The sequence below is a fragment of the Salvelinus namaycush genome, chromosome 30 (genome assembly GCF_016432855.1).
Source record: "Salvelinus namaycush isolate Seneca chromosome 30, SaNama_1.0, whole genome shotgun sequence".
NCBI lineage: Eukaryota > Metazoa > Chordata > Actinopteri > Salmoniformes > Salmonidae > Salvelinus > Salvelinus namaycush.
In genome coordinates, this window is record NC_052336.1 from 1,180,786 (window position 1) to 1,324,964 (window position 144,179).

The window sequence follows — 144,179 nt, forward strand, 5'->3', positions numbered from 1 at the left end:
TATCTTCTCAGTTCAGTGACCTTTGAACCCTCTGGCTATAGGTGTACATCAGTTGTTCAGTGACCTTTGAACCCTCTGGCTATAGGTGTACATCAGCTGTTAAGTGACCTTTGAACCCTCTGGCTATAGGTGTACATCAGCTGTTCAGTGACCTTTGAACCCTCTGGCTATAGGTGTACATCAGCTGTTCAGTGACCTTTGAACCCTCTGGCTATAGGTGTACATCAGCTGTTCAGTGACCTTTGAATTCTCTGGCTATAGGTGTACATCAGCTGTTCAGTGATCCTGTGTGAGGCTGGGAACCCCAACACCCGGTGTGCACAGGGCTGCGTCAACTCCACCTCCCCCCAGCCTGCTGGTCACCACCACCGCAAGAGAGATGCCGCCATGCAAACGGCCAAACACCACATTTCCCAGGGTCCTTTGCGCCTGAGAAAGAGTTCAGAGAGCTCAGGTAAGCTAACCCTGGGGGAAACGGCTGTAGCTTTAGATAAGCTACAAATCAAATGTTGTACTTTGTGTTTTTGACGATACAGTATATTGCAGAAGTGGCAAAGCTACATGGTCCTCGGTAGCTCAGTTGGTAAAGTGTGATACTTGTAATGCTGGGGTTGTGGGTTCAAATCCCACGGGGGACCATTAAGAAAATACATGAGGATGTATGCACTCACTACTGTAAGTTGCTCTGGATAAGAGAGCGTCTGTTAAATGACTACACATTTAGGAAGGATCTCTACAGTGGATTCTTTCAACAGGAAATAGCATCTCTGCATAAACAGGTGTTTTTCATTTCACCAAGAGTTTTTGTGTTAAAGGTGTTTTCTTGTCTTTCCAGTGACCAACATGAACATGGGGTTGCTCGTTGGGTGTATCGTAGCAGCCGTTGCCATGCTGTGTGGAGTGATGCTCTACAAGGCCAAAACATCAGGCGTTAAATACCAGCCCCTGACAACATTTGAGACTTAGTCCGATGGCAGCCATCCTTTCACATGTAGCCTGCATTATAGAAAGAAGGATGGTGGGAAATATAGAACATTTGAAAAGTGGTCTCTGACTTTAACGATGAAATGTCTCTTGGGACCAATACAAGAATATGCATTAATCCGTAAACGTACTTAGCGGTAACTCCAATTATACAATGTGTCTTGGCTGACCAGGTCAAAAGTTCTTAATAGCCACTCGAGCACCAGTAGGATTGCAAGTGTTTATATATCACAGGAAGCTGCTGAGTGGAGCACAGCTCATAATGTCTGGAATGGAGGGAATTGATCTAATGGTTTTTGATACCATTCTACTCATTTCACTCCAGCCATTACCATGGTCCCGTGGTCCCCAATTAAGGTGCCACCAGCCTCCTGTGAGATATATATGTATTTACTGTAGCCTAGCCTATATGCATGTGACCCATATAGTGCCCTCTAGTGTATAAATGATGTGTAATATACAATGACAGAACAGCTATAAACCAGACAACAACCTTAGAGGTTTGGGCCAAATGTCTCATACAACATGTCTGACCAGTTTAACTCCTGCTTCTTATTATGGTCTGTATTGGGATGTGGGGACTGTCATGTAATACTGGGATGTACTCTGAAATACTGTTGTCACGTTCTGGAAAGCTTTCTATATATGCCAGGGTCTGTTGAACCAGGGATCAATTACATTTATTTGTTGTGATTGTGTTACATCAAAATGGGACCCTGGTTAAAATAAATGTTTAGTCTATATGATGTAGTGAATTACTGTAAAATTGTCCTTTTAAATAAATGAATGTATTTGTATTAATTTAGCCATTACGTCTTGCACATTAAATATTAAAATACAATGTAAATGGCATCTTTGTGTATCTTAAATAGTGTGTATGATTCTTCCTGGATCCACTGCAAACAAATGCCGCTTGTGCCTCCTCACATGATCCAACATGGCTGCCCTGTGACATGTGGCCTTCAGTGGAGCAGGAGTGCTTTGATTAACATTCTGCATGATCCAACATGGCTGCCCTGTTACATGTGGCCATCAGTGGAGCAGGAGTGTTTTGATTAACATTCTGCATGATCCAACATGGCTGCCCTGTTACATGTGGCCATCAGTGGAGCAGAAGTGCTTTGATTAACATTCTGCATGATCCAACATGGAGACCCTGTTACATGTGGCCATCAGTGGAGCAGAAGTGCTTTGCTTCACATTCTGCATGATCCAATGTAATTGATGTGAAATGGCTAGCTAGTTAGCGGTGGTGCGCGCTAATAGCGTTTCAATCGGGTACATCACTCGCTTTGAGGACTTTAATTGAAGTAGTGGTTCCCCTTGCTCTGCAAGGGCCGCGGCCTTTGTGGAGCGATGGGTAACGATGCTTCATGGGTGACTGTTGTTGATGTGTGCAGAGGGTCCCTGGTTTGCGCCCGGGTCGGGGCGAGGGGACGTCCTAAAGTTAAACTGTTACACCAACATGGCTGCCCTGTTACATGTGGCCATCAGTGGAGCAGAAGTGCTTCGATTGACATTCTGCATGATCCAACATGGCTGCCCTGTTACATGTGGCCATCAGTGGAGCAGAAGTGCTTCGATTGACATTCTGCATGATCCAACATGGCTTCCCTGTTACATGTGGCCATCAGTGGAGCAGAAGTGCTTTGATTAACATTCTGCATGATCCAACATGGCTGCCCTGTTACATGTGGCCATCAGTGGAGCAGAAGTGCTTTGATTAACATTCCGCTGAGGAAATGTAGACCTAAAGGCCTAATGCAAAGACATTATGTATAGATTTATTTTAAATGAGTGAATTCCTTGTTGTTTACACAATTCATCTTGAAGCTGCCATGTTTACTGGAATAAAACTCAACTCTAAATAAGTTGACACCAGTGGAGGCTGCTGAGGGAAGGACGGCTCATAATAATGTCTGGAAGGGAGCGAATGGAATGGCATCAAAGTCAAAGAAACCATGGAAACCATGTGTTTGATGTATTTGACATCATTCCATCTTATTCCTCTACAGACATTATCAGGAGCCTGTCCTCCCCAATTAAGGTGCCACCAACCTCCTGTGGTTGACACAGTTCAGTGTTGAATACAAGTGGGTTTTTCTTGGGCTGGGTAATATTTCAGTCCCTCTGACTTTTTATATTATTTTTCAAGTATTTTGTCACCGAAATGAAACGTTAAAATATTTTGTATATACATTGAAATATCCAGTATAATGAATTTAAATAATATAGCATTAATTTAATATTTCTTATTAAAAAATGTTATTTTTAACTGTATTGCACATTTTTACTGATGGGCCTTGCACACAGTATAAGCAGAGAGGCAACTTCCTGCTTTTCACAACAATAATTACACAAACGTGGATTCAAAGCTGGTACATGGAACTGTTTAGAGTCAAGCCATGGAAAAGGGGCTGCTGATGGTGTGGGAGGAACGTTGAAAAGAACGGAGGACAGGTTGGTGGCTAAGGGTCGTGATATCAGTGATGCACAGGAGCTTTACAAAGCCCTCCGTGAGACAAACACGTCAGGGAAGCTGTTCTTTGTGAGGAGTGTTGAATGTGCGATGGAGATGATGCCAAGCCCGATAAAAGCGGTTCCCTCCACCATGAGAATATCACACTTGCTCCTGGTGAGCTGATGTCTCGTGATGTCAACTGTCTTTGTTCAACAAAGAAGGAGCTAAACTGTACATGCTTTAACACACAGCGCTTCAGTTTCAGGCAGAAGGTCATGTCTGCTCCAGAACAGACAGCCAATGAGGAAAATCCACAAGCTGTGGACGAAATCCAGTGGGTAAATCCAGGTCTTCTTGGTCAGTGGTGTGTAGTGGAATATGATCACCTTTATCCAGGCATCATCCTCGACACGGATGAAATGAGTGTACAAGTGGAATGTATGCATCGTGTAGGACCAAACTGATTCTTTCTGGCCTTCTCGAGACGACATCCACTGGTCTCAGTTTGATGAAGTCCTTGAGATGATTCCACACCCCCACAGTGTGTGACAACCCGCCACGTAGAGGTTGAGAGAGATGTGTGGACCAGACTCTCAGGAAGAAAACCACTAATGAATGAATGAATATGGTGCTCCTGAGAAGAAGGATCGTCATGCCGACACTGGTGCTGTAGCTACAGCTGTTCTAACATTCTAAATGCCCTTGGAACATGTTCCTACAGTTTGATGACACGCTGAACTTTTCTGATGAAACCTGTTGAATGTTATTAACTACCCTAATGCCTGATGTGTTTTTATTTGTTTCCATATTTACTGCAGTTTGGTTAATAAAACCCAGATTATTCTAAATATATGTCCTTATTACATGGTTGCATACAACGAAATGTAATGTTTTGGGGTAACTCTTGGAGGGATTTTGATAGTAAACTAAACTAGATTATATGGAAACCGAGGTCTCTTCAACCCCGTAACAGTATTCAACCCTGTCGCGCTAGTCTCAACCCCGTCACATGACAATATTTGTTAAATAACATTGCAAAGATGAACAAATATGAATTGAATGTTTTCTGAGCTCAGACTGAAATGTTAAGGACAAACCCAAGAAGATTAGATTTATGTTAAAATGATGAATTGAAACTTGTTTTTTATTTAAATGATGAACCCGCTGACACATAATGTGTCTATTTCAGGGTTTAATAAAGCAACATTCAGAGATTTTACATTTTATATTTATAATAATTTAATTGGTTTGGGGGACACATGAGCATTAGGTAAATGTATATTTTTATAACAAATATCTTTTATAATCATATTCAGACAACGTCCATATGTCTGTGACGGGGTTGAAGATAAATGGTCCATATCAGACAAAAATGGACAATAATAAAAAGGGTTTTAATGCCTGAGGTGGGAGAATATGTTTCCTTGGAGGTTTAATATGTACTTAATGTTATGGACTATTCAGATTTTTTTTTAAATTCTAGTAAAAAATATATACACTGCTCATAAAAATAAAGGGAACACTTAAACAACACAATGTAACTCCAAGTCAATCACACTTCTGTGAAATCAAACTGTCCACTTAGGAAGCAACACTGATTGACAATACATTTCACATGCTGTTGTGCAAATGGAATAGACAAAAGGTGGAAATTATAGGCAATTAGCAAGACACCCCCCAAAACAGGAGTGATTCTGCAGGTGGTGACCACAGACCACTTCTCAGTTCCTATGCTTCCTGGCTGATGTTTTGGTCACTTTTGAATGCTGGCGGGGCTCTCACTCTAGTGGTAGCATGAGACGGAGTCTACAACCCACACAAGTGGCTCAGGTAGTGCAGTTCATCCAGGATGGCACATCAATGCGAACTGTGGCAAAAAGGTTTGCTGTGTCTGTCAGCGTAGTGTCCAGAGCATGGAGGCCCTACCAGGAGACAGGCCAGTACATCAGGAGACGTGGAGGAGGCCGTAGGAGGGCAACAACCCAGCAGCAGGACCGGTACCTCCGCCTTAGTGCAAGGAGGTGCACTGCCAGAGCCCTGCAAAATGACCTCCAGCAGGCCACGTATGTTGATTTACACTGCTCTCCTGTGGTCAAATATGAGTTAAATCCAGGACTATTATCACCCAGACTAACAGTATCTATTGTAGTATGTAGTATTAAACTCAAGCATAATGGCATGTCTTGTCTAGTTTGCCATAGTTACAGTATATTTGTAACATGCGTTTTTGTTGCAGATAAATGAAGTACTTCATAATGGGGCCAGTGATTATCCACTCACTGACAGACCATCATCATCATCAACCATCCCTTGTTGCAACACAAATCTTTGCAGTTTTACCATCTCACCACCAGGGAGCGCTGCAGCACCTTCAGGACCAGTACTTCCCACAGCGATGCCTGGAGGTCAAGGATGATCTCTTCTTCACAGGCTTTAGGTTTACTTTACACACACACACACACACACACACACACACACACACACACACACACACACACACACACACACACACACACACACACACACACACACACACACACACACACACACACACAGTTTATGGCCTTGTTTACAGTTGGTCCACAGCAATCTGCAGTTGAAGTCGGAAGTTTACATATACCTGAGCCAAATACATTTAAACTCAGTTTTTCACAATTCCTGATATTTAATCCTAGTGAAAATTCCCTGTCTTTGGTCAGTGAGGATCAGCACTTTATTTTAAGAATGTGAAATGTCAGAATAATAGTACAGAGAATGATTTATTTCACCTTTTGTTTCTTTCATTACATTCCCAGTGGGTCAGAAGTTTACATACACTCAATTAGTATTTGGTAGCATTGACTGTAAATTGTTTAACTTGGGCCAAACGTTTTGGGTAGCCATCTACAAGCTTCCCACAACAATTTGGGTGAATTTTGGCCCATTCCTCCTGTCGAGACCTGGCACGTGCAGCAGATGGAGCCATCGCCTCGTGATATATACCGTCTGTCACCAGGCCTCGACGAGTCTCCCCCTGGTGGCTGACCTGCTGTACGCCACAGTATGTAAACTTCCGACTTCAACTGTACAGTAGTTGGGCAGACACGCCATGATCATGGCACATTCCTGTAGGGTGTGTCAGCTGTCAGAGCTTGGGGAGGAAGTGGTGGTCATTGGTGGCCATCTATTTTTAATATGTTGAAATGGGCAGGAAGGGACAGGGTAAAGCTCAGAGGTCAAGAGTTACGGAAACGCACGGCTGTCCTAGGGTTGGCTGACTGGCAGACAGGGGTGGGGTTGGGTTGGGGTGTAGGTCTATGTGAAACAAGAGAGGGGAAACAGGGGAGAGGGGGAGATGGTTAGAGGGGAGATGTGTAGTGGGGGAGATGGGTAGAAGGGGAAGAGGGCGAGATGGGTAGAGGGAGATGGGTAGAGGGGAGATGTGTAGTGGGGGAGATGGGTAGAAGGGGAAGAGGGGGAGATGGGTAGAGGGGAGATGGGGAGAGGGGAGATGGGTAGAGGGGAGATGGGTAGAAGGGGAAGAGGGCGAGATGGGTAGAGGGGAGATGTGTAGTGGGGGAGATGGGTAGAAGGGGAAGAGGGGGAGATGGGTAGAGGGAGAGGGGGAGAGGGGAGATGGGGAGAGGGGAGATGGGTAGAGGGAGAGAGGGGAGATGGGTAGAGGGGAGATGTGTAGTGGGGGAGATGGGTAGAAGGGGAAGAGGGCGAGATGGGTAGAGGGAGATGGGTAGAGGGGAGATGGGGAGAGGGGAGATGGGTAGAGGGAGAGAGGGGAGATGGGTAGAGGGGAGATGGGTAGAGGGGAGATGGGTAGAGGGGGAGAGGGGGATGGCTAGGGGTGATTGGGTAGAGGGAGAGAGGGGGAGATGGGCAGAGGGGTAGAGGGGAGAAGGGTAGAGGGGTAGATGGGTAGAGGGAGAGATGGGTAGAGGGGTAGATGGGTAGAGGGAGAGATGGGTAGAGGGAGAGATGTGTAGATGGGTAGAGGGAGAGATGGGTAGAGGGGTAGATGGGTAGAGGGAGAGATGGGTAGAGGGAGAGATGTGTAGATGGGGAGAGGGGTAGATGGGTAGAGGGGGAGAGGGTTTGATAAGACTGAAGCATGAAGAAGCATGATGGATGAACAAGGAAGCAGATCTGATGTCACTTTGTAGTTCCACAACACCCTGCTATGTCATAAGAGTGTGACTGTCTGTTTAGCAAACCAATCATCCCCCATTACCAACATTATAAGAAGGGGTTGGGTCTCATAACTACTGCTGTAGTCTAACAGAACCATCCTGTAGTCTAACAGAACCATCCTGTAGTCTAACAGGACCCTCCTGTAGTCTAACAGAAGCATCCTGTAGTCTAACAGGACCATCCTGTAGTCTAACAGAACCATCCTATAGTCTAACAGGACCATCCTGTAGTCTAACAGAACCCTCCTGTATTCTAACAGGACCATCCTGTAGTCTAACAGAACCACTGTAGTCTAACAGAACCACTGTAGTCTAACAGAACCACTGTAGTCTAACAGAACCACTGTAGTCTAACAGAACCATCTTATAGTCTAACAGAACCATATTGTAGTCTAACAGGACCATCCTGTAGTCTAACAGAACCATCCTATAGTCTAACAGAACCATCCTGTAGTCTAACAGAACCATATTGTAGTCTAACAGGACCATCCTGTAGTCTAACAGAACCATCCTGTAGTCTAACAGAACCATCCTATAGTCTAACAGAACCATCCTATAGTCTAACAGGACCATCCTGTAGTCTAACAGAACCATATTGTAGTCTAACAGGACCATCCTGTATTCTAACAGAACCATCCTGTAGTCTAACAGGACCATCCTGTAGTCTAACAGAACCATCCTATAGTCTAACAGAACCATATTGTAGTCTATCAGGACCATCCTGTAGTCTAACAGAACCACCCTGTAGTCTATCAGGACCATCCTGTAGTCTAACAGGACTATCCTGTAGTCTAACAGGACCATCCTGTAGTCTAACAGGACCATCCTGTAGTCTAACAGAACCATCCTGTAGTCTATCAGGACCATCCTGTAGTCTAACAGAACCATCCTATAGTCTAACAGGACCATCCTGTAGTCTAACAGGACCATCCTGTAGTCTAACAGGACCATCCTATAGTCTAACAGAACCATCCTGTAGTCTAACAGAACCATCCTGTAGTCTAACAGGACCATCCTGTAGTCTAACAGAACCATCCTATAGTCTAACAGGACCATCCTACTGATGTAGTCTAACAGGACCATCCTGTAGTCTAACAGAACCATCCTGTAGTCTAACAGAACCATCCTGTAGTCTAACAGGACCATCCTACTGCTGTAGTCTAACAGGACCATCCTGTATTCTAACAGAACCATCCTGTAGTCTAACAGGACCATCCTGTAGTCTAACAGAACCATCCTGTAGTCTAACAGGACCATCCTACTGCTGTAGTCTAACAGAACCATCCTGTAGTCTAACAGGACCATCCTACTGCTGTATTCTAACAGAACCATCCCGTAGTCTAACAGGACCATCCTACTGCTGTAGTCTAACAGGACCATCCTGTAGTCTAACAGGACCATCCTGTATTCTAACAGAACCATCCTGTAGTCTAACAGGACCATCCTACTGCTGTAGTCTAACAGAACCATCCTGTAGTCTAGCAGGACCATCCTGAGGCACCATAACTAATTTAAGCAAAACCCACCCTCACATTTTCTCTCTCTCACTTTTTCCCTGCTGTTGGAGCTCAGGATGATTATGTTGACTGATTACTGGCAACATTGCAGGTCCCTGAAGCAAAACGTCTGCTCACTTGATTGACTAGGAATTCCCAGAAGACATCAATTATTCAGGTCAGACCTGACGCTGAGGATAATAAACATTTAAAGTATTCACTTTGAAATTGGCAATATCTGTCTCATAGTGTACATGGAGAGCATAATTACTTTAATTAAGACACCCTGTGGAGTGTCTCTGGAATGCCGTGCGTGTGCGTGTGCGTGTGCGTGTGCGTGTGCGTGTGCGTGTGCGTGTGCGTGTGCGTGTGCGTGTGCGTGTGCGTGTGCGTGTGCGTGTGCGTGTGCGTGTGCGTGTGTTGGATTTTTCAAAGATAAATGCATCTATCATAACTAAATCTCTTCCATTATAAATGTTTTAAAAAATCAAGTGACAAGAGGGAAAATGCTGCCATTATTCCACCACACATAGGCTAATCACAATGACCTAAAACACACTCAAAGATAATATACTGTAAATCTAACGTCAGACTGAATGAGCGACAACCTTGGTCACCGACGGTAGCCTTCCCTAGCGACGTGCTTTCCACTGTTCCAACGTCACCAGCGTACGGACGCACAGGAGAGCAGGAAACGATAGACAACAAGAAGTGACTCCTGTGCCGACCGGGAGAGGGACGGCTCCTGTCGAGCTGGACTACCAAAGAAAACTGGATTAAAAGCTTGCATTCGGACGGAAACCTGGTTTATTTGATACGTTGGTAACCCATGGACAAATTGGCCGTGGATACATGTTTATCAAGTGTGTTTTGAGCCCAATCCAAGGATTTTAAAGTTTCCGCGATCTCCTCTCTTGGATCTTACAGTTTTTGCCAGTCTGTGATGTGGTGACGCGGCTCGTCGACGGGAAGCTAAGCTAACGTTAGCTGGCAAAAGAAAATACACCAGAGAAAATGTGCTTTGGATATTTTCGTTTTCTTTTGACTTAGTCTTAATTTTTTCATTTGACCCTTGAAGTTGGATTATAAACACTTTATATGCGTTGCCTGGTATTGTCTTGGACAGTAACATTTCACTTTTTAGTTGCAGTCTAATGAGCTATCGTAACCGGCTATAGTGCCTAGCTAGCTCTGGCCATTTGATTGCTAACGTTATCTAGCTACATCTGTTTCCACTTTTGTTCCTTGTAAGGAGTGTTGCCTAGCTGGCTAACGACACTTTTTTTTCTTGAACAAAGTATACAAATGTTAGGATGAGTTAATAATTGTGTGTATAGTATATGTGCAAATACTAATAATCAGTTTGACTCACTTTTGTCCTGTGCAATGCAGAAGTAACTACCGTTAGCGAAATAGCTAGCTAGAGTTGGAGTATTGCCCTCTGATGTGGGTCTGGCAGTGCGGCCTTTGGAATTATCTTTTTTGTTCGCCGTCGTGGGCCTTTCAGTCTGGATGGTTGTCAACATTTCAATGGATTTAATGTTTTGAATGGCTTGGATTATTCATACAATTGTACCGTTGCATTAGTTGGACGAACTGGCTAGAAATTAAGTTGAAGAAAGCTCGGCAACATAAAAAGAAAAGTGGACATCACAAAGGAATTTCGCCTACTTTGCAAAGGTAACGTTAGCTAACCATTGATCTATTTGCAACAATGTATAACCTTTTATTGTACCAGTTTTACTAACTTTCTACCAGGCATATGTCATGTGTTATGGACATTTGGTTCACAGCTCTGGAAAGGAGTGCATTTGGCAGTAACTTACTTAATTTATTTAACTTAAGTTCCTCGTAGTCCTTTTCGATAACTGCCAATTGATTGATCTAGTTAGCTAGGTGTCCGTACTCATATTTTATGCCTCCAGCCTTGAGTTTGAAAGACTGTTCTATACTAGACATACAGTACCAACACAACGCGCCTTGGCAGCTGACGTTAGTTTGTTTATCAAAAACAGTCACATTCCAGACCGAAAGTATTAGCGTTACGCTTTCCCCGTGACCTTGGTGTTATGGTTTACACATTAATATTACCGGACTTTGACCCTCTTGTCTCTCTCTTCGGACTTCACTCTACCTGTAGCAGCCTTGTTTACGGTGTATGTTAGCAGCCCATCCAGTCCGAACTCTGTACGTTTTGTTCAATGGATGTGTATAGGGACTTCAGCCTTTGTAACGCTACTTGATGTAGGTGTACCCCTGCCAACTCACTGCATTGTGATGTCTACAACTGAACTGCCATACTTTGAAGCCTACTGTCATGATGGACACAGATCGTGCAGTTGTTGTTTTTTCTACATTGAGGTAGTTACACTACAGAGTATGTCTACCATCTGTCATTCTGTCTCCTGCTCTTCAGTAGGGCCCCTCCCCCTCATAAACTCCATTGTTTTGTTGGTTTGACCTTGTTATTGGAGAGCTGCTGTCCATTTGCTGAGGCGAAAATTATGTTACATTTGTCAGCAGCCAAAATATTAATATTTATCACCTAGATATGTGGGGGATTTGGATGGTTGACAGGCCAGTGACGGGCCTGCTTTGTAAACAAGCTCCTAAAGGTACAGTGCCACTGGCTCAGGTCCCTGAACTGAACACAGTGGCTTCTGAAAGCAAGTGCCTTTGGCGTTGAAGGCCGTGGAAGAAGAAGAAGAAGGGAAAGCCCTAGTCCTCCCGGCCACCCAGATCAAAATGCACCTCGTTCCAATTCATTAGCTGCAGTTCCTTTTGGTTTTTAATAAATGTAGCTCACATGATTCTGGGCTTTCCGCTCTGGAGGCCCGTCTACAGGGCCTAATTGCCAGTGTTGATCCCTCTGTTGTGGAGCCAGTGGATGAAGTCAACCACTCAGTCAGGCCTGCATCCCCAACATCTTATGCCTGCCCATTAACAATGGAAAACCATATTACTGTACACACGCATCCAGAGTGATTGTGAGTGTAGGCTAGGTCTACATGTGTTTGTGTACATTGGTTTTCTTAGTGTCTGGTCAATGGAAGGGCACTCAGTGGTCTGGCTTCATCATCTGATGCACCACAGGCTTTGGTGCAAACCTCAAGCACAAATCTCCAGTTAGGAATTGGCCCTTGGAAAGCATAAAGGACCCCCTCCTTATAACATGTTCTAGCAGTGTATACAGACACTTTGCAGACCAGCGCCATTGTGAAGAAGCCATTATTCAGTCTACTGACTCTCTGCAGATCAGGGTCCTGATGAAGAAGCCATTATTCAGTCTACTGACTCTGCAGACCAGGGTCCTGATGAAGAAGCCATTATTCAGTCTACTGACTCTCTGCAGACCAGGGTCCTGATGAAGAAGCCATTATTCAGTCTACTGACTCTGCAGACCAGGGTCCCGATGAAGAAGCCATTATTCAGTCTACTGACTCTCTGCAGACCAGGGTCCTGATGAAGAAGCCATTATTCAGTCTACTGACTCTTTGCAGACCAGGGTCCTGATGAAGAAGCCATTATTCAGTCTACTGACTCTGCAGACCAGGGTCCTGATGAAGAAGCCATTATTCAGTCTACTGACTCTTTGCAGACCAGGGTCCTGATGAAGAAGCCATTATTCAGTCTACTGACTCTGCAGACCAGGGTCCTGATGAAGAAGCCATTATTCAGTATACTGACTGCAGACCAGGGTCCTGATGAAGAAGCCATTATTCAGTCTACTGACTCTGCAGACCAGGGTCCTGATGAAGAAGCCATTATTCAGTCTACTGACTGCAGACCAGGATCCTGATGAAGAAGCCATTATTCAGTCTACTGACTCTGCAGACCAGGGTCCTGATGAAGAAGCCATTATTCAGTCTACTGACTCTCTGCAGACCAGGGTCCTGATGAAGAAGCCATTATTCAGTCTACTGACTCTCTGCAGACCAGGGTCCTGATGAAGAAGCCATTATTCAGTCTACTGACTCTCTGCAGACCAGGGTCCTGATGAAGAAGCCATTATTCAGTCTACTGACTCTCTGCAGACCAGGGTCCTGATGAAGAAGCCATTATTCAGTCTACTGACTCTCTGCAGACCAGGGTCCTGATGAAGAAGCCATTATTCAGTCTACTGACTCTCTGCAGACCAGGGTCCTGATGAAGAAGCCATTATTCAGTATACTGACTCTTTGCAGACTAGGGCCATTGTGAAGAAGCCATTACTGGGTCTATAGGAACATTAGCCTGCTGACCTTACTGGGTCAATGGGAACATTAGCCTGCTGGCCTTACTGGGTCTATAGGAACATTAGCCTGCTGGCCTTACTGGGTCTATAGGAACATTAGCCTGCTGGCCTTACTGGGTCAATAGGAACATTAGCCTGCTGGCCTTACTGGGTCTATAGGAACATTAGCCTGCTGGCCTTACTGGGTCTATAGGAACATTAGCCTGCTGGCCTTACTGGGTCTATAGGAACATTAGCCTGCTGGCCTTACTGTGTCTATAGGAACATTAGCCTGCTGGCCTTACTGGGTCTATAGGAACATTAGCCTGCTGGCCTTACTGGGTCTATAGGAACATTAGCCTGCTGGCCTTACTGTGTCTATAGGAACATTAGCCTGCTGGTCTTACTGAGTTGATAGGAACATTAGCCTGCTGACCTTACTGGGTCTATAGGAACATTAGCCTGCTGGCCGTACTGGGTCTATAGGAACATTAGCCTGCTGGCCTTACTGGGTCTATAGGAACATTAGCCTGCTGGCCTTACTGGGTCTATAGGAACATTAGCCTGCTGGCCTTACTGGGTCTATAGGAACATTAGCCTGCTGGCCTTACTGGGTCTATAGGAACATTAGCCTGCTGGCCTTACTGGGTCTATAGGAACATTAGCCTGCTGGCCTTACTGGGTCAATAGGAACATTAGCCTGCTGGCCTTACTGGGTCTATAGGAACATTAGCCTGCTGGCCTTACTGGGTCTATAGGAACATTAGCCTGCTGGCCTTACTGGGTCTATAGGAACATTAGCCTGCTGGCCTTACTGGGTCTATAGGAACATTAGCCTGCTGGCCTTACTGGGTCTATAGGAACATTAGCCTGCTGGCCTTACTGGGTCAATAGGAACATTAGCCTGCTGGCCTTACTGGGTCTATAGGAACATTAGCCTGCTGGTCTTACTGGGTCAATAGGAACATTAGCCTGCTGGCCTTACTGGGTCTATAGGAACATTAGCCTGCTGGCCTTACTGGGTCTATAGGAACATTAGCCTGCTGGCCTTACTGGGTCTATAGGAACATTAGCCTGCTGACCTTACTGGGTCAATAGGAACATTAGCCTGCTGGCCTTACTGGGTCTATAGGAACATTAGCCTGCTGACCTTACTGGGTCAATAGGAACATTAGCCTGCTGGCCTTACTGGGTCTATAGGAACATTAGCCTGCTGGCCTTACTGGGTCTATAGGAACATTAGCCTGCTGGCCTTACTGGGTCTATAGGAGCATTAGCCTGCTGACCTTACTGGGTGGATAGGAACATTAACCCAAGCTATTTAGGGGTGGATATCACACCTGGCACAAATTATTCTCTAGTTCTGTTTTTCTTGTCGAGGGGTGCCCTATACCTGCGCCCAGAGGGGAGTAGTTCAAAGTCCGGGTATAGGTGGTGGCTTGGGTCTAAAATGATTTTGTGGGCCTTGTGGAGAGCCCTGACCTTAAAGATCTCATCCAGGCCTGTCGGTTTGACTCCAAGTACCTTGCTTGCTGTGGTGATAATCCTTCTCAGCATATTTCTCTGGCTGACAGTGGCATTGCCAAACCAACAAACAATACAAAAAGTTAAAATACTCTCATTGAAAGATTTGTAAAACAGAGTCAGTATAGTACAATTAACATGAAAAGATCCCAGCTTTTTTGAGAAAGTACCGTCTCTGTTGACTCTTTTTGTAGATCAGGTCTGTATATTTACTCCACGGAAGCTTATTATCCAACAGGACAGCTAGGTGTGTATCTTCCTGCTCAATCTCTATGTTCTGACCTCTGATAGATGTTGCAGAGGTAGGTGGTGTTCTCTTCCTGAAGTCTATGCACATCTCTTTGGTCTTGTTGGTATTGAGGACCAAGTGTGATTGGTCAGAGCGCTCTGCAAAGTCATTTAGGACCGGGCCATGATGTTCCTCGTCATCATGCAACAGGCTGATCAAGGCAGTGTCATCAGTAAACTTAACGAGGTGTCTGTCAGGATGGGAACTAATACAACTATTAGTGTACGAGATGTATACTGACTCTCTGCAGACCAGGGACATGATGGTATATATTTCTTAACTCCATTCTTTTACTTTTTAGATTTGTGTGTATTGTTGTTAATTGTTAGATGCTACTGCACTATTGGAGTTAGGAACACAAGCATTTCTCTCCACCCTCAATAACATCTTGCTAAATATGTGGATGTGACCAATAGCATTTTATTTCATGAAGAAGCCATTTCTCTCTGCGGACCAGGGCCATGACGAAGAAGGCATTTCTCTCTGCGGACCAGGGCCATGACGAAGAAGCCATTTCTCTCTGCGGACCAGGGCCATGACGAAGAAGGCATTTCTCTCTGCGGACCAGGGCCATGACGAAGAAGGCATTTCTCTCTGCGGACCAGGGCCATGACGAAGAAGGCATTTCTCTCTGCGGACCAGGGCCATGACGAAGAAGCCATTTCTCTCTGCGGACCAGGGCCATGACGAAGAAGCCATTTCTCTCTGCGGACCAGGGCCATGACGAAGAAGGCATTTCTCTCTGCGGACCAGGGCCATGACGAAGAAGGCATTTCTCTCTGCGGACCAGGGCCATGACGAAGAAGGCATTTCTCTCTGCGGACCAGGGCCATGACGAAGAAGCCATTTTAATCTGCGGACCAGGGCCATGACGAAGAAGGCATTTCTCTCTGCGGACCAGGGCCATGACGAAGAAGGCATTTCTCTCTGCGGACCAGGGCCATGACGAAGAAGGCATTTCTCTCTGCGGACCAGGGCCATGACGAAGAAGCCATTTCTCTCTGCGGACCAGGGCCATGACGAAGAAGCCATTTCTCTCTGCGGACCAGGGCCATGACGAAGAAGGCATTTCTCTCTGCGGACCAGGGCCATGACGAAGAAGCCATTTCTCTCTGCGGACCAGGGCCATGACGAAGAAGCCATTTCTCTCTGCGGACCAGGGCCATGACGAAGAAGGCATTTCTCTCTGCGGACCAGGGCCATGACGAAGAAGGCATTTCTCTCTGCGGACCAGGGCCATGACGAAGAAGGCATTTCTCTCTGCGGACCAGGGCCATGACGAAGAAGCCATTTTAATCTGCGGACCAGGGCCATGACGAAGAAGGCATTTCTCTCTGCGGACCAGGGCCATGACGAAGAAGGCATTTCTCTCTGCGGACCAGGGCCATGACGAAGAAGGCATTTCTCTCTGCGGACCAGGGCCATGACGAAGAAGCCATTTCTCTCTGCGGACCAGGGCCATGACGAAGAAGCCATTTCTCTCTGCGGACCAGGGCCATGACGAAGAAGGCATTTCTCAGTCGTTAAAAAAATGGCACTTGCAACGCCAGGATAGTGAGTTTGATTCCCGCTAGCATGACTGTATGCAGCGTGACTGTAAGTTGCTTGGATACGGGCGTCTGTTAAATGGCATTCATCCTTATCATTATAATTAGATGCATTATTATTATATTAATGGAATTGTGCTTAACAAACAGGTGTCAGAAAAGAGTGCTCTGACTGGGTTCTCCTCTTGTTTTAATACAGTGGTTTACAGCAGACCTACAAAGTAGTTTGATTACTAAGTCATAAATCAGCACATTGCAGTACCCAGTTAGTGCAATATATACGGCCTGATTGTGTGTGGAGGCCTTGCCCACTGCGTTCTGTCTTCTCACTGCAAATGAATGTTCTCTCCATGCGTGCCTGCCACTACCCTTCAGACAACGGCTTGGCTCAAGGTGCTGATTTATTGAGTGCAGATGGGGAGATAGCGAGAGTACCGTCGTCACGTTGCGCCGGATCTTTATCTTGTTCGCTGGGGGGGGGGGGGGGTTTTCTGTTGATGGGCTGTGTGTTTTCTGTTGATGGGCTGTGTGTTTTCTGTTGATGGGCTGGGTGTTTTCTGTTGATGGGCTGGGTGTTTTCTGTTGATGGGCTGGGTGTTTTCTGTTGATGGGCTGGGTGTTTTCTGTTGATGGGCTGGGTGTTTTCTGTTGATGGGCTGGGTGTTTTCTGTTGATGGGCTGGGTGTTTTCTGTTGATGGGCTGGGTGTTTTCTGTTGATGGGCTGGGTGTTTTCTGTTGATGGGCTGGGTGTTTTCTGTTGATGGGCTGGGTGTTTTCTGTTGATGGGCTGGGTGTTTTCTGTTGATGGGCTGGGTGTTTTCTGTTGATGGGCTGGGTGTTTTCTGTTGATGGGCTGGGTGTTTTCTGTTGATGGGCTGGGTGTTTTCTGTTGATGGGCTGGGTGTTTTCTGTTGATGGGCTGGGTGTTTTCTGTTGATGGGCTGGGTGTTTTCTGTTGATGGGCTGGGTGTTTTCTGTTGATGGGCTGGGTGTTTTCTGTTGATGGGCTGGGTGTTTTCTGTTGATGGGCTGTGTACGTGTGTATTTTGGGTGTGCTACAGACAAACTTCATAGAATCTCTGCAAGCACTCAGTCACACAGAACACCAGAGATGGCACCACACAGAAATGTCAGTACCTGTCAGCACTTGTAACTTAACACAAGTGTGAGGTCCAGTGTCTTGCGGCCCATCATGGCAGTGACTGGCAGGTTGTTGTGTCCAGCCCTCCCTGGCTATTTTGCTGTGATCTCGGTTGTGACTGAACTTAATGATTTCCTCCGAGTGAAGCATGTATGAAGAAAATACAATGTTGTATGTTTATGACCACCTTGCGGTTTCATGCTTAGTGTTCGTAACGTTTTTCCATGGAGAGCGCCGCTTAGTGAAGCTGTCATTGATCCTGATGTGTGATAAGTCATTCAACTCTGATGTAAAGATCAAGACGCTATTGAGCTCTGAGGCGTTGTCCTTGTAAGTGTTGGCGACTTCTTTCTCTGACATTTTCTCCCTCTCCACCTCCCTCCCTCTCTCCACCCCTCTCCTCCTATCCTAGATGATGTGCGAGGTGATGCCCACCATCAGCGAGTCGGAGGGGCCTTCGGGTGGCCGGCGAGGGTCTGGCTCGCCTCTGCATTCGGACTCGGAGGGGCACTTTGAATCTCTGATGGTTTCCATGCTGGAGGAACGCGACCGGCTACTGGACACGCTGAGGGAGACCCAGGAGAACCTAGGCCTGACCCAGGGCAAACTGCACGAGGTCAGCCACGAGAGGGACTCCCTGCAGAGGCAGCTTAACACCGCCCTGCCCCAGGTAAGAGACCTGAAGCTGGTGCCGCTGCTGTAGATAGAGGCTGCTGATGCTACTCTACGGGACACATGGGTTAGGTTTACACAGTTCTGTGTTTTTATTTGTTATTTTTGAAATATGGTGAAATCACATAAGGACTGTTATAAACTGGGTGGTTCTAGCCCTGAATGCTGATTGGCTGACAGCTGTGGTAAATCAGACTGTATACCACGGGTATGACAAAACATTTATTTTTACTGCTCTAATTACGTTGGTAACCAGTTTCTAATAGCAATAAGGCACCTCAGAGGTTTGTGATATATGGTCAATATACCACACCCCCCCAGCCTTATTGCTGAAATATACCATTTAATGCTAGACTACTGGGGTAGAGAGAGAGAAGAGTTTAACTTGCTTCTATGCTCTTTCCCACAAGCGGAGTGGGAAGCTACTGTATAAGTTCACACACACTAGCTGCATTTTGGTGTGTGTGTGTTTAGCTACGGGATGAAAGGCCCTAATGCAGCCTTTTCCCTCAGCAGATGGTCTTAGTGATTGAGACTCCACAGGGACTCTGGTTAAGGGGTGGTGGTGGTGGTAAGTTCCCCCCCCCCCCCCCCCCCCCCCCATTACTGTAGTCACTCAACCAGCCAGTGTAAAACGCTGGAGTTTTAACCTTCTGTTGTCATTCTGGACGCCCTCCAAGGTTACACAAAGCACTTGTCCGTCAGATGAACTGCCGTTACTGTGTCACGCGGTGCTAGAATATGTATGATGGCCTTGATCCTCCTCTACCCTCTGTAACGGTCACGGATGACCTCACACACACACACACACACTGCTAGGCCTGTCTGGCTGGTCCAGTAAAACGAGTGCTGGAGAGAGGTTTCTCAGTAGGAACCAAATGAGACTCATGTAATGGCATTGTATTCCTACTGGAAGTAGTCCTGCGGACTGTGACGTGCATGTAATCGCCAACGTTTCTGCCATGGAGGAAAACAGAGCCGCGGTGTGGTTTAGAAGTTATGCCCTTATGTAATTCTAAAGTGTTCATATCAATGGCGTATCTGAACTGGGTAGGTCATGAGCAGGAAGCACCTCAACCAGAGAAGAACTCCGTTTTGTGTTCTGTATCGCTGAGGTAAATTCAGGAACGTCTGTGGTTTGGCTGCTGAGTACATTTGTCTAATGAAATTCCTTCCCTGAAGTGACCTTTGTTCTGGCTTTGGTTGTGGACTTTGGTTGGTCTTTATTCACACCGACTGTGTCTTCAGCTGTTGGTTAACATAGTTAGTTTGTAGCATGAGGTGGTAGAGTCCTGCATTTTTCTTTTTACTGTAATGAAGAAAAGTTTCTCTCTCTCTCTCTCTGCCCACCCACACGTTTTCTCCCTCTATTAAGCCTTGTACCCGTCTGGTCGGTCTGTCTCTCTGTATGTGTGTATGATGGAGGCTCAGGTTTCAGTCCCTCTCACAAGGCACATCCTCATGGTTTTACATTGTGAACCAGGCCCTGGGGGGATTGGGTGGTTTTACGTTGTGAACCAGGCCCTGGGGGGATTGGGTGGTTTTACGTTGTGAACCAGGCCCTGAGGGGATTGGGTGGTTTTACGTTGTGAACCAGGCCCTGAGGGGATTGGGTGGTTTTACGTTGTGAACCAGGCCCTGGGGGGATTGGGTGGTTTTACGTTGTGAACCAGGCCCTGAGGGGATTGGGTGGTTTTACGTTGTGAACCAGGCCCCGGGGGGATTGGGTGGTTTTACGTTGTGAACCAGGCCCCGGGGGGATTGGGTGGTTTTACGTTGTGAACCAGGCCCCGAGGGGATTGGGTGGTTTTACGTTGTGATCCAGGCCCCGGGGGGATTGGGTGGTTTTACGTTGTGAACCAGGCCCCGAGGGGATTGGGTGGTTTTACGTTGTGAACCAGGCCCCGAGGGGATTGGGTGGTTTTACGTTGTGAACCAGGCCCCGAGGGGATTGGGTGGTTTTACGTTGTGAACCAGGCCCCGAGGGGATTGGGTGGTTTTACGTTGTGAACCAGGCCCCGAGGGGATTGGGTGGTTTTACGTTGTGAACCAGGCCCCGAGGGGATTGGGTGGTTTTACGTTGTGAACCAGGCCCCGAGGGGATTGGGTGGTTTTACGTTGTGAACCAGGCCCCGAGGGGATTGGGTGGTTTTACGTTGTGAACCAGGCCCCGAGGGGATTGGGTGGTTTTACGTTGTGAACCAGGCCCCGAGGGGATTGGGTGGTTTTACGTTGTGAACCAGGCCCCGAGGGGATTGGGTGGTTTTACGTTGTGAACCAGGCCCCGAGGGGATTGGGTGGTTTTACGTTGTGAACCAGGCCCCGAGGGGATTGGGTGGTTTTACGTTGTGAACCAGGCCCCGAGGGGATTGGGTGGTTTTACGTTGTGAACCAGGCCCCGAGGGGATTGGGTGGTTTTACGTTGTGAACCAGGCCCCGAGGGGATTGGGTGGTTTTACGTTGTGAACCAGGCCCCGAGGGGATTGGGTGGTTTTACGTTGTGAACCAGGCCCCGCCCCGAGGGGATTGGGTGGTTTTACGTTGTGAACCAGGCCCCGAGGGGATTGGGTGGTTTTACGTTGTGAACCAGGCCCCGAGGGGATTGGGTGGTTTTACGTTGTGAACCAGGCCCCGAGGGGATTGGGTGGTTTTACGTTGTGAACCAGGCCCCGAGGGGATTGGGTGTCCTCTGTTAATAATGCACAAGGACCTGGAGTTCAATTAAACAAGCTGTTCTGGGCTCGCCAGACGATGGCCGACGCTAATACAAAAGCACAACAGATACTTAACAGAGAGTTTAATTAAATTAAACTCTATCACACTAATGATATCCAGAGGAGGGAAAGAGTTGCTAAGTCATATTCTCCATAGCTGGACAATAGGATGTGAATCCCATAAAAAGGTGTTGGTTTCCTGTACCCTGCCCAGTTTTATACCTTCTTCCTCATTCCATTTAGCTTCTCTTCTTTTTTTGGGGAGCGGTCGCTGACCTCACACAGCGTAACACTGTCATTGGGAACACATGCCTGGCTTTCCTGCTAACCCTTCTCACACCTGGTGCACCAGAGAGAAAGCAAGAGTGTTTTAACCATTTGTTCGGGGCAGAAATGGATTGATGCCTCGAGTGGTCCTCAGAATGCAGAACTCTGAAGAGAAGCAGTTCTATTGCTGATGGAAATGAATTCCTAGACATGTTCTTCACTTTTTTCTGCTCTAGAAATGCAATCCATCTCTACTAAGGATTTTCAACTTTATTGGGTTCTGCACTGCTACCACTCACCAGTTAACTTCCAGTCCCGGCTGTAGCTCGGGACTGTGTCTGTCACCCTGCCGCTCGGGACTGTGTCTGTCACCCTGCCGCTCGGGACTGTGTCTGTCACCCTGCCGCTCGGGACTGTGTCTGTCACCCTGCCGCTCGGGACTGTGTCTGTCACCCTGCCGCTCGGGACTGTGTCTGTCACCCTGCCGCTCGGGACTGTGTCTGTCACCCTGCCGCTCGGGACCGTGTCTGTCTGTCACCCTGCCGCTCGGGACCGTGTCTGTCTGTCACACTGCTGCTCGGGACCGTGTCGAGCTACGTGCTAACATGCTACGATGCCAGGGCTAATTAAACTCTGTCTGTGAGGGTGCCCCTAGCACACAGAGCTGTGAACAGGAACCATGGTGGTGAACCCCGCCCAGGAAGAAAGAGGAAACCGTCTGTCATTCTGCTAGGTGATGGTGTCTACAGTACACCACCCCAGGACATGTCTGCTCTTGTCAATACCCCTCTATAGGAGCCCTATAGCAACAACTCAGACATGCTATTACATAGTAAAGGTTGTGGAATGTGAAAGACTGGTGGGGGGGCTTGGGACCTGGCTGCTGGGGGGGGGGGGGGGGCTTGGGACCTGGCTGTTGGGGGGGGGCTTGGGACCTGGCTGTTGGGGGGGGGCTTGGGACCTGGCTGTTGGAGGGGGGGGGGGGTTTGGGACCTGGATGTTGGGGGGGCTTGGGACCTGGCTGTTGGAGAGGGGGGTAACTTGGGACCTGGCTGTTGGAGGGGGGCAGGTGCTTGGGACCTGGCTGTTGGGGGGGTTGGTACCTGGCTGTTGGTGGGGGGTGGGACCTGGCTGTTGGTGGGGGGTGGGACCTGGCTGTTGCTGTTTCATTTGGCTGGACTCAGTGGCTGCATAACTGACTTATAAAGCTGGAACAGAAAGTCGGGTGCCTCTGGTGACGTGAGTGAATGGTAGTCTCTCTGTCCTTCAGATTGACATTCCTGGGGTACTAGCCTAGCTAATTCACGGTAACCTGGAGTAACAGGCCAAACATGCCTCCAATGCACTGTGTAGACAGACACTGGTTATGGAGCCAGACTGTAAGAGGGGGACCTATAGCAGTAATATGTGTTGCCCCCCTCCCTCCCTCCCTCCTGCCATGTCATCCCATTGCTTTTATTTGGCACCATTACACTCTGTCCCTGTCTCTCTCTGTCCTTTCTTTCTTTCTCTCTCTGTCCCTCTGTCTCTCTCTGTCTCTCTCTTCCTCTTAATTCAATTTACATTTTTCAGTTCCTCTCTCTGTCTGGTCTTGGGAAGCACTGGGTAGGTGGGGAGTGGCTTTACCTGAAAGTTATCAGCCTTCTTGCTAATAGGGCCACACCTCTCCCTCACGTCTCCCGCTTTTCCCCACCCCCAGAGAGCGTGCCCCTCTTGTGGAATGTACCAACATTCCAGGGCAGCGTGCTCATACATCCACAGCCCCTCAACCCCATCAGTCCGTAGTGAACTTCACTGTCAACCCTGTCAGTAGTAAACTGTACTGACGGGGTTGACAGGAGAGTTCACTGCTGACTGATGGGGTTGACAGGAGAGTTCACTGCTGACTGACGGGGTTGACAGGAGAGTTCACTGCTGACTGACGGGGTTGACAGGAGAGTTTACTGCTGACTGACGGGGTTGACAGGAGAGTTCACTGCTGACTGATGGGGTTGACAGGAGAGTTTACTGCTGACTGACGGGGTTGACAGGAGAGTTCACTGCTGACTGATGGGGTTGACAGGAGAGTTTACTGCTGACTGATGGGGTTGAGGGGCTGTGGATGTATGAGCACGCTGCCCTGGAATGTTTTTACATTCCACAAGAGGGGCACTCTCTCTGGGGGTGGGGAAAAGCGGGAGACGTGAGGGAGAGGTGTGGCCCTATTAGCAAGAAGGCTGATAACAGGATAGTTCACTGCTGACTGACGGGGTTGACGGGAACTGCCATTTTTTCCTCCCCTCATTGACCAGGATGGCCCATTCATTCACACGACCACACACACACACACACACTCATTCACACGACCACACACACACACACACACACACACACACACACACACACACACACACACACACACACACACACACACACACACACACACACACACACACACACACACTCATTCACACGACCACACACACACACACACACACTCATTCACACGACCACACACACACTCATTCACACACACTAATTCACACGACCAGCACCATGAATATATTTTTGATCCCTTGTGTTTTAGACTGCTGACACCGTGGTGATGTTGTGTTCAGCCCCAGCAGTTGTAATCTAATGTTATGCCCCATATGGTGGAATTGGGCTAATTGGGCCGTGTTGAGGTCAGTGCCATCTGAAGCACAGTGTGGTTTTGTTGAAGTGGGGAACTGTTTTTCTCTGTGAGCTCTCTCACGCTCTGTCTCTCTCTCTCTCTGTGTGGTGAATTAAATCTGTTCTTCAGGCCTGGTGGTGTTTCTATGGCTCTACACAAGGGAGGAGGGGATGGAAGTTTAAAGAGACAAGGGGGGATGGAAGTTTAAAGAGACAAGGGGGGATGGAGGGAGAAAGGGGGGGATGGAGGGAGAAAGGGGGGGATGGAGGGAGAAAGGGGGGGATGGAGGGAGAAAGGGGGGATGGGGGGATGGAGGGAGATGGGGGGATGGAGGGAGAAGGGGGGATGGAGGGAGAAGGGGGGATGGAGGGAGAAAGGGGGAGTATGGGGGGTTTAAAGAAAAGCGGTGCTCTGCTGGATGGTGTACCACCACTCTAGGAGGGAGTGGGGGAAAGGAGGGGAGAAGGGAGGGGGAGAGAGGAGTGGGGGGGGGTTAACAGACAGACGAGATGGAGAGCGTGGGGTCTGAGTGGGGGGGCGTGGGGTCTGAGTGGGGGGGCGTGGGGTCTGAGCGACGTTTCGGCACAGTGGCTGCTTGGTGTGGGTGGGGAAAGCAGGAGCCTCTTCACGTGATGAGGCCAGAGAGGGAGAATGAGAGAGGCCGGCAGGGAGAGCTTACTGGTCTTGTGATGGGGGCCGGTAGAGGACTGTAGTAAAGCTCTTATTATAAGATGGAGATTTAGCCAAACTATACCCAAACTAACAGAGAGCAGTGAGGCGTTTCATAGCTCTGTCTCTTCCCGTCTCTCTTCCTCACTGTGTCCTTTACTGTTTTAAACTCTTCCTTCCTCCTCTGTTCTCTCCCTCTTTCCCTCCCCTACTCTTTTGCCTCACTCAACTCCAAATGTGATTTGTTTCCGTGGCGTCTTGGTTTAGAGGGCTTCTATAATATCTCTGTTTTTCTCCTAACTATATTTTTTCTTCCCACATTCACTTTCTCTCTTCAAAGTCCTTTTATAGTTATGTTCCTTGTTTTAGCATCTTGTTTTAGCATCTTTTGGAGTTGCCTAAGGAGGGAGAGAGAGAGAACTGTATTCTATTGAGTGTGGCAAATAAATCCAGCCTCACTCTGTATTCAATGGAAAATGTGACGAGGAAAACTTTTTTTTTTTCATTCACTGGTGGAAGTATGGAGTTGTTGGAGCATAGCCAGGGGGATCATTCCTTCTTCTATCCATTGAGGGGACCCTGAGAGGGGCAGAGAAACACAGAGAGAGGGGGGAGTACAGTAACCCCCAAAACAATCTACCCAAAGTTCCAGACGTGAGTTATTTGTATATGGTTGTGTAGTCTAAGTTTTGGAAATCTGTGGCAGAAAGGTTGAGACTGAATTTCTCTGCATGGACTTTGAGACCCAGGGCCTGGCACCGGTTCCCACACAAGTCCCCTCCTTTCTCCCTCCCACTCTGCGTTTGGCCTGGCCTCTCGTGGTCACGGTCTGGTCTGGCAGGTTGGGTCAGGTCCCCTTTAGGACCCTCTGACTCTCTGAGACTGGCATGTTTGCTCCTGACTCTGTCAACGTAGCACATTACTGCAATGCACTGTTTGCTGCCTGCTGCCACAAAGCACCTCTATAACACAGGCCTATGAGGCAGCAGTAGTCTCCTTGAGGCAGCCCTCCCTCCCTGCCCTAACCCAGATTAAGGATTTGGGGGCTCTGTTAATCTCTGATATCAGAGGGGCTCTGATCAGTGGAAATTAGAGTGGGGCCGTGCCCTCCAGATAAATAATCCACTGTTTTGAACTGGGGCTGAACCGTGGCTCTCTGGGGCTGAACCGTGGCTCTCTGGGGCTGAACCGTGGCTCTCTGGGGCTGAACCGTGGCTCTCTGGGGCTGAACCGTGGCTCTCTGGGGCTGAACCGTGGCTCTCTGGGGCTGAACCGTGGCTCTCTGGGGCTGAACCGTGGCTCTCTGGGGCTGAACCGTGGCTCTCTGGGGCTGAACCGTGGCTCTCTGGGACTGAACCGTGGCTCTCTGGGGCTGAACCGTGGCTCTCTGGGGCTGAACCGTGGCTCTCTGGGGCTGAACCGTGGCTCTCTGGGGCTGAACCATGGCTCTCTGGGGCTGAACCGTGGCTCTCTGGGGCTGAAATGACAGGCTTCTCTGAATTACGCCCCATCTCTGTTTGCACTTTGTTTCATGTCACTAATTGTGTGTGTGTGTGTGTGTGAGTGAGAGACTGTGTGTTGGCTGATGTAAAGCTCCTTAACCTGCGAGTGGCTTACCACAGTACAAGGCCTTGTAGCAGTGGAGCCATCTAACCCAGACATCACTGTAGCTATAATACTTAAAGGGCTAGATCACTGGTTCTCAGACCTCTCCTCGGGGGACCCCCACCCACCCCCATGTAATGTCTGGGGGTCCCGAGGAGAGGTCTGAGAACCACTGATCGAGATCACCCCCCAAAGTCAGCATCTTTTACAAACAGGGCTGTGGAACGGCATGTAGAATTAGTTCCAGTCCACCGTAGACCCACTATTCCACCGTAGACCCACTATTCCACCTTAGACCCACTATTCCACCGTAGACCCACTATTCCACCTTAGACCCACTATTCCACCAATAGACACAACGTATAAACATAGAGCCCCTGCATGGGGACATTGGACAAACAGGGACATTCACCACCAATGTCTTCCTATTCTCCCAGGATACAAAAAACATAGAAGGAATCAAACTGAGACGGGAGAGACTGGGATAGAGGGAGAGAAATGGAGAGAGGGGAAAAACTGAGTGACTTACCGAGAGACGGAGAAAAGGACCTAGAGAGGGGGAGAAAGAGGGACAGAACGAGAGACTGAGACAAAGGCAGACTTGTTCCAGACAGTCACTAGAGAGTCAGACCAGTGTTGCTGCAGTCTCTTACCAGATGTAGTAGCAGAGTAGAGAGTCAGACCAGTGTTGCTGCAGTCTCTTACCAGATGTAGTAGTAGAGTAGAGTCAGACCAGTGTTGCTGCAGTCTCTTACCAGATGTAACAGCAGAGTAGAGTCAGACCAGTGTTGCTGCAGTCTCTTACCAGATGTAGTAGTAGAGTAGAGTCAGACCAGTGTTGCTGCAGTCTCTTACCAGATGTAGGAGCAGAGTAGAGTCTGACCAGTGTTGCTGCAGTCTCTTACCAGATGTAGTAGCAGAGTAGAGAGTCAGACCAGTGTTGCTGCAGTCTCTTACCAGATGTAGTAGCAGAGCAGAGAGTCAGACCAGTGTTGCTGCAGTCTCTTACCAGATGTAGTAGCAGAGTAGAGAGTCAGACCAGTGTTGCTGCAGTCTCTTACCAGATGTAGTAGCAGAGTAGAGAGTCAGACCAGTGTTGCTGCAGTCTCTTACCAGATGTAGTAGCAGAGCAGAGAGTCAGACCAGTGTTGCTGCAGTCTCTTACCAGATGTAACAGCAGAGTAGAGAGTCAGACCAGTGTTGCTGCAGTCTCTTACCAGATGTAGTAGCAGAGTAGAGAGTCAGACCAGTGTTGCTGCAGTCTCTTACCAGATGTAACAGCAGAGTAGAGAGTCAGACCAGTGTTGCTGCAGCCTCTTACCAGATGTAGTAGCAGAGTAGAGAGTCAGACCAGTGTTGCTGCAGTCTCTTACCAGATGTAGTAGCAGAGTAGAGAGTCAGACCAGTGTTGCTGCAGTCTAAATAGCCTTATAAGGAGATGCTGCATGCCATGGGCCACGCTCCAGCTCAACACAGTGTTCAGCCAAGGTCCTTTCTGTCTCTACAGTGTGCACTACTCAAGTGCCCCGAGCCGGAAGCCCGTTGTCTGGGCTACTTTGGCTTCTGACCCGCAGATGCCTGGAGTTGTGTGGTTCAGGGCAGAACGTCTCCGTGGCTTCAGATTGCAGAGTGCTGTTGGGAGCGCAGTATTAACAGCATTTACATTGTATTCTACATGTGTACTTGTTTTACAGTTCCCTACCATCCTACGTGCTTATTAAAGACATGCTGACTAAGTGTCTTTTTAACCTCCCGCTTTGGGCTGGATGTGTCAATGTGTCGTTCATACATACAGATTTACTGTTTTACCACCAAATCCCTCGTTTGAAAGCAACTGTCTTTCTGGAAACTGTGCTGTGTCGTTTCCCCTGCGTTTCCCCTGCGTTTCCCCTGCGTTTCCCCTGCGTTTCCCCTACGTTTCCCCTACGTTTCCCCTACGTTTCCCCTGCGTTTCCCCTGCGTTTCCCCTGCGTTTCCCCCGCGTTTCCCCCGCGTTTCCCCCGCGTTTCCCCCGCGTCTCCCCCGTGTTTCCCCCGCGTTTCCCCTGCGTTTCCCCTACGTTTCCCCTGCGTTTCCCCCGCGTTTCCCCCGCGTTTCCCCTGCGTTTCCCCTACATTTCCCCTGCGTTTCCCCTGCATCTTCCACCATGTGGGCCCAGCCCCCTATCAATTGGGAGTTCCACCAATGTGGCTCACCCATCTGTATCATGAACCCTTGGTAGAGGGCTCCTCTCCTGACAGACGAGACGACCCGCGGTAACATCATACCCTCTCTGTTACCCACCGGACATCTGCACAGCGAACACACACACAGAGAGAGGCTACTCCCATTTAATTCAAATGGGTGTATGCACGTGCTCCGCCCTACATATTTAATATGAGGTGTGTGTGTGTGTGTGTGTGTGTGTACATGCTGCTCCAGAGTCAGTACTGTTCTTCCTTCAGACAAGCGTGTGTCTATTTGCACAATGTCTCTTGTTTACATTCACTTGGAAATGTCAAAATTTATCAAACATGACGTCCGGTAGCTACTCTCTCTCTCACTGTGTACAAAGCATTAGGAACACCTGCTCTTTCCACGACACAGACTGACCAGGTGAAAGATATGATCCCTTATTGATGTCACCTGTTCAATCCACTTCAGTGTAGATGAAGGTGAGGAGACGGGTTAAAGAAGGATTTTTAAACCTGGAGACATGGATTGTGTATATGTGCCATTCAGAGAGTGAATATGTATATTTAGTGTTTCTCTCCTCCTCCCCGTCACTCTCTCTCCTCACCGTCTCCCCCCCCTCTCTCCTCACCGTCTCCCTCCTCTCTCTCTCCTCTCTCCTCCCCGTCGCTCTCTCTCTCTCCTCCCTGTCTCTCTCTCCTCTCTCTCCTCTCTCTCTCTCTCCCCCTCTCTCTGTCTCTCTCCTCTCTCTCTCTCTCTCTCTCTCTCTCTCTCTCCCCCTCTCTCTCTCTCCTCACCGTCTCTCTCCTCTCTCCTCCCCGTCTCTCTCCTCTCTCCTCCCCGTCTCTCTCTCTCTCCTCTCTCCTCACCGTCTCTCTCCTCTCTCCTCCCCGTCTCTCTCTCTCTCCTCTCTCTCTCTGTCTCTCTCCTCACCGTCTCTCTCCTCTCTCTCTCCCCCCTCCTCTTTCTCCCATCTCTCTGTCTCTGTCTGTCTGAGTCATAGGTTGTCGTTGGGGTGTAAACATGTAAGTGATGTAAAGTGAGTTTACCTGTGTGTTTAAACAAACAGAGCTGCTCCCTGTCACCTGTCTCTGTCTGACGCATCAGACAGACTCATATGGGGGTGTGTGTTTAAACAAACAGAGCTGCTCCCTGTCACCTGTCTCTGTCTGACGCATCACAGACAGACTCATATGGGGGGGTGTTTTCATGACTCTACTGTCTGCACTGTTTGTCTTTACACAGGCCTGTTAATGAGGACTGTTCTGTTTGGGTTTACACAGGCCTGTTAATGAGGACTGTTCTGTTTGTCTTTACACAGGCCTGTTAATGAGGACTGTTCTGTTTGGGTTTACACAGGCCTGTTAATGAGGACTGTTCTGTTAGGGTTTACACAGGCCTGTTAATGAGGACTGTTCTGTTTGGGTTTACACAGGCCTGTTAAGAGGACTGTTCTGTTTGGGTTTACACAGGCCTGTTAAGAGGACTGTTCTGTTTGGGTTTACACATGCCTGTTAATGAGGACTGTTCTGTTTGGGTTTACACAGGCCTGTTAATGAGGACTGTTCTGTTTGGGTTTACACAGGCCTGTTAATGAGGACTGTTCTGTTTGGGTTTACACAGGCCTGTTAAGAGGACTGTTCTGTTTGGGTTTACACAGGCCTGTTAAGAGGACTGTTCTGTTTGGGTTTACACAGGCCTGTTAAGAGGACTGTTCTGTTTGGGTTTACACAGGCCTGTTAATGAGGACTGTTCTGTTTGGGTTTACACAGGCCTGTTAATGAGGACTGTTCTGTTTGGGTTTACACAGGCCTGTTAATGAGGACTGTTCTGTTAGGGTTTACACAGGCCTGTTAATGAGGACTGTTCTGTTTGGGTTTACACAGGCCTGTTAATGAGGACTGTTCTGTTTGGGTTTACACAGGCCTGTTAATGAGGACTGTTCTGTTTGGGTTTACACAGGCCTGTTAATGAGGACTGTTCTGTTTGGGTTTACACAGGCCTGTTAATGAGGACTGTTCTGTTTGGGTTTACACAGGCCTGTTAATGAGGACTGTTCTGTTTGGGTTTACACAGGCCTGTTAATGAGGACTGTTCTGTTTGGGTTTACACAGGCCTGTTAATGAGGACTGTTCTGTTTGGGTTTACACAGGCCTGTTAATGAGGACTGTTCTGTTTGGGTTTACACAGGCCTGTCAAGAGGACTGTTCTGTTTGTCTTTACACAGGCCTGTTAATGAGGACTGTTCTGTTTGGGTTTACACAGGCCTGTCAAGAGGACTGTTCTGTTTGTCTTTACACAGGCCTGTTAATGAGGCCTGTTCTGTTTGGGTTTACACAGGCCTGTTAAGAGGACTGTTCTGTTTGGGTTTACACAGGCCTGTTAACTTCTTATGGCTGCAGCCCGACGCCGGTACACTTATGACAACAGCCACTTCAAGTGCAGGGCGCGAAATTCAAAAGATATTCTTTTTAAATATTTAACTTTCACACATTAACAAGTCCAATACAGCAAATGAAAGGTACACATCTTGTGAATCCAGCCAACATGTCCGATTTTTAAAATGTTTTACAGCGAAAACAGCACGTATATTTATGTTAGCTCACCACCAAATACAAAAAAGCACAGACATTTTTCACAGCACAGGTAGCATGCACAAAGCCAACCTAATTAACCAAGAACCAACCAAACTAACCAACAAACAACTTCATCAGATGACAGTCTTATAACATGTTATTCAATAAATCTATGTTTTGTTCGAAAAATGTGCATATTTCAGGTATAAATCATAGTTTACATTGCAGCTACAATCAGAAATATCACCGAAAGCAGCCATAATAATTACAGACACCAACGTCAAATACCTAATTACTCATCATAAAACATTTCTGAAAAATACATAGTGTACAGCAAATGAAAGACAGGCATCTTGTGATTCCAGCCAATATTTCCGATTTATTAAGTGTTTTACAGCGAAAACAAAATATAGCGTTATATTAGCTTACCACAATAGCCAGAAAGACATGCCATTTCCCAGTAGCAAAAGGTTAGCGATCGTAACAAACAAGCAAAAGATATATAATTTTTGACTAACCTTGATATTCTTCATGAGATGACAGTCCTATAACATCAGGTTATACATACACTTATGTTTTGTTCGAAAATGTGCATATTTAGAGCTGAAATCAGTGGTTATACATTCTGCTAACGTACCTATTTTGTCCCACAACGTCCGGATTTTTTTCGGACACTTTTTATGACACACATATTCTGACCAAATGACTATTAATAAACATAACTAAAAAATACATGTTGTATAGGAAATGATAGATCCATTAGTTCTTAATGAAATCGCAGTGTTAGAATTCAAAAAAATAACTTCATTACGACATCCACTTCGGTATAGCTAGAGTACCCAAACGTTGGGCGCCGACGACTAGTTCACATGCACGACAGATATATGAAATAGCATCATAAAATGTTTCTTACTTTTGGTGATCTTTCATCAGAATGTTGGACAAGGGGTCCTTTGTCCAGAACAGTCGTTGTTTGGATTTAGAACGGACACTTTCCCTCTCGATTTAGGAAGCGCACTAGCCAAGTGGCACGGATCTCTCCAACGTCAACAAAGTCAGAGAACGGAACACGGCAAAACTCCCGAAAATTTTTCAATAATCTGATTAAACTATATTAAAAAAAACATACTTTACGATGAAATGGTCACATGTATCAAATAAAATCAAAGCCGGAGATATTAGTCGTCCATAACGGCAGCTAAACAGAAGGCAAATCCATGTCTCTCTTCGCGCCTTCCTGAAAACAGGAAATGGAGGATACGTCATTCCATGAGCTGTAATTCGAGTCCAGATCAAGTTACACAGTCCATTTCTTCTCTCACTTCTTGTCGACATCTAGTGGAAGACGTATGAAGTGCATCTAAACTAATAAATAACAAGGGATTTAATAGGCAGCCCCTGGAACAGAGCCTCAATTTCAGACTTTCCACTTCCTGTCAGGAAGTTTGCTGCAGAATGAGTTCTGTTTCACTCACAGATATAATTCAAACGGTTTTAGAAACTAGAGAGTGTTTTCTATCCAATAGTAATAATAATATGCATATTATTAGGGAGGGAGGGAGCTATTAGGGAGGGAGGGAGCTGTCATGCTGGAGTGAGGGAGGGAGGGAGCTGTCATGCTGGAGTGAGGGAGGGAGGGAGCTGTCATGCTGGAGTGAGGGAGGGAGGGAGCTGTCATGCTGGAGTGAGGGAGGGAGGGAGCTGTCATGCTGGAGTGAGGGAGGGAGGGAGCTGTCATGCTGGAGTGAGGGAGGGAGGGAGCTGTCATGCTGGAGTGAGGGAGGGAGCTGGAGTGAGGGAGGGAGGGAGCTGTCATGCTGGAGTGAGGGAGGAAGGGAGCTGTCATGCTGGAGTGAGGGAGGGAGGGAGCTGTTGTAACGGATGTGAAATGGCTAGCTAGTTAGCGGGTACGCGCTACTAGCGTTTCAATCAGTTACGTCACTTGCTCTGAAACCTAGAAGTAGTGTTGCACCTTGCTCTGCAGAGGCCGCGGCTTTTGTGGAGCGATGGGTAACGACGCTTCGTGGGTGACTGTTGTTGATGTGTGCAGAAGGTCCCTGGTTCGCGCCCGTGTCGGGGCGAGGGGACGGTTTAAAGTTATACTGTTACACTGTCATGCTGGAGTGAGGGAGGGAGGGAGCTGTCATGCTGGAGTGAGGGAGGGAGGGAGCTGTCATGCTGGAGTGAGGGAGGAAGGGAGCTGTCATGCTGGAGTGAGGGAGGGGAGCTGTCATGCTGGAGTGAGGGAGGGAGCTTTCATGCTGGAGTGAGGGAGGGGAGCTGTCATGCTGGAGTGAGGGAGGGGAGCTGTCATGCTGGAGTGAGGGAGGGGAGCTGTCATGCTGGAGTGAGGGAGGGGAGCTGTCATGCTGGAGTGAGGGAGGGGAGCTGTCATGCTGGAGTGAGGGAGGGGAGCTGTCATGCTGGAGTGAGGGAGGGGAGCTGTCATGCTGGAGTGAGGGAGGGGAGCTGTCATGCTGGAGTGAGGGAGGGGAGCTGTCATGCTGGAGTGAGGGAGGGGAGCTGTCATGCTGGAGTGAGGGAGGGGAGCTGTCATGCTGGAGTGAGGGAGGGAGGGAGCTGTCATGCTGGAGTGAGGGAGGGAGGGAGCTGTCATGCTGGAGTGAGGGAGGGAGGGAGCTGTCATGCTGGAGTGAGGGAGGGAGGGAGCTGTCATGCTGGAGTGAGGGAGGGAGCTGGAGTGAGGGAGGGAGGGAGCTGTCATGCTGGAGTGAGGGAGGAAGGGAGCTGTCATGCTGGAGTGAGGGAGGGAGGGAGCTGTTGTAACGGATGTGAAATGGCTAGCTAGTTAGCGGGTACGCGCTACTAGCGTTTCAATCAGTTACGTCACTTGCTCTGAAACCTAGAAGTAGTGTTGCACCTTGCTCTGCAGAGGCCGCGGCTTTTGTGGAGCGATGGGTAACGACGCTTCGTGGGTGACTGTTGTTGATGTGTGCAGAAGGTCCCTGGTTCGCGCCCGTGTCGGGGCGAGGGGACGGTTTAAAGTTATACTGTTACACTGTCATGCTGGAGTGAGGGAGGGAGGGAGCTGTCATGCTGGAGTGAGGGAGGGAGGGAGCTGTCATGCTGGAGTGAGGGAGGAAGGGAGCTGTCATGCTGGAGTGAGGGAGGGGAGCTGTCATGCTGGAGTGAGGGAGGGGAGCTGTCATGCTGGAGTGAGGGAGGGGAGCTGTCATGCTGGAGTGAGGGAGGGGAGCTGTCATGCTGGAGTGAGGGAGGGGAGCTGTCATGCTGGAGTGAGGGAGGGGAGCTGTCATGCTGGAGTGAGGGAGGGGAGCTGTCATGCTGGAGTGAGGGAGGGGAGCTGTCATGCTGGAGTGAGGGAGGGGAGCTGTCATGCTGGAGTGAGGGAGGGGAGCTGTCATGCTGGAGTGAGGGAGGGGAGCTGTCATGCTGGAGTGAGGGAGGGGAGCTGTCATGCTGGAGTGAGGGAGGGGAGCTGTCATGCTGGAGTGAGGGAGGGGAGCTGTCATGCTGGAGTGAGGGAGGGGAGCTGTCATGCTGGAGTGAGGGAGGGGAGCTGTCATGCTGGAGTGAGGGAGGGGAGCTGTCATGCTGGAGGAGGGAGGGAGCTGGGAGGGAGCTGGAGTGAGGGAGGGAGGGAGGGAGGGAGGGAGGGAGCTGGAGTGAGGGAAGGAGGGAGCTGTCATGCTGGAGGGAGGGAGGGAGGGAGCTGTCATGCTGGAGTGAGGGAGGGAGGGAGCTGTCATGCTGGAGTGAGGGAGGGAGGGAGCTGTCATGCTGGAGTGAGGGAGGGAGGGAGCTGTCATGCTGGAGTGAGGGAGGGAGGGAGCTGTCATGCTGGAGTGAGGGAGGGAGGGAGCTGTCATGCTGGAGTGAGGGAGGGAGGGAGCTGTCATGCTGGAGTGAGGGAGGGAGGGAGCTGTCATGCTGGAGTGAGGGAGGGAGGGAGCTGTCATGCTGGAGTGAGGGAGGGAGGGAGCTGTCATGCTGGAGTGAGGGAGGGAGGGAGCTGTCATGCAGGAGGGAGGGAGGGAGGGAGCTGTCATGCAGGAGTGAGGGAGGGAGGGAGCTGTCATGCTGGAGTGAGGGAGGGAGGGAGCTGTCATGCTGGAGTGAGGGAGGGAGGGAGCTGTCATGCTGGAGTGAGGGAGGGAGGGAGCTGTCATGCTGGAGTGAGGGAGGGAGCTGCCATGCTGGAGGGAGGGAGGAGGCTGGAGTGAGGGAAGGAGGCTGGAGTGAGGGAAGGAAGCTGGAGTGAGGGAAGGAGGGAGCTGGAGTGAGGGAAGGAGGGAGCTGTCATGCTGGAGTGAGGGAGGGGAGCTGTCATGCTGGAGTGAGGGAGGGGGGCTGTCATGCTGGAGTGAGGGAGAGGAGCTGTCATGCTGGAGTGAGGGAGAGGAGCTGTCATGCTGGAGTGAGGGAGGGAGGGAGCTGTCATGCTGGAGTGAGGGAGGGAGGGAGCTGTCATGCTGGAGTGAGGGAGGGAGCTGCCATGCTGGAGGGAGGGAGGGGGCTGGAGTGAGGGAGGGAGGGAGCTGGAGTGAGGGAAGGAGGGAGCTGGAGTGAGGGAAGGAGGGAGCTGTCATGCTGGAGTGAGGGAGGGGAGCTGTCATGCTGGAGTGAGGGAGGGGGGCTGTCATGCTGGAGTGAGGGAGGGAGGGAGCTGTCATGCTGGAGTGAGGGAGGGAGGGAGCTGTCATGCTGGAGTGAGGGAGGGAGGGAGCTGTCATGCTGGAGTGAGGGAGGGAGGGAGCTGTCATGCTGGAGTGAGGGAGGGGAGCTGTCATGCTGGAGTGAGGGAGGGAGGGAGCTGTCATGCTGGAGTGAGGGAGGGGAGCTGTCATGCTGGAGTGAGGGAGGGGAGCTGTCATGCTGGAGTGAGGGAGGGGAGCTGTCATGCTGGAGTGAGGGAGGGGAGCTGTCATGCTGGAGTGAGGGAGGGAGCTGTCATGCTGGAGTGAGGGTGGGAGCTGTCATGCTGGAGTGAGGGAGGGAGCTGTCATGCTGGAGTGAGGGAGGGGAGCTGTCATGCTGGAGTGAGGGAGCTGTCATGCTGGAGTGAGGGAGGGAGGGAGCTGTCATGCTGGAGTGAGGGAGGGAGGGAGCTGTCATGCTGGAGTGAGGGAGGGAGGGAGCTGTCATGCTGGAGTGAGGGAGGGAGGGAGCTGTCATGCTGGAGTGAGGGAGGGAGGGAGCTGTCATGCTGGAGTGGGGGAGGGAGAATGTCATGCTGCAGTGAGGGAGGGAGCTGGAGTGAGGGAGGGAGAATGTCATGCTGGAGTGAGGGAGGGAGCTGGAGTGAGGGAGTATGTCATGCTGGAGTGTTGATGTTCATTCATTTATCCCACCCGATGTCCTATCTAGACTGTAATACCAGGAGGACAACAGGTCGCAGGTAGCCTAGCGGTTAGCGCATTGAGCAAGTCATCCAAAGGTCGCTATTTCAAATCCCCAGGCCGACAAGGTGAACCATCAGTGTGCAAGGCACTTAATCCTAGTTGCTCCAGGGTCTGTGTTGATAATGGCTGATAATGGTTGACCCTGGCTGTGACCCCAGTCTCCGAGGGTGTCTCAGGGGGAGTTAGGATATGTAGGCACACGGAGACACCCCGCACACGGAGACACTCGGTGCACTCACTTAGACGCCCACACACACCACACACATCACACTCTCTCAACATATTCTAGGAAGCCGTGCTGACAGGCGTAAGAAAAAGAATCTTCGTGGTATTTTTCTCTTCGCCCAGAAGCGCTAGGTCAGAAATGAAAAGGAGCGCATTCAGCGGTGCTTTTGTCCCGCTCTGCGCTCAGCCCTCTTAGTGCTGCAGTGATGGATGGACATTGGACAGACAGACACGCTGCTTATCAGTTGAGCCCACATTAGGCCGTTACCACAGGGCCTTCGCCTAGATAGACTTGTGTGCTAAACAGTAAAGCATGTCTGACCGAAGCTTTTTGCCTTTGGTGATGTAGAAAAGAGAATAGCTTCCCTTGGTGTCCGGTTTGGTCACATGTCTTTAGTACAAAGAGGAGAGAGACACACAGGGCCACCACAGGGCCACCACAGGGGCGAAAAAGAAAGCGACACACAGAGGTTGCAGATTTATTTTCATAGTTTATGACATTTTGAAAATGTAGTGTTTTAAGTGCTGCTTACTAACCTGAGTTAGTAATCAGCCTATCAGATGGAACTAGTGTTCAGACCTGAGGTAGTAACCAGCCTATCAGATGGAAGGAGGAACTAGTGTTCAGACCTGAGTTAGTAAGCAGCCTATCAGATGGAAGGAGGAACTAGTGTTCAGACCTGAGGTAGTAACCAGCCTATCAGATGGAAGGAGGAACTAGTGATCAGACCTGAGGTAGTAAGCAGCCTATCAGATGGAACTAGTGTTCAGACCTGAGTTAGTAACCAGCCTATCAGATGGAAGGAGGAACTAGTGATCAGACCTGAGGTAGTAATCAGCCTATCAGATGGAAGGAGGAACTAGTGATCAGACCTGAGGTAGTAAGCAGCCTATCAGATGGAAGGAGGAACTAGTGATCAGACCTGAGTTAGTAACCAGCCTATCAGATGGAACTAGTGTTCAGAGCTGAGGTAGTAACCAGCCTATCAGATGGAAGGAGGAACTAGTGTTCAGACCTGAGTTAGTAAGCAGCCTATCAGATGGAAGGAGGAACTAGTGATCAGACCTGAGTTAGTAACCAGCCTATCAGATGGAAGGAGGAACTAGTGATCAGAGCTGAGGTAGTAACCAGCCTATCAGATGGAAGGAGGAACTAGTGATCAGAGCTGAGGTAGTAACCAGCCTATCAGATGGAAGGAGGAACTAGTGATCAGAGCTGAGGTAGTAACCAGCCTATCAGATGGAAGGAGGAACTAGTGATCAGAGCTGAGTTAGTAAGCAGCCTATCAGATGGAAGGAGGAACTAGTGTTCAGACCTGAGGTAGTAACCAGCCTATCAGATGGAAGGAGGAACTAGTGATCAGACCTGAGTTAGTAACCAGCCTATCAGATGGAAGGAGGAACTAGTGATCAGACCTGAGTTAGTAAGCAGCCTATCAGATGGAACTAGTGTTCAGACCTGAGTTAGTAACCAGCCTATCAGATGGAACTAGTGTTCAGAGCTGAGGTAGTAACCAGCCTATCAGATGGAAGGAGGAACTAGTGTTCAGACCTGAGGTAGTAACCAGCCTATCAGATGGAAGGAGGAACTAGTGTTCAGAGCTGAGGTAGTAACCAGCCTATCAGATGGAACTAGTGTTCAGACCTGAGGTAGTAACCAGCCTATCAGATGGAAGGAGGAACTAGTGATCAGACCTGAGTTAGTAACCAGCCTATCAGATGGAAGGAGGAACTAGTGATCAGACCTGAGGTAGTAAGCAGCCTATCAGATGGAAGGAGGAACTAGTGATCAGACCTGAGTTAGTAAGCAGCCTATCAGATGGAAGGAGGAACTAGTGATCAGAGCTGAGGTAGTAACCAGCCTATCTTTGGTAGAGCGCGCACGGCTCCCTACGACAGTCCAAAACGTTTCGAGATTTTTTTTCTTCCATTAAAATAACGCGGCTCCCTTCGACATGCAAAGTAATATTATAAAGTAATGCATTACTTTTGTTAAATGTACCGAGTAATATATTAGTTTCCAGGTAACTAACCCCAACACCGATTGTCAGTATGGGAGAGCCTAATATGTTGATATTTGTTGCTTTACTGAATACTTTTCTACTAAACAGTATGTACTAAATAGTATGTGGTATGGTTAGTACACAGTATGTCTTTTTGGTTAGTAGTAGGCAAGACAGATTTCAGACAGACAGTGATGAGAAGAGACAGAGAGATAAAAGGAGACCAAGAAGGAGAGCGTGGGTAAATGGAGGGAAAGGAGAAAGTATGCAGGGCAGGCTGTACTGAAGTAGCCAGACAGGCAGGGCCTCTCTCTCTCTCTGGCGGATGGTTATACATCAGACTCTGCTCTGGAATTCAGGAATCCAACATTCCAACTCCCCACATAATAACCCCTTTCCCCGCCTCCTCCTCCCTCACTGGCTAAAGGACGGGCACTTATGCATGGTCAGGCCAATCAAAAACTCCCATGGTCTCTAGTGTGGAAAGAAGAAACGCTTCCTCAGGTGGTGGTGATGGGGACTGAACAGTGTGTGTCCTCAAAGAAGGCCTGGATACTCAGGGAACCTGTTCCACAGAACCAAATATCAGGATGGTTCATTCTGTAGGCCCAACCATGGAAGCTGTGTGTGTGTGTGTGAGACTAGGTGTGTGTGTGGTATATGGCAAGAGTCTCTAGTTGGTAAACTGCATGTAGTCTCAATGCATGGTGGCTGTTGATTGAATGGGATGGAGGGAGACTGTTGATTGAATGGGATGGATGGAAGACTAGAGGGAGACTGGAATATGAAGTTAAATGAAGTCTCTCTCTCCTGTCCTCTCTCTCTCCTGTCCTCTCTCTCTCTCTCTCTCTCTCTCTCTCTCTCTCTCTCTCTCTCTCTCTCTCTCTCTCTCTCTCTCTCTCTCTCTCTCTCTCTCTCTCCTGTCCTCTCTCTCTCTCTCTCTCTCTCTCTCTCTCTCTCTCTCCTGTCCTCTCTCTCTCTCTCTCTCTCTCTCTCTCTCTCTCTCTCTCTCTCTCTCTCTCTCTCTCTCTCTCTCTCTCTCTCTCTCTCTCTCTCTCCTGTCCTCTCTCTCTCCTGTCCTCTCTCTCTCCTGTCCTCTCTCTCTCCTGTCCTCTCTCTCTCCTGTCCTCTCTCTCTCCTGTCCTCTCTCTCTCCTGTCCTCTCTCTCTCCTGTCCTCTCTCTCTCTCTCTCTCTCTCTCTCTCTCTCTCTCTCTCTCTCTCTCTCTCTCTCTCTCTCTCTCTCTCTCTCTCTCTCTCTCTCTCTCTCTCTCTCTCTCTCTCTCTCTCTCTCTCTCTCTCTCTCGTCCTGTAGTGGCTCTCTCTCTCTCTCTCTCTCTCTCTCTCTCTCTCTCTCTCTCCTGTCCTCTCTCTCTCTCTCTCTCTCTCTCTCTCTCTCTCTCTCTCTCTCTCTCCTGTCCTCTCTCTCTCTCTCTCTCTCTCTCTCTCTCTCTCTCTCTCTCCTGTCCTCTCTCTCTCTCTCTCTCTCTCTCTCTCCTGTCCTCTCTCTCTCCTGTCCTCTCTCTCTCCTGTCCTCTCTCTCTCTCTCTCTCTCTCTCTCCTGTCCTCTCTCCTGTCCTCTCTCTCTCTCTCTCTCTCTCTCTCTCCTGTCCTCTCTCCTGTCCTCTCTCTCTCCTGTCCCCTCTCTCTCTCTCTCTCCTCTCCTGTCCTCTCTCTCTCTCTCTCTCTCTCTCTCCTGTCCTGTCCTCTCTCTCTCCTGTCCTCTCTCTCTCCTCTCCTCTCTCTCTGTGTAGTTCCCCCACCTGTCGACTGTCAGGAAGTGTGTAGTTCCCCCACCTGTCGACTGTCAGGAAGTGTGTAGTTCCCCCACCTGTCGACTGTCAGGAAGTGTGTAGTTCCCCCACCTGTCGACTGTCAGGAAGTGTGTAGTTCCCCCACCTGTTGACCGTCAGGAAGTGTGTCGATCCCCCACCTGTTTACCAACATGGAAACGTATTATGTATGTGTGCAGCCTATGGGCCCTGGTCAAAAGTAGTGCACTATAGGACCTCCCGGGTGGCGCAGTGGTATAGGGCACTGCATTGCAGTGCTAGCTGTGCCACAAGAGACTCTGGGTTCGCGCCCAGGCTCTGTCATGGCCGGCCGCGACCGGGAGGTCCATGGGGCGATGCACAATTGGCCTAGCGTCGTCCGTGTTAGGGAGGGTTTGGCCGGTAGGGATATCCTTGTCTCATCGCGCACCAGCGACTCCTGTGGGGGGCTGGGCGCAGTGCGCGCTAACCAAGGTGGCCAGGTGCACGGTGTTTCCTCCAACCCGGCTGGCTTCCAGGTTGGAGGCGCGCTGTGTTAAGAAGCAGTGCGGCTTGGTTGGGTTGTGCTTCGGAGGACTCATGGCTTTCGACCTTCGTCTCTCCCGAGCCCGTACGGGAGTTGTAGCGATGAGACAAGATAGTAATTACTAGCAATTGGATACCACGAAAATGGGGAGAAAAGGGGGTAATAAAAAAAGTGAAAAAAAGTTGTGCACTATATAGGAAATAGGTCCCTGGTCAAAGTAGTCTTTTTATAAAATCCATTTGATTGATTTGATTTGACCTGTCTCTCTAACGTTGTGTTAATGTGTTGTTGTCCAGGAGTTTGCTGTCTCTCTAACGTTGTGTTAATGTGTTGTTGTCCAGGAGTTTGCTGTCTCTCTAACGTTGTGTTAATGTGTTGTTGTCCAGGAGTTTGCTGTCTCTCTAACGTTGTGTTAATGTGTTGTTGTCCAGGAGTTTGCTGTCTCTCTAACGTTGTGTTAATGTGTTGTTGTCCTCCAGGAGTTTGCTGTCTCTCTAACGTTGTGTTAATGTGTTGTTGTCCAGGAGTTTGCTGTCTCTCTAACGTTGTGTTAATGTGTTGTTGTCCTCCAGGAGTTTGCTGTCTCTCTAACGTTGTGTTAATGTGTTGTTGTCCAGGAGTTTGCTGTCTCTCTAACGTTGTGTTAATGTGTTGTTGTCCAGGAGTTTGCTGTCTCTCTAACATTGTGTTAATGTGTTGTTGTCCTCCAGGAGTTTGCTGTCTCTCTAACATTGTGTTAATGTGTTGTTGTCCTCCAGGAGTTTGCTGTCTCTCTAACGTTGTGTTAATGTGTTGTTGTCCAGGAGTTTGCTGTCTCTCTAACATTGTGTTAATGTGTTGTTGTCCAGGAGTTTGCTGTCTCTCTAACGTTGTGTTAATGTGTTGTTGTCCTCCAGGAGTTTGCTGTCTCTCTAACGTTGTGTTAATGTGTTGTTGTCCTCCAGGAGTTTGCTGTCTCTCTAACGTTGTGTTAATGTGTTGTTGTCCAGGAGTTTGCTGTCTCTCTAACATTGTGTTAATGTGTTGTTGTCCTCCAGGAGTTTGCTGTCTCTCTAACGTTGTGTTAATGTGTTGTTGTCCAGGAGTTTGCTGTCTCTCTAACGTTGTGTTAATGTGTTGTTGTCCAGGAGTTTGCTGTCTCTCTAACGTTGTGTTAATGTGTTGTTGTCCAGGAGTTTGCTGTCTCTCTAACGTTGTGTTAATGTGTTGTTGTCCTCCAGGAGTTTGCTGTCTCTCTAACGTTGTGTTAATGTGTTGTTGTCCAGGAGTTTGCTGTCTCTCTAACGTTGTGTTAATGTGTTGTTGTCCTCCAGGAGTTTGCTGTCTCTCTAACGTTGTGTTAATGTGTTGTTGTCCAGGAGTTTGCTGTCTCTCTAACGTTGTGTTAATGTGTTGTTGTCCAGGAGTTTGCTGTCTCTCTAACGTTGTGTTAATGTGTTGTTGTCCTCCAGGAGTTTGCTGTCTCTCTAACGTTGTGTTAATGTGTTGTTGTCCAGGAGTTTGCTGTCTCTCTAACGGTGTGTTAATGTGTTGTTGTCCAGGAGTTTGCTGTCTCTCTAACATTGTGTTAATGTGTTGTTGTCCTCCAGGAGTTTGCTGTCTCTCTAACGTTGTGTTAATGTGTTGTTGTCCAGGAGTTTGCTGTCTCTCTAACGTTGTGTTAATGTGTTGTTGTCCTCCAGGAGTTTGCTGTCTCTCTAACGTTGTGTTAATGTGTTGTTGTACTCCAGGAGTTTCCTGTTTCTCTAACGTTGTGTTAATGTGTTGTTTTCCAGGAGTTTGCTGTCTCTCTAACGTTGTGTTAATGTGTTGTTGTCCTCCAGGAGTTTGCTGTCTCTCTAACGTTGTGTTAATGTGTTGTTGTCCTCCAGGAGTTTGCTGTCTCTCTAACGTTGTGTTAATGTGTTGTTGTCCTCCAGGAGTTTGCTGTCTCTCTAACGTTGTGTTAATGTGTTGTTGTCCTCCAGGAGTTTGCTGTCTCTCTAACGTTGTGTTAATGTGTTGTCCTCCAGGAGTTTGCTGTCTCTCTAACGTTGTGTTAATGTGTTGTTGTCCTCCAGGAGTTTGCTGTCTCTCTAACGTTGTGTTAATGTGTTGTTGTCCTCCAGGAGTTTGCTGTCTCTCTAACGTTGTGTTAATGTGTTGTTGTCCAGGAGTTTGCTGTCTCTCTAACGTTGTGTTAATGTGTTGTTGTCCAGGAGTTTGCTGTCTCTCTAACATTGTGTTAATGTGTTGTTGTCCTCCAGTAGTTTGCTGTCTCTCTAACGTTGTGTTAATGTGTTGTCCTCCAGGAGTTTGCTGTCTCTCTAACGTTGTGTTAATGTGTTGTTGTCCTCCAGGAGTTTGCTGCGCTGACCAAGGAGGTGAATGTGTGTCGGGAGCATTTGATGGAGAGGGAAGAGGAGATTGCTGAGCTCAAGGCTGAGAGGAACAACACACGGGTCAGACACACACACACACACACACACACACACACACACACACACACACACACACACACACACACACACACACACACACACACACACACACACACACACACACAGTCCCCTTCCAGTCCCAAGCATAGTCCATTAACAGTGTCAAACCCCCACTGGTTTGACCTGTGGGTATTAGTACTGTGTGTGTGTTTTAGTAGTACATGTGTGTTTTAGTAGTGTTTACGTGTGTGTTTGAGTTTGAGAGGGCTTGCTTTCTGTTCTGAGGATTAGGTCACCCCTAATGAGTGGTTGACAGAGCACCCGCCCTCCCAGGTCACAGCGCAGACAGCCATAGGTTAATTCCCCTGTCTGTCACTTCTCTGCTCAGGCCTAGTGGCAGATGTACGGCTCTAACTGGTTAATCCACCTGCCAGTCTAGTTGCAATGAGCAGAGTCTGGGTCAGTCTAATTAGGAACGATGGACACTGACTGGGGAGAGTGGGGAGGGAGGAGGGAGGAGGGATTAGAAAGAGGGGGAGGGAGGAGGAGAAAAGGGTGGGAGAGGGAGGATGGAGGGTAGAATATGGGAGGTAGAGGGGGGATATGAGGAGGGAAGGGGAGATTAAGGGATGAGTCTGGGCTTTGTCAGCCTGCAGCTCTGATGGGACCCCCCTGAGCTGCTCAACAACATGGGATTGAGCATAACACACACTCATATGTGTAAGCATGTCTGTACTATTTCACAATCCTGTGTGTGTGTGTGTGTGTGTGTGTGTGTGTGTGTGTGTGTGTGTGTGTGTGGCGTGAACATGGCTGTTTGTAACTTGTGTATTCTGTGATGACCGTAGCGTCTCCTGGAACGTGTGTGTGTACCATGACATGTAACATCTGATGTGTATTCTGTGATGACCGTAGCGTCTCCTGGAACGTGTGTGTGTACCATGACATGTAACATCTGATGTGTATTCTGTGATGACCGTAGCTTCTCCTGGAGCATCTGGAGTGTCTGGTGTCTCGTCATGAACGCAGTCTGAGGATGACGGTGGTGAAGAGGCAGGCCCAGTCTCCTGCTGGGGTCTCCAGTGAGGTAGAGGTCCTCAAGGCACTCAAGTCCCTGTTTGAACACCACAAAGCCCTGGACGAGAAGGTTGGTAGGGGGGGAGGAGATTGTCTGCCTGCTAATCTCTTCTTTTGTAGAGGTGTAATGGCAGTGTGTAAAATGATGGAGACTAATAATTGTCTGTCTGGTTTCCAGGTCAGGGAGAGACTGCGTGTGGCTTTAGAAAGATGCAGCCAGCTGGAAGAACAGCTCACATCACAACACAAAGAGGTAAGCCTCATCTGACCATCCTGTAGTAACTCTGTAGTTACCCTGTAGTTTAACCCTATAGTTACCCTGTAGTAACCCTATAGTTACCCTGTAGTAACCCTATAGTAACCCTGTAGTAACCCTGTAGTTACCCTATAGTTACCCTATAGTTACCCTGTAGTTACCCTATAGTTACCCTATAGTTACCCTGTAGTAACCCTATAGTTACCCTATAGTTACCCTATAGTTACCCTGTAGTAACCCTGTAGTAACCCTGTAGTAACCCTGTAGTTACCCTGTAGTTACCCTATAGTTACCCTATAGTTACCCTGTAGTTACCCTGTAGTTACCCTGTAGTTACCCTGTAGTTACCCTATAGTTACCCTATAGTTACCCTATAGTTACCCTATAGTTACCCTGTAGTTACCCTGTAGTTACCCTGTAGTTACCCTGTAGTAACCCTGTAGTTACCCTGTAGTAACCCTGTAGTTTGACCCTGTAGTTTGACCCTGTAGTTTGACCCTGTAGTTTGACCCTGTAGTTTGACCCTGTAGTTTGACCCTGTAGTTTGACCCTGTAGTTTAACCCTGTAGTTTAACCCTGTAGTTTAACCCTGTAGTTACCCTGTAGTTACCCTGTAGTTACCCTGTAGTTACCCTGTAGTTTAACCCTGTAGTTTAACCCTGTAGTTTAACCCTGTAGTTTAACCCTGTAGTTTAACCCTGTAGTTACCCTGTAGTTACCCTGTAGTTACCCTGTAGTTACCCTGTAGTTACCCTGTAGTTACCCTGTAGTTAAACCCTGTAGTTAAACCCTGTAGTTAAACCCTGTAGTTAAACCCTGTAGTTAAACCCTGTAGTTTAACCCTGTAGTTTAACCCTGTAGTTTGACCCTGTAGTTTGACCCTGTAGTTTAACCCTGTAGTTTAACCCTGTAGTTACCCTGTAGTTACCCTGTAGTTTAACCCTGTAGTTTAACCCTGTAGTTTAACCCTGTAGTTTAACCCTGTAGTTTAACCCTGTAGTTTAACCCTGTAGTTTAACCTATAGTTTAACCTATAGTTTAACCTATAGTTTAACCTATAGTTTGACCCTGTAGTTTGACCCTGTAGTTTGACCCTGTAGTTTGACCCTGTAGTAACCCTGTAGTAACCCTGTAGTAACCCTGTAGTAACCCTGTAGTAACCCTGTAGTAACCCTGTAGTAACCCTGTAGTAACCCTGTAGTAACCCTGTAGTAACCCTGTAGTAACCCTGTAGTAACCCTGTAGTAACCCTGTAGTAACCCTGTAGTTACCCTGTAGTTTGACCCTGTAGTTTGACCCTGTAGTTTGACCCTGTAGTTTAACCCTGTAGTTTAACCCTGTAGTTTAACCCTGTAGTTACCCTGTAGTTACCCTGTAGTTTAACCCTGTAGTTTAACCCTGTAGTTTAACCCTGTAGTTTAACCCTGTAGTTTAACCCTGTAGTTTAACCCTGTAGTTTAACCCTGTAGTTTAACCTGTAGTTTAACCCTGTAGTTTGACCCTGTAGTTTGACCCTGTAGTTTGACCCTGTAGTTTGACCCTGTAGCTACCCTGTAGCTACCCTGTAGCAACCCTGTAGTTTAACCCTGTAGTTACCCTGTATACACACACACACACACACACACACACACACACACACACACACACACACACACACATCTAAAAGTAAAATAATGGAATTAAGATGTATATAATATTAGGACGAGCAATGTCGGAGTGGCATTGACTAAAATACAGTAGAATACAGTATATACATATGAAATGAGTAAAGCAGTATGTAAACATTATTAAAGTGGCCAGTGATTCCATGTAAATAGGGCAGCAGCCTCTAAGGTGCAGGGTTGAGTAACCGAGTGGTAGCCGGCTAGTGATGGCTATTTAACAGTCTCTTGGCCTCCACCCTCTGGAGAGCCCTGTGGTAGCGGGCGGTGCAGTTGTCGTACCAGGCGGTGATACAGCCCGACAGGATGTGCATCTCAATTGTGCATCTGTAAAAGTTTGTGAGGGTTTTAGGTGCCCAAGCCAAATTTCTTCAGCCTCCTGAGGTTGATGAGGCAATGTTGCGCATTCTTCACCACACTGTCTGTGTGGGTGGACCATTTCAGGATGTCAGTGACGTGTAAGCCGAGGAACTTGAATCTTTTCAACTTCTCCACTGTGGTCCCGAAGATGTGGATAGGGGCGTGCTCCCTCTGCTGTTTCCTGAAGTCCATGATAAGCTCCTTCGTTTTGTTGAGGGACAGGTTATTTTTCTGGTACCACACACACGAGCCCTGACCTCCTCCCTGTAGGCTGTCTCATCATTGTTGGTAATCAAGCCTACTACTGTTGTGTTGTCTGCAAACTTGAGGATTGAGTTGGAGGGGTGCTTGGCCACGCAGTCATGGGTGAACAGGGAGTACAGGAGGGGGCTGAGCACGCACCCTTGTGGTGCCCCAGTGTTGAGGATCAGCGAAGAGGTGTTCTTTCCTACCTTCACCATCTTAGGGCGAGCCGTCAGGAAGTCCAGGACCCAGTTGCACAGGGCGGGGTTCAGACCCAGGGCCCTGAGCTTAGTGATGAGCTTGGAGGGTACTATGGTGTTGAATGCTGAGCTGTAGTCTATGAACAGCATTCTTAAATAGGTATTCCTCTTGTCCAGATGGGGTAGGGAAGTGTGCAGTGCGATGGCGATTGCATCGTCTGTGGATCTATTTGGGTGGTAAGCAAATTGAAGTGGGTCTAGGGTGTCTGGTAAGGTAGAGGTGATATGATCCTTAACTAGCCCCAGGCCTTAGTTCAGTTACCTTTTTTGCTTTCTTGGGTACAGGAGCAATGGTGGACATCTTGAAGCAAGTGGGGACAGCAGACTGGGAAAGGGAGAGATTTAATATGTCCATAAACACTCCAGCCAGCTGGTCTGCGCATGCTCTGAGGACGTGGCTAGGGATGCCGTCTGAGCTGGCAGCCGTGCGAGGGTTAACACGCTTAAATGTCTTACTCACGTCGGCCACGGAGAATGAGCCCCTACATTTATTGGAAGTGGGCCGCGTTGGTGGCACTGTGTTATCCTCAAAGCGGGCCGCGCGTTGGTGACACTGTTTATCCTCAAGCGGGCCGCGTTGGTGGCACTGTGTTATCCTCAAAGCGGGCCGCGTTGGTGGCACTGTGTTATCCTCAAAGCGGGCTGCGTTGGTGGCACTGTGTTATCCTCAAAGCGGGCCGCGTGTTTGTGGCACTGTGTTATCCTCAAAGCGGGCCGCGTTGGTGGCACTGTGTTATCCTCAAAGCGGGCCAAGTTGGTGGCACTGTGTTATCCTCAAAGCGGGCCGCGTTGGTGGCACTGTGTTATCCTCAAAGCGGGCCGCGTTGGTGGCACTGTGTTATCCTCAAAGCGGGCCGCGCGTTTGTGGCACTGTGTTATCCTCAAAGCGGGCCGCGTTGGTGGCACTGTGTTATCCTCAAAGCGGGCCGCGTTGGTGGCACTGTGTTATCCTCAAAGCGGGCCGCGTTGGTGGCACTGTGTTATCCTCAAAGCGGGTGAAGAAGGTGTTTCTCTTTCCTGAGGAGCGAGACGTCGGTGTCTCCGCGACGTGGCTGGTTTTCTCTTTGTTATCTGTGATTGTCTGTAGACCCTGACACATCCATCTCGTGTCTGATCCGTTGAATTGCGACTCCACGTTGTCTCTGTACTGACATTTTGCCTGTTTGACTGCCTCACTGAGGGATTCAACCATACTCCCAGTCAACTTGCCAATGGTGACTCACTCTCGCCTGTCAATCATCAAATCGTATCCATGACAACAGTCCTCACTAGTTTTCCTGGGGGAATAAAAACCAATCCATCTTGAATGACTATGGACCTTATTGCATCATTCCCATGTTTAACACGTGGAAAAAGAATAGGCTTCGAATGGTGATTACACATTATCTGTGATGTTATACTGTCTTGTGATTACACAGGATCTGTAATGTTATACTGTCTTGTGATTACACAGTATCTGTAATGTTATACTGTCTTGTGATTACACAGTATCTGTGATGTTATACTGTCTTGTGATTACACAGTATCTATAATGTTATACTGCCTTGTGATTACACAGTATCTGTAATGTTATACTGTCTTGTGATTACACAGGATCTGTGATGTTATACTGTCTTGTGATTACACAGTACCTGTAATGTTATACTGTCTTGTGATTACACAGGATCTGTGATGTTATACTGTCTTGTGATTACACAGGATCTGTGATGTTATACTGTCTTGTGATTACACAGGATCTGTGATGTTATACTGTCTTGTGATTACACAGTATCTGTAATGTTATACTGTCTTGTGATTACACAGGATCTGTGATGTTATACTGTCTTGTGATTACACAGTATATGTAATGTTGTACTGTCTTGTGATTACACAGTATATGTGAGGTTATACTGTCTTGTGATTACACAGTATCTGTAATGTTATACCGTCTTGTGAGTACACAGGATCTGTAATGTTATACCATCTTGTGATTACACAGTATCTGTGATGTTATACCGTCTTGTGATTACACAGTATCTGTGATGTTATACTGTCTTGTGATTACACAGTATCTGTGATGTTATACTGTCTTGTGATTACACAGTATCTGTGATGTTATACTGTCTTGTGATTACACAGTACCTGTAATGTTATACTGTCTTGTGATTACACAGGATCTGTGATGTTATACTGTCTTGTGATTACACAGGATCTGTGATGTTATACTGTCTTGTGATTACACAGTATCTGTAATGTTATACTGTCTTGTGATTACACAGGATCTGTGATGTTATACTGTCTTGTGATTACACAGTATATGTAATGTTGTACTGTCTTGTGATTACACAGTATATGTGAGGTTATACTGTCTTGTGATTACACAGTATCTGTAATGTTATACCATCTTGTGATTACACAGTATCTGTGATGTTATACCGTCTTGTGATTACACAGTATCTGTGATGTTATACCGTCTTGTGATTACACAATCTGTAATGTTGTCTTGTGATTACACAGCATTTGTAATGTTGTAGGGACATGAGTCACACATTGATATGAGACTTATTAACTGAGAGCTGGATACTGGGACTCCACGAATGGACGTATACACACACAGAATGCACAGAGCTCTCAGAGGAGATGAGTCGTGAATGGGATTAAAATGGACAAAAGGGCTCGAGGATCATGGGAAAGTGGACTAGATTTTTCTCCTGTCCTCTACATCTCTCCTTTGATTCCCTTCGTCTCAGAGAGTAGGGAATTAGCCTAGCAGCACAGTACACACGCACGCACACACACACACACACACACACACTTTTCTCTTACGCTTCTCCGTGTGTGTGTGTGTGTGTGTGTGTGTGTGTGTGTGTGTGTGTGTGTGTGTGTGTGTGTGTGTGTGTGTGTGTGTGTGTCAGCCTGCATGAATGTGTGCGAGCAGGGCTGTCCCGGTAACCGTGACCACAAACCCAGGCGGGTAACTGTCAGAAAGTGATCTATTTTCAGTTCGATGTACATTTATTTTGTGATGATCAGTAGTGTTTCTTCCCAGAGAGATATAAAGGGATAAATGAATGCTGTTATTCTACCTTGAAACAAGTGCCCCCCTCCGGTTAGTTAAATGACCCTCCGGTTAATTAAAGGACATCCGGTTAGTTAAAGGACCCTCCGGTTAGTTAAAGGACCCTCCGGTTAGTTAAATGACCCTCCGGTTAGTTAAAGGACCCTCCGGATAGTTAAAGGACCCTCCGGATAGTTAAAGGACCCTCCGGTTAGTTAAAGGACCCTCCGGATAGTTAAAGGACCCTCCGGATAGTTAAAGGACCCTCCGGATAGTTAAAGGACCCTCCGGTTAGTTAAAGGACCCTCCGGTTAGTTAAAGGACCCTCCGGTTAGTTAAAGGACCGTTTTGTAATTTGCATGACAATGTCTGTTCCATCTGTGGGATTATAAGATGACATGGAGAACAAGCTAACATTCATAACCGCCACAGCCGTGTGTGTGGCTACGTACTAATATCATCATCATAATATATGGCATTTAACAGACACTATTATCCAAAGGGACTTAGTCATGCTTGAATATGTTTTACCTACTGGTGGTCCCGGGAATCAAACCCACTATCCTGGAGTTGCAAGCTCTACCGTCACGGCTGTGAAAGATGGGGAGAGCGTGTCTGCCTGGCCCGTGTAGGGATATATGCGTTTGTGTGGTTGGTCCCTGACCGGGGGCGGGCAGCACTAGAATAGTTGTGGTCAGGCTCACAGCCCAAGCTGGACTCTTCCCTGGTGCTTCAGTCTCATGCATTCACTCACTGTTTTTAAAATGTTGGCCAGACAACACACACACCAGTGGAGGCTGCTGAGGGGAGGACGGCTCATAATAATGTCTGGAACGGAGAGAATGGAATGGCATCAAACTCAAGGAAACCATGGAAACCATGTGTTTGATGTATTTGATACCATTCCATCTTATGCCGCTCCAGCCATTATCAGGAGTTTGTCCTCCCCAATTAAGGTGCCACCAACCTCCTGTGATACACCCCCCAGTTCAGCTGTATGTTTCAGTAGGAATCTTCTCTTGCCTCTAAAGCAGTAGTGTGTGTTTGTTCACTTTTAAAGTCAGAGGGTCATCTGTGTTTGGGGATTTGACAAAGTGGAATCAATGAATGAGTTAGCCTGCTAACTTTGAGAAGCCTTCCGATCTGACTGTGGACTCCCTTAGGAGGCTTTTTACCACTACTCTGATCTGACTGTGGACTCCCTTAGGAGGCTTTTTAACAGTACTCTGGTCTGACTGTGGAGTCCCTTAGGAGGCTTTTTAACAGTACTCTGATCTGACTGTGGAGTCTCTCAGGAGGCTTTTTAACAGTACTCTGATCTGACTGTGGAGTCTCTCAGGAGGCTTTTTAACAGTACTCTGATCTGACTGTGGAGTCCCTTATACCCTGGCTACACCGTTCGCGAGCGTTACAAAATACATTATGAAATCTATATTATTCAATAATTGCACACACACACTGCTCGCGCGCCAACGAGCGTCTGCGTTGCCATGCACGAAAATAGAAGTCAGTTCTATTTGTGACGCAGATCGCGCTGCAAGTCCTGCCTCTCCCATCTCCTCATTGGTTTATAGAAGCAGGTACCCACGTGCCATCTCCTCATTGGTTATACCCACGTGGGTGACTGAAAGACGAACGAGGTCGGTTGCGGTAATGCACCTAATTTATGAAAGTTGCCAATCGCAATATAAAGTCAAGAGAAGAAAAAGCCTGGAAGGAGGAGAGATGCCTAGAAACGATTCAGTTGACCGTTTTATCTGTGGATTAATTGTCGGAGTAGAGGACCTTGTGCATTTCAGGTAAAATAACAACTCAATGTTTATATCTCAGGACAAATGAACTAGCAACAGCAAGGTAGCTAAATAGGACAAATTAGCTAGCAAGTGGAAGCTAACTAGCTAAATTGCCATACATGTTTAATGCTTTTCGACCTGTCCCCAAATTCATGTAATTGGTTCAGAGTTTGTTTTGATATTTTAACCTGCGTGTCGTGATCCCGTTTGGTGTGGGGGGGGGGGGGATAAATGTGAGCACTATGGCGCGAGCGTGCAGCCGGTTTGCGTTCCGTGTTAGTTGTCTTTTTAACATGAACCCTTCGTTTCTTCTAATCATTAATGATGTGCTTCTCTTAGTGTCTGGGTTCTGTTGTGCTTTATTGGGTATTTATTGGTCTTCTATGTATTGGCTGGTCCAATCAAATCTCCCCTTTGGGGTATTAATAAAGTACTATCTTCTCCTAGATGTCCTATCTGAGAGAGCAGAACGTCCAGAAGAGGTCGCTAGGCGACGGAATGGAAGGGCTCAACCACAACTCTGAAAACACCCCAAGCACAAACGGCAAGGTAGGAAACCTTTTATCCAGAGAGACTTAGTCAGTGTATTTAAATAAGGAAGATAAAACCACCACAAGACTTCGAAGGCCGTGCTCTGCACCATTTAATATCTACTGTCCTCCTCTCCCAACTAGCGGTAGAACGGCTCTCTGAGCCAGGAGGAGGACCAGGGGAAGGGTCAGGGGTTATAGGTCATGTCCTAGTTGTTTCTATCTTTAAGAAACCTAAACGCTGACTTGTCTGTAGAGGTCGTCAGACGGCTCTCTGAGCCAGGAGGAGGACCAGGGGAAGGTGGGAGAGCTGCAGGAGGTGGTGGCGAGACAGACGTCAGACCTGGGGCAGATGATGGAGCGCATGGCGGCCATGACGGGACGCATCAGCGAGCTGGAGGAGGACCTGGACACGGCGCGCAAGGACCTCATCAAGAGTGAAGACTTGAACACACGCCTGCAGAGAGACATACGAGAGGTACTGGATGTTAGCGTTACTAACACGCCTGCAGAGAGACGGGTGTGTTTTTATGTAAGGATTGTGTATGTTTGTGTAATGGTGTGTGTGTGTATACGAGTGTAGTGTGTGTGTGTGTGTTAAACGTATCCGTCTCTCTCTCTGTCCCGTCTAGTCTATGGCCCAGAAGGAGGACATAGAGGAGCGTATCGTCACCCTGGAGAAGAGGTACTTGGCAGCGCAGCGAGAGGCCACCTCCGTACACGACCTCAATGACAAGCTGGAGAACGAAGTGGCCAACAAGGAGTCCCTGTTCCGACAGGTCAGTACACACACACACACACACACTTGCATGTACACACACACACACACACACACACACACACACACACACACACACACACACACACACACACACACACACACCAATCGAACCAACAGCAAGATCGGAGCAGTCATACAGAGACTATACACCAGTAAGGTCGCCTACAGTATCTCAGGTCTACAGCCCACCAGTAAGGAAGCCTGCAGTATCTCAGGGCTACAGCCCACCAGTAAGGAAGCCTGCAGTATCTCAGGGCTACAGCCCACCAGTAAGGAAGCCTACAGTATCTCAGGGCTACAGCCCACCAGTAAGGAAGCCTACAGTATCTCAGGGCTACAGCCCACCAGTAAGGAAGCCTACAGTATCTCAGGGCTACAGCCCACCAGTAAGGAAGCCTGCAGTATCTCAGGGCTACAGCCCACCAGTAAGGAAGCCTACAGTATCTCAGGGCTACAGCCCACCAGTAAGGAAGCCTGCAGTATCTCAGGGCTACAGCCCACCAGTAAGGAAGCCTGCAGTATCTCAGGTCTACAGCCCACCAGTAAGGAAGCCTGCAGTATCTCAGGGCTACAGCCCACCAGTAAGGAAGCCTACAGTATCTCAGGGCTACAGCCCACCAGTAAGGAAGCCTACAGTATCTCAGGGCTACAGCCCACCAGTAAGGAAGCCTACAGTATCTCAGGGCTACAGCCCACCAGTAAGGAAGCCTACAGTATCTCAGGGCTACAGCCCACCAGTAAGGAAGCCTGCAGTATCTCAGGTCTACAGCCCACCAGTAAGGAAGCCTACAGTATCTCAGGGCTACAGCCCCACCAGTAAGGAAGCCTACAGTATCTCAGGGCTACCGCCCACCAGTAAGGAAGCCTACAGTATCTCAGGGCTACAGCCCACCAGTAAGGAAGCCTACAGTATCTCAGGGCTACAGCCCACCAGTAAGGAAGCCTACAGTATCTCAGGGCTACAGCCCACCAGTAAGGAAGCCTACAGTATCTCAGGGCTACAGTTCACCAGTAAGGAAGCCTACAGTATCTCAGGGCTACCGCCCACCAGTAAGGAAGCCTACAGTATCTCAGGTCTACAGCCCCACCAGTAAGGAAGCCTACAGTATCTCAGGGCTACAGCCCACCAGTAAGGAAGCCTACAGTATCTTACATCTACAGCCCACCAGTAAGGAAGCCTACAGTATCTCACATCTACAGCCCACCAGTAAGGAAGCCTACAGTATCTCAGGGCTACAGCCCACCAGTAAGGAAGCCTACAGTATCTCAGGGCTACAGCCCACCAGTAAGGAAGCCTACAGTATCTCAGGTCTACAGCCCCACCAGTAAGGAAGCCTACAGTATCTCAGGTCTACAGCCCCACCAGTAAGGAAGCCTACAGTATCTCAGGGCTACCGCCCACCAGTAAGGAAGCCTGCAGTATCTCACGTCTACAGCCCACCAGTAAGGAAGCCTGCAGTATCTCAGGGCTACAGCCCACCAGTAAGGAAGCCTACAGTATCTCAGGGATACAGCCCACCAGTAAGGAAGCCTGCAGTATCTCACGTCTACAGCCCACCAGTAAGGAAGCCTGCAGTATATCAGGTCTACAGCCCACCAGTAAGGAAGCCTGCAGTATCTCAGGGCTACAGCCCACCAGTAAGGAAGCCTACAGTATCTCAGGGCTACAGCCCACCAGTAAGGAAGCCTCAGTTGACTTTTCCCACAAGGGTTTTTCCATTTTGGTTGGGTGTGTGTGTGTGTGTGTGTGTGTGTTTTGAGGATTTGTTTATTTGGGGGGTTAGTGTGATTGTCTGCTCTTTCCGACAGCAGGAAGAGCCTGCAGGGTCCTGGACCCCTTCTCGTGCATTCACAGACTGCCCAACGCAGCAGGCACTGAATCAGACGCCTCAGACACATTCACTTCTCTCTCTCTATTTTCTCTCTGGTCTGCCTGCTCTTCTCTTGTATGTCCTCTTCCCCTCCTTCTGTTTTCTTTCTTGCCTCGATCTCTTCTCTCTTTTTCTAATCTCTATTGGTGGTTTCTCTTTTAGTCTGTGCCTCCATGCTGCCAGAACTGGGCCAGCACGCTGCTGGAGGGGAGGGGAGAGGAGAGGAGGGAGGGAGGGAGGGAGACGGCTAACAGAGAAGATAGCTAGCCTTGTTATAGCAGGGATATTACATCCAGATTGGAGTTTGTTTATCAAGTCATCCCCTAGGCCAACAAGACGGTACCTAAACACTGTGTATCATCCCCCAGGACAACAAGACGGTACCTAAACACTGTGTATCAACCCCCAGGCCAACAAGACGGTACCTAAACACTGTATCAGACACCAGGCCAACTCGACGATACCTAAACACTGTGTATCATCCTCCAGGCCAACAAGACGGTACCTAAACACTGTATCAGACACCAGGCCAACAAGACGGTACCTAAACACTGTATATCAACCCCAGGCCAACAAAACGGTACCTAAACACTGTGTATCATCCCCCAGGCCAACAAGACGGTACCTAAACACTGTGTATCAACCCCCAGGCCAACAAGACGGTACCTAAACACTGTATCAGACACCAGGCCAACAAGACGGTACCTAAACACTGTGTATCATCCCCCAGGCCAACAAGACGGTACCTAAACACTGTGTATCATCCCCCAGGCCAACAAGACGGTACCTAAACACTGTGTATCATCCCCCAGGCCAACAAGACGGTACCTAAACACTGTGTATCATCCCCCAGGCCAACAAGACGGTACCTAAACACTGTGTATCATCCCCCAGGCCAACAAGACCGTACCTAAACACTGTGTATCATCCCCCAGGCCAACAAGACGGTACCTAAACACTGTGTATCATCCCCCAGGCCAACAAGACGGTACCTAAACACTATCATCCCCCAGGCCAACAAGACGGTACCTAAACACTGTGTATCATCCCCCAGGCCAACAAGACGGTACCTAAACACTGTGTATCATCCCCCAGGCCAACAAGACGGTACCTAAACACTGTATCAGACACCAGGCCAACTCGACGGTACCTAAACACTGTGTATCATACCCTAGGCCAACAAGACGGTACCTAAACACTGTGTATCATCCCCCAGGCCAACAAGACGGTACCTAAACACTATGTATCATCCCCTAGGCCAACAAGACGGTACCCAAACACTGTGTATCATCCCCTAGGCCAACAAGACGGTACCCAAACACTGTGTATCATCCCCTAGGCCAACAAGACGATACCCAAACACTGTGTATCATCCCCCAGGCCAGCAAGACGGTACCTAAACACTGCATCATCCCCCAGGCCAACAAGACGGTACCTAAACACTGTATCATCCCCCAGGCCAACAAGACGGTACCTAAACACTGTATCAGACACCAGGCCAACAAGACGGTACCTAAACACTGTGTATCATCCCCCAGGCCAACAAGACGGTACCTAAACACTGTATCAGACACCAGGCCAACAAGACGGTACCTAAACACTGTATATCATCCCCCAGGCCAACAAGACGGTACCTAAACACTGTATATCATCCCCCAGGCCAACAAGACGGTACCTAAACACTGTATCATCCCCCAGGCCAACAAGACGGTACCTAAACACTGTGTATCAACCCCCAGTCCAACAAGACGGTACCTAAACACTGTATCATCCCCCAGGCCAACAAGACGGTACCTAAACACTGTATATCATCCCCAGGCCAACAAGACGGTACCTAAACACTGTGTATCATCCCCCAGGCCAACAAGACGGTACCTAAACACTGTATATCATCCCCCAGGCCAACAAGACGGTACCTAAACACTGTGTATCAACCCCCAGTCCAACAAGACGGTACCTAAACACTGTGTATCAACCCCCAGTCCAACAAGACGGTACCTAAACACTGTATCATCCCCCAGGCCAACAAGACGGTACCTAAACACTGTATCATCCCCCAGGCCAACAAGACGGTACCTAAACTCTGACACCATTTGGAGATGTTTACTGATATGTCTTATTCTAAAGTGGTCAGAATCAGTTAAGCTGAGTTTACACAGGTGGTCTCGTTCTGATATTGTGGTTTGTCTGTTCCCATGACGTAGGAAGAAGACATTCAGATGAAGAATGATAATCCGCTAATCATCATCCTAATACATGGTTTTGACACCCCTGGATGACAATATTGATGATGTGTGTTTGATCTACAGACAGAGAGGAACCGTTGTAATGTATTGATTAATGTTTGATCTGCAGACAGAGGAGAGGAACCGTTGTAATGTATTGATTAATGTTTGATCTACAGACAGAGAGGAACCGTTGTAATGTATTGATTAATGTTTGATCTACAGACAGAGGAGAGGAACCGTTGTAATGTATTGATTAATGTGTTTGATCTGCAGACAGAGGAGAGGAACCGTTGTAATGTATTGATTAATGTTTGATCTACAGACAGAGAGGAACCGTTGTAATGTATTGATTAATGTTTGATCTACAGACAGAGGAGAGGAACCGTTGTAATGTATTGATTAATGTTTGATCTACAGACAGAGGAGAGGAACCGTTGTAATGTATTGATTAATGTTTGATCTACAGACAGAGGAGAGGAACCGTTGTAATGTATTGATTAATGTGTTTGATCTGCAGACAGAGGAGAGGAACCGTTGTAATGTATTGATTAATATGATTGATTGATTGTGTTTGATCTACAGAAAAGGAACTGTTGTAATGTATTGATTAATATGATTGATTGATTGTGTTTGATCTGCAGACAGAGGAGAGGAACAGGCAGCTGCAGGAGCGTTTAGAGCTGGCCGAGCAGAAGCTGCAGCAGACCATCAGGAAGGCGGAGACTCTGCCCGAGGTGGAGGCGGAGCTAGCCCAGAGGGTGGCGGCCCTCACCAAGGTCAGTCTCGCCTCCACGCCGTCAAACATCATGCCTCCTGAGACACTCCGCTCCATTTCCCATCCTTTCCCCGTGTGTGTGTGTGTGTGTGTGTGTGTGTGTGTGTGTGTGTGTGTGTGTGTGTGTGTGTGTGTGTGTGTGTGTGTGTGTGTGTGTGTGTGTGTGTGTGTGTGTGTGTGTACTTCGTTCCTCTAACTTTCTCATTCATCATTATTCAGGATCCATTCATGATTATCCATAATCGTGGTAGCATCCACATTTTAAATATAGAAACGTTTAGAAACATATTCTGTTCCTATTTACAATAAAAGTGACACAATACGTAGTTCACAATTCAGTTTCTATTGGGGCAAAAACGTAATTTGAAACACAACCTTAAGATGCATCCAAGAGGTTTGTAGTCACCAGCTCGATGTGTTCATTGTGTGCTAGGAATATGGGACCAAATACTAACCTTTGGACTACTTTAGGACACTAGAAGGGAATTTGTGAAAATACTTATGGAAGAAAAAAAACATATTCAAATGGGGCGACTATATACAGTGCATTCGGGAAAGTATTCAGACCCCTTGACCTTTTCCACATTTTGTTACGTTACAGCCTTATTCTAAAATTGATTAAAAAATATATTTTTCCCCCTGATCAATCTACACACAATAACCCATAATGACAAAGCAAAAACCGTTTTTTTGTTGCCATTTTTGCAAATGTATATATATAAATAAATAAAACATAAATACCTTATTTACATAAGTATTCAGACCCTTTGCTATGAGACTCGTGATTGAGCTCAGGTGCATCCTGTTTCCATTGATCATCCTTGAGATGATTCTACAACTTGATTGGAGTCCACCTGTGGTAAATTCAATTGATTGGACATGATTTGGAAAGGCACACACGTCTATATAAGGTCCCACAGTTGACAGGGCATGTCAGGGCAAAAACCAAGAATTGAGGTCAAAGGAATTGTCCGTAGAGCTCCGAGACAGGATTGTGTTGAGGCACAGATCTGGGGAAGGATGCCAAAAAGATATCTCTCTCCTCTCTTTCCTCTCTTCCTTTTAACTCTTTAAGAGGCAGAGAGTTAAGTGTAGAACCTGTCACTGCCACACCACCCAGCTACCGCCACCCAGCTACCGCCACCCAGCTACCTCCACCCAGCCACCCAGCCACCCAGCTACCTCTACCCAGCTACCTCCACCCAGCCCTCTAGCTACCTCCAACCACCCAGCTACCTCCACCCAGCTACCTCCACCCAACCACCCAGCTACCTCCACCAACCACCCAGCTTCCTGCACCCAGCTACCTCCACCCAACCACCCAGCTACCTCCACCCAGCCACCCAGCTCCCTGCACCCAGCTACCTCCACCCAGCCACCCAGCTACCTCCACCCAGCCACCCAGCTACCTCCACCCAGCCACCCAGCTTCCTGCACCCAGCTACCTCCACCCAGCTACCTCCACCCAGCTACCTCCACCCAGCTACCTCCACCCAGCTACCTCCACCCAGCTACCTCCACCCAGCTACCTCCACCCAACCACCTCCACCCAGCTACCTCCACCCAGCTACCTCCACCCAGCTACCTCCACCCAGCTACCTCCACCCAGCTACCCAACCACCTCCACCCAGCTACCTCCACCCAGCTACCTCCACCCAGCTACCTCCACCCAACCACCCAGCTACCTCCACCCAGCTACCTCCACCCAGCTACCTCCACCCAGCTACCTCCACCCAGCTACCTCCACCCAGCTACCTCCACCCAACCACCTCCACCCAGCTACCTCCACCCAACCACCCAGCTACCTCCACCCAACCACCTCCACCCAGCTACCTCCACCCAGCTACCTCCACCCAGCTACCTCCACCCAACCACCCAGCTACCTCCACTCAGCTACCTCCACCCAACCACCTCCACCCAGCTACCTCCAGTCTCTTGTTATTGTAATTAAGTCCTGTCTAGTAATCTCTGCTGAAGTCCTGTCTGTCAGTCCGCGGTCTTTAGTCCTGTCTGTCAGTCTGCGGTCTTTAGTCCTGTCTGCCAGTCTGCGGTCTTTAGTCCTGTCTGCCAGTTCGGTCTCTAGTCCTGTCTGTCAGTCTGCGGTCTCTAGTCCTGTCTGTCAGTCTGCGGTCTCTAGTCCTGTCAGTCTGCGGTCTTTAGTCCTGTCTGTCAGTCTGCGGTCTTTAGTCCTGTCTGTCTGTCTGCAGTCTTTAGTCCTGTCTGTCAGTCTGCGGTCTTTAGTCCTGTCTGTCTGTCTGCAGTCTTTAGTCCTGTCTGCCAGTTCGGTCTTTAGTACTGTCTGTCTGCAGTCTTTAGTCCTGTCTGCCAGTTCGGTCTTTAGTACTGTCTGCCAGTTCGGTCTTTAGTCCTGTCTGCCAGTTCGGTCTTTAGTCCTGTCAGTCTGCGGTCTTTAGTCCTGTCTTTAGTACTGTCTGCCAGTTCGGTCTTTAGTCCTGTCTGCCAGTTCGGTCTTTAGTACTGTCGGCCGGTCCGCGGTATTTAGCTGCACTAAAACTCTATTCCCTCTTGTCCTAAAGTACCTCCTGCTCTCTCTCTTGCTCTCATCTCTCACACTGTCGTCTTCTCCTCTCTGTTCCTCGTTTGGTCTGTCCTCAACCTTTACCCCCCCTCCTCCCCAACTTCCCTAGCCTGACACCTCGAGCTCTAAGGACGCCAAGACACAGAGGAAGGTACACTGGCTACAATCACCCCTAAACCTCCCCCAATACCCTCACACCCCAGCCCCATCTCTTACCCCCGCCCAGTGGTCTAATTCTGCCAGCTTAGCTTGGCACTGCTGATCTATGTTTAAAGTGTATTTCTGTGCACAACTCCTCTCCCCCAGCCTCTAATAATAGTTTATGATCTGACACAAACAGGAAGTGCTACTTAATTTGCTCAGAGGGTCTAGGAACCCCCTCCTACCAGGGTTTTAGAATAGTGCCCGGACACTAAGGAGACTGCTTTCTCCGGACTAATTGACTTTTCCAAACTCGCGCTGGCATGTTGATTAACTTTTTATTTTAATGTTCAAATGTTCTTGGTTACTTTGGATCACCCCGCGCTGGATTGCTACAGTATACTTCCCTTTAGCCAGTAACTCTCTCCCCTTTCCACATTTGTCTAAGCACACTGTAGAGCCATTAACATGAAGAGTTTCCCCTTCTTCCCCCTCAGATCCCCTTGTCTCTAGTCTGTGTATTCTGTCTGGAATGTAGTCATGGTGCTTTTATGGGGCTTGGCTGTACTGCTCCGTGTCCCTCTGTCATGTCCCCTGTCTCTGCTGGTGCATGGCTGCTACTGGCTGGCTGTAGTTGGTTCTTGGTGCTGGTGTTTGTGGGTAGATGGGCACCTCAACCCCCCCATATAACCCCTAACATGAACCTATATGGTACCAAGCCTCTGACTGGGCCTTTTCAGTTCCATCCTTCTCCAGGTTCATTTGTATTGATCTGAAAGAAGCTTACACACCTAGCCAGCCCTCTTCAACTTCTCCAGTCCTCTTACCGACCCAGCCCTCTCAGATCTGTACAAATGGTAGAGCTTAGGGAATGTATTATTTTTGTTGTTGCAAGGATGAGGTGTTTGACTCTGTCTGTCCCGCAGGCGGAGGAGCGTCATGGCAACGTGGAGGAGAGGGTGAGGCAGATGGAGACTCAGCTGGAGGAGAAGAACCAGGAACTGCTCAGGGTGAGACGGATAGGGTCAAAGGTCGTCTGTCTGTCAGTCAGTCTGTGTTGTTGGGCAGAAGTTGGTGAATGTTTACAGATGTGGTCATTGGACTGTCTGATTTTAACATTGTACTTTCATTGTAGACAATATATTCACCCTCATTCTCATTCAAATAAGTAATTTAAGATTTTACCTCATACAACCAAAAGATCCATTAATTAACAGAAAATGGAAAGAAAACAATTAAAATGTGTGTTGTGAAATGTTTCCTTTCATAAGGAACCGGTAGGTTTTTCTGCTCTGCCTGGCTAGCTTTTCTGATTAGTGTTTGTGTTGTGAAGGCGCGCCAGAGGGAGAAGATGAACGAGGAGCACAACAGGCGTCTGTCGGAGACGGTGGACAAGCTGCTGTCAGAGTCCAACGAGAGGCTACAGCTTCACCTCAAGGAGAGGATGTCTGCCCTAGAGGACAAGGTGGGTGGGTTAGGTTACACCCTAGAGGACAAGGTGGGTGGGTTAGGATACACCCTAGAGGACAAGGTGGGTGGGTTAGGATACACCCTAGAGGACAAGGTGGGGTGGGTTAGGTTACACCCTAGAGGACAAGGTGGGTGGGTTAGGTTACACCCTAGAGGACAAGGTGGGTGGGTTAGGATACACACTAGAGGACAAGGTGGGTGGTTAGGTTACACCCTAGAGGACAAGGTGGGTGGGTTAGGTTACACCCTAGAGGACAAGGTGGGTGGGTTAGGTTACACCTAGAGGACAAGGTGGGTGGGTTAGGATACACACTAGAGGACAAGGTGGGTGGGTTAGGATACACCCTAGAGGACAAGGTGGGTGGGTTAGGTTACACCCTAGAGGACAAGGTGGGTGGGTTAGGATACACCCTAGAGCACAAGGTGGGTGGGTTAGGTTACACCCTAGAGGACAAGGTGGGTGGGTTAGGTTACACCCTAGAGGACAAGGTGGGTGGGTTAGGTTACACCCTAGAGGACAAGGTGGGTGGGTTAGGTTACACCCTAGAGGACAAGGTGGGTGGGTTAGGTTACACCCTAGAGGACAAGGTGGGTGGGTTAGGTATACACCCTAGAGGACAAGTGGGTGGGTTAGGATACACCCTAGAGTTCCAGGTGGATGGGTTAGGGTACCCCCTAGAGGACAAGGTGGGTGGGTTAGGATACACCCTAGAGGACAAGGTGGTGGGTTAGGTTACACCCTAGAGGACAAGGTGGGTGGGTTAGGATACACCCTAGAGGACAAGGTGGATGGGTTAGGTTACACCCTAGAGGACAAGGTGGGTGGGTTAGGTTACAGCTTCACCTCAAGGAGAGGATGTCTGCCCTAGAGGACAAGGTGGGTGGGTTAGGTTACACCCCTAGAGGACAAGGTGGGTGGGTTAGGTTACACCCTAGAGGACAAGGTGGGTGGGTTAGGATACACCCTAGAGGACAAGGTGGGTGGGTTAGGTTACACCCTAGAGGACAATGTGGGTGGGTTAGGATACCCAAGAGGACAAGGTGGGTGGGTTAGGTTACAGCTTCACCTCAAGGAGAGGATGGGTTCTGCCCTAAGGACCAGGTGGGTAGGAACATGCTAAATGGCATGTCATTTTTACCCGTACCTAGTGTAGCCTGAAACCATCTGGGACAATGCTAGTGGGTCATTATCTATAGATGAACAAGCTGGGGACACTATGTGTGGTTATTTCTATCTATAGATGATATCAAAGTCTGGGACATGCTGTGGTCAGCTAATCTATTAGAGAACCAACTGGGACAATGCTTGTGGAGCATTATCTATAGAATAGAACCAAGCTGGGTTGTCATTATTATAGATGAACCAATTTGGGACTATTGCGTGTATTATCTATTGATGAACCAATCTGGGGACAACTGCTGTGGTCATTCATACTATCACGTATGTGAACAAAGCTGGGACCAATGCTGTGGTCATTATCTATAGATGAACCAAGCTGGCGACAATGCTGTGGGTCATTATCTATAGAGAACCAAGATGGGACAAAATGCTTGTGGTATTATCTATAAGATGAAACCAAGCTGGGGCGACCAATGCCTCACCTCCCTTGTAACACTTTCTCTCTCTTATGAAATCCCTATGTGGTATTATTAATAGATGAAAACCAAGCCTGGGACACAATGCTTGCTGGTCAATATCTATAGGCTTGAACCACGCGGGACAATGCACGCGTGCTGGTCATTATCTATAGATGCAACCAAGCTGGGACAATGACTGTGGTCCAAAGCGATCGTATAGCTGAAGCTCTAAGCTGGGACCCCATAGAGGTGGTCATCTTATCTATAAGATGAAAACAATACTGTGCTGATTATCATGTGCTGTCTCTTCTCCACCAGAAACGGCCTTGAGTGCCCAGAGATGGTGGAGCATCAGTAAGAAGCTGGTGAGTGACAAACACAGCACAACCCATGAGAAGGTAAGGCACTCGGTTGACTCTGGCTGCTGCATATCCTCTGAACAGAACTAGAAGAGTTGTCCATCGCCTGTGTTGGATTCTTCATGCCATGCGACATCCTGCCATTCTGTCATTTGTCCCTCCTCTCCCCCCTCATTCCCTCTCTTCCTACCAACCCTCTCTCCCCTCTCCCTCTCCCTCCCTCTCCCCTACCCACCCTCATTCCATCTCACTTCATACCCTCTCCCCCTCCCCGCTCACCTCTCCCCCTCCTTCCATCTCCATCCTACCCCTCCTCCTCCACTCTCCCCCTCCTTCCTCTCTTCCTACCCTCGCCCCCTTCCTCTTCCCTCCCTCTCCACCTCCTTCCATCTCTTCCTACCCCCTCCCTCGCCCTCTCCCCCTCCTTCACCTCTCTTCTACCCCTTCCCCTCTCCCCTTGCCTCTTCCCTCCCTCCTCACCCCCTGTCCGTCCACGCTCTTCTGTCTCACCACCTCCTCTCTTCCTACCCCCTCCTCCTCTTCCTACCCCCTCCTCTCCCCCTCTCCCTCTCCCTCCTTCCAGGAGCAGCTATTGCCCAGATTGAGACGATGCGGGCGGAGAACGAGCAAGCCAGAGGAAAGGAACCAGGAGCAACATATCACTGCCCTGCACCATGGGCTAAATAATCAACTTTATCATGGGCTGTTCCTGGGACTCTGTCTGGACTCGGGCCCACGCCAGATTGGCCAGTGCTCTTGGCGTCTCGCCCACCTCTTTTCTTTGTGATTGAAATTTTGTGTGTGTGTGTCTGGCCTTGCGTTTGTGCTGGTGTGGTGTGTGCCGTGCGCACTCAGGCGGTCTCACCAAGCAGCACCCCAGATCAGGTACCCGGCGTCGGCCTATCAGCATGATGGACAGCCACTCAGGACCAAATACGGCGCGCGCTGGTGCTGAGGCGGCCCCAGAAGGGGCGTCTCGCCGCGCTACGGACGAACCCCAAGGTGAACCCCCACAGCCCTGTGTGTCCTAGTGAGGGACAGTTTAAACGGACTATGGCAGCGGGGTCTGTCTGTCTGGTGGACCTAGATACTGAGTTTCAGTTCATCAGACAGCTATCCATTGTCTGTGTTGAAGTCTCTCCCGGCCACAAAACTGTTCGCTCCCCATCCCTCTCTCATTTTGTTCTGTATTGATGGTATTCTCTCTCGCCCCCCCTTACATCTCTCAATTGTTTCTGTATCTGAGGTATTCTATCTTCTCCCTCCCCGCCTCTCTCAGTTGTTCCTGTATCTGATGGTATTCTCTCCCTCCCTCCCTACTCCCTCTCCATTGTTCTGTATCTGATGGTTTTCTCTCTCTCCTCCCTCCCTCTCTCATTTGTTCTGTATTCTGATGCGTATTCTTTCCCTCACTCCCCTCCCTCTCTCATTTGTTCCTTTGGTTATTTTCTGATGGTATTCTCGTCTCTCTCCTCCCTTGCCTAATTGTTCGTATCATGGTTTCTCTCCCCCCGCCCCTCCCGCTCTCAATGTTTGTCTGTATCTGATGGGTATCTCCTCCTCCCTCCCTCCCTCTTCTCATGTGTCTGTATCTGATGTATTCTCTCTCTCCCTCCCTCCCTGCTCTATTTGTTCTGTATTCTGATGGTTATTCTCTCCCTACTCCCTCCCGCTATCATTTGTCTGTATTATGATGGGTTTCATCTCTCTCCCTCCCTCTCTCATTTGTTCTGTATAGAGTGTATTCCCTCCCCTCCCCTCTATCAATGTGTTCTGGATCTGTATGTATTCTCTCCCTCCACCCGCTCCATTTGTCTGTATCTGCGGTATTCTCTCTCTCTCTCTCTCCTTCTTCATTGTGTCTGTATCTGATGGTATCTCTCTCTCCCTCCTCTCATTTGTTCTGTATATGAGGGTATTCTCTCTCCTCCCTCCCTCTCTCATTTGTCTGGTATCTGATGGTATTCTCTCTCTCCCTCCCTCTATCATTTGTTCTGTACTCTGATGGTAGTCCCTTCCTCCCTCCCTCTCTCATTTGTTCTGTATCGATGGTATTCTCTCTCCTTCTCTCCCGCCCTCTCTCATTTGTTCTTGTATCTGATGGTATCTCTCTCTCTCTCCTTTCTCATTTGTTCTGTAGCTGATGTATTCTCTCTCTCCATCCCTCTCTCATGTGTTCTGTATCTGATGGTATTCTCTCTCTCCCTCCCTCTCTCATTTGGTTCTGATCTGATGGTTTCTCTCTCTCTCCCTCCCTCACTCTCTTCATTGTTCTGTATTGATTGGTATTCTCTCTCTCCCTCCCTCCCTCTCTCATTTGTTTCTGTATCTGATGGTATCCTCTCTCTATCCCTCCCTCCTCTCCATTTTTATTCTGGATCTGATGGTATCTCTCTCCCTCCTCCCTCTCTCATTTGTTCGTATCTGAGGGTATTCTTCTCCCCTCCCTCCCTCTCCATTTGTTCTGTATCTGATGGTATCTCGCCCTCCCTCCCTCCCTCTCTCATTTGTTCTGTATCTGATGGTTGTCTTCTCCCCCGCCCTCTCTAATTTGTCTGTATCTGATGGGATTCTCTCTATCCCTCTCGTTCTCATTTGTTCTGTATCGATTTTTGTATTCTCTCTCTCCCCCTACCTCTCTTATTTGTTCGATTGAGGGTATCTCTCTCTCCCTCCCTCTCTATTTGTTCTGTATCTGATGGTATTCTCTCCCCTCCATCCCTCTCTCATTTGTTCGTAATCTGATGGTATTCTCTCTCTCCCTCCCTACCTCTCTCAATTTGTTCTGTATCGATGGTATTCTAGCTCTCCCTCCCCTCTCTCTCATTTGTTCTGTATCTGATGGTATTCTCTCCTTCTCATCCCTCTCCATTTGTTGTATCTGAGGGTTTGTCTCTACCCCTCCCTCTTCTCATTTGTTATCTATCTGATGTATCTCTCTCTCCACTCCCTATCATTTGTCTGTATTCTGATGGTATTCTCTTCCCTCCCTCCCTCTCCATTTGTCTGTATCTGATGGTATTCTCCTCTCTCTCTACCCCCTCTCTCATTTGTTCGTATCTGATGGCTATTCTCTCCCTCCCCCTCTCTAATTTGTTCTGATCCTGATTGGTATGTTCTCTCTCTTCCCTCCCTCTTCATTTGTCTGCTATCTGATGGTTATTCCTCTCGTCCCTCCCTCTCTCATTTGTTCTGTAATCGATGGTATTCTCTCTCTCCCTCCCTCGCTAATTGTGTCTGTATCTGATGGATTCTTCCCTCCCTTCCCTCTCTCATTTGTTCTGTATCTGATGGTATTCTCCTCCTCTCCCTCCTCCTCTCTCATTTGTTCTGGTAATCTGATGGTATTCTCTCTCTCTGTCCCTCCTCTCCATTTGTTCGTATCGTGGTATTTCTCTCACCGCCCTCCACCCCCATTGTCTCTGGTTTCTCCTCCCTCCCTCTCATTTGTTCGTATCTGATGGTTCCTCTCCTCTCCCTCCCTTCTCATTTGTTCTGTATCTGATGGTATTCTCTCCTCACTCCCTCCTCTCTCATTTGTTCTGTATCTGATGGTATTCTCTCTCTCTCTCTCCCTCTCTCATTTGTCTTATTGATGGTATCTCTCTCTCCCCATCCCTCTCTCATTTGTTCTGGATCTGATGGTATCTCTCTCTCTCCCTCACTCCCTCTATCATTGTTCTGATCGGATGGTATCTCTCTCTCCCTCCCTCCCTCTCTCATTTGTTCTGTATCTGATGGTATTCTCTCTCTCTCTCCCTCCCTCTCTCATTTGTTCTGTATCTGATGGTATTCTCTCTCTCCCTCCCTCTCTCATTTGTTCTGTATCTGATGGTATTCTCTCTCTCCCTCCCTCCCTCTCTCATTTGTTCTGTATCTGATGGTATTCTCTCTCTCTCCCTCTGCTTCCTCTCTGGACATCAGAGACATGTAAGTCAGAGTAAAGACAACCATAATAATGAGAGGTTGATTTGATAGTGTTGCTGTGGAGTGTGTTTTACAGAACATGGCTTAAAGGTATTCTGGACCGTCCGATTCTGTGACTAACTTTCTCTAACTTTTCCTTCCTCTCACTCATCATCCCTCCCTCCCTCATCCCTCCCTCTCTCTCCCTCGCTCCCTCCCTCTCTCCCCCTCTCCCTCCCTCCCACATTCTCCCCCCCTTCTCTCCCTCCCTCTCGAATGTTCTTCTCCCCTCACTCTCCCCCCACCCACCCTCTCTCTTCCTTCACATTCTCTTATTTCCCCCTCTCTCTCTCTCCCACCCCCCCCCAGGTCCAGACTCTGAATGAACAGGAGTGGGAGCGCGTGCAGCAGGCTAATGTTCTGGCCAACGTTGCTCAGGCGTTTGAGTCTGACCTGGACATGTCAGACCTGGAGGACGATGAGCGCGAGACCATCTTCAGCTCAGAGGACCCGCTGTCCCCTGCCGGCCAGGCCGACGCTCAGACCCTGGCCCTCATGCTGCAGGAGCAGCTGGACGCCATCAACAACGAGATCAGGTACACACACACACATCCCTACTATCAGCATGTTGGACGTATTTCAACATCATTCTGGAGATGTCATTCTAATAATCTGATGAGAAACATTTTCCCTTTTTCATTTTAGAGAAAACAAGGAGATGCTAACACTAACATCTCTCTTGCCCCGCTCCCTCTCCTCGCACTCCCTCCCTCCTCCTCTCCCTCCCTCCTCTCCCTCCCTCCCTCCTCCTCCTCTCCCTCCTCCTCCTCTCCATCTCGTGCTCCCTCCCCCTCCTTTCCCTCCCCTCGCTCCTTTCCCTCCCCTCGCTCCTTTTGCTCCCATCGCTCCTCTCCCTCCCTCCCCCTTTCTTTCTCCTCTCTCTCCCCCGTCTCTCTCTCCCCCCTCTCGCTCTCCCCCCTCTCGCTCTCCTCTCTCTCCCCCCTCTCGCTCTCCTCTCTCTCCCCCCTCTCGCTCTCCTCTCTCTCCCCCCTCTCGCTCTCCTCTCTCTCCCCCCTCTCGCTCTCCTCTCTCTCCCCCCTCTCGCTCTCCTCTCTCTCCCCCCTCTCGCTCTCCTCTCTCTCCCCCCTCTCCAGGATGATTCAAGAGGAGAAGGAGAACACAGCCATGCTGGCAGAGGAGATCGAGAGCCGTGTGGGCAGTGGGGACAGCCTGGGGGGCAGCCGCTTCCGCTCCATGAGCTCCATCCCCCCCTCCTCCATGGGGGGCTCGTCGCCCCCCGGCTCAGGCTCCTCCACCCCGCGACGCATCCCCAACCGCAGCCCCAACCGAGAGGTGGACCGCATGGGAGTCATGACCCTGGTGAGAGAGAGACCTATGCCCTTGTGGAGATCTGAGAGGATTTGATTGGTGGAAGTTCCACCTAGCCTATCAGAGAACAAGTGGAGCTCTCATCAAATTACATACGCTTGTTAAATCCTCTCAGTTCTCCACAAGGGCGTAGGGTTTAGGGCGTAGGGTTTAGGGGGGGGGATTTGAGATTGGGCCCTACACTCCATCCATCATCAGTCTCCTTTTACTCATTCAGCTTCAGTCCATCCATGTTGATCAACCAGGTCCTCTTTCTTCCTCTCTGAAACAAGCAGCCTTTCAATCATCCTCCTCTAGAATGACATCCTCCTCCTCCTCTAGAATGACATCATCCTCCTCTAGAATGACACCCTCCTCCTCTAGAATGACATCTTCCTCCTCCTCTAGAATGACATCCTCCTCCTCCTCTAGAATGACATCATCCTCCTCTAGAATGACATCCTCCTCCTCTAGAATGACATCCTCCTCCTCTAGAATGACATCATCCTCCTCTAGAATGGCACCCTCCTCCTCTAGAATGGCACCCTCCTCCTCTAGAATGACATCCTCCTCCTCTAGAATGACATTCTCCTCCTCTAGAATGACACCCTCCTCCTCTAGAATGACATTCTCCTCCTCTAGAATGACATTCTCCTCCTCTAGAATGACATCCTCCTCCTCCTCTAGAATGACATCCTCCTCCTCCTCTAGAATGACATCCTCCTCCTCCTCTAGAATGACATCCTCCTCCTCCTCTAGAATGACATCCTCCTCCTCCTCTAGAATGACATCCTCCTCCTCTAGAATGACACCCTCCTCCTCTAGAATGACACCCTCCTCCTCTAGAATGACATCCTCCTCCTCCTCTAGAATGACATCCTCCTCCTCCTCTAGAATGACATTCTCCTCCTCTAGAATGACATCCTCCTCCTCTAGAATGACATCTTCCTCCTCTAGAATGACACCCTCCTCCTCTAGAATGACATCCTCCTCCTCCTCTAGAATGACATCCTCCTCCTCCTCTAGAATGACATCCTCCTCCTCCTCTAGAATGACATCCTCCTCCTCCTCTAGAATGACATCCTCCTCCTCCTCTAGAATGACATCCTCCTCCTCCTCTAGAATGACATCCTCCTCCTCCTCTAGAATGACATCCTCCTCCTCCTCTAGAATGACATTCTCCTCCTCCTCTAGAATGACATTCTCCTCCTCCTCTAGAATGACATTCTCCTCCTCTAGAATGACATCCTCCTCCTCTAGAATGACATTCTCCTCCTCTAGAATGACATCCTCCTCCTCCTCTAGAATGACATCCTCCTCCTCCTCTAGAATGACATCTTCCTCCTCTAGAATGACATCTTCCTCCTCTAGAATGACATCTTCCTCCTCTAGAATGACATCCTCCTCCTCTAGAATGACATCCTCCTCCTCTAGAATGACACCCTCCTCCTCTAGAATGACACCCTCCTCCTCTAGAATGACACCCTCCTCCTCTAGAATGACACCCTCCTCCTCTAGAATGACACCCTCCTCCTCTAGAATGACACCCTCCTCCTCTAGAATGACACCCTCCTCCTCTAGAATGACACCCTCCTCCTCTAGAATGACATCATCCTCCTCTAGAATGACACCCTCTCATCTCTCTCTCTCTCTCTCTCTCTCTCTCTCTCTCTCTCTCTCTCTCTCTCTCTCTCTCTCTCTCTCTCTCTCTCTTCCCCCCCCCCCTTTAGCTTCACTGTCATGTGTCATTATTGGATCATAATACCATCCCCTGTTCAAACTAGTCCATGGGAGATCTGTTTCCTGTGTTGTCAGATCTGTGTCCATTAGAATCTAAAGTTTTCATCTGTTCAGTGTTTCTGACACGTTCATGGAACTAGCTACTAGTTTGGCGTTTTGTATTTGGTAGGTGACGTGTGTAATCTGTACCTGTGTTCCCCCAGCACTACCTCTATAACCCCTATGTGATCCAGAGGTCTCTGTCCCACCAGCAGACGGTAGCTTACCTGCCCTACCCTGCTGCTAGCATTAGCTTACCTGCCCCCCCTGCCTGTAGCTATTCTCCATGCTACTTCCAGGTACCACCCCCTACCCTCCTCCTCTCTTCCCCAGGCAGGGTTCAGTCAGCCTGGGGTCGCACTCACACACACCGCCCCCTGTCCCACGGTCCATCTGTGGGGCCACACAGCAATCACTAGCTGTTCACTAGCCTCTCATGGAAGGGTTTTGAAGTTGTCCATGAATGCTGGGCCCCCATTGGACTTCAGAAAAAGATCAGGCAGGTAGCTTAACCAATGAAGATGCAGAGCAAATGTGAAAACTCTGTTTGGCTGTTAGCTCATCACGCGCCAGACAGAATGGCTGTTAGCTCATCACGCGCCAGACAGAATGGCTGTTAGCTCATCACGCGCCAGACAGAATGGCTGTTAGCTCATCACGCGCCAGACAGAATGGCTGTTAGCTCATCACGCGCCAGACAGAATGGCTGTTAGCTCAACACGCGCCAGACAGAATGGCTGTTAGCTCATCACGCGCCAGACAGAATGGCTGTTAGCTCATCACGCGCCAGACAGAATGGCTGTTAGCTCATCACGCGCCAGACAGAATGGCTGTTAGCTCATCACGCGCCAGACAGAATGGCTGTTAGCTCATCACGCGCCAGACAGAATGGCTGTTAGCTCATCACGCGCCAGACAGAATGGCTGTTGATTTTGATATGTTAAAGTAGAGCCTTGTTGTGCTCAATTCAGACTTCATTTCAGACTCGACAGAGTTAAATGAGGTATTTTCCCCTCAGCTTGATTAAGTTCTGCGTTTGAGTTCTGTCTCCCCCCCCTCTTCCTGGTTCTCTTATCTCTTCCTGTGTTCAGAGCAGGACTAGGAGAACCTTTCCTGGAAATATGTGCTGCTACTCCATTTGTTTATTTACTCTAGAGATGCCAAGCTGGAGAAAAGGCATGCAGGGGCACATCAACCCTAGCTGCCTCACTCTGCCGTCACATGACACGAGTCCCATATCCCTGGTTGCCTCACTCCCCTGTCACATGACACGAGTCCCATAATCCTGGCTGCCTCACTCCCCTGTCACATGACATTAGTCCCATATCCCTGGCTGCCTCACTCCCCTGTCACATTACATGAGTCACATATTATTACCACAGTCCTAGGCTGTGTTCAGTAGGGCACACCGTGGCAAAACATTTCAAAACAGAATTGGACACGTTGATGCTGGTTTTCTTTGTGTTGTGCCCCCTGAACATTACCCAGGCCTGTTCCTTTAGGTCAACGGGCCTGTCCCTTTAGGTCAACGGGCCTGTCCCTTTAGGTCAACGGGCCTGTCCCTTTAGGTCAACGGGCCTGTCCCTTTAGGTCAACGGGCCTGTCCCTTTAGGTCAACGGGCCTGTCCCTTTAGGTCAACGGGCCTGTCCCTTTAGGTCAACGGGCCTGTCCCTTTAGGTCAACGGGCCTGTCCCTTTAGGTCAACGGGCCTGTCCCTTTAGGTCAACGGGCCTGTCCCTTTAGGTCAACGGGCCTGTCCCTTTAGGTCAACGGGCCTGTCCCTTTAGGTCAACGGGCCTGTTCCTTTAGGTCAACGGGCCTGTTCCTTTAGGTCAACGGGCCTGTCCCTTTAGGTCAACGGGCCTGTCCCTTTAGGTCAACGGGCCTGTCCCTTTAGGTCAACGGGCCTGTCCCTTTAGGTCAACGGGCCTGTCCCTTTAGGTCAACGGTCCTGTCCCTTTAGGTCAACGGTCCTGTCCCTTTAGGTCAACGGTCCTGTCCCTTTAGGTCAACGGGCCTGTCCCTTTAGGTCAACGGGCCTGTCCCTTTAGGTCAACGGGCCTGTCCCTTTAGGTCAACGGGCCTGTCCCTTTAGGTCAACGGGCCTGTTCCTTTAGGTCAACGGGCCTGTCCCTTTAGGTCAACGGGCCTGTCCCTTTAGGTCAACGGGCCTGTCCCTTTAGATCAACGGGCCTGTCCCTTTAGGTCAACGGGCCTGTCCCTTTAGGTCAACGGGCCTGTCCCTTTAGGTCAACGGGCCTGTCCCTTTAGGTCAACGGGCCTGTCCCTTTAGGTCAACGGGCCTGTCCCTTTAGGTCAACGGGCCTGTCCCTTTAGGTCAACGGGCCTGTCCCTTTAGGTCAACGGGCCTGTTCCTTTAGGTCAACGGGCCTGTCCCTTTAGGTCAACGGGCCTGTCCCTTTAGGTCAACGGGCCTGTCCCTTTAGGTCAACGGGCCTGTTCCTTTAGGTCAACGGGCCTGTCCCTTTAGGTCAACGGGCCTGTTGTAGTGTGTTTAATTTCCTGTATCAACTTAAACCAATTAATCTTTTTTTTTTTTGAACACCCAGCACGGTCGCTGTGTGAGAGCGACCCCGTAAAGCTGTAGCTCAGCCATTAGCTACTAGCAGACTGAACCCCCCCCCCCCGGAGTGTGTTTTGCAGTGTTTTCACTCTGCTCCCTCCCTTGATCTTTGACCTCAGTGTGATTTCCCCAGATTTCACAGACTGTGTATGTTTGAACGTGGACAGACAGTAGAGTGATGTAGTAATGCAGGGTGGTGGTAGGGGGAGACAGACAGTAGAGTGATGTAGTAATGCAGGGTGGTGGTAGGGGGAGACAGACAGTAGAGTGATGTAGTAATGCAGGGTGGTGGTAGGGGGAGAAAGACAGTAGAGTGATGTAGTAATGCAGGGTGGTGGTAGGGGGAGACAGACAGTAGAGTGATGTAGTAATGCAGGGTGGTGGTAGGGGGAGACAGACAGTAGAGTGATGTAGTAATGCAGGGTGGTGGTAGGGGGGGACAGTAGAGTGATGTAGTAATGCAGGGTGGTGGTAGGGGGGGACAGTAGAGTGATGTAGTAATGCAGGGTGGTGGTAGGGGAGACAGTAGAGTGATGTAGTAATGCAGGGTGGTGGTAGGGGGAGACAGTAGAGTGATGTAGTAATGCAGGGTGGTGGTAGGGGGAGACAGTAGAGTGATGTAGTAATGCAGGGTGGTGGTAGGGGGAGACAGTAGAGTGATGTAGTAATGCAGGGTGGTGGTAGGGGGAGACAGTAGAGTGATGTAGTAATGCAGGGTGGTGGTAGGGGGAGACAGTAGAGTGATGTAGTAATGCAGGGTGGTGGTAGGGGGAGACAGTAGAGTGATGTAGTAATGCAGGGTGGTGGTAGGGGGAGACAGACAGTAGAGTGATGTAGTAATGCAGGGTGGTGGTAGGGGGGAGACAGACAGTAGAGTGATGTAGTAATGCAGGGTGGTGGTAGGGGGAGACAGTAGAGTGATGTAGTAATGCAGGGTGGTGGTAGGGGGAGACAGTAGAGTGATGTAGTAATGCAGGGTGGTGGTAGGGGGAGACAGTAGAGTGATGTAGTAATGCAGGGTGGTGGTAGGGGGAGACAGTAGAGTGATGTAGTAATGCAGGGTGGTGGTAGGGGGAGACAGTAGAGTGATGTAGTAATGCAGGGTGGTGGTAGGGGGAGACAGTAGAGTGATGTAGTAATGCAGGGTGGTGGTAGGGGGAGACAGTAGAGTGATGTAGTAATGCAGGGTGGTGGTAGGGGGAGACAGTAGAGTGATGTAGTAATGCAGGGTGGTGGTAGGGGGAGACAGTAGAGTGATGTAGTAATGCAGGGTGGTGGTAGGGGGGAGACAGTAGAGTGATGTAGTAATGCAGGGTGGTGGTAGGGGGGAGACAGTAGAGTGATGTAGTAATGCAGGGTGGTGGTAGGGGGAGACAGTAGAGTGATGTAGTAATGCAGGGTGGTGGTAGGGGGGAGACAGTAGAGTGATGTAGTAATGCAGGGTGGTGGTAGGGGGCAGACAGTAGAGTGATGTAGTAATGCAGGGTGGTGGTAGGGGGAGACAGTAGAGTGATGTAGTAATGTAGGGTGGTGGTAGGGGGAGACAGTAGAGTGATGTAGTAATGCAGGGTGGTGGTAGGGGGAGACAGTAGAGTGATGTAGTAATGTAGGGTGGTGGTAGGGGGAGACAGTAGAGTGATGTAGTAATGCAGGGTGGTGGTAGGGGGAGACAGTAGAGTGATGTAGTAATGCAGGGTGGTGGTAGGGGGAGACAGACAGTAGAGTGATGTAGTAATGCAGGGTGGTGGTAGGGGGAGACAGTAGAGTGATGTAGTAATGCAGGGTGGTGGTAGGGGGCAGACAGTAGAGTGATGTAGTAATGCAGGGTGGTGGTAGGGGGAGACAGTAGAGTGATGTAGTAATGCAGGGTGGTGGTAGGGGGAGACAGTAGAGTGATGTAGTAATGCAGGGTGGTGGTAGGGGGAGACAGACAGTAGAGTGATGTAGTAATGCAGGGTGGTGGTAAGGGGAGACAGACAGTAGAGTGATGTAGTAATGCAGGGTGGTGGTAGGGGGAGACAGACAGTAGAGTGATGTAGTAATGCAGGGTGGTGGTACGAGGGGAGACAGTAGAGTGATGTAGTAATGCAGGGTGGTGGTAGGGGGAGACAGACAGTAGAGTGATGTAGTAATGCAGGGTGGTGGTAGGGGGAGACAGACAGTAGAGTGATGTAGTAATGCAGGGTGGTGGTACGAGGGGAGACAGTAGAGTGATGTAGTAATGCAGGGTGGTGGTAGGGGGGAGACAGACAGTAGAGTGATGTAGTAATGCAGGGTGGTGGTAGGGGGAGACAGTAGAGTGATGTAGTAATGCAGGGTGGTGGTAGGGGGGAGACAGTAGAGTGATGTAGTAATGCAGGGTGGTGGTAGGGGGAGACAGTAGAGTGATGTAGTAATGCAGGGTGGTGGTAGGGGGGAGACAGACAGTAGAGTGATGTAGTAATGCAGGGTGGTGGTAGGGGGGGACAGTAGAGTGATGTAGTAATGCAGGGTGGTGGTAGGGGGAGACAGTAGAGTGATGTAGTAATGCAGGGTGGTGGTAGGGGGAGACAGTAGAGTGATGTAGTAATGCAGGGTGGTGGTAGGGGGAGACAGTAGAGTGATGTAGTAATGCAGGGTGGTGGTAGGGGGAGACAGTAGAGTGATGTAGTAATGCAGGGTGGTGGTAGGGGGAGACAGTAGAGTGATGTAGTAATGCAGGGTGGTGGTAGGGGGGAGGACTGTGTGTGTAACATGGTCGACCTGATTTCCACAGTTTTGTCCTCAAACTGAATGTTGGACTCTACTTTTTCACTGGTCTGTGTGTCTATCTCTGTGTGTGAGTGTGTCTGTCTCTGTGTGTGTGTGTGTGTGTTTGTGTGTCTCTTTGGAAGACACTCTTCCTCCACACACACCTTGTGTATTGTGTGTGCCTATGCTGGGCTTTCTGTTCTGCTGGTAGTGTGTGTATCTAATGTCCTCTCTTCTCTCCTCCTCTGCTGCCATGCTTCAGCCTAGTGACCTGCGCAAGCATCGCAGGAAGGTAATCTAGAGACCACTGCTCTCTCTCTCTGACCTTTAACCTGCCTGCCTGCCTGCCGGTCTGTCTGCACCTTCCCAACCATAATCTGTAGTCTAGACTCTACACCCCCCTAAAATGTGACTATCCAACCCCACACTCCCCAACTTCCTCTAACCTGGACCCTTTCCTTCGGTCCCCCCCTCCCCCAACATGTGTCTCACCTCTACACTTCCCAATCACTGAGTGTCTTGAACATCCTGAAATGAACATGTCACAAAGCGACATGTTATTTTCTTCTTTCTAGGTTGAAGAACTAGTCTGTCTTCTCCACCGTCCTCCCCATCGTCTCCATACAGAGAAGGAAGAGACGCTTTTTAAAAGCTCTCCTCCTCTACCCCCTTTTCCCATTAGAAGACAGTGACTGACTGAGTGTCCCCATGTTATGTCTAGTCTGCCCAGGACGACAAGACCACAATCCAGTGTGAGACGTCTCCTCCCACCACCCCGCGCTCCATGCGCCTGCACAAGGGGGCCAGCCACACTGCCAGCCATGAGGACATCAGAGACATCCGCAGGTAGGAAGCACCTTTCTGCCTCACCAATATATGTCTGTGTTCTACAACAGCCATGTTTCTCTCTCTCCTTCTGTCGTTCTCTTATCTGTTCGTTCATTCATCCCTTCATCCCTCTGTTTCTGATCTTTCAATCTATCTATCCACATATCTCTCTGTATATCTCTTTATGCATTCATGCTCATCTCGCTCCCCCTCTCTCTCTCGCACCCCCTCTCTCTCTCGCTCCCCTTCTCTCTCTCGCTCCCCTTCTCTCTCTCGCTCCCCTTCTCTCTCTCGCTCCCCTTCTCTCTCTCGCTCCCCTTCTCTCTCTCGCTCCCCTTCTCTCTCTCGCTCCCCTTCTCTCTCTCGCTCCCCTTCTCTCTCTCGCTCCCCTTCTCTCTCTCGCTCCCCTTCTCTCTCTCGCTCCCCTTCTCTCTCTCGCTCCCCTTCTCTCTCTCGCTCCCCTTCTCTCTCTCGCTCCCCCTCTCTCTCTCGCTCCCCCTCTCTCTCTCGCTCCCCTTCTCTCTCTCTCTCTCTCGCTCCCCCTCTCTCTCTCGCTCCCCTTCTCTCTCTCTCTCTCTCGCTCCCCCTCTCTCTCTCTCTCGCTTCCCTTCTCTCTCTCTCTCTCGCTTCCCTTCTCTCTCTCTCTCTCACTTCCCTTCTCTCTCTCTCTCTCGCTTCCCTTCTCTCTCTCTCTCTCGCTTCCCTTCTCTCTCTCTCTCTCGCTTCCCTTCTCTCTCTCTCTCTCGCTTCCCTTCTCTCTCTCTCGCTCCCCTTCTCTCTCTCTCGCTCCCCTTCTCTCTCTCTCGCTCCCCCTCTCTCTCTCTCGCTCCCCTTCTCTCTCGCTCGCTCCCCTTCTCTCTCTCTCGCACCCCTTCTCTCTCTCTCTCTCGCTCCCCTTCTCTCTCTCTCTCGCTCCCCTTCTCTCTCGCTCACCTTCTCTCTCTTGCACCCCCTCTCTCTCTCGCTCCCCTTCTCTCTCTCGCTCCCCTTCTCTCTCTTGCTCCCCTTCTCTCTCGCTCCCCTTCTCTCTCTCGCTCCCCTTCTCTCTCTCGCTCCCCTTCTCTCTCTCGCTCCCCTTCTCTCTCTCGCTCCCCTTCTCTCTCTCGCTCCCCTTCTCTCTCTCGCTCCCCTTCTCTCTCTCGCTCCCCTTCTCTCTCTCGCTCCCCTTCTCTCTCTCGCTCCCCTTCTCTCTCTCGCTCCCCTTCTCTCTCTCGCTCCCCTTCTCTCTCTCGCTCCCCCTCTCTCTCTCGCTCCCCCTCTCTCTCTCGCTCCCCCTCTCTCTCTCTCTCTCTCGCTCCCCCTCTCTCTCTCGCTCCCCCTCTCTCTCTCGCTCCCCTTCTCTCTCTCTCTCTCTCTCGCTCCCCCTCTCTCTCTCTCTCTCGCTCCCCCTCTCTCTCTCTCTCTCGCTTCCCTTCTCTCTCTCTCTCTCGCTTCCCTTCTCTCTCTCTCTCTCGCTTCCCTTCTCTCTCTCTCTCTCGCTTCCCTTCTCTCTCTCTCGCTTCCCTTCTCTCTCTCTCTCTCTCTCTTCCCTTCTCTCTCTCTCTCTCTCTTCCCTTCTCTCTCTCTCTCTCTCTCTTCCCTTCTCTCTCTCTCTCTCTCTCTTCCCTTCTCTCTCTCTCGCTCCCCTTCTCTCTCTCTCGCTCCCCTTCTCTCTCTCTCGCTCCCCCTCTCTCTCTCTCGCTCCCCCTCTCTCTCTCGCTCCCCCTCTCTCTCTCTCGCTCCCCTTCTCTCTCGCTCGCTCCCCTTCTCTCTCTCTCTCTCGCACCCCTTCTCTCTCTCTCTCTCGCTCCCCTTCTCTCTCTCTCTCGCTCCCCTTCTCTCTCTCTCTCGCTCCCCTTCTCCTTATCTCCCCCTTCTCCTTATCTCTCTCTCGCCCACCTTTTCTCTCCCCTCCCTCTCCTCTTCCTCTCACCCCTCCTCTCTCTGTGTCAGTATGACCACCCTACAGGACGGACAGGGTAGTAACCCCAGCAGCAGTAACAGCAGTCAGGACTCCCTGAACAAGGCAGCCAAGAAGAAGAGCATCAAGTCCTCCATCGGGCGCCTCTTCGGCAAGAAGGAGAAGGGTCGGCCAGGCCCCCCAGGGAGCAAGGAGTCCCCTGGCAGCCAAGGTCAGTCCCCTGGCAGCCAAGGTCAGTCCCCTGGCAGCCAAGGTCAGTCCCCTGGCAGCCAAGGTCAGTCCCCTGGCAGCCAAGGTCAGTCCCCTGGCAGCCAAGGTCAGTGTTCCCCTCCCTAAAACATGCCTGCTGGGTCATGTTCATTAGGCAGCAAACAGAAGAAAACAAGCTGAAACAGGAAGGGACTACCTGCACTGACTTTAACCTCTGACCCTCCATCTCTCCTCACAGCTGGTACCCCCGAGGCAGAGACTTCTCCCCAGGATGCGCTGGGGCTGGGCAAACTAGGCGGACCCGCTGAGAAGAACAGGAAACTGCAGAAGAAGTAGGTGTTTCCACATCCTGTCACTGCTTCTGTTAGTGACGCAACGTAGATACGTCAGTAGATATTAATGGAGTGGCAGCTAGACTGGTTCCATCTAGTTAACAGTAGATATTAATGGAGTGGCAGCTAGACTGGTTCCATCTAGTTAACAGTAGATAGTACTAGTGGTAGCTAGACTGGTTCCATCTAGTTAACAGTAGATATTAATGGAGTGGCAGCTAGACTGGTTCCATCTAGTTAACAGTAGATAGTACTAGTGGTAGCTAGACTGGTTCCATCTAGTTAACAGTAGATAGTACTAGTGGTAGCTAGACTGGTTCCATCTAGTTAACAGTAGATATTAATGGAGTGGTAGCTAGACTGGTTCCATCTAGTTAACAGTAGATAGTACTAGTGGTAGCTAGACTGGTTCCATCTAGTTAACAGTAGATATTAATGGAGTGGCAGCTAGACTGGTTCCATCTAGTTAACAGTAGATAGTACTAGTGGTAGCTAGACTGGTTCCATCTAGTTAACAGTAGATATTAATGGAGTGGCAGCTAGACTGGTTCCATCTAGTTAACAGTAGATATTAATGGAGTGGCAGCTAGACTGGTTCCATCTAGTTAACAGTAGATATTAATGGAGTGGTAGCTAGACTGGTTCCATCTAGTTAACAGTAGATAGTACTAGTGGCAGCTAGACTGGTTCCATCTAGTTAACAGTAGATAGTACTAGTGGTAGCTAGACTGGTTCCATCTAGTTAACAGTAGATAGTACTAGTGGTAGCTAGACTTGTTACATCTAGTTAACAGTAGATAGTACTAGTGGTAGCTAGACTGGTTACATCTAGTTAACAGTAGATAGTACTAGTGGTAGCTAGACTGGTTACATCTAGTTAACAGTAGATAGACTGGTTCCGTCTAGTTAACAGTAGATAGTACTAGTGGTAGCTAGACTGGTTCCATCTAGTTAACAGTAGATAGTACTAGTGGTAGCTAGACTGGTTCCATCTAGTTAACAGTAGATAGACTGGTTCCGTCTAGTTAACAGTAGATAGTACTAGTGGCAGCTAGACTGGTTCCATCTAGTTAACAGTAGATAGTACTAGTGGTAGCTAGACTGGTTCCATCTAGTTAACAGTAGATAGTACTAGTGGTAGCTAGACTGGTTCCATCTAGTTAACAGTAGATAGACTGGTTCCGTCTAGTTAACAGTAGATAGTACTAGTGGTAGCTAGACTGGTTCCATCTAGTTAACAGTAGATAGTACTAGTGGTAGCTAGACTGGTTCCATCTAGTCAACAGTAGAGGGTACTAGTGGTAGCTAGACTGGTTCCATCTAGTTAACAGTAGATAGTACTAGTGGCAGCTAGACTGGTTCCATCTAGTTAACAGTAGATAGTACTAGTGGTAGCTAGACTGGTTCCATCTAGTTAACAGTAGATATTAATGGAGTGGCAGCTAGACTGGTTCCATCTAGTTAACAGTAGATATTAATGGAGTGGTAGCTAGACTGGTTCCATCTAGTTAACAGTAGATAGTACTAGTGGCAGCTAGACTGGTTCCATCTAGTTAACAGTAGATAGTACTAGTGGCAGCTAGACTGGTTCCATTTGGTTAACAGTAGATAGTACTAGTGGTAGCTAGACTGGTTCCATCTAGTTAACAGTAGATAGTACTAGTGGTAGCTAGACTTGTTACATCTAGTTAACAGTAGATAGTACTAGTGGTAGCTAGACTGGTTACATCTAGTTAACAGTAGATAGTACTAGTGGTAGCTAGACTGGTTACATCTAGTTAACAGTAGATAGACTGGTTCCGTCTAGTTAACAGTAGATAGTACTAGTGGCAGCTAGACTGGTTCCATCTAGTTAACAGTAGATAGTACTAGTGGTAGCTAGCCTGGTTCCATCTAGTTAACAGTAGATAGTACTAGTGGTAGCTAGACTGGTTCCATCTAGTTAACAGTAGATAGACTGGTTCCGTCTAGTTAACAGTAGATAGTACTAGTGGTAGCTAGACTGGTTCCATCTAGTTAACAGTAGATAGTACTAGTGGTAGCTAGACTGGTTCCATCTAGTCAACAGTAGAGGGTACTAGTGGTAGCTAGACTGGTTCCATCTAGTTAACAGTAGATAGTACTAGTGGCAGCTAGACTGGTTCCATCTAGTTAACAGTAGATAGTACTAGTGGTAGATAGACTGGTTCCATCTAGTTAACAGTAGATAGACTGGTTCCATCTAGTTAACAGTAGATAGTACTAGTGGTAGCTAGACTGGTTCCATCTAGTTAACAGTAGATAGTACTAGTGGTAGCTAGACTGGTTCCATCTAGTTAACAGTAGATATTAATGGAGTGGCAGCTAGTCTGGTTCCATCTAGTTAACAGTAGATAGTACTAGTGGTACCTAGACTGGTTCCATCTAGTCAACAGTAGATAGTACTAGTGGTAGCTAGACTGGTTCCATCTAGTTAACAGTAGATAGTACTAGTGGTAGCTAGACTGGTTCCGTCTAGTTAACAGTAGATAGTACTAGTGGTAGATAGACTGGTTCCATCTAGTTAACAGTAGATAGTACTAGTGGCAGCTAGACTGGTTCCGTCTAGTTAACAGTAGATAGTACTAGTGGTAGATAGACTGGTTCCATCTAGTTAACAGTAGATAGTACTAGTGGCAGCTAGACTGGTTCCATCTAGTTAACAGTAGATAGTACTAGTGGTAGCTAGACTGGTTCCATCTAGTCAACAGTAGATAGTAATGGAGTGGTAGATAGACTGGTTCCATCTAGTCAACAGTAGATAGTACTAGTGGTAGATAGACTGGTTCCATCTAGTTAACAGTAGATAGTACTAGTGGCAGCTAGACTGGTTCCATCTAGTTAACAGTAGATATTAATGGAGTGGCAGCTAGACTGGTTCCATCTAGTTAACAGTAGATAGTACTTGTGGTAGATAGACTGGTTCCATCTAGTTAACAGTAGATATTAATGGAGTGGTAGCTAGACTGGTTCCATCTAGTTAACAGTAGATAGTACTAGTGGCAGCTAGACTGGTTCCATCTAGTTAACAGTAGATAGACTGGTTCCATCTAGTTAACAGTAGATAGTACTAGTGGTAGCTAGACTGGTTCCATCTAGTTAACAGTAGATAGACTGGTTCCATCTAGTTAACAGTAGATAGACTGGTTCCATCTAGTTAACAGTAGATAGACTGGTTCCATCTAGTTAACAGTAGATAGTACTAGTGGTAGCTAGACTGGTTCCATCTAGTTAACAGTAGATATTAATGGAGTGGCAGCTAGACTGGTTCCATCTAGTTAACAGTAGATATTAATGGAGTGGCAGCTAGACTGGTTCCATCTAGTTAACAGTAGATAGTACTAGTGGTACCTAGACTGGTTCCATCTAGTTAACAGTAGATATTAATGGAGTGGCAGCTAGACTGGTTCCATCTAGTTAACAGTAGATAGTACTAGTGGTAGCTAGACTGGTTCCATCTAGTTAACAGTAGATAGTACTAGTGGTAGCTAGACTGGTTCCATCTAGTTAACAGTAGATAGTACTAGTGGTAGCTAGACTGGTTCCATCTAGTTAACAGTAGATAGTACTAGTGGTAGCTAGACTGGTTCCATCTAGTTAACAGTAGATAGTACTAGTGGTAGATAGACTGGTTCCATCTAGTTAACAGTAGATAGTACTAGTGGTAGCTAGACTGGTTCCATCTAGTTAACAGTAGATAGTACTAGTGGTAGATAGACTGGTTCCATCTAGTTAACAGTAGATAGACTGGTTCCATCTAGTTAACAGTAGATAGTACTAGTGGTAGCTAGACTGGTTCCATCTAGTTAACAGTAGATAGTACTAGTGGTAGCTAGACTGGTTCCATCTAGTTAACAGTAGATAGTACTAGTGGTAGCTAGACTGGTTCCATCTAGTTAACTTCTCTAGGGTACATGAGACGGAAGCGTTCCACCTCTTCAACAGCCAGTGAAACTGCAGGGCGCCAAATTCAAATACAGAAATACTCATTATAACAATTCAGAAAACAAAACATATTTTATATAGGTTTAAAGATTAACTTCTTTTGAATCCAACCACGGTGTCAGATTTAAAAAATGCTTTACAGCGAAAGCATACCTTACGATTATTTGAGAACATAGCCCAGCAGACAAATCATTACAAACAGTAACCAGCCAAGTAGAAGAGTTACACAAGTCAGAAATAGAGATAGAATTAATCCCTTACCTTTGATGATCTTCATATGGTTGCACTCAGCAGACATTCATTTACTCAAATGTTCCTTTTGTTCGATAAAGTCTCTTTATATCCAAAAACCTCCGTTTTGTTCGCGCGTTTTCTTCAGTAATCCACAGGCTCAAATGCAGTCAAAACAGGCAGGTAAAAAATCTAAATTGTATCCATAAAGTTCATAGAAACATGTCAAACTATGTTTATATTCAATCCTCAGGTTGTTTTTAGCCTAAATAATCGATAATATTTCAACCGGACAATAACGTCGTCAATATAAAAGGTAAACAAGAAAGGCACTCTCTCGGTCGTGCGCATGAAAAAGCTCTGTGACACTCATTCCGACTGCTCTTACTTCCTCATTTTTCAGAATACAAGCCTTAAACAATTTCTAAAGACTGTTGACATCTAGTGGAAGGCATATGAACTGCAATTTGAGTCCTAAGTCAATGGATACTGTAATGGCATTGAATAGAAAACTACAAAACCAACAAAAATAACTACTTCCTGAATGGATTTTTCTCAGGTCTTCGCTGTTATACTCACAGACACTATTTTAACAGTTTTGGAAACTTTAGAGTGTTTTCTATCCAAATCTACCAGTTATATGCATATCATATCTTCTGGGCCCGAGTAGCAGGCAGTTTAATTTGGGCATGCTTTTCATCCAAAATTCCGAATGCTGCCCCCTACCCTAGAGAAGTTAACAGTAGATAATACTAGTGGTAGCTAGACTTGTTCTGTCTAGTTAACAGTAGATAGTACTAGTGGTAGCTAGACTTGTTCCGTCTAGTTAACAGTAGATAGACTGGTTCCGTCTAGTCCCCGCCCCCGCCCGTCCCGTCCACACAAACTCGATCTCCCATCATACAATTCACTGCAACTCCTCAGCCACACTGCCAGGATGTGATTTTCCAAGGGACAGTTTCCCGGACTCCTATTAATGAATGCTTGTTAGTCCAGGGGTAGACTCTATCTGTGTCCGGGAAACCAGCCCTATGCGTTTGTACAGCTTCATGCTTCTAGTTCAGGTTGATATGATGCAGTGTGTCAGCCAGGCTTCCATTTCACATTCATTCATTTTTCTGAACTAATGTCCCCCTTTTTTCTTTAAGTAATCAAGGGGTGACTTGATCATAGCTGTATAACTTTCAAATATGCATAAAGGCGGTTGAATTAGTTTTGTGTTTTTAAGCGATCATTTAATGACACTTTTGATCGATCTACGTTAGTTTGATACAGTCAAAGCTTGGTTCTCATTGGCCATCGCCACCAGGAGTCCAAGCTTGGTTCTCATTGGCCATCGCCACCAGGAGTCCAAGCTTGGTTCTCAATGGCCATCGCCACCAGGAGTCCAAGCTTGGTTCTCAATGGCCATCGCCACCAGGAGTCCAAGCTTGGTTCTCATTGGCCATCGCCACCAGGAGTCCAAGCTTGGTTCTCATTGGCCATCGCCACCAGGAGTCCAAGCTTGGTTCTCATTGGCCATCGCCACCAGGAGTCCAAGCTTGGTTCTCATTGGCCATCGCCACCAGGAGCTCTCCTATGCCTAGTTTGTTATTTTTAATTGGCTTCAGTTCTTTTTATTTAGTTGATTCTGACTCTTATTTCATCCCTCTCTCATTCCATCTGTAGTCCAAAGACAGGGTGAGTCATCTCCTCCATGTTGCTTGTTGCTTTGCCCTCTTTTACTCCAAACAGTTGGCTTCATGCTGCCCTCCCCAGCTCTCCTCAGATCTGATGTGTTTTCCTCACTGCTATACCTACAGTACCATCTCAACTAACAGGAATGTGTCTACCTGCCGTTTTTACAAAGCTTTCTCTGAGCCTCTTCCGGTGTTAACTAAAGTAACCCTGAACTTATCAGGGTTGGTGTCAATTCCAGTCAATTCAGAAAGTAAACTCAATTCCAAAATGTCCTAATTTGAAAGCATGGTAGAGAATTGGAATTTCAGTGTACTTCCTCAATTCAAATTTTATTTTGTCACGTGTTTCGTAAACATGAGACTAACAGGTGTAGACTAACAACCCTGGAAGTTACCACTAAGACACTGAGTCAGTCTTGCCAGGTTTCTGGTCAGATACTAGTGGGATCTTTCCACTGCTAACAGGTTATTGCAATGCTGCTATTAGAATGAAGTAGTGGATGGTGCCATCTTGTGGAACAAAATATTACACCAAAAAATAGACCAACATACTATCTGAAGGTTTTTTCCATGTATTTTGTTGCATGTATTCTGTCCTCTACTGACTGTTGTCTTATGGATGCATTCTAACTAACACACGTTTTCCCCTAGTATTGAACCGTTGTGAGAACTCCATTTCCCATGATGCCCTTAGTCTGTTGGCCACAAAGATACTGGTTATGTAACAGTGGCTTGGCATAAAGGTGGTCTCCTTCTTGACTCAAGGAACATGAGTCTTCCACCAAATGTCTTCATTTAAATGGGACTCCTGCCAAGCTTTGAAGTGGTCACCAGCCTTTAAACTTCTGACCTGTTTACCTGGCCAGAATGTTCTGGAAATTATCTGGGGTTGCTCTTTCTCTCTCTCTCTCTCCCTCTCCCTCGCTCTCTCTAGGTCTGACCTGCCGCAGGGTTAAAATCCTCAGCTTTCTCTCTGTTTTACCTCGGCATGTATACAACAGTGTGTGTGTGAGGTACTGTGTTTTCATGGTGTTCAGGTTGAGGTGTGTGTGTATATGGTGAAACGGGCTCTCTCTCTGTGCGTGTGTGTGTGTGTGTGTGTGTGTGTGTGTGTGTGTCTCTAACCATGTGTGTTGTTTTAGGCATGAGTTGCTGGAGGAGGCTCGCAGGCAGAGTCTTCCCTTCGCCCAGTGGGATGGCCCTACTGTAGTGGTCTGGCTGGAGGTGAGACACCCTCACACACTCTCATATGTACACACACACACACAACAAAAACGATCATGTGCACACACATTCAAAACACAAAAATAACCCAATCCTGTCCTCTTTCTCCTGTCCCCTCTGCCCTCCCCTGCCACCTCTGTCCCCTCCCCTCCCCTGCCATCCTCTGTCCCCTCCCCTGCCATCCTCTGTCCTCTCTCTGCCACCTCTGTCCCCTCCCCTGCCATCCTCTGTCCTCTCTCTGCCACCTCTGTCCCCTCCCCTGCCATCCTCTGTCCTCTCTCTGCCACCTCTGTCCCCTCCCCTGCCATCCTCTGTCCCCTCCCCTGCCATCCTCTGTCCCCTCCCCTGGCATCCTCTGCCACCTCTGTCCCCTCCCCTGCCATCCTCTGCCACCTCTGTCCCCTCCCCTGCCATCCTCTGTCCCCTCCCCTGCCATCCTCTGTCCCCTCCCCTGCCATCCTCTGTCCCCTCCCCTGCCATCCTCTGCCACCTCTGTCCCATCTCTGTCCTCTCTCTGCCACCTCTGTTCCCTCTCTGTCCTCTCTCTGCCACCTCTGTTCCCTCTCTGTCCTCCTCTGCCTCCTCTGTAGCTGTGGGTGGGTATGCCAGCCTGGTACGTGGCGGCGTGTCGTGCCAATGTGAAGAGCGGTGCCATCATGTCTGCCCTGTCGGACACAGAGATCCAGAGGGAGATTGGCATCAGTAACCCCCTCCACCGCCTCAAACTGAGACTGGCCATCCAGGAGATCATGTCTCTCACCTCCCCCTCTGCCCCCCCGACCTCCAGAACCGTAAGAGAGAGACTCACACACACACACACACACACACACACGACAACACACACTAACACACGTGACGCGTACACACACACACCAAAGATACTGGTAGCTCCAAAATGAAGACCGTCCAAAGAAGTCCAGTGCAGCCGTGGACCCTGGAGGACCCTGCCCTCTTCTTCCTCTCTTCACCACCTGATTGGAGCATGCTACTGTCACTCCTCTAACCAGCTAATAGTGTTTCTCACTGTAACCTTTCCACCAATCAGAGTTCACGGAGCATCACTCACTCACAAGGACTGCCCTGATTGGGGCCTCTCTCTCTCTCTGTCTCTGTCTCTCTCTCTGTCTCTCTCTGTCTCTCTCTCTCTCTCTCTCTCTCTCTCTCTCTCTCTCTCTCTCTCTCTCTCTCTCTCTCTGTCTCTCTGTCTCTCTGTCTCTCTCTCTGTCTCTCTCTCTGTCTCTCTCTCTCTCTCTCTGTCTCTCTCTCTCTCTCTCTGTCTCTCTCTCTCTGAATCATGTGATAATAACAATGCTGTTTGGTCTTCTTATTTTCCCTCCTCCCTCTCCTCTCCCTCCTCCTCCCTCTGTTCTTAAAATAAACATTTCCTCACACCCTCTCTTCACTCTCCTCTCTCTCTTTACTCTCCTCCTCCCTCTCCTCTCCCTCCTCCCTCTCTTCACTCTCCTCCTCCCTCTCCTCTCCCTCCTCCCTCTCTTCACTCCTCTCCTCTCCCTCCTCCTCCCTCTCTTCACTCCTCTCCTCTCCTCTCCCTCCTCCTCCCTCTGTTCTTAATATAAACAAATCCTCACACCCTCTCCTCCCTCTCTTCACTCTCCTCCCTTTCCTCTCCCTCATCCCTCTCCTCTCCCTTCTCCTCCCTCTCTTCACTCTCCTCCTCCCTCTGTTCTTAATATAAACAAATCCTCACACCCTCTCCTCTCCCTTCTCCTCCCTCTCTTCATCCTCCTCCTCCCTCTCCTCTCCCTCCTCCTTTTCCTCTCACACGCTTGCATCACTGGTGACTCTTGGGGTTGTCACATGATCAGTCCACGGGGAACGTGTGGGTCACACACGAAGAGTTGGAGTGCCTTGCGGCCACGCCCTCCACGGTTAGTCTCCCCAAGCCATTGGGCAGTCACTGACGCAGGCGACTGGTAGTGATCTGGTTGGTAGTTGGGTGTTACTCCCTGTGTCTACTTTTCTCACGGTCCTGTTTGTCCATGTCTGTATCTTGGTTTGGGCTTTTGGTGTCAGTACGTGTGTTTTTTGTGTGTCTGTCAGTTTGGTTGAAGGCTAAGTTCAGCACATACTTAGCTTTTGAACAGAAATGACTGGTTAACATTAGATTTGTCTTGTCTTTATGTACAGTGCCTTGCAAAAGTATTCATCCCCCTTGGCGTTTTTCCAATTTTGTTGCATTACAACCTGTAATTTAAATAGATTTTTATTTGGCTTTCATGTAATGGACATAAACAAAATAGTCCAAATTGGTGAAGTGAAATGAAAAAAATAACATGTTTCAATTTTTTTAATGTTTAATTAAATGGAAAAGTGGTGCAAGGAGCTCTCCAAACAGGTCAGGGACAAAGTTGTGGAGAAGTACAGATCAGGGTTGGGCTATAAAAAAATATCAGAAACTTTGAACATCCCACGGAGCACCATTAAATCCATTATTAAAAAATGGAAAGGATATGGCACCACAACAAACCTGCCAAGAGAGGGCCGCCCACCAAAACTCACAGGCCAGGCAAGGAGGGCATTAATCAGAGAGGGAACAAAGAGACCAAAGATAACCCTGAAGGAGCTGCAAAGCTCCACAGCGGAGATTGGAGTAGCTGTCCATAGCACCACTTTAAGCCGTACACTGCACAGAGCTGGGCTTTACGGAGGTGGCCATAAAAAAGCTATTGCTTAAAGAATAAAATAAGCAAACATGTTTGGTGTTCGCCAAAAGAGGGAGACTCCCAAAACATATGGAAGAAGGTACTCTGGTCAGATGAGACTAAAATTTAGCCTTTTGGCCATCAAGGAAAATGCTGTCTGGCGCAAACCCTACACCTCATCACCCCGAGAGCACCATCCCCACAGTGAAGCATGGTGGTGGCAGCATGCTGTGGGGATGTTTTTCATCAGCAGGGACTGGGAAACTGGTCAGAATAGAAGGAATGATTGATGGCGCTAAATACAGGGAAATTCTTGAGGGAAACCTGTTTGTCTTCCAGAGATTTCAGACTGGAACAAAGGTTCACCTTCCAGCAGGACAATGATCCTAAGCATACTGCTAAAGCAACACTCAAGTGGTTTAAGGGGAAACATTTAAATGTCTTGGAATGGCCTAGTCAAAGCCCAGACCTCAATCCAATTGAGAATCTGTATGACTTAAAGATTGCTGTACACCAGCGGAACCCATCCAACTTGAAGGAGCTGAAGCAGTTTTGCCTTGAACAATGGGCAAAAATCCCAGTGGCTAGATGTGCCAAGCTTATAGAGACATACCCCATGAGACTTGCAGCTGTAATTGCTGCAAAAGATGGCTCTACAAAGTGTTGACTTTGGGGTGGTGAATAGTTATGCACGCTCAAGTTTTCAGTTTTTTGTTTGTCTTATTTCTTGTTTGTTTCACAAGAAAAAATATTTTGCATCTTCAAAGTGGTGGGCATGTTATGTAAATCAAATGATATAAACCCCAAAAAAATCAATTTTAATTCCAGGTTGTAAGGCAACAAAGTAGGAAAAATGCCAAAGGGGTGAATATTTTCGCACGCCACTGTACGTCAAGTTATAAAACTATTTCATTTAAACACTTTTGCTCAATGCTATATTTACAGTCCTGTTTCAACCTGGGATTTACAAATACATGTGGTACAATGGATGCTTCAACAGGTCAAATAGCGGTATTAGATATTAAAATGAATTCTAGATCAATCCCAGGTTCATTGAGAACAGGATGCTAATGTAGCCTAAAGCATGAGCTGTTGGTTGCATGTCCAGTTTCTAGTTGAGTTGTCTTAACATTAACACTGGTTAAGTAGCATGTTGATGTTGAGCTGCCGAACCCAGCACTGCCACAGTCACTAACTCTAACCTGCTTCTCTTCTCTCACCATGCTAACCATGCTAACAACAGGAGGATGACGAGGGCAGCTGGGCCCAGGTTTGCACACCCCTGTCTGTCTCTTTTCTCTGGCTGTGGTAGACCACGAGGACATGTCACCTTATTTCAGTTGGACAGTTTAGCTCTTACGTTGGACAGATGGTTGTTGGACTATTTCTAAATTGTTTCAGTTGGACAGATGTTTGTTTCAGTTGGACTATTTCTAAATGGTTTCAGTTGGACAGATGTTTGTTTCAGTTGGACTATTTCTAAATGGTTTCAGTTGGACTATTTCTAAATGGTTTCAGTTGGACAGATGGTTGTTTCAGTTGGACTATTTCTAAATGGTTTCAGTTGGACAGATGTTTGTTTCAGTTGGACTATTTCTAAATGGTTTCAGTAGGACAGATGGTTGTTTCAGTTGGACTATTTCTAAATGGTTTCAGTTGGACTATTTCTAAATGGTTTCAGTTGGACAGATGTTTGTTTCAGTTGGACTATTTCTAAATGGTTTCAGTAGGACAGATGTTTGTTTCAGTTGGACTATTTCTAAATGGTTTCAGTTGGACTATTTCTAAATGGTTTCAGTTGGACAGATGTTTGTTTCAGTTGGACTATTTCTAAATGGTTTCAGTTTGACAGATGTTTGTTTCAGTTGGACTATTTCTAAATGGTTTCAGTTGGACTATTTCTAAATGGTTTCAGTTGGACTATTTCTAAATGGTTTCAGTTGGACAGATGTTTGTTTCAGTTGGACTATTTCTAAATGGTTTCAGTAGGACAGATGGTTGTTTCAGTTGGACTATTTCTAAATGGTTTCAGTTGGACAGATGTTTGTTTCAGTTTGACTATTTCTAAATGGTTTCAGTTGGACAGATGGTTGTTTCAGTAGGACTATTTCTAAATGGTTTCAGTTGGACAGATGTTTGTTTCAGTTGGACTATTTCTAAATGGTTTCAGTAGGACAGATGTTTGTTTCAGTTGGACTATTTCTAAATGGTTTCAGTTGGACAGATGGTTGTTTCAGTTGGACTATTTCTAAATGGTTTCAGTAGGACAGATGGTTGTTTCAGTTGGACAATTTCTAAATGGTTTCAGTTGGACAGATGGTTGTTTCAGTTGGACTATTTCTAAATGGTTTCAGTAGGACAGATGTTTGTTTCAGTTTGACTATTTCTAAATGGTTTCAGTTGGACAGATGTTTGTTTTGTTTCCTTGCACGGATGCTCTGATAACAGTATGGCTCTTGGTCTCCGTTACTTTAGTCAGATGCACATTTAACCTAAATGCAAATCTGGAGGTATCGGAGACGGAGGATGTTGCAGCTAAAATAAAGTACTTATACACATAGTGATATGGCTTCTCCATCAAACTCTTGTGGTGGCAGACAGACATTGACTGTTTAGAAGCCACAGTCAGGACAGGAGAGATTTATTAGAAGCCTCTGCTGTTTAGAAGTTGTTTACAGTTGGGATACTTCCTATCAAAACACAAATCAGTTTAGTTCTTTGACCTCCCACCTATCAGAGCATAGATCAGTTGAGTTCTCTGACCTCCTACCAATCAGAACACCAATCAATCTAGTTCTGACATCGCACCTATCAAAACACCAATCATTCTAGTTCTGACATCCCACCTATCAGAACACATCAGTTTAGTTCTCTGACCTCCCTCCAATCAGAACACCAATCAGTTTAGTTCTCTCATTGGCCCTAGTTCTGATCTGTGGTTGTAGCTGCTCTTAAACCTGCTGTAACTTGCACACAAACATGAACGTACAGACACATGCACTCAACATTTTAATGTGGTGATTTCCATCACTTTCCCACCTAGCCTTTTTCTTGTTGTAATGGCCTGATGGCCTTTCATAGCGATGGTAGCCATCCCCCACTAACTTTTGACTCTTCTATAGACTCCAAACACAGTCTGACCTAGCCCCTGTCCCTCCCTCCACAGACGCTGGCGTATGGAGACATGAACCATGAGTGGATTGGTAACGAGTGGCTGCCCAGCCTGGGTCTGCCCCAGTACCGGTCCTACTTTATGGAGTCCCTGGTAGATGCACGCATGCTGGACCACCTCACTAAAAAGGACATGAGGGGACAACTTAAAATGGTGGACAGTTTCCACAGGTAAAAGCCTTAAAATGGTGGACAGTTTCCACAGGTAAAAAGCTCAATGGTGGACAGTTTCCACAGCTAAAAAGGCAAAATGGTGGACAGCTTCCACAGGTAAAAGGCTGAAAATGGTGGACAGCTTCCACAGGTAAAAAGCTCAAAATGGTGGACCGTTTCCACAGGTATTAGGAACCAAAATGGTTTACAGTTTCTATAGGTAAGGGCCGAAATAAATGGTGGACAGTTTCCACTATTAAGGGCCAAAATGGTGCCATGGACAACTAGGGACGTTCATTTTGTTTCTGTCTAAATGTTTAACCAGTCAATGTGTCTGTGTAACAGGAACAGTTTCCAGTGTGGGGTGATGTGTCTGAGGAGACTGAACTACGACAGGAAGGAGCTGGAGAGAAGGCGTGACGAGACCCAGCTGGAGCTGCAAGGTAACAGCTGGGATAACGGTGAGAGAAAATGACAGTCAACCGAAGGGAGAAATGACCACACTGTTCAGATTCACTCATCATTTAGTTAGCTAAGATAATAACGCTATGGGAGAATCTGAAGTGTCAGCTACGCTATGCTAATAACGCTATGGGAGAATCTGAAGTGTCAGCAACGCTAAGCTAATAACGCTATGGGAGAATCTGAAATGTCAGCTACGCTAAGCTAATAACACAATGGGAGAATCTGAAGTGTCAGCAACGCTAAGCTAATAATGCTATGGGAGAATCTGAAGTGTCAGCAACGCTAAGCTAATAACACAATGGGAGAATCTGAAGTGTCAGCAACGCTAAGCTAATAATGCTATGGGAGAATCTGAAATGTCAGCTACGCTAAGCTAATAACACAATGGGAGAATCTGAAGTGTCAACAACGCTAAGCTAATAACACAATGGGAGAATCTGAAGTGTCAGCAACGCTAAGCTAATAATGCTATGGGAGAATCTGAAGTGTCAGCAACGCTAAGCTAATAACGCTATGGGAGAATCTGGTGTCAGCAACGCTAAGCTAATAACGCTATGGGAGAATCTGGTGTCAGCTAAGCTAATAACACTATGGGAGAATCTGAAGTGTCAACAACGCTAAGCTAATAACACTATGGGAGAATCTGAAGTGTCAACAACGCTAAGCTAATAACGCTATGGGAGAATCTGAAGTGTCAACAACGCTAAGCTAATAACACTATGGGAGAATCTGAAGTGTCAACAACGCTAAGATAATAACGCTATGGGAGAATCTGAAGTGTCAGCAACGCTAAGATAATAACGCTATGGGAGAATCTGAAGTGTCAGCAACGCTAAGATAATAACGCTATGGGAGAATCTGAAGTGTCAACAACGCTAAGATAATAACTCAATAACTCAATTTCCTCCGGATTTATTTCCTGATCATATCAACGTTTTTCTAATACATAGAGGAATAATTCCCAGCTCTACTACACTGGGGGGCAGGGAGGGGGCAGGCTAACAAAATGTCAACTTCATTTCAGTCCTTCCTGATTTTATTTTTCACAGAGGAATTATTTTGACTGTCTCTTTGGATGTGTTCCCTGATCATTCTCCAAACGTTTCTGTACCAACTGGTTACCATTTGTGTACCCTGATCATTCTCCAAACGTTTCTGTACCAACTGGTTACCATTTGTGTACCCTGATCATTCTCCAAACGTTTCTGTACCAACTGGTTACCATTTGTGTACCCTGATCATTCTCCAAACGTTTCTGTACCAACTGGTTACCATTTGTGTTCCCTGATCATTCTCCAAACGTTTCTGTACCAACTGGTTACCATGTGTGTACCCTGATCATTCTCTAAACGTTTTTGTACCAACTGGTTACCATTTGTGTTCCCTGATCATTCTCCAAACGTTTCTGTACCAACTGGTTACCATTTGTGTTCCCTGATCATTCTCCAAACGTTTCTGTACCAACTGGTTACCATTTGTGTACCCTGATCATTCCCCGAACGTTTCTGTACCAACTGGTTACCAGTTGTGTACCCTGATCATTCCCCAAACGTTTCTGTACCAACTGGTTACCATTTGTGTACCCTGAGCAGACGTGCTGGTGTGGAGCAACGAGCGTGTGATCAGCTGGGTACAGGCCATGGGGCTGAAGGAGTACAGTAACAACCTGCTGGAGAGCGGCGTGCACGGAGCCCTGCTGGCCCTGGATGAAACCTTCGACCACAACGCCCTGGCCCTGCTGCTGCAGATACCCACCCAGAACACACAGGTACACACACACACACACACACACACACACACACACACACACACACACACGCACACACACACTACCAGCATTGGTGGGTGGCTGTGAACCACCCTGGCAGTCAAACAGCGCTCCCAGCTGAGAAGTCAGCTCTTGTCGCCTCCGCTCTGAAGAGAGAGGAGACACACTCATTCGTCTACTGTCTGTCTCTCCCTCCTTCCTGTGTTGCAGGCGAGAGCAGCTCTGGAGAGTGAGTACAACAGTCTACTGGCCATCGGTACAGAGAGGAGACTGGATGAGGTGAGACACACACATATGATGGACCACACACACACTTTCTAAAGCTCACTCACTCACACACACACTCACACACACACTTTCTAAAGCGTTCACACTCACACACACTTTCTAAAGCGTTCACACTCACACACACTTTCTAAAGCACTCCTCCATGTATATCCACATCCTTATCTCCTTCCTGCTTCCTTGTCTCTCTGAATCTCTTCCAGGAGGATGATAACAACTTCCGGCGCGCCCCCTCCTGGAGGAAGAAGTTCCGGCCCAAAGACGCACGGGGGACGTCCCCGGGCTCAGCCGACACCCTGCCCGCCAACTTCAGACTGACCAATAGCAACGCAGCGTCCCCCTCCATGCAGCCAAAAAGGAGCCCCATGGACGGTAGGACAAGGGGTTGGGTCCATGGGGAATGAGGGCTCATAGTGGTCTGTGTGTTATTAGGCATGGCATTGCTGCGGCTTTATCTCTGTCTTGTTACGGGAGAAGTTAAGGAGACCTTACACAATATGCTTTCAACAATGGTTGAGTGTTTTCCCTGCTTTAGTGTGTGTGGGTGTGTTATGCTGGAGATTGTGAGTGACTAACAGCATGTTTCTGCATGTGGTTTTGCTGTGGGGATGCAGGGAGTCAGTCTGCAATACAGAGGCTGGACACTGCCACAGTCAGGACATACTCCTGCTAACACCACACAGTAAGTTGACACACACACACACTTCACAGTGGATCTCTTCTGTTCAAGCAGCTTCTTGTGCCTCTGCTTTCTTGGCTATATTAACGCATGTCTACGCTCCTCCTCTCCTCTTTCTCTCCTCCTCTATTCTGTCATCTTCATCTGCTGCTTCTCTGTCTCTCTCTCTTTCTGTCTGTCTCTGTCTGCCTCTCTGTCTCTCTCTCTGTCTGCCTCTCTCGACCTCTCTCTCTACCTCTCTGTCTCTCTCTCTCTCTCCTCTTAGTTGATCCTCATTATTTCTATAGGTGACTGCTGGTTGGAGGATGAGGGGTGTGAGTTTCCCCCCATCAGGAGCAGCTGCTGACCCTGCAAGGACACTTCGCACAGAGTTTTATTGTTATCGCAGAGATAAAATAACTAGCAACCACGTCACCAATCTCAGTACTAGAGGGCCCATGTCCTAGATGTATCAATCTTTATTGTTCTATTTATGTTAGCAAGCTGGTGGGACATTTCAATGGTTTTAGGTTTGTTATGTATCTATCTGTTACTTCAGCCCTCTCTCCCACCTAAATGGAAATATCCCTCTTTTCTAAAACTGTTCCAACGGTGTCCTTATCAAGGTTAACTCTCAGATGTAACTGAATGTTTTTACACGGTCTGGAGTTTGTATATTTATATCGACAGACATTATCTAATCATTTTATATATATATATATATATATATATATATATTCCTGATCTTGTATTGACAAGATGTATGTTTTTATTTCTCTGTCCTCTGTTGTTTTTAATCATTGAACTGATGATCAAGTGACTTTAATAAGTGACTTTCTAACTGAATTGGACCCCATTTCCCTTCTCCCCCAGCCTCTTGTTATCTTCAAGCGTATCCATGGTGATTATTTGTAAATGCAGCTCTTTTAGGACAATGAGGATATGTGAATATCAGAAATATTGCTGGAGTTCTGACTGACATTGTTTCACAAACTGCTACAACGCTGTGGTCGCTAAGCACCGGGCGGACCGTAGCCACAAGGCCCTAGGTAACTGTGACGACAGGTGACACGTGAAACAACTCTCTTTCTCTTTGTTCTTTCCTGTGAAACCAAACCTGTAGAAAGACTGAAACAAAAGCCATAAACAGTAGTGAAGACCAGGGCTTTTTTCAGATGCATCGCTTGGTAAGAGACCGTTCCACTGTGTAGGATCTCCAATTCTCCAGTCAACCTCGCATGCCCAAACTCTCCATTCCTCTTTCCCTCCTTCTCCTCATCCCTCTCTTTTCCCTGCCTTCCCCTGGAGCGCGCTAACGTGAGCCAGACGCGTGTGAAGATCAACTCGCGTGTACCTGAGCCGAAAGCGTGGCGGCTCTACTATCGACGGACCAAGTCCACTGTGGCCTAAACTGATCCCAGCGACTAGCTACTCACCCGAGGCGGAGCGATCCACCCACAAACCATTTAACCAACACTTTATAATACGGAGACTTCTAATCAAGCCTGATGGGGGTTCTTTATACTACGGAGACTTCTAATCAAGCCTGATGGGGGTTTTTCTTACCTCCTTTCGCTGGCTGTCTTATTTATTCGTCACCCCCGTCGTGTTTGTTGCTTTCTCCGTTTGATTTTTAGAAGTTGCCATTTTTTAAAGCTGTTTCTGAGTGTTTTAACACAGGTTGCTGTGGCAATACTTTTTCAAGACAGATAATGTCACGGAAGCGAAGACTTCCTTTCCACCCTACATTAGTTGTGTTATTCCCTTTGTGATTTAGTCATTTTATAATGCACAATGCAAATGCTGATTATTATTTTATTTTTTATCTCCAGTTTTCCCTATTTGTATTCTCCTGCTCTGGTAACAAAATGATGTACAGTCTGAGTACTTAACTATTTTATCACAGTATTATTTATGGATTACTTTCAATAAAATACTGAAACTTATTTTCCACTGCCAATAAAAAGCTTAAGTCTTTGTGTTTTTAATGCATCTCTTGCCTTTACAGTCATGTTAAAAAGCAGGTGTTGAGACTAGAAACACCTTCCAGTGACTCGTTTGGGGCTTGTACAGTTGTACACCACTGTATGTCCTGACGAGGGGAATGCTAACTTTGATTACACACGAAGAGGAAGAGAATACAGAAACATTGTCATTTGTGGCTCACAGGGTTGAAATATTCTGGTAACTTTCCTTAAATGTACCATGTTTTCCAGAAATCATGGTTGGAGGATTCTGGATTTCTTGTTTATTTCTGGGAATTTGAGGAAAGTTACTGGGATTTTACAACCCTGGTTGCTCAGCTGGCGCTTGCAATGCTTTGGATTCAGCATTGTCAACTTTTTGGGGGGAAATTATATTTGTCAAGGAAATGTAGATTTTTGAGCCATATGTTTGCAGCCCGCTTCTCAAAGCCCTCGTGAATTTCCCAGTGAACATGAAAGTAACGAGTGACCGATGATCATTTATAACTGCAATGAGCTGTCATCAAGATCTCTTTCTGCGGTTAAAAAGTACATCTAGTGGCAAGTTATGTGGTCATAACTTTTGTTCAGTACAGCTTAAAATAGTCATTTAGCTTCATCCACAGTGTTTCAAATGAATTGCTCTATTAAACGACTGCATTGTTTAATGGTGGAAAATAAAATCATTTTTCCTCTTCAGTTCTTTGTACCAGTTTGAGACCTGTAGTTATTGTTTGGGCTTAACCTTCCTACTGAACAATTCATGACACCTTCAGTTCTTTGTACCAGTTTGACACCTGTAGTTATTGTTTGGGCTTAACCTTCCTACTGAACAATTCATGACACCTTCAGTTCTGTTCCAAACCTAGCAGGAAGAATGTCTGAGCCATTGCATGGTGCTTCAATTGTAAAAGACAAGTTGACATGATTTCACAAATAACGAGCCTGTTCTCGTGTGACTGGTCTTTATTTATTATTCAAATGTAATTTGATTTTCAAGATACAGTGTAATGTATATTAACACTTAACATGGAATAGCTATTGTTCCGTTTTAAAATGTGTCCAGTGTCCAGGTTTGTATCTGTTGCAGTATGTATATAAAAGAACTGTGCAATAAAAACAATTACCCGGTATCATTGTCCGGAAGACACATTTCAGTTGAATGCATTTCAGTTGTACAGGTGTCCCCCTCTTCTTTCTCTAAATGGTTAGTAAAGCAAACAATTACTGTCTGTTTTTAAAATCCTTAGACAAGTATTGTTTTAAACTGAGTCTACTTTAGATCCCATCAAACACCAACCCTGAATTCATTCATAGTCAATTCTGATGTACATTACAATGTTTTGGCCATTGTAGATATACAGTGGGGAGAACAAGTATTTGAAACACTGCCGATTTTGCAGGTTTTCCTACTTACAAAGCATGTAGAGGTCTGTAATTTTTATCATAGGTACACTTCAACTGTCAGAGACGGAATCTAAAACAAAAATCCAGAAAATCACATTGTATGATTTTTAAGTAATTATTTTGCATTTTATTGCATGACAATAAAACAGTGACAGTGCCTCTTTCCCCTTCGGAGACTGAAGAGATTTGGCATGATTCCTCAGATCCTCAGGAACTTTTACAGGTGTACCATTGAGAAAAGAAAAAAAAAGGTGTACCGTCGAGAGCATCCTGACTGGTTGTATCGCCTGGTATGGCAACTACTTCGTCTGCAACCGCAAGGACCTACAGAGGGTGGTGCAGACGGCCATCCAAGACATTTATACCCGAAAAACTGCCAAGGACTCCAGCCACCTGAGCCATGGACTGTTCTATCTGCTCGTGTACGGCAGGCGGTACCGGAGCATCGAGTCGTGGACCAACAGGCAACAATTCCAACCATTTTACCGACTTACAGCTCATATGAGGAAATCTGTCAATTTAAATAAATTCATGTGGCTCTAATCTATGGATTTCACACGACTGGGAATACATATATGCATCTGTTGTTCACAGATAACTTTTTTTTAATGATAAAAATGGGCCTCAGGATCTCGTCGCAGTATTTTTGAACATTCAAATTGCCAATCGATAAAATACAATTGTGTTCGTGGTTTGTAGTGTCTGCTTGCCCATACCATAACCCCACCGCCACCATGGGGCACTGTTCACAATGTTGACATCAGCAAACCGCTCTCCCACACGACGCCATACACGTGGTCTGCGGATGTGAGGCCGGTTGGACGTACTGCCAAATTCTCTAAAACGACTTTGGAGGCAGTTTATGGAAGAGAAATGAACGTGAAACTCTCTGCCAATAGCTCTGGTGGACATCCCTGCAGTCAGCATGCCAATTGCACGCTCCCTCAACTTGAGACATCTGTGGCATTGTGTTGTGTGACAAAACTGCACATTTTAGAGTGGCCTTTTATTGTCCCCAGCACAATGATGTAATGATCATGCTGTTTAATCAGCTTCTTGATAGGTCACACCTGTCAGGTGGATGGATTATCTTGGCAAAGGAGAAATGCTCACTAACATGGATGTAAACAAGTTTGAGAGAAGTAAGCTTTTTGTGCATATGGTATGGAACATTTCTGGGATCTTTTATTTCAGCTCATGAAACATTTTACATGTAGCGTTTATATTTTTGTTCATTGTAGCTTCTTTCCCCTAAGACTGTTGGAGAGCATAAAACTGTTGAATAGATAACTACCAATGCCCTTCCTCTCTACCACTGACTACCTGCACTGACTCTATGCCTATTCTCAGGTCATATCAGACCTGTATATCAAACCTGTATATTACACCTGTATATCAGACCTGTATATTACACCTGTATATCAGACCTGTATATTACACCTGTATACCAGACCTATATATTACACCTGTATATTACACCTGTATATCAGACCTGTATATTACACCTGTATATCAGACCTGTATATCAGACCTGTATATTACACCTGTATATCAGACCTGTATATCAGACCTGTATATTACACCTGTATATCAGACCTGTATATTACACCTGTATATTACACCTGTATATTACACCTGTATATCAAACCTGTATATCAGACCTGTATATTACACCTGTATATCAGACCTGTATATCAGACCCCTGTATATCAGACCTGTATATTACACCTGTATATCAGACCTGTATATCAGACCTGTATATTACACCTGTATATCAGACCTGTATATCAGACCTGTATATTACACCAGTATATCAGACCTGTATATTACACCTGCATATCAGACCTGTATATCAGACCTGCATATTACACCTGTATATCAGACCTGTATATTACACCTGTATATTACACCTGTATATCAGACCTGTATATTACACCTGTATTTTACACCTGTATATCAGACCTGTATATCAGACCTGTATATCAGACCTGTATATTACACCTGTATATTACACCTGTATATTACACCTGTATATCAGACCTGTATATCAGACCTGTATATTACACCTGTATATCAGACCTGTATATCAGACTTGTATATTACACCTGTATATCAGACCTGTATATCAGACCTGTATATCAGACCTGTATATCAGACACCTGTATATCAGACCTGTATATTACACCTGTATATCAGACCTGTATATTACACCTGTATATTACACCTGTATATCAGACCTGTATATTACACCTGTATATTACACCTGTATATCAGACCTGTATATTACACCTGTATATCATACCTGTATATTACACCTGTATATCAGACCTGTATATTACACCTGTATATCAGACCTGTATATTACACCTGTATATCAGACCTGTATATTAGACCTGTATATCAGACCTGTATATTACACCTGTATATCAGACCTGTATATCAGACCTGTATATTACACCTGTATATCAGACCTGTATATCAGACCTGTATATCAGACCTGTATATTACACCTGTATATCAGACCTGTATATCAGACCTGTATATCAGACCTGTATATTACACCTGTATTTTACACCTGTATATCAGACCTGTATATCAGACCTGTATATCAGACCTGTATATTACACCTGTATATTACACCTGTATATCAGACCTGTATATCAGACCTGTATTTTACACCTGTATATCAGACCTGTATATCAGACTTGTATATTACACCTGTATATCAGACCTGTATATCAGACCTGTATATCAGACACCTGTATATCAGACCTGTATATTACACCTGTATATCAGACCTGTATATTACACCTGTATATTACACCTGTATATCAGACCTGTATATTACACCTGTATATTACACCTGTATATCAGACCTGTATATTACACCTGTATATCATACCTGTATATTACACCTGTATATCAGACCTGTATATTACACCTGTATATCAGACCTGTATATTAGACCTGTATATCAGACCTGTATATTACACCTGTATATCAGACCTGTATATCAGACCTGTATATTACACCTGTATATCAGACCTGTATATCAGACCTGTATATCAGACCTGTATATCAGACCTGTATATTACACCTGTATAGCAGACCTGTATATCAGACCTGTATATCAGACCTGTATATCAGACCTGTATATTACACCTGTATATTACACCTGTATATCAGACCTGTATATCAGACCTGTATATCAGACCTGTATATTACACCTGTATAGCAGACCTGTATATCAGACCTGTATATCAGACCTGTATATTACACCTGTATATTACACCTGTATATTACACCTGTATATCAGACTTGTATATCAGACTTGTATATCAGACCTGTATATCAGACCTGTATATCAGACCTGTATATTAAACCTGTATATCAGACCTGTATATCAGACCTGTATATCAGACCTGTATATTACACCTGTATATTACACCTGTATATCAGACCTGTATATTACACCTGTATATTACACCTGTATATCAGACCTGTATATTACACCTGTATATTACACCTGTATATCAGACCTGTATATCAGACCTGTATATCAGACCTGTATATTACACCTGTATATTACACCTGTATATCAGACCTGTATATTACACCTGTATATCAGACCTGTATATTACACCTGTATATTACACCTGTATATCAGACCTGTATATTACACCTGTATATTACACCTGTATATCAGACCTGTATATTACACCTGTATATCAGACCTGTATATCAGACCTGTATATTACACCTGTATTTTACACCTGTATATCAGACCTGTATATCAGACCTGTATATCAGACCTGTATATTACACCTGTATATTACACCTGTATATTACACCTGTATATCAGACCTGTATATCAGACCTGTATATTACACCTGTATATCAGACCTGTATATCAGACTTGTATATTACACCTGTATATCAGACCTGTATATCAGACCTGTATATCAGACACCTGTATATCAGACCTGTATATTACACCTGTCTATCAGACCTGTATATTACACCTGTATATTACACCTGTATATCAGACCTGTATATTACACCTGTATATTACACCTGTATATCAGACCTGTATATTACACCTGTATATCATACCTGTATATTACACCTGTATATCAGACCTGTATATTACACCTGTATATCAGACCTGTATATTACACCTGTATATCAGACCTGTATATTAGACCTGTATATCAGACCTGTATATTACACCTGTATATCAGACCTGTATATCAGACCTGTATATTACACCTGTATATCAGACCTGTATATCAGACCTGTATATCAGACCTGTATATTACACCTGTATATCAGACCTGTATATCAGACCTGTATATCAGACCTGTATATTACACCTGTATTTTACACCTGTATATCAGACCTGTATATCAGACCTGTATATCAGACCTGTATATTACACCTGTATATTACACCTGTATATCAGACCTGTATATCAGACCTGTATATTACACCTGTATATCAGACCTGTATATCAGACTTGTATATTACACCTGTATATCAGACCTGTATATCAGACCTGTATATCAGACACCTGTATATCAGACCTGTATATTACACCTGTATATCAGACCTGTATATTACACCTGTATATTACACCTGTATATCAGACCTGTATATTACACCTGTATATTACACCTGTATATCAGACCTGTATATTACACCTGTATATCATACCTGTATATTACACCTGTATATCAGACCTGTATATTACACCTGTATATCAGACCTGTATATTAGACCTGTATATCAGACCTGTATATTACACCTGTATATCAGACCTGTATATCAGACCTGTATATTACACCTGTATATCAGACCTGTATATCAGACCTGTATATCAGACCTGTATATCAGACCTGTATATTACACCTGTATAGCAGACCTGTATATCAGACCTGTATATCAGACCTGTATATCAGACCTGTATATTACACCTGTATATTACACCTGTATATCAGACCTGTATATCAGACCTGTATATCAGACCTGTATTTTACACCTGTATATCAGACCTGTATATCAGACCTGTATATCAGACCTGTATATTACACCTGTATATTACACCTGTATATCAGACCTGTATATCAGACCTGTATATTACACCTGTATATCAGACCTGTATATCAGACTTGTATATTACACCTGTATATCAGACCTGTATATCAGACCTGTATATCAGACACCTGTATATCAGACCTGTATATTACACCTGTATATCAGACCTGTATATTACACCTGTATATTACACCTGTATATCAGACCTGTATATTACACCTGTATATTACACCTGTATATCAGACCTGTATATTACACCTGTATATCATACCTGTATATTACACCTGTATATCAGACCTGTATATTACACCTGTATATCAGACCTGTATATTAGACCTGTATATCAGACCTGTATATTACACCTGTATATCAGACCTGTATATCAGACCTGTATATTACACCTGTATATCAGACCTGTATATCAGACCTGTATATCAGACCTGTATATCAGACCTGTATATTACACCTGTATAGCAGACCTGTATATCAGACCTGTATATCAGACCTGTATATCAGACCTGTATATTACACCTGTATATTACACCTGTATATCAGACCTGTATATCAGACCTGTATATCAGACCTGTATATTACACCTGTATAGCAGACCTGTATATCAGACCTGTATATCAGACCTGTATATTACACCTGTATATTACACCTGTATATTACACCTGTATATCAGACTTGTATATCAGACTTGTATATCAGACCTGTATATCAGACCTGTATATCAGACCTGTATATTAAACCTGTATATCAGACCTGTATATCAGACCTGTATATCAGACCTGTATATTACACCTGTATATTACACCTGTATATCAGACCTGTATATTACACCTGTATATTACACCTGTATATTACACCTGTATATTACACCTGTATATCAGACCTGTATATCAGACCTGTATATCAGACCTGTATATTACACCTGTATATTACACCTGTATATCAGACCTGTATATTACACCTGTATATCAGACCTGTATATTACACCTGTATATTACACCTGTATATCAGACCTGTATATTACACCTGTATATTACACCTGTATATCAGACCTGTATATTACACCTGTATATCAGACCTGTATATCAGACCTGTATATTACACCTGTATATCAGACCTGTATATTACACCTGTATATCAGACCTGTATATCAGACCTGTATATTACACCTGTATATTACACCTGTATATTACACCTGTATATCAGACTTGTATATCAGACTTGTATATCAGACCTGTATATCAGACCTGTATATCAGACCTGTATATTAAACCTGTATATCAGACCTGTATATCAGACCTGTATATCAGACCTGTATATTACACCTGTATATTACACCTGTATATCAGACCTGTATATTACACCTGTATATTACACCTGTATATTACACCTGTATATTACACCTGTATATCAGACCTGTATATCAGACCTGTATATCAGACCTGTATATTACACCTGTATATTACACCTGTATATCAGACCTGTATATTACACCTGTATATCAGACCTGTATATTACACCTGTATATTACACCTGTATATCAGACCTGTATATTACACCTGTATATTACACCTGTATATCAGACCTGTATATTACACCTGTATATCAGACCTGTATATCAGACCTGTATATTACACCTGTATATCAGACCTGTATATTACACCTGTATATCAGACCTGTATATCAGACCTGTATATTACACCTGTATATTACACCTGTATATCAAACCTGTATATTACACCTGTATATCAGACCTGTATATTACACCTTTATATCAAACTTGTATATTACACCTGTATATCAGACCTGTATATTACACCTGTATATCAGACCTGTATATTACACCTGTATATTACACCTGTATATCAGACCTGTATATTACACCTGTATATCAGACCTGTATATTACACCTGTATATCAGACCTGTATATTACACCTGTATATCAGTCCTGTATATCAGACCTGTATATCAGACCTGTATATTACACCTGTATATCAGACCTGTATATTACACCTGTATATTACACCTGTATATCAGACCTGTATATTACACCTGTATATCAGACCTGTATATTACACCTGTATATAAGACCTGTATATTACACCTGTATATCAGACCTGTATATTACACCTGTATATTACACCTGTATATCAGACCTGTATATTACACCTGTATATCAGACCTGTATATCAGACCTGTATATTACACCTGTATATCAGACCTGTATATTACACCTGTATATTACACCTGTATATCAGACCTGTATATTACACCTGTTTATCAGACCTGTATATCAGACCTGTATATTACACCTGTATATCAGACCTGTATATTACACCTGAATATTACACCTGTATATCAGACCTGTATATTACACCTGTATATTACACCTGTATATCAGACCTGTATATTACACCTGTATATCAGACCTGTATATCAGACCTGTATATCAGACCTGTATATTACACCTGTATATCAGATCTGTATATCAGACCTGTATATTACACCTGTATATCAGACCTGTATATTACACCTGTATATTACACCTGTATATTACACCTGTATATCAAACCTGTATATTACACCTGTATATCAGACCTGTATATTACACCTGTATATCAGACCTGTATATCAGACCTGTATATCAGACCCCTGTATATCAGACCTGTATATTACACCTGTATATCAGACCTGTATATCAGACCTGTATATCAGACCTGTATATTACACCTGTATATCAGACCTGTATATCAGACCTGTATATCAGACCTGTATATTACACCAGTATATCAGACCTGTATATTACACCTGCATATCAGACCTGTATATCAGACCTGCATATTACACCTGTATATCAGACCTGTATATTACACCTGTATATTACACCTGTATATCAGACCTGTATATTACACCTGTATTTTACACCTGTATATCAGACCTGTATATCAGACCTGTATATTACACCTGTATATTACACCTGTATATTACACCTGTATATCAGACCTGTATATCAGACCTGTATATTACACCTGTATATCAGACCTGTATATCAGACTTGTATATTACACCTGTATATCAGACCTGTATATCAGACCTGTATATCAGACCTGTATATCAGACCCCTGTATATCAGACCTGTATATCAGACCTGTATATTACACCTATATATCAGACCTGTATATCAGACCTGTATATTACACCTGTATATCAGACCTGTATTGTACACCTGTATATCAGACCTGTATATTACACCTGTATATTACACCTGTATATCAGACCTGTATATTACACCTGTATATCATACCTGTATATTACACCTGTATATCAGACCTGTATATTACACCTGTATATCAGACCTGTATATTAGACCTGTATATCAGACCTGTATATTACACCTGTATATCAGACCTGTATATCAGACCTGTATATTACACCTGTATATCAGACCTGTATATCAGACCTGTATATCAGACCTGTATATTACACCTGTATAGCAGACCTGTATATCAGACCTGTATATCAGACCTGAATATTACACCTGTATATTACACCTGTATATTACACCTGTATATCAGACCTGTATATCAGACCTGTATATCAGACCTGTATATTACACCTGTATAGCAGACCTGTATATCAGACCTGTATATCAGACCTGTATATTACACCTGTATATTACACCTGTATATTACACCTGTATATCAGACTTGTATATCAGACTTGTATATCAGACCTGTATATCAGACCTGTATATTACACCTGTATATCAGACTTGTATATCAGACCTGTATATTACACCTGTATATCAGACCTGTATATCAGACCTGTATATCAGACCTGTATATTATACCAGTATATCAGACCTGTATATTACACCTGCATATCAGACCTGTATATCAGACCTGCATATTACACCTGTATATCAGACCTGTATATTACACCTGTATATTACACCTGTATATCAGACCTGTATATTACACCTGTATTTTACACCTGTATATCAGACCTGTATATCAGATCTGTATATTACACCTGTATATTACACCTGTATATTACACCTGTATATCAGACCTGTATATCAGACCTGTATATTACACCTGTATATCAGACCTGTATATCAGACTTGTATATTACACCTGTATATCAGACCTGTATATCAGACCTGTATATCAGACCTGTATATCAGACCCCTGTATATCAGACCTGTATATCAGACCTGTATATTACACCTATATATCAGATCTGTATATCAGACCTGTATATTACACCTGTATATCAGACCTGTATATTACACCTGTATATCAGACCTGTATATTACACCTGTATATTACACCTGTATATCAGTCCTGTATATTACACCTGTATATCATACCTGTATATTACACCTGTATATCAGACCTGTATATTACACCTGTATATCAGACCTGTATATTAGACCTGTATATCAGACCTGTATATTACACCTGTATATCAGACCTGTATATCAGACCTGTATATTACACCTGTATATCAGACCTGTATATCAGACCTGTATATCAGACCTGTATATTACACCTGTATAGCAGACCTGTATATCAGACCTGTATATCAGACCTGTATATTACACCTGTATATAACTCCTGTATATTACACCTGTATATCAGACCTGTATATCAGACCTGTATATCAGACCTGTATATTACACCTGTATAGCAGACCTGTATATCAGACCTGTATATCAGACCTGTATAGCAGACCTGTATATTACACCTGTATATTACACCTGTATATCAGACTTGTATATCAGACTTGTATATCAGACCTGTATATCAGACCTGTATATCAGACCTGTATATTACACCTGTATATCAGACCTGTATATCAGACCTGTATATCAGACCTGTATATCAGACCTGTATATTACACCTGTATATTACACCTGTATATCAGACCTGTATATTACACCTGTATATTACACCTGTATATCAGACCTGTATATTACACCTGTATATTTACACCTGTATATCAGACCTGTATATTACACCTGTATATCAACCTGTATATCAGACCTGTATATCAGACCTGTATATCAGACCTGTATATTACACCTGTATTACACCTGTATATCAGACCTGTATATTACACCTGTATATCAGACCTGTATATTACACCTGTATATTACACCTGTATATCAGACCTGTATATTACACCTGTATATTACAGACCTGTATATCAGACCTGTATATTACACCTGTATATCAGACCTGTATATCACCTGTATTCAGACCTGTATATTACACCTGTATATCAGACCTGTATATCAGACCTGTATATTACACCTTTATATCAACCTGTATATCAGACCTGTATATTACACCTGTATTTACACTTGTATATCAAACCTGTATATTACACCTGTATATTACACCTGTATATTACACTTGTATATCAACCTGTATATTACACCTGTATATCAGACCTGTATATTACACCTGTATATCAAACTTGTATATTACACCTGTATATTACACCTGTATATCAGACCTGTATATTACACCTGTATATCAGACCTGTATATTACACCTGTATATCAGACCTTTATATTACACCTGTATATCAGACCTGTATATTACACCTGTATATCAGACCTGTATATTACACCTGTATATCACACCTGTATATTACACCTGTATATTACACCTGTATATTACACCTGTATATTACACCTGTATATTACACCTGTATATAAGACCTGTATATTACACCTGTATATCAGACCTGTATATTACACCTGTATATTACACCTGTATATCAGACCTGTATATTACACCTGTATATCAGACCTGTATATCAGACCTGTATATTACACCTGTATATCAGACCTGTATATTACACCTGTATATTACACCTGTATATCAGACCTGTATATTACACCTGTATATCAGACCTGTATATTACACCTGTATATTACACCTGTATATCAGACCTGTATATTACACCTGTATATCAGACCTGTATATTACACCTGTATATCAGACCTGTATATTACACCTGTATATTACACCTGTATATCAGACCTGTATATCAGACCTGTATATCAGACCTGTATATTACACCTGTATATCAGACCTGCATATTACACCTGTATATCAGACCTGTATATTACACCTGTATATTACACCTGTATATTACACCTGTATATCAGACCTGTATATTACACCTGTATATTACACCTGTATATCAGACCTGTATATTACACCTGTATATTACACCTGTATATCAGACCTGTATATCAGACCTGTATATTACACCTGTATATCAGACCTGTATATCAGACCTGTATATTACACCTGTATATCAGACCTGTATATCAGACCTGTATATTACACCTGTATATTACACCTGTATAATACACCTGTATATTACACCTGTATATCAGACCTGTATATTACACCTGTATATCAGACCTGTATATCAGACCTGTATATTACACCTGTATATTACACCTGTATATCAGACCTGTATATTACACCTGTATATTACACCTGTATATCAGACCTGTATATTACACATGTATATCATACCTGTATATCAGACCTGTATATCAGACCTGTATATTACACCTGTATATCAGACCTGTATATCAGACCTGTATATTACACCTGTATATCAGACCTGTATATTACACCTGTATATTACACCTGTATATTACACCTGTATATCAAACCTGTATATTACACCTGTATATCAGACCTGTATATTACACCTGTATATCAAACCTGTATATTACACCTGTATATCAGACCTGTATATCAGACCTGTATATTACACCTGTAAATCAGACCTGTATCTCAAACCTGTATATTACACCTGTATATCAGACCTGTATATTACAGCTGTATATCAAACCTGTATATTACACCTGTATATCAGACCTGTATATCAGACCTGTATATTACACCTGTATATCAGACCTGTATATCAGACCTGTATATTACACCTGTATATCAGACCTGTATATTACACCTGTATATTACACCTGTATATCAGACCTGTATATTACACCTGTATATTACACCTGTATATCAGACCTGTATATTACACCTGTATATCAGACCTGTATATTACACCTGTATATCAGACCTGTATATTACACCTGTATATCAGACCTGTATATTACACCTGTATATCAGACCTGTATATTACACCCGTATATCAGACCTGTATATTACACCTGTATATCAGACCTGTATATTACACCTGTATATTACACCTGTATATCAGACCTGTATATTACACCTGTATATCAGACCTGTATATCAGACCTGTATATTACACCTGTATATCAGACCTGTATATTACACCTGTATATTACACCTGTATATCAGACCTGTATATTACACCTGTATATCAGACCTGTATATTACACCTGTATATTACACCTGTATATCAGACCTGTATATTACACCTGTATATCAGACCTGTATATCAGACCTGTATATTACACCTGTATATCAGACCTGTATATTACACCTGTATATTACACCTGTATATCAGACCTGTATATTACACCTGTATATCAGACCTGTATATTACACCTGTATATCAGACCTGTATATTACACCTGTATATTACACCTGTATATCAGACCTGTATATTACACCTGTATATCAGACCTGTATATTACACCTGTATATTACACCTGTATATCAGACCTGTATATTACACCTGTATATTACACCTGTATATTACACCTATATATCAGACCTGTATATTACACCTGTATATCAGACCTGTATATTACACCTGTATATCAGACCTGTATATTACACCTGTATATTACACCTGTATATCAGACCTGTATATCAGACCTGTATATTACACCTGTATATCAGACCTGTATATCAGACCTGTATATTACACCTGTATATCAGACCTGTATATCAGACCTGTATATTACACCTGTATATTACACATGTATAATACACCTGTATATTACACCTGTATATCAGACCTGTATATTACACCTGTATATCAGACCTGTATATTACACCTGTATATCAGACCTGTATATCAGACCTGTATATTACATCTGTATAGCAGACCTGTATATCAGACCTGTATATTACACCTGTATATCAGACCTGTATATCAGACCTGTATATCAGACCTGTATATCAGACCTGTATATTACACCTGTATATTACACCTGTATATCAGACCTGTATATCAGACCTGTATATTACACCTGTATATTACACCTGTATATCAGACCTGTATATCAGACCTGTATATTACACCTGTATAACCACAATGAGGACATAGATATATCCAGTTAGTTTTCATAAACCATTCTCTAGTATCACTACACTCTAGTATTAGTAGTCTCGAGAATCACTAATCCCTAGATTCACTGCTCTCTAGTATCACTATTATCTATTATCACTACTCTCTAGTATCACTGCTTTCACTATTATCACTACTCTGTAGTATCACTGCTTTCACTATTATCACTACTCTCTAGTATCACTACTCTCTAGTATCACTGCTTTCACTATTATCACTACTCTCTAGTATCACTACTCTCTAGTATTACTGCTTTCACTATTATCACTACTCTCTGGTATCACTACTCTCTAGTATCACTACTCTCTAGTAACCCTGCTTTCACTATTATCACTTCTCTCTAGTATCACTGCTTTCACTATTATCACTACTCTCTAGTATCACTACTCTCTAGTATTACTGCTTTCACTATTATCACTACTCTCTGGTATCACTTCTCTCTAGTATCACTACTCTCTAGTAACACTGCTTTCACTATTATCACCACTCTGGTGTCACTGCTTTCACTATTATCACTACTCTCTGGTATCAATGCTTTCACTATTATCACTACTCTCTAGTATCACTACTCTCTAGTATTACTGCTTTCACTATTATCACTACTCTCTGGTATCACTTCTCTCTAGTATCACTACTCTCTAGTAACACTGCTTTCACTATTATCACCACTCTGGTGTCACTGCTTTCACTATTATCACTACTCTCTGGTATCAATGCTTTCACTATTATCACTACTCTCTAGTATCACTACTCTCTAGTATTACTGCTTTCACTATTATCACTACTCTCTGGTATCACTACTCTCTAGTATCACTACTCTCTAGTATCACTGTTTTCACTATTATCACTACTCTCTGGTATCACTGCTTTCACTATTATCACCACTCTGGTGTCACTGCTTTCACTATTATCACTACTCTCTGGTATCAATGCTTTCACTATTATCACTACTCTCTAGTATCACTACTCTCTAGTATTACTGCTTTCACTATTATCACTACTCTCTGGTATCACTACTCTCTAGTATCACTACTCTCTAGTATCACTGTTTTCACTATTATCACTACTCTCTGATTTCACTGCTTTCACTATTATCACTACTCTTTGGTATCACTGCTTTCACTATTATCACTACTCTCTGGTATCACTGCTTTCACTATTATCACTACCCTGTAGTATCACTGCTTTCACTATTATCACTACTCTCTAGTAGCACTACTCTCTAGTATTACTGCTTTCACTATTATCACTACTCTCTGGTATCACTACTCTCTAGTATCACTACTCTCTAGTAACACTGCTTTCACTATTATCACTTCTCTCTAGTATCACTGCTTTCACTATTATCACAACTCTCTAGTATCACTACTCTCTAGTATTACTGCTTTCACTATTATCACTGTTCTCTGGTATCACTACTCTCTAGTATCACTACTCTCTAGTATCACTGTTTTCACTATTATCACCGCTCTCTGGTATCACTGCTTTCACTAGTATCACTACTCTTTGGTATCACTGCTTTCACTATTATCACTACTCTCTGGTATCAGCACTTTCACAATTATCACTACTCTCTAGTATCACTGCTTTCACTATTAGCACTACTCTATAGTATCGCTACTATCTGGTATCACTACTCTCTATTATCACTACTCTCTAGTATCACTGCTCTCTATTATCACTACTCTCTAGTATCACTGCTCTCTATTATCACTGCTCTGTATTATCACTACTCTCTAGTTCACTGCTCTCTATTATCACTACTCTCTAGTATCACTATTGTCTAGTATCACCGCTCTCTAGTATCACTACACTCTAGTTTCACTGCTCTCTATTATCACTACTCTCTAGTATCACTGCTCTCTATTATCACTGCTCTCTATTATCACTACTCTCTAGTATCACTGCTCTCTATTATCACTGCTCTCTATTATCACTACTCTCTAGTTCACTGCTCTCTATTATCACTACTCTCTAGTATTACTATTGTCTAGTATCACCGCTCTCTAGTATCAATGCTCTCTAGTATCACTACTCTCTATTATCACTACTCTCTTCTGTCACTACTCTCTAGTATCACTAATCTCTAGTGTCACTAGTAACACTACTCTCTAGTATCACTGCACTTTAGTATCAATGCTCTCTAGTATCACTACTCTCTATTATCACCACTCTATAGTATCACTACTGTCTATTATTACTACTCTCTAGTATCACTACTCTCTAGTATCACTACTCTCTACTATCACTACTCTCTAGTATCACTACTCTCTAGTATCACTACTCTCTAGTATCACTACTCTCTAGTATCACTACTCTCTACTATCACTACTCTCTAGTATCACTACTCTCTAGTATCACTACTCTCTAGTATCACTACTCTCTTCTGTCACTACTCTCTAGTATCACTAATCTCTAGTGTCACTAGTAACACTACTCTCTAGTATCACTGCACTTTAGTATCAATGCTCTCTAGTATCACTACTCTCTATTATCACCACTCTATAGTATCACTACTGTCTATTATTACTAGTCTCTGGTATCCCTGCTCTCTATTATCACCGCTCTCTATTATCACTACTCTCTAGTATCACTACTCTCTAGTATCACTACTTTCTACTATCACTACTCTCTAGTATCACTACTCTCTACTATCACTACTCTCTAGTACCACTACTCTCTAGTATCACTACTCTCTATTATCACTACTCTCTACTATCACTACTCTCTATTATCACTACTCTCTATTATCACTACTCTCTACTATCACTACTCTCTAGTATCACTACTCTCTAGTATCACTACTCTCTACTATCACTACTCTCTATTATCACTACTCTCTACTATCACTACTCTCTATTATCACTACTCTCTATTATCACTACTCTCTAGTATCACTACTCTCTATTATCACTACTCTCTATTATCACTACTCTCTACTATCACTACTCTCTAGTATCACTACTCTCTAGTACCACTACTATCTAGTATCACTACTCTCTAGTATCACTACTCTCTAGTATCACTATTCTCTAGTATCACTGCTCTTTTATTAAGATTTTTGTATTTGCCTCAAGGTTTTCATTATGGCTTTTGAGATTGTTTTTCATTTTCACCCAGATGTAGAAATTGCTTGAGGGAAAATATGCATATGTTACCAAATATATCAATGTGTATTTCATGAGTACTCTGATAAAGTGTGTACGTAAAACGTATTAAACACGTCTGTATAACCACAATGAGGACATCGACATATCAAGTTAGTTTTCATAAATCATTTGTTGCATTTCATCATTAAGACCTTTAGGGAATAATGTCTGGAGGGTGAAAATCCCAAAACATTCACCTCCCCTGTCTGATATCTTGACTTTCTCTATGCCACAAAATCTAAAAGGTGGAAATGTCATGATTTTGGTCATTTCTCCTGATATAACGTTTATGTTCACTAATTCTCTTTTTGAGACAACGAGAGGTTTTACCTACATAACACAACCCACATGGACATAGGATTTTACCACTGATTCTGAAAGAGAATTTTGACCCATTTTCCAGAATATCATGGATGACCAATTAAAAGAGAGTGGATTGTGTCTGCATGATAACGTAACTAATCGTTACATATCACACTAAATGGGGGCTACAGAAAACCCTCCCAAATCATATGAATTTCCCTGAGATCAGGTTGTTCAGGAGCTGGACCTCCACAAGCTAAATTAAATGGTGGAGAGCTTCATCACTAAAGGTCCCTTTCTTAATATCATGGTGTACTAAATGTGTACAATTATATAAAAAACACCTGTATTCATTGTGGTCCTATATTTTAGTTATAATGCTTTGTTCTAACGAACTCGACTCAAATCCCAGTACAGAGGTACTGAAACAACAGCAGTGCTGCCCGAATACTTTCCTGTCAATGCTGTCGATCTCTACGGAGTACGTCAGTATCTAATGGCTGTATGGTGACCTGGGTTGGATTCCACCTGACAATGTGTAACGGCCGTCTGAAGAAGAAGGTGACCAAAGCGCAGCGTGGTAAGTGTTCATCATTTATTAAATAAAAACTGAACACTGAAATACAAAAAACAACAAAGAGAACGACCGAAATAGTTCTGTCTGGTGCAGACAGAAAAAACAGAAAACAACTACCCACAACACACAGGTGGAAAAAGGCTACCTAAGTATGGTTCTCAATCAGAGACAACGATAGACAGCTGCCTCTGATTGAGAACCACACCCGGCCAAACACACAGAAAAGAAAACATAGAACACAATACATAGAATGCCCACCCCAACTCACGCCCTGACCAAACTTAAATAGAGACATAAAAAGGATCTCTAAATTCAGGGCGTGACACAATGCCTTTGAGTTTCAATCCCATGACAGACTGTCCCTCTTGAGTTTGGCTGATGATCAAGTTTTAGGTTTGTGACTGATAATGCACGGTCTTGGCATCACATTGAAAATGAAATAATAACCCTACGAGGTCCAGAGCCTACTGGTTTTCTGTTCTACCTGATAATGAATTGCACCCACCTGGTGTCCCAGGTCTACATCAGTCCCTGATTAGAGGGGAACAATGACAACAGGCAGTGGAACTGGTTTGGAGGTCCAGAATTGAGTTCTAGAGTTCTAGCCTTCACTCCACAGTGTTCTGTCTCCAAACAGTGACTAAGCACACAGGTAAAGCCTGATATGAATGCCTCTGTATGATACAGTAGCATGAGACAGTCACCACTATACTACAGTGCCTTCAGAAAGCATTCATACTCCTTGACTTATTTCCACACTTTGTTGTGTTACAGCCTGAATTCAGAATGGATGAAATAGATATTTTTTCTCTCACCCATCTACACACAATATCCCATAATGACAAAGTGAAAACATGTTTTTAGAAATGTTTGCAAATCTATTGAAAGTTAAATACAGAAATATCTCATTTACATACAGTAAGTATACACCCCTGAGTCAATATGTTGTAGAAGCACCTTTGGCAGCGATTACAGCTGGGAGTCTTTCTGGGTGAGTCTTTGAGAGCTTTGCACACCTGGATTGTACAATATGTGCACATTATTATGTTACATTATTTTACAAGCTCTGTCAAGTTGGTTGCTGATCATTGCCAGACAGCTATTTTCAAATCTTGCCATCGTTTTTTCTTCTCTGTGAGGCATTGGAAAACCTTCCTGGTCTTTGTGGTTAAATCTGTGTCTGAAATTCACTGCTCGACTGAGGGACCTTACAGATAATTGTATGTGTGGGGTACAGAGATGAGGTAGTCATTCAAAAATCATGTTAAACACTATTATTGCACACAGAGTGAGACCATGAAACGTATTATGTAACTTGATAAGCACATCTTTACTCCTGAACGTACTTAGGCATGCCATAACAAAGGGGTTGAATACTTTTTTACTCAAGACATTTTCTCAAGACAAATAACTGTCGGTCTGATAATGTCTGATAATTGACCATTAATGAACATAAACACATTTAGCATCTCTGTCTTCCCCCCACTGATGCAGATCTTGGGAACATCCAAATGTACTTTTCGTCAGCCAACAAGATGAGCAGGCCTAACGAACAGCAAAAGCACTAGCCTATGTCAATCTACTATCCTCCATAGCACAAAAAAGTCAACCTATTCTATTCTGTGCAAGAAATCAATATTTCAAACATAGTCTGGGACAGTTGTGGGTTGCAATAGATCCCAAATGAATACAACAACTAGCATAAAAAAATAAGAAATATGCAAAGTGTCTGACTCAACAGATCAGAACGTTGAGCTTAAAATGTTGATAAAGGACTAGTCTATTTTTTCACATTATAAGCGCAGCAATGCACACACGGCAGTAGTCTATAGGCGCGAATGTGCCATTAGCAGGAAAACACCATTATCAAAAGTGACTGCAAATGCTATTATCCATGTAATGTTTTTATTATAAAGGTGCATTTTTATTTTGAAAATGATCTTCCCCAAACTGGAAACTGAATTGCCTACATAAAAGGTTAAATACAAAAATTCACAAGTGATAATATATTATTCACAAGTGATAGGCTAATATTGTCACCCATCAGACTATTCTTGATTTAATCTTGTATTTATATATAATAAATACTATATGTGTGATGTTTTGGGGATTTAGAATGGACCATTATCATGCACCTGTCTAGAAACAGAGGCAGCGGGAAAAATATACATGTCATCTATGCACTTAAATAGCGAATGGAGGACGCTTTTCCTGTGGTTCATTTTGTTACCAGCCAGGTAGGCTATACTCCTGTTGCAGAGAGAAGCAATGTGCTTAATATTAGGAAAGGTGAGAAATAAATATAGTAGGCCTAGTCTATAGAAAGCTATTGGGACCCTCCTCTTTTTAGTAAAGGCCATCGCTCTGTTTTCTCGCGTATTGCATAGCATATAGAAATGTTGAGCAACATCAGCTCATGAAGTGTTTGATTAGATTTTCGATTACATTTGCATTTATGTCAGAGTGATTAGAGGGACAATAGAGTGCTGAGTACCAGGCAGTTAGCAAATTTGGTAGGCTACTAATGACCATCAGCAGCATCAGAGCTAGGAGAAGCCTAATTACGTGACTAAACGGTCACATGGTCACTTGGGGTTTACTCATAGAAAATGGTGTGACTGACGGGTAAGTGTGTGACTGACAGGTGGACTTTGGAGATGGAATGATACTATGGTAAAATAGCGTGTTTTGGGACATGCAAGCATTTAGAACTGGAGATAAGATATTGCCTATATTTTTGGGCAGTTTTCCAAGACCCAGATGAACCTTTACAGCTCAGGGCGGAACACCCACAACATTCCGCTGAAAAGGCAGCGCGCGAAATTCAAAACAATTTTTTTAGAAATATTTAACTTTCACACATTAACAAGTCCAATACAGCAAATGAAAGATAAACATCTTGTTAATCTACCCATGGTGTCCGTTTTCAAAAATGATTTACAGTGAAAGCACAACATATGATTATGTTAGGTCAGAGCCAAGTCACAAACACACACAGCCATTTTTTCAGCCAACAATAGGAGTTAGAAAAAGCAGAAATATAGATAAAATGAATCACTAACCTTTGATTATCTTCATCAGATGACAGTCATAGGACATCATGTTATACATGTATTGTGTGTTTTGTTCGATAATGTGTATATATACATGCATATATATGCATATATATATATATATATAGCCATAGGAAGTGTTTGCACATCCATAACTAACAGGGATATCATTTGGCACTGTTTTGAAAATCGAGTTCTCACTTCCTGATTGGATTTCTTCTCAGGTTTTTGTCTGCCATATGAGTTCTGTTATACTTACAGACATAATTCAACCAGTTTTAGAAACTTCAGAGTGTTTTCTATCCAATAGTAATAATGATATGCATATATTACCATCTGGGACAGAGTAGGAGGAAGTTCAGTTTGGGCACGCAATTCGTCCAAAGTGAAAATGCTGCCCCCTATCCCGAACAGGTTTTAAGCCTAGATCTTGATTAAGCCTAGTCCTTGATTAAGCCTAGTCCTTGATTAAGCCTAGTCCTTGATTAAGCCTAGTCCTGGAGTCATTATTCTTAATGGAACATCTCCACTGAAAGGGTTTTAAGGCCAGGACAAAGGCTAATTTAGGTTGGGGGACCAGGGAAGATATGAGTGTTGTGTGGTCAGTTTAGATTTGTGTCTTTTCTAAATCAAAGTATCTATTAAGTCTATATACAGTGCCATTAGAAAGTATTCATACCCCTTGATTATTCCATATTTTGTTGTGTTACAGCCTAAATGTAAAATGCATAACATTTTGATTTTGTGTCACTGGCCTACACACCATAATGTCACCGTGGAATTACGTTGTTAGAAATGTTTACTAATTAAGAAATAATGAAAAGCCGAAATGTTTTGAGTCAATAAGTATTAAACCCCTTTCTTATGGTAAGCCTAAAGAAGTTAATGAGTAAAAATGTGCTTAACAAGTCACATAATAAGTTGCATGGACTCACTCCGTGTGCAATAATGGTGTTTAACAGGATTTTGGAATGACTACCTCATCTCTGCACCCTACATACAGTACCAGTCAAAAGTTTGGACACGCCTACCCATTCCAGGGTTTTTCTTTAGTTTTACTATTTTCTACGGTGTAGAATAATAGCGAAGACATCAAAACTATGAAATAGCACATATGGAATCATGAAGTAACCAAAAAGGTGTTAAACAAATCAAAATATGTTGTATATTTGAGATTGTTCAAAGTAGCCAATCTTTGGCTTGATGACAGCTTTGCACACTCTTGGCATTATCTCAACCAGCTTCATTAGGTAGTCACCTGGAATGCATTTCAATTAACAGGTGTGTCTTGTTAAAAGTTCATTTGTGGAATTTCTTTCCTTCTTAAACAACTTCTTGTCAATAGGGGGGCGCTGTTTTCACTTTGGAAAAAAATCGTGCCCAATTTAAACGGCCTCGTACTCTATTCTAGATCATACAATATGCATATTATTATTACTATTGGATAGAAAACTCTCAAGTTTCTAAAACTGTTTGAATTATATCTGTGAGTAAAACAGAACTCATTTGGCAGCAAACTTCCATACAGGAAGTGAAAAATCTGAAAACGAGGCTCTGTTTCAGGGCCTGCCTATTCAACTGGCTTTTATTTATCGATATGCATGCACTTCATACGCCTTCCACTAGATGTCAACAGGCAGTGGAAGGTGGAATGTGGTGTCTAGCTTGATCTGAGGTCGAATAAGAGCTTTTGGAGTGACAGGTCTGGTATTTTCTTTGTCCTCGAAGGCACGCAGGGGAGCTTGACATTGTCTTCTGAAAAGCGTTCGGTATACACGCCGGAGATATTATATATATATATCTGATTTTATTTGATACATATGATAATAACATCATAAAGTAGGTTTTTTCAACCGAGTTTTATCAGTTTATTAAACGTTTATTGGGACTTTTGGAGTTTTCCATTCTTTGCGCCAAGAGAGGATGGGATTGTTAGCAACCTTGGCTAGCATTGTGGCGTGAATTCGACAGAAGAAATGGACATTCAAAAACCAAACAATGATTTATTCTGGACCAAGGACTCCTTGTACAATATTTTGATGGAAGCTCAGCAAAAGTAAGAAAACATTTATGATGTTATTTCGTATTTCTGTGTAAAATGTTGACTCCTATTCTCCGCCGTGTTGGTGAGCACTGTCTCACAATAACGCAAGCTGTATGTTATGGTAAAGTTATTTTAAAAAATCTAACACAGCGGTTGCATTAAGAACCAGTGTATCTTTCATTTGCCATACAACAAGTATTTTTATGTAAAGTTTATGATGAGTTCTTTGGTCAGATTAGGTGAGTGTCCAAAATATCTCCGGACATTCTGGGAAAATGTTGCTACGAATTCACAATGTATAACCACGATTTGCAGCTCTAAATATGCACATTTTCGAACTAAACATAAATGTATTGTATAACATGATGTTATAAGACTGTCATCTGATGAAGTTGTCCAAAGGTTAGTGATTAATTTTATATCTTTTGCTGGTTTTTGCGAAAGCTACCTTTGCGGTGAATAAATGCGTTTGTGTGTTTGGCTATTGTGGTAAGCTAATATAATTCTATATTGTGTTTTCGCTGTAAAACACTTAAAAAAATCGGAAATATTGGCTGGATTCACAAGATGTTTATCTTTCATTTGCTGTACACCATGTATTTTTCATAAATGTTTTATGATGAGTATTTATGTATTTCACGTTGCTCTCTGTAATTATTCTGGCTGCTTTGGTGCTATTTTTGATGGTAGCTGCAATGTAAAACTATGATTTATACCTCAAATATGCACATTTTCGAACAAAACATAAATGTATTGTATAACATGTTATAAGACTGTCATCTGATGAAGTTGTTTCTTGGTTAGTGACTAATTTTATCTCTATTTTGTCGGTTTTGTGAACGCTACCTATGCGGTGGAAACATGGTGAAAATATGGGGTTGTGTGTTTGGCTATTGTGGTTAGCTAATAGAAATACATATTGTGTTTTCGCTGTAAAACATTTAAACAATCGGAAATGATGGCTGGATTCACAAGATGTTTATCTTTCATTTGCTGTATTGGACTTGTGATTTCATGAAAATTATATTATATGATATCCCTGTCCCGTTAGGATAGGCTATGCTAGTCAGCTTTTTTGATGAGGAGGATCCCGGATCCGGGAGAGAGAAGTGGTAGAGGTTATTAATGCATTTGAGCCAATCAGTTGTGTTGTGACAAGGTAGGGGTGGTGTACAGAAGATAGCCCTATTTGGTAAAGAACAAGTCCACATTATGGCACGAACAGCTCAAATAAGCAAAGAGAAACAACACTCCATCATTACTTTAAGACATATGAAGGTCAGTCAAGAACTCTGAAAGTTTCTTCAAGTTCAGTCGCAAAAACCAGCTATGATGAAACTGGCTCTCATGAGGACCGCCACAGGAAAGGAAGACCCAGAGTTACCTCTGCTGCAGAGGATAAGTTCATTAGAGTTACCAGCCTCAGAAATTGCAACCCAAATATATGCTTCACAGAGTTCAAGTAACAGACACATCTCAATATCAAATGTTCAGAGGAGACTGCGTGAATCAGCTCTTCATGGTTGAATTGCTGCAAAGAAACCACTACTAAAGGACACCAATAAGAAGAGACTTTCTTGGGCCAAGAAACACGAGCAAAGGACTTTAGACCGGTGGTAATCTGTCATTTGGTCTGTCCTGAAATTTGTCCAAATATACGATTTTTGGTTCCAACCACCGTGTCTTTGTGAGACGCAGAGTACTGTAGGTGAACGGATGATCTCTGCATGCGTGGTTCCCACCGTGAAGCATGGATGAGGAGGTGTGATGGTGTGGGGGTGCTTTGTTGGTGACACTGTCTGTGATTTATTTAGAATTCAAGGCACACTTAACCAGCACGGCTACCACGGCATTCTGCAGCAAGACGCCATCCCATCTGGTTAGTGGGACTATCATTTGTTTTTCAACAGGACAATGAACAAAACACACCTCCAGGCTGTGTAAGGACTATTTGACAAAGAAGCATAGTGATGGAGTGCTGCATCAGATGACCTGGCCCCCACAATCACCCGACCTCAACCCAATTGAGATGTTTGGGATGAGTTGGAACACAAAGCAAAGGATGAAAAGCCAACAAGTGCTCAGCATATGTGGGAACTCCTTCAAGACTGTTGGAAAAGCATTCCAGGTGAACCTGGTTGAGAGAATGCCAAGAGTGTGCAAAGCTGTCATTGCAAGAATATAATAATATCAATGATATGTAATGTCATGTATGCTCTCTCTCTGGCGCTCTAGGTCGCCATGCTCCTGCACCTCAGCCGGATTGACAGGTTCCTGCGCCTTAGCAGAAGTGACCGGTCCACTCCTGATCCCCGGGATTGTCATTTTGGTCGGCGTCCTGCAGCTGGAGGGGGTACTGTCACGTGTGCTCCCTCTCCGGCCTCTAGGTCACCAGGCTGCTTGATACGGCGCACACCTGTCACATTGGTTATGCGTATCATCGCATTATCACACTCACCTGGACTCCATCACCTCCTGATTACCTGCCCTATATAGTAGCAAGGTGTGGTGGAACTGCAAAGTGACATCGATCTCATCCTTTGCAAAAGTGCCATCAGATCTGCTTCCCTGATCATCCATCATGCTTCCAGTTCAATTTCATATTTTATTGATTTGTTGATGTTTTATGTTTGTACTTATATTCACAATTCAGCTTTTAGCTGCCATGTATGCAAAATAAAACTGTTTACTGTGTGCTAGACTGTCCTGCCTGTGAACTAAAATGGGAATGGGCCATTTAGGTTGTGTATGAGGTAACTGGTTAACCGACCCTTTGAAACTTGAGGAAGGTACCCAGCACTCTACCTGTAAGGTCAAACTGATGACAGGTCTAATGACGTGTCTGTCACTATAGTCTTATCAATCCCTCTCCCCTTCTACCCATCTCACCCTCTACCCCTCTTTCCATCTCCCCATCTCCCCCTCTCCCCCTCTCCCCTCTCCCCATCTCCCCACCTCTCCCTCTACCCATTTCCCCCTCTCCCCCTATACCCATCTCCTTATACCCATCTCCCCATCTCTCCCTCTACCAATATCCCCTCTCCCCCTCTCCCCCTCTACCTCTATCATATTCCTTCTCATTCACTGTGTTCTATCTGCTCTGGAAAGTCTTGGGGGTGAATGAATGGGCCTGTCTCCCCTCTCGTGTTTCACATAGACCTACACCCCAACCCAACCCCACCCCTGTCTGCCACCCCTGTCTGCCAGTCAGCGAATCACAGGACAGCTGTGCATTTCCGTAACTCTTGACCTCTGAGCTTTACCCTGTCCCTTCCTGCCCATTTCAACACATTAAAAATAGATGGCCACCAATGACCACCACTTCCTCCCCAAGCTCTGACAGCTGACACACCCTACAGGAATGTGCCATGATCATGGCATGTCTGCCCAACTAGATTGCTGTGGACCAACTGTAAACAAGGCCATAAACTGTGCATTTGTGTGTGTGTGTGTGTGTGTCAGTGTGTGTGTGTGTGAGATTGCCACAAGTTTACCTCCTAAAGCCTGTGAAGAAGAGATCCTCCTTGACCTCCAAGCATCGCTGTGGGAAGTACTGGTGCTGAAGGTGCTGCAGCGCTCCCTGGTGGTGAGATGGTAAAACTGCAAAGATTTGTGTTGCAACAAGGGATGGTTGATGATGATGATGATGGTCTGTCAGTGAGTGGATTATCACTGGCCCCATTATGAAGTACTTCATTTATCTGCAACAAAAACGTATGTTACAAATATACTGTAACTATGGCAAACTAGACAAGACATGCCATTATGCTTGAGTTTAATACTACATACTACAATAGATACTGTTAGTCTGGGTGATAATCGTCCTGGATTTAACTCATATTTGACCACAGGAGAGCAGTGTAAATCAACATACTTCTACTACAGTACTTGGGTCATTCTTGGGCTGCGGTAATATTTGAAAATTAGATATATTTTTTACTAGAATAAAAAAAAAAAAACTGAATAGTCCATAACATTAAGTACATATTAAACCTTCAAGGAAACATTTTCTCCCACCTCAGGCATTAAAACCCTTTTTATTATTGTCCATTTTTGTCTGATATGGACACCATTTATCTTCAACCCCGTCACAGACAATATGGACGTTGTCTGAATATGATTATAAAAGATATTTGTTCTTCCTGGGATGAAGGAGAGGACCAAAATGCAGCGCGGTTATTGTTCAACATGTTTAATAAGAAGATAAACAGTGAACATTAACAAATAACAAAATAACAAACGTGAAAGCCGAGACAGTCCTATCTGGTGCAGAACACAAACACAGAGACAGGAAACAACCACCCACAAAATCCCAACACAAAACAAGCCTCCTATATATGATTCTCAATCAGGGACAACGATTACCAGCTGCCTCTGATTGAGAACCATATTAGGCTGGACACAGAAACAGACAAACTAGACACACAACATAGAATTCCCACCCAGCTCACGTCCTGACCAACACTAAACAAGCAAAACACATAATAACTCTGGTCAGGACGTTACAGTACCCCCCTCCTGAGGTGCGGACTCCGAACGCACCCCTACAACTCAAGAGGAGGGTCTGGGTGGGCATCTGTCCGCGGTGGCGGCTCCGGCGCAGGACGAGGACACCACTCCACCACTGTCTTTGTCCCCCTCCTTAGCGTCCTTTGAGTGGCGACCCTCGCCCACGACCTTGGCCTAAGAATCCTCCCCAAGGCCCCCACATGATTTAGGAGGTAGCTCAGGACAGAGGGGTAGCTCAGGACAGAGAGGTAGCTCAGGACAGAGAGGTAGCTCAGGACAGAGAGGCAGCTCATGACTGGAGGGCAGCTCATGACTGGAGGGCAGCTCATGACTGGAGGGCAGCTCATGACTGGAGGGCAGTTCATGACTGGAGGGCAGCTCATGACTATAGGGCAGTTCATGACTGGAGGGCGGCTCATGACTATAGGGCAGTTCATGACTATAGGGCGGCTCCTGACTGGCTGGCGGCTCCTGACTGGCTGGCGGCTCCTGACTGGCTGGCGGCTCTGGCGGCTCCTGACTGGCTGGCGGCTCTGGCGGCTCCTGACTGGCTGGCGGCTCTGGCGGCTCCTGACTGGCTGGCGGCTCTGGCGGCTCCTGACTGGCTGGCGGCTCTGGCGGCTCCTGACTGACGGGCGGCTCTGGCGGCTCCTGACTGACGGGCGGCTCTGGCGGCTCCTGACTGACGGGCGGCTCTGGCGGCTCCTGACTGACGGGCGGCTCTGGCGGCTCCTGACTGACGGGCGGCTCTGATGGCGCTGGGCAGACGGGCGGCTCAGATGGCGCTGGGCAGACGGGCGGCTCAGATGGCCCTGGGCAGACGGGCGGCTCAGATGGCGCTGGGCAGACGGGTGGCTCAGATGGCGCTGGGCAGACGGGTGGCTCAGATGGCGCTGGGCAGACGGGTGGCTCAGATGGCGCTGGGCAGACGGGTGGCTCAGATGGCGCTGGGCAGACGGGTGGCTCAGATGGCGCTGGGCAGACGGGTGGCTCAGATGGCGCTGGGCAGACGGGTGGTTCAGATGGCGCTGGGCAGACGGGTGGCTCAGATGGCGCTGGGCAGACGGGTGGCTCAGATGGCGCTGGGCAGACGGGTGGCTCAGATGGCGCTGGGCAAACGGGTGGCTCAGATGGCGCTGGGCAGACGGGTGGCTCAGATGGCGCTGGGCAGACGGGTGGCTCAGATGGCGCTGGGCAGACGGATGGCTCAGACGGCGCTGGGCAGACGAGCAGTGCAGGCGGCGTTGGGCAGACGGCCGACTCTGACCTGCTGAGGCGCACAGTAGGCCTGGTGCGTGGTGCCGGAACTGGTGGTACCGGACTGGAGACACGCACCTTAAGGCTAGTGCGGGGAGCAGGAACAGGGCACACTGGTTTCTCAAAGCCGCACTATAGGCCTGGTGCGTGGTACCGGAACTGGAGGTACCGGGCTGAGGGCACGCACCTCAGGGCGAGAAGGAACAGTGCGTACAGGGCTCTGGAGACGCACAGGAGGCTTGGTGCGTGGTGCCGGAACTGGAGGTACTGGGCTGGGGCCACGCACCATAAGGCGAGTGCAGGGTGCTGAAACTGGAGGTACTGGGCTGGGGCGGGAAGGTGGCGCCGGATATACCGGACCGTGCAGGCGTACTGGCTCCCTTGAGCACTGAGCCTGCCCAACCTTACCTGGTTGAATGCTCCCCGTAGCCCGTCCAGTGCGGGGAGGTGGAATAACCCGCACTGGGCTGTGTAGGCGAACCGGGGACACCATTCGTAAGGCTGGTGCCATGTACACCGGCCCGAGGAGGCGTACTGGAGGCCAGATATGTTGAGCCGGCTTCATGGCACTTGGCTCAATGCTCATTCTAGCCCGCCCAGTGCGGGGAGGTGGAATAACCCGCACCGGGCTATGCACACGTACAGGAGACACCGTGCGCTCTTCCGCATAACACGGTGTCTGCCCGTACTCCCGCTCTCCACAGTAAGCATGGGAAGTGGGCGCAGGTTTCCTACCTGCCCTCGCCACACTACCCTTTAGCCCCCCCCCCCAATACATTTTGGGGTGAGCCTCTCGGGTTTCCAGCCGCTCTGCCTTGCAAGCGCCTCATAATGCCGCCTCTCCGCTTTAGATGCCTCCAGCTCCGCTTTGGGGCGGCGACACTCCTCTGGCTCTGCCCAGGGTCCTTCTCCATCTAGAATCTCCTCCCATGTCCATTCCTCCTTGTACCACTGCTGCTGTTGCTGCTGCCCGTTTCCACGCTGCTTGGTCCGGGTTTGGTGGGTGGTTCTGTAACGGCTTTCTTCCTGGGATGAAGGAGAGGACCAAAATGCAGCGCGGTTATTGTTCAACATGTTTAATAAGAAGATAAACAGTGAACATTAACAAATAACAAAATAACAAACGTGAAAGCCGAGACAGTCCTATCTGGTGCAGAACACAAACACAGAGACAGGAAACAACCACCCACAAAATCCCAACACAAAACAAGCCTCCTATATATGATTCTCAATCAGGGACAACGATTACCAGCTGCCTCTGATTGAGAACCATATTAGGCTGGACACAGAAACAGACAAACTAGACACACAACATAGAATTCCCACCCAGCTCACGTCCTGACCAACACTAAACAAGCAAAACACATAATAACTCTGGTCAGGACGTTACAAAAAATATACATTTACCTAATGCTCATGTGTCCCCCAAACCAATTCAATTATTATAAATATAAAATGTAAAATCTCTGAATGTTGCTTTATTAAACCCTGAGATAGACACATTATGTGTCATCGGGTTCATCATTTAAATAAAAAACAAGTTTCAATTCAGCATTTTAACATCAATCTAATCTTCTTGGGTTTGTCCTTAACATTTCAGTCTGAGCTCAGAAAACATTAAAATCATATTTATTCATCTTTGCGATGTTATTTAACAAATATTGTCATGTGACGGGGTTGAGACTAGCGTGACAGGGTTGAATACTGTTACGGGGTTGAAGAGACATCAGTTTCCATACAAGCTAGTTTAGTTTACTAAATTTACCCCAAAACATTACATTTCATTGTATGTAACCATGTAATTAGGACATGAGATATATTTAGAATAATCTGGGTTTTATTAACCAAACTGCAGTAAATATGGAAACAAATAAAAACACATCAGGCATTAGGGTAGTTAATAACATTCAACAGGTTTCATCAGAAAAGTTCAGCGTGTCATCAAACTGTAGGAACATGTTCCAAGGGCATTTAGAATGTTAGAACAGCTGTAGCTACAGCACTAGTGTCGGCATGGCGATCCTTCTTCTCAGGAGCACCATATTCATTCATTCATTAGTGGTTTTCTTCCTGAGAGTCTGGCCCACACATCTCTCAACCTCTACGTGGCGGGTTGTCACATGTAGTGGGGGTGTGGAATCATCTCAAGGACTTCATCAAACTGAGACCAGTGGATGTCATGTCGAGAAGGCCAGAAAAAATCAGTTTGGTCCGACACGATGCATACATTCCACTTGTACACTCATGTCATCCGTGTCGAGGATGATGCCTGGATAAAGGTGATCATATTCCACTACAAACCACTGACCAAGAAGACCTGGATTTACCCACTGGATATCGTCCACAGCTTGTGGATTTTCCTCATTGGCTGTTCTGGAGCAGCCAGGACCTTCTGCCTGAAACTGAAGCGCTGTGTGTTAAAGCATGTACAGTTTAGCTCCTTCTTTGTTGAACAAAGACAGTTGACATCACGAGACATCAGCTCACCAGGAGCAAGGGTGATATTCTCATGGTGGAGGGCACCGCTTTTATCGGGCTTGGCATCATCTCCATCGCACGTTCAACATCGGCACTCTTCACAAAGAACAGCTTCACTGACGTGTTTGTCTCACGGAGGGCTTTGTAAAGCTCCTGTGCATCACTGATATCACGGCCCTTAGCCACCAACCTGTCCTCCGTTCTCTTCAACGTTCCTCCCACACCATCAGGAGCCCCTTTCCATGGCTTGACTCTAAAAAGTTCCATGTACCAGCTTTGAATCCACGTTTGTGTAATTATTGTTGTGAAAAGCAGGAAGTTGCCTCTCTGCTTATACTGTGTGCAAGGCCCACCAGTAAAAACGTGCAATACAGACACTTGTGGATGTGTGTCCTGAAGGGAGTCCAGCACTGGATGGAGGAGTTTCCATATAGCAGGAGGGCCTTTGTGCCTAGAGGGGGAGATGGTTGTGAAGCGTATCGGCTCCTGTTGGTCAACGTACAGTACCTCAGTATGTAGAGTGGGCTGCTGGTGTGGGGCCCCAAAGTCAACAGCTTGGATCTCCCATGTGTATCTGCAGACATAGTTGTCTGAAAAGTCCACATGGATCAAGGTCTCCTCCATTGCCATGTGTTTCCTGAGCTCACGGCAGTAGGTGTATTGCTGTTTAATGTTGAACAGGAGTTTTCTTCAACTTGTGAATGTAGTTGTGGAGCAACTCGATAAGGGTCTGCTGGGTGCTCTCAACAGTTTTCTTGACAGTGATCCTAACTGTGGAACCTTTTATCTCGTGGTCTTTTTTTTCAATAGCTTTGTCTTCTATGACCCATTGGAGAAAGAACACTTTTGCCATGACATCATATGTACTGGAGAGGGGGACACACTTTTGTTTGCACAAGGCACACTCCCCCGTACATGCACTTCTTGCTAGAGGATTCGCAGGATAACATCTCGGTCAAGCTCTCCAGATTTGAGGTCTCAATTAACTTCAGGAGATTCAGCTTCTCAGCCACACATCTCAGATTGTCACGGAGCTTACATAAGCACGTGTCTCGGTCAGACATGGAAGGGTGAACAGCCCAATAAGGTCTCAGGTGACAAAACAGAGCAGAAGAGAGATTCTCAGGGTTCTCTGATAAAAAAATCTTCTTTGCAGGTTTTTCATGGTGTCCTCCAGGAACCTTTTCTGCATCTTAACTTCCTGCACTGTGATAGTTTGTTTCCTCCCAGTTGTAATTATTAATTAATTATATATTATTTCAATTCATTATACTGGACATTTCAATGTATATACTAAATATTTTAACATTTCATTTCAGTGACCCAATACTTGAAATATAATATAAAAAGTCAGAGGGACTGAAATATTACCCCAGCCCAAGAAAGACCCACTTGTATTCAACACTGAACTGTGTCAACCACGGGAGGTTGGTGGCACCTTAATTGGGGAGGACAGGCTCCTGATAATGTCTGTAGAGGAATAAGATGGAATGATGTCAAATACATAAAACACGTGGTTTCCATGGTTTCTTTGACTTTGATGCCATTCCATTCGCTCCCTTCCAGCCATTATTATGAGCCGTCCTCCCCTCAGCAGCCTCCACTGGTGTCAACTTATTTAGAGTTGAGTTTTATTCCAGTAAACATGGCAGCTTCAAGATGAATTGTGTATACAACAAGGAATTCCCTCATTTAAAAGAAATCTATACATAATGTCTTTGCATTAGGCCTATAGGTCTACATTTCCTCAGCGGAATGTGAATCAAAGCACTTCTGCTCCACTGATGGCCACATGTAACAGGGCAGCCATGTTGGATCATGCAGAATGTTAATCAAAACACTTCTGCTCCACTGATGGCCACATGTAACAGGGCAGCCATGTTGGATCATGCAGAATGTTAAATAAAACACTTCTGCTCCACTGATGGCCACATGTAACAGGGCAGCCATGTTGGATCATGCAGAATGTTAATCAAAGCACTTCTGCTCCACTGATGGCCACATGTAACAGGGGCAGCCATGTTGGATCATGCAGAATGTTAATCAAAACACTTCTGCTCCACTGACGGCCACATGTAACAGGGAAGCCATGTTGGATCATGCAGAATGTTAATCAAAACACTTCTGCTCCACTGATGGCCACATGTAACAGGGCAGCCATGTTGGATCATGCAGAATGTTAATCAAAACACTTCTGCTCCACTGATGGCCACATGTAAGAGGGCAGCCATGTTGGATCATGCAGAATGTTAATCAAAACACTTCTGCTCCACTGATGGCCACATGTAACAGGGCAGCCATGTTGAATCATGCAGAATGTTAATCAAAGCACTTCTGCTCCACTGATGGCCACATGTAACAGGGCAGCCATGTTGGATCATGCAGAATGTTAATCAAAACACTCCTGCTCCACTCATGGCCACATGTAACAGGGCAGCCATGTTGGATCATGCAGAATGTTAATCAAAACACTTCTGCTCCACTGATGGCCACATGTAACAGGGCAGCCATGTTGGATCATGCAGAATGTTAATCAAAGCACTTCTGCTCCACTGATGGCCACATGTAACAGGGCAGCCATGTTGGATCATGCAGAATGTTAATCAAAACACTTCTGCTCCACTGATGGTCACATGTAACAGGGCAGCCATGTTGGATCATGCAGAATGTTAATCAAAGCACTTCTGCTCCACTGATGGTCACATGTAACAGGGCAGCCATGTTGGATCATGCAGAATGTTAATCAAAGCACTTCTGCTCCACTGATGGCCTCATGTAACAGGGCAGCCATGTTGGATCATGCAGAATGTTAATCAAAGCACTTCTGCTCCACTGACGGCCACATGTAACAGGGCAGCCATGTTGGATCATGCAGAATGTTAATCAAAGCACTTCTGCTCCACTGATGGCCACATGTAACAGGGCAGCCATGTTGGATCATGCAGAATGTTAATCAAAACACTCCTGCTCCACTGATGGCCACATGTAACAGGGCAGACATGTTGGATCATGCAGAATGTTAATCAAAACACTCCTGCTCCACTGATGGCCACATGTAACAGGGCAGACATGTTGGATCATGCAGAATGTTAATCAAAACACTCCTGCTCCACTGATGGTCACATGTAACAGGGCAGCCATGTTGGATCATGCAGAATGTTAATCAAAGCACTTCTGCTCCACTGATGGCCACATGTAACAGGGCAGCCATGTTGGATCATGCAGAATGTTAAATAAAACACTCCTGCTCCACTGATGGCCACATGTAACAGGGCAGCCATGTTGGATCATGCAGAATGTTAATCAAAACACTCCTGCTCCACTGATGGCCACATGTAACAGGGCAGCCATGTTGGATCATGCAGAATGTTAATCAAAGCACTTCTGCTCCACTGATGGCCTCATGTAACAGGGCAGCCATGTTGGATCATGCAGAATGTTAATCAAAACACTTCTGCTCCACTGACGGCCACATGTAACAGGGCAGCCATGTTGGATCATGCAGAATGTTAATCAAAACACTTCTGCTCCACTGATGGCCACATGTAACAGGGCAGCCATGTTGGATCATGCAGAATGTTAATCAAAACACTTCTGCTCCACTGATGGCCACATGTAACAGGGAAGCCATGTTGAATCATGCAGAATGTTAATCAAAGCACTTCTGCTCCACTGATGGCCACATGTAACAGGCAGCCATGTTGGATCATGCAGAATGTTAATCAAAACACTCCTGCTCCACTCATGGCCACATGTAACAGGGCAGCCATGTTGGATCATGCAGAATGTTAATCAAAACACTTCTGCTCCACTGATGGCCACATGTAACAGGGCAGCCATGTTGGATCATGCAGAATGTTAATCAAAGCACTTCTGCTCCACTGATGGCCTCATGTAACAGGGCAGCCATGTTGGATCATGCAGAATGTTAATCAAAACACTTCTGCTCCACTGATGGTCACATGTAACAGGGCAGCCATGTTGGATCATGCAGAATGTTAATCAAAGCACTTCTGCTCCACTGATGGTCACATGTAACAGGGCAGCCATGTTGGATCATGCAGAATGTTAATCAAAGCACTTCTGCTCCACTGATGGCCTCATGTAACAGGGCAGCCATGTTGGATCATGCAGAATGTTAATCAAAGCACTTCTGCTCCACTGACGGCCACATGTAACAGGGCAGCCATGTTGGATCATGCAGAATGTTAATCAAAACACTCCTGCTCCACTGATGGCCACATGTAACAGGGCAGCCATGTTGGATCATGCAGAATGTTAATCAAAACACTCCTGCTCCACTGATGGCCACATGTAACAGGGCAGCCATGTTGGATCATGCAGAATGTTAATCAAAGCACTTCTGCTCCACTGATGGCCTCATGTAACAGGGCAGCCATGTTGGATCATGCAGAATGTTAATCAAAGCACTTCTGCTCCACTGATGGCCACATGTAACAGGGCAGCCATGTTGGATCATGCAGAATGTTAATCAAAACACTTCTAATCCACTGATGGCCACATGTAACAGGGCAGCCATGTTGGATCATGTGAGGAGGCACAAGCGGCATTCGTTTGCAGTGGATCCAGGAAGAATCATACACACTATTTTAGATACACAAAGATGCCATTTACATTGTATTTTAATATTTCATGTGCAAGACGTAATGTCTAAATTAATACAAATACATTCATTTATTTGAAAGGACAATTTTACAGTAATTCACTACATCATATAGACTAAACATTTATTTTAACCAGGGTCCCATTTTGATGTAACACAATCACAACAAATAAATGTAATTGATCCCTGGTTCAACAGACCCTGGCCTATATAGAAAGCTTTACAGAACGGTATTTCAGAGTACATCCCAGTATTACATGACTGTCCCCACATCCCAATACAGATCATAATAAGATGCAGGAATTAAACTGGTCAGACAAGTTGTAGGAGACATTTGGGCCAAACCTCTACGGTTGTTGTGTGGTTTATAGCTGTTCTGTCATTGTAAATTACACATCATTTATACACTAGAGGGCACTATATGGGTAACATGCATATAGGCTAGGCTACAGTAAATACATATATATCTCACAGGAGGCTGGTGGCACCTTAATTGGGGATCACGGGACCATGGTAATGGCTGGAGTGAAATGAGTAGAATGGTATCAAAAACCATTAGATCAATTCGCTCCATTCCAGACATTATGAGCTGTGCTCCACTCAGCAGCTTCCTGTGATATATAAACACTTGCAATCCTACTGGTGCTCGAGTGGCTATTAAGAACTTTTGACCTGGTCAGCCAAGACACATTGTATAATGGGAGTTACCGCTAAGTACGTTTACGGATTAATGCATATTCTTGTTTTGGTCCCAAGAGACATTTCATCGTTAAAGTCAGAGACCACTTTTCAAATGTTCTATATTTCCCCCCCATCCTTCTTTCTATAATGCAGGCTACATGTGAAAGGATGGCTGCCATCGGACTAAGTCTCAAATGTTGTCAGGGGCTGGTATTTAACGCCTGATGTTTTGGCCTTGTAGAGCATCACTCCGCACAGCATGGCAACGGCTGCTACGATACACCCAACCAGCAACCCCATGTTCATGTTGGTCACTGGAAAGACAAGAAAACACCTTTTTTAACACAAAAACTCTTGGTGAAACGAAAAACACCTGTTTATGCAGAGATGCTATTTCCTGTTGAAAGAATCCACTGTAGAGGTCCTTCCTAAATGTGTAGTCATTTAACAGACACTCTCTTATCCAGAGCAACTTACAGTAGTGAGTGCATACATCCTCATGTATTTTCTTAATGGTCCCCTGTGGGATTTGAACCCACAACCCTGGCATTACAAGTGTCACACTTTACCAACTGAGCTACTGAGGACCATGTAGCCTTGCCACTTCTGCAATATACTGTATCGTCAATAACACAAAGTACAACATTTGATTTGTAGCTTATCTAAAGCTACAGCCGTTTCCCTCAGGGTTAGCTTACCTGAGCTCTCTGAACTCTTTCTCAGGCGCAAAGGACCCTGGGAAATGTGGTGTTTGGCCGTTTGCATGGCGGCCTCTCTCTTGTGGTGGTGGTGACCAGCAGGCTGGGGGGAGGGGGAGTTGACGCAGCCCTGGGCACACCGGGTGTTGGGGTTCCCAGCCTCACACAGGATCACTGAACAGCTGATGTACACCTATAGCCAGAGGGTTCAAAGGTCACTGAACAGCTGATGTACACCTATAGCCAGAGGGTTCAAAGGTCACTGAACAGCTGATGTACACCTATAGCAAGAGGGTTCAAAGGTCACTGAACAGCTGATGTACACCTATAGCCAGAGGGTTTAAAGGTCACTGAACAGCTGATGTACACCTATAGCCAGAGGGTTTAAAGGTCACCGAACAGCTGATGTACACCTATAGCCAGAGGGTTTAAAGGTCACCGAACAGCTGATGTACACCTATAGCCAGAGGGTTTAAAGGTCACCGAACAGCTGATGTACACCTATAGCCAGAGGGTTTAAAGGTCACTGAACAGCTGATGTACACCTTTATCCAGAGGGTTCAAAGGTCACTGAACTGAGAAGATATCACCCTTGAATGATCCAGCAATCTGTCCCCATTTACCTGGTCATGCATTCCGATGAATTTGAAAGCTTCCATTCCGAACTGGAAATGCCTCTGGTGACGGGGGGAGAAGATTTGAACCGTCTCGTCCACAATGCACCTGGTAAAAAAACAGACAGGTAAAACCTAGAGTACAGTAAATATGTAAAGTACATACAGTAAGTGCAGTAAAACAATCTTTTAGTCTAGAATTTTCCCCAGCGTTTATACAAATGTCTCGAACCTGTCATTTCTATTGTCATCTCACATTACTGACAAGTGTCCACCATGAGGTTGATGAATGCCTCAGTGTTTATATTTTAATATATATATATGTATATGTGTGTTTCCTTTCTCTAATCACCATTACTATTAGTATTATTTGAATGTTATTGTTGATGTCTTTATCTCACTTTGCTTTACCAACAGTAGCCTTGCCACTCGTGCTAATAAAGCTGATCTGAATCATCAGTCTCACCCGTTTTCTATGATGGGGTAGGTGGGGTGGTAGTTGGGGTTGTCGTACGGCGCCGCTCTGCAGGACTCCACAAAGAGCTCGGTGTTGTTCACAGTGGACACGGCTTCTATGTCCATGTAGATCATCTGCTTCACCACCACGTCTAACGGGTAGTCACGGGGATCCACCATGTCGCTGAACTGGCTGGTCTGGTAGAACTCAAACTGGTAGGTGAACGTGCCGAAGCCTTTCTCCATCACCGTGATGTTGTTCCTGTGTGCACTGAAGCCCAGGGACACGTTGCCACGTTTGGCGTACTGGCAGTAGAACTGGATCTCCACCTGGTGGTGCCTGGTGATGATGTCGTTGGGGTTGTCGAAGGTGGTGATTTGGTTCTTGAAGATGAGGTTGTCGTCGTCCTCCTGGATTGAGAGAGATGGAGAGGAAAATCATCTAGACAGTTACATTTGTGGGCACTGAACTTTACACACATCACCAAGATCAATCGTTTCACTTCTGATATTGCTGTGAACCTCTTGGGGTTATGAGTGAGCATGTTGGTTTCTCTTTTGATGCAAAACTGTTCTGAGGGCAGATCTTCCCACAGGCGGCATAAAGCCACCCCTCACCAAAACACTCCATCTTGACCGTCTCTCTGAGGAAACCAATTCAAGATCTGTCAGCCTAGCTGGTGCCTTGGGGTGAATATCCCCTCGAACCAGGTTCAACATAGAGAACGCAGACACACACCCAGGAGTCACACAAAGAGGAATACTGTACATGTGTCATCCCACTGTAATATTTGACATCTCGGAGGACTCACCTCTATCTGAGTGCCACAGGCATTGAGGGGGATGACTCCAATGATGTGGGTGCTGTTAGAGAGGCGTTGCAGGTCGCAGGCACAGTTACTGGGATCGTTGAGGCGGAGGTGGTCCTCGTGAATTTCAGTAACAGAGGACTTCTCCACTTCTACCGTCATCTTGGTCTCGTCACACACCACCTTGGCTTTGACTGTCACGGGAGAAATGTTGTTATTGTTGTATTTCTTCATATCTTTTGCAGACATGTCTTAATCAAAACAATCCGACTGAACCATGATTTGAGTTGGTTGGGGTCATTTCGAGTTTCATTTGTATCTTTCCTTCATGTTTGGTGATTTCAGATGTGTTGTCTAGGTATAGTATGTATCATACAGTATTCACAGCTTCACCTGTTATCAAAGTGCACAATTATACAATCACTCACCACACCATATTGTCCAATCACACACCACAGCATATTGTCCAATCACACACCACAGTATATTGTCCAATCACTCACCACACCATATTGTCCAATCACACACCACAGCATATTGTCCAATCACACACCACAACATATTGTCCAATCACACACCACAGCATATTGTCCAATCACACGCCACAACATATTGTCCAATCACACACCACAACATATTGTCCAATCACACACCACAGCATATTGTCCAATCACACACACCACAGCACATTGTCCAATCACACACACCACATAGTCCAATCACACACCACAGCATATTGTCCAATCACACGCCACAGCATATTGTCCAATCACACACCACAGCATATTGTCAAATCACTCGCCACAGCATATTGTCCAATCACACACCACAGCATATTGATGGTGGAAGAATGTACAAACCCTTTCTGCGTCCGACCTCCACCACAACACATCTCATCTCAGACTGATACACACTAGATCTGAAAGTATTAGAGAAGATCAGGGTGAACAACGGCACAATATTATCATTACATGTAGTATTAGTCTCTCTCTCTCTCATGTGCGTTGAGAAATCAAATATCATAAAAAGAGGAAACTCCAGAGGGAAGTAGTAGAACGTACAGGAAGTAGCAGAACATACAGGAAGTAGCAGAACGTACAGGAAGTAGCAGAACGTACAGGAAGTAGTAGAACATACAGGAAGTAGCAGAACATACAGGATGTAGCAGAATGTACAGGAAGTAGTAGAACGTACAGGAAGTAGCAGAACATACAGGAAGTCACAGAACATACAGGAAGTAGCAGAACGTACAGGAAGTAGCAGAACGTACAGGAAGTAGCAGAACGTACAGGAAGTAACAGAACGTACAGGAAGTAGCAGAGCGTACAGGAAGTAGTAGAACGTACAGGAAGTAGCAGAACATACAGGAAGTAGCAGAACGTACAGGAAGTAGAAGAGCAGTTCTGGTGATGTTTCTAGCATTATAAAACATAAGACCTACCCAGAAAGCCCCTCAGTGATGAAGCAAATGGGGAAATACTCCCCCAGATTGTCCCGGATGGGTGTCCACCGGATGACAAACTCCCCCTGGGTAGTCATGTGATTGGTGATGTTCAGAGGTCCACTGACGATGACATCATTAACCCTAGAAAGGAGGCAAAACGTACAAGGTAAATGCTAGGTTGGATCCTTGGACGACCCAAACCTGAATCCTAACCTTAACCCCTACCATAACTTAAACCACAACCCTTACCTTAACCATTTTAAATCGCAACTTGTGTGGGGTGACTCCGAGTCGGACGTCACAAGCATTCCCACTTAGCAGAGAGACAACCGCACCAATCCAAATCAATCACAGAAAATAAATGTACTCTTAATTGGAAAACTTTTGGTTTTCTTAGACCTTTTGGTGGATTTATACACTAGGCTGCTTTAAGCCAAATCATTGATTGTGGAAGAAAATATTTGTCATCACTGAAATAGTTACAAAGTACCACAGGTGATAAAGGTTTTAGCCAGGACTGCACTGTTACAGACAGGACTGCACTGTTACAGACAGGACTGCACTGTTACAGACAGGACCGCACTGTCACAGACATGATGACCTGTTACAGACAGGATGACCTGTTACAGACAGGACTGCACTGTTACAGACAGGACTGCACTGTTACAGACAGGACTGACCTGTTACAGACAGGACTGACCTGTTACAGACAGGACTGACCTGTTACAGACAGGACTGACCTGTCACAGACAGGACTGACCTGTCACAGACAGGACTGCACTGTTACAGACAGGATTGCACTGTTACAGACAGGACTGCACTGTCACAGACAGGACTGCACTGTCACAGACAGGACTGCACTGTCACAGACAGGACTGCACTGTCACAGACAGGACTGCACTGTTACAGACAGGACTGCACTGTTACAGACAGGACTGCACTGTTACAGACAGGACTGCACTGTTACAGACAGGACTGCACTGCCACAGACAGGATGACCTGTTACAGACAGGACTGCACTGTTACAGACAGGACTGCACTGTTACAGACAGGACTGCACTGTTACAGACAGGACTGCACTGTTACAGACAGGACCGCACTGTCACAGACAGGACTGCACTGTTACAGACAGGACAGACTGTTACAGACAGGATTACCTGTTACAGACAGGATGACATGTTACGGACAGGACTGCACTGTTACAGCCAGGACTGCACTGTTACAGCCAGGACTGTACAGTTACAGCCAGGATTGCACAGTTACAGACAGGATTGCACAGTTACAGACAGGATTGCACAGTTACAGACAGGATTGCACAGTTACATACAGGATGACCTGTTACAGACAGGATGACCTGTTACAGACAGGATGACCTGTTACAGACAGGCTGACCTGTTACAGACAGGATGACCTGTTACAGACAGGATGACCTGTTACAACCAGGAGGTCACTAGAAACATAATCCTGGGTATAATACTGTATCATAGACTATCATGGATGTTGTCTCTTACGTTGAGTGTGTAGCCTTGGCCTTGACCCTGAACTCCAGCTCTTTGTTGACCTCGGCGTGGAGATGTTCTCCATTGTGTGGTGTCGGCTGCACGAACCTGGGCAGGTACATACCCTCATCACAGGACGGAACAACAGAGTCCACTGAAGTGGAAAGGAACACAAACGTACACAAGTAAAGGCCAATACTTCACAAATAAATGCCATGTTTGATGTTGTTTAAAGAATAAATATGTCCAACCCTCCATCCAGGGGGCAGCAGGTAGCCTAGTGGTTAGAGCGTTGGGCTAGTAACCAAAAGGTTGCTGGGTTTAATCCCCGAGCTGACAAGGTAAACATTTGTCGTTCTGCATCTGAACAAGATAGTTAACCCACTGTTCCCCGGTAGGCCGTCTTTGTAAATAAGAATTTGTTCTTAACTGATTTGCCTAGTTAGATTAAGGTTCAATAAATAAAAGAATCCAATGCATTGTTAACCATCAGAAGAGGAGTCTCTCACCCAGAAGAGAGAAATGCAGAGGGAGTTTGCTGAGGGGAGCAGTGGAGGGATTCAGGCTTCCTGTGGTGGTGGTGGGCCAGGGGGTGGTGGTAGTGGGCCAGGGGGTGGTGGTAGTGGGCCAGGGGGTGGTGGTAGTGAGGTCGGTGGTGGTGGTGGGGGCGGCGGCGGGGGTGGTGAGGTCGGTGGTGGTGGTGGTGGCGACGGCCGCGGTGGTGGGGGCGGCGGTGGTGGTGGTGGGGGCGGTGGTGGTGGTGGGGGCGGCGGTGGTGGTGGTGGCGACGGCGGCGGTGGTGGTGGTGGGGGCGACGGTGGTGGTGGTGGTGGCGACGGTGGTGGTGGTGGGGGCGGTGGTGGTGGTGGGGGCGGCGGTGGTGGTGGTGGGGGCGGCGGTGGTGGTGGGGGCGGCGGTGGTGGTGGTGGGGGCGGCGGTGGTGGTGGGGTCGGCGGCGGTGGTGGTGGTGGCGACGGCGGCGGTGGTGGTGGTGACGACGGCGGTGGTGGTGGGGTCGGCGGTGGTGGTGGTGGTGGCGGCGGCGGTGGTGGGGTCGGCGGTGGTGGTGGTGGTGGGGGCGGTGGTGGTGACGACGGCGGTGGTGGTGGTGGGGTCGGCGGCGGTGGTGGTGGTGGGGTCGGCGGCGGTGGTGGTGGGGTCGACGGCGGTGGTGGTGGCGACGGCGGCGGTGGTGGTGGGGTCGGCGGCGGTGGTGGTGGTGGCGACGGCGGCGGTGGTGGTGACGACGGCGGTGGTGGTGGGGGCGGCGGCGGTGGTGGTGGTGGGGGCGGCGGTGGTGGTGGCGACGGCGGTGGTGGTGGGGTCGGCGGTGGTGGTGGTGGGGGCGGCGGTGGTGGTGGCGACGGCGGCGGTGGTGGTGGGGGCGGCGGCGGTGGTGGTGGGGGCGGCGGTGGTGGTGGTGGGGGCGGCGGTGGTGGTGGTGGTGGGGGCGGCGGTGGTGGTGGTCGGGGCGGCGGTGGTGGTGGTGACGACGGCGGTGGTGGTGGGGTCGGCGGTGGTGGTGGTGGTGGGGGCGGCGGTGGTGGTGGTCGGGGCGGCGGTGGTGGTGGCGACGGCGGTGGTGGTGGTGGGGGCGGCGGTGGTGGTGGTCGGGGCGGCGGTGGTGGTGGCGACGGCGGTGGTGGTGGTGGGGGCGGCGGTGGTGGTGGTGGTGGCGACGGCGGCGGTGGTGGTGGCGACGGCGGTGGTGGTGGTGGCGAGGGCGGTGCTGGTGGGGGCGACGGTGGTGGTGGTGGGGGCGGTGGTGGTGGTGAGCCAGGGATTGGTGGTGGTGGTGGTGGGGGCGGTGGTAGTGGGCCTGGTGGTTCTGGTGGGCCTGGTGGTTGTAGTGGACCTGGGGGTGGTTGTAGTGGGCCTGGTGGTGGTAGTGGGCCTGGTGGTGGTAGTGGCATAGGAGACGGTTGTTTGGTAGCTGGAGCGTCGGCGTCTCCCTGCATGAAGCGGTGCCCTGGAGGAACTAGAGCCATCGGTGTAGGACAGGGTGATGTGTTGGTTAGGAAAGTCCTCTACAACTAGCTCAAACCCGTAGACGCCACTCGTTGAAGTGTAGCCGTATTGTAAGGAGCAAGAGCCCTAACAGTGAAGAGGTTAGAACACAAATGGAATAGCTGGTTAAGACCAAAGACAATGTGCAATATCATGTAATCACATGTAGATTGAATACAAATGAGTTGTGGTTTATGTTGTAATGTTTTGGTCTCAACGTGACAGCACATCATGGTGTGTATCAACAATCACATGAGATTCAAGGTGTTGAAAATAACTGCCCACACCAACCTGATCCAGCTGGAAACCTGAAGGCTGGTCACACCTATCGCACTCAGGTCTGACCAATCCGTATCTGCATCTGACACGATCACCGTCAGGGTCAAAGGCCATGAGGTTGTAGGACCTCGGACAGTTCTGGGGAACACTACAATGACAGGAGTCAGAAATAGGACATATGAAATGAGTAAACTCTAAGGGCTCTATTTTAACAAACCTAACACAACGGTCAGGCTAAGAGCTGGCAGTAGAGCTACAGGTTCGGAGGCGCGTCAGAAATATTTTTGCTATTTTCACCACCACAATTTTAGGCGCAGTTGCTGGCAGTGGTGCAAAAGAGTCTGGGCCTTGATTTGTATTTATGTATTTTATTTAACCTTTATTTAACTAGGCAAGTCCATGAATAAACCAGTTGTGGGTGTGTCGATGCTTGACCCCTCACTGGCCAATCAGAAGGTGTTCCATGGCTAAACATGTGGTTGCTTCAAGTTGTGTATTTACGGTATTTGATATATTTATTGTGATGTCATCAACTCCAGTTAGAA

General features: G+C 46.2%; 1 protein-coding gene and 1 non-coding gene across 2 annotated transcripts; one reads left to right on the forward strand and one right to left on the reverse strand.

Moving 5' to 3' along the window:
* Positions 1-9,821: 9,821 nt before the first annotated feature.
* On the forward strand, positions 9,822-98,327 carry LOC120024755 (liprin-alpha-1-like). The gene is made up of 28 exons (XM_038969040.1): positions 9,822-10,802; positions 18,250-18,507; positions 43,413-43,514; positions 44,476-44,640; positions 44,749-44,823; positions 52,628-52,729; positions 52,967-53,188; positions 53,343-53,489; positions 58,232-58,366; positions 61,972-62,055; positions 62,379-62,547; positions 64,412-64,491; positions 65,036-65,198; positions 65,308-65,454; positions 68,723-68,954; positions 69,513-69,738; positions 77,542-77,666; positions 79,581-79,759; positions 79,997-80,090; positions 87,106-87,187; positions 87,778-87,978; positions 93,017-93,192; positions 93,520-93,617; positions 95,232-95,407; positions 95,618-95,686; positions 95,896-96,064; positions 96,307-96,374; positions 96,637-98,327. The coding sequence occupies exons 2-27, from the start codon at positions 18,250-18,252 to the stop codon at positions 96,363-96,365; spliced, it is 3,735 nt and encodes a 1,244-aa protein (XP_038824968.1). The 5' UTR covers positions 9,822-10,802; the 3' UTR covers positions 96,366-96,374; positions 96,637-98,327.
* Positions 98,328-136,341: 38,014 nt separating this feature from the next.
* Positions 136,342-136,417, reverse strand: trnat-ugu. Its single transcript has one exon. It is a non-coding gene; the product is annotated as a tRNA-Thr (tRNA).
* Between the last annotated feature and the right edge of the window lie 7,762 nt (positions 136,418-144,179).

Excerpts from the sequence above, each read along its gene's own strand:
- LOC120024755 (XM_038969040.1), top strand. The coding sequence starts at position 18,250 with ATGATGTGCGAGGTGATGCCCACCATCAGCGAGTCGGAGGGGCCTTCG. Across the intron at positions 44,824-52,627 it reads TCACATCACAACACAAAGAG|ATGTCCTATCTGAGAGAGCA; the intron begins GTAAGCCTCATC and ends ATCTTCTCCTAG. Across the intron at positions 77,667-79,580 it reads GACATCAGAGACATCCGCAG|TATGACCACCCTACAGGACG; the intron begins GTAGGAAGCACC and ends TCTCTGTGTCAG.